The 119,219-nt window shown below is 39.2% G+C and overlaps 4 protein-coding genes across 7 annotated transcripts; 1 reads left to right on the plus strand and 3 right to left on the minus strand.

The window, feature by feature from the left end:
* Positions 1-6,232: 6,232 nt before the first annotated feature.
* Positions 6,233-59,286, minus strand: LOC137101057 (potassium channel subfamily K member 5-like). The gene is made up of 5 exons (XM_067478934.1): positions 58,768-59,286; positions 14,824-14,935; positions 14,408-14,574; positions 14,192-14,303; positions 6,233-9,144 (listed from the first exon to the last, which is right to left on the minus strand). The coding sequence occupies exons 1-5, from the start codon at positions 58,951-58,953 to the stop codon at positions 8,207-8,209; spliced, it is 1,515 nt and encodes a 504-aa protein (XP_067335035.1). The 5' UTR covers positions 58,954-59,286; the 3' UTR covers positions 6,233-8,206.
* A 7,873-nt stretch (positions 59,287-67,159) lies between these two features.
* On the plus strand, positions 67,160-77,234 carry LOC137101134 (isoleucine--tRNA ligase, mitochondrial-like). Of its 4 annotated transcripts, none has more exons than XM_067479107.1 (24): positions 67,160-67,688; positions 67,791-67,913; positions 68,098-68,251; positions 68,326-68,474; positions 68,668-68,717; positions 68,814-68,923; positions 69,030-69,120; positions 70,131-70,246; positions 70,331-70,500; positions 70,886-70,976; positions 71,106-71,257; positions 71,786-71,946; positions 72,100-72,202; positions 72,467-72,560; positions 72,761-72,835; positions 73,945-74,053; positions 74,228-74,330; positions 74,435-74,557; positions 74,644-74,775; positions 74,887-74,993; positions 75,096-75,241; positions 75,376-75,566; positions 75,830-75,974; positions 76,615-77,234. In XM_067479107.1, exons 1-24 carry the CDS (start codon positions 67,416-67,418, stop codon positions 76,758-76,760), a joined length of 3,114 nt encoding a protein of 1,037 aa, XP_067335208.1. In that variant the 5' UTR covers positions 67,160-67,415; the 3' UTR covers positions 76,761-77,234. The 4 variants fall into 4 exon arrangements, with proteins under 4 accessions (XP_067335208.1, XP_067335209.1, XP_067335210.1 ...); XM_067479108.1 differs by having other exon boundaries at positions 69,033-69,120; XM_067479109.1 differs by lacking the exon at positions 72,761-72,835 and having other exon boundaries at positions 67,161-67,688.
* Positions 77,235-77,309: 75 nt separating this feature from the next.
* Positions 77,310-95,952, minus strand: LOC137101133 (rab3 GTPase-activating protein non-catalytic subunit-like). The gene is made up of 35 exons (XM_067479105.1): positions 95,901-95,952; positions 94,935-95,023; positions 94,645-94,765; positions 94,480-94,561; positions 94,201-94,248; positions 94,013-94,088; positions 93,735-93,836; positions 92,744-92,843; positions 92,204-92,302; positions 91,731-91,879; positions 90,506-90,585; positions 89,810-89,902; positions 89,573-89,712; positions 89,195-89,390; positions 88,886-89,029; positions 87,822-87,904; positions 87,351-87,415; positions 87,175-87,265; positions 86,892-87,019; positions 86,559-86,769; positions 86,200-86,297; positions 85,918-86,026; positions 85,624-85,784; positions 85,303-85,477; positions 84,341-84,520; positions 84,021-84,127; positions 83,763-83,829; positions 82,839-82,909; positions 82,720-82,755; positions 82,436-82,564; positions 80,856-81,071; positions 80,368-80,457; positions 80,062-80,286; positions 79,761-79,925; positions 77,310-78,163 (listed from the first exon to the last, which is right to left on the minus strand). Exons 4-35 carry the CDS (start codon positions 94,524-94,526, stop codon positions 78,011-78,013), a joined length of 3,834 nt encoding a protein of 1,277 aa, XP_067335206.1. The 5' UTR covers positions 94,527-94,561; positions 94,645-94,765; positions 94,935-95,023; positions 95,901-95,952; the 3' UTR covers positions 77,310-78,010.
* A 7,386-nt stretch (positions 95,953-103,338) lies between these two features.
* Positions 103,339-113,191, minus strand: kcnk5a (potassium channel, subfamily K, member 5a). Its single transcript, XM_067478936.1, has 5 exons — positions 112,677-113,191; positions 107,145-107,256; positions 106,729-106,895; positions 106,456-106,624; positions 103,339-106,248 (listed from the first exon to the last, which is right to left on the minus strand). Exons 1-5 carry the CDS (start codon positions 112,860-112,862, stop codon positions 105,308-105,310), a joined length of 1,575 nt encoding a protein of 524 aa, XP_067335037.1. The 5' UTR covers positions 112,863-113,191; the 3' UTR covers positions 103,339-105,307.
* Between the last annotated feature and the right edge of the window lie 6,028 nt (positions 113,192-119,219).

The raw sequence follows: 119,219 nt of genomic DNA on the forward strand, positions 1-119,219 counted from the left end.
AAATTAAAACTTGATCCCTAGTTGATTGGATTTGAATATGTTCACTGCAAAGAAAATGTGTGAGGAGCTAGGAAAACACTTAGAATTCAATTCAATTCAATTCAACTTTGGGAGACACTATGGGAGAAAACACACAGAGTTAATGACATACAGCAGTGACAATTGTGGGGTGAGAGGTGAGGAGAGAGCGAGAGGAGAATCACCAAGATCATTGTCAATGAGGATTTTAAAGACAATGTGAGCTGTGACCGAAAGTTAAGGAAGCATGCGAGAAGGGTCCGATTACATATCAACTATACAATCAACTCATTGTTCACCAACCATGCTTTCTAAAAAAGCCCTCTTATTTAATGCTCACATTCATCAGAGCAATTGTCACTGTGTGTAAGAAGAGCCAAAGTCATTCTACATATCAGTGTGGTATTTTCAATAGTGGTTATTGCCCAAGATGTTCGCTTGTGAATTGTCCTAATGCAGTAGGTATCAGTTTTCATTTTATTGTTGGGGTAATAATCAGAACATTTCTACAATGGAAGATGAAATGCTGCACTTTAAAAATTATCTCCCAGTAATTTGTCCAAAGGCACACAATACAATATAATCCTAAATGAATATATAATGAATATAATTGGTTATAATCCTAAAGTAAATTTTTAAAGGTGCCATATTTATCCTAATACTATAAAGTATAACATTACACTGTTGACAGGTATGAAATATCAAAGAAAATATTTTCAAAAGCTCACTATTGATAGAGCGGTTTGAATAGAATGGTGACTATATATGTATATATGTTTATAGTTACACACATATATTTCATTTAACAAAAGGTTGATTTGGATTTCATACACTTACTATACAGTTAAACTATTTGGTTGAGTCTTTACTCAACCAAACCAAATAGTTTAAAGCTACAGACCTTTCCATAGCTTTACTGAGTATAAATTTGTGGGTATTTGCTGGAAGTTATTGGTTCTTGTGTTTTATGAGTCTTGACGTCACTTTAAATGCTTCCAATAGCATTCATCTCCCCAGCCACTTGGAGCCTTGTGAGGTCAAAGGTGAGGGTTACTACTCTTTCCTCTGTAAACAGTCTGTAGTCAACATGACCAGCTGTTAGTAGCATTGTTTAGCACAGCTCAGTGTCTTTCTTTTCCATGCTTTCCTACACACTCTTTAAAAAGCAATGGGCATGTTGCCAGTACACTTCCCACGTCTTCACTAACAATCCCACCTTGCTTTGATATCCAGAACACGCTCACACACAAATACACACGCACATTTACAGTACAATGCATACTCATGTACACACAAATACAAACTGGCCTCTGGGGGCTCTCCGAATGTTTTCGGTCCGGATGGCTGGACACAGAAACACAGGAAACAATTGGGTGTCAGAGAGGTTCTTGGGCCGATCTCAGACACATTTCCCCATCATGGACTATTGCTTGTTGAACTGCTGTTACGTTGGCTGTTTTACAGGCCACAGAAACAACTCCCCATCTGGTTTCCCCTCTTCCTTTGTTGACAAGGAAGTGGGTTGGCATCATTCTGTCCCAGGATGGATGTGTTGTTGATACACAAAGAGAACTGGCATTGATTTATTTATTCACACTGTTTGTCACTGCTTTGTGTTTCCAGTTTTGGCACTAATCTTTATGATTGCAATTCAAGAAAACAACTGAGCAGACATTTACGGCACAGTTAGGACTAACATTGAAAGCAATTTCTTTGCTGTATGTTCTGACCATCAACTTATTTTGCCAATCAATCTCGAACACAAGCACACTCTACAACCAGGAAACGAGCGTTTAAGGAAGTAGTGGAGTGTGAAAGACAGAGGCTGGCATGCTGCTGATTTCAGGGCTTAATTACATTATATGGACTAGAAATGATTTGAATAATATTCAGACACACCCATGGCGAATGAAACACCCTCAGGTTAGTGGGAGTGCACTATCAAGACTTTTGTCTTTAAGTATGTAAGAAAGAGACTATAGGATTGGGTTCAAGCCTCATATAATCCACTGATCTGTGTAAACATTCAGCAGCCATATCAAAGATTTGTTTTCAGCTTTAGATTTTAGTAGAAATGATAGGGCTTTTGCATGTTAATCATATACATAGTCGGTTTATTGTAGAACCTCATATAAGTAGAAGATAATAAATAAAACTATATAACTTCTCGACATAAAACTAAATAAAAATTGTAGAGGAACTTCCTTGGAACTCAGTATGGCAAGAAAAAGTTTGTCTGCAACAATAAAAAGTCCCTCTTTTCACATGTATTATACAGAATTTTTTTTTTTTTAAAGTGTTGCAACCACAATATATAAATGATACTTTCTGAACCCTTGTCTAACCTCATAAACAGCTTTAAGACAGGTAAACGGGAAATACAGATCCAAAGGTCAGTCCACAGTGTTAACTGTGCTCTTTCTTTTATGACTTTTTCTATTACATCTGTTATCTGGAATCTTCTTTAAGGGGAATTGCAAGGTGCAATAACAACTAATTAACATTAAATTCAGCTTTATGGTTCAGAGGGTTCCTCTGATCAAACAGGTCAAAACAGTGAAAGGAGGCACATTATCTAAAATGAGCAAATGTCTCCTGATCTCTTATCCTCATCTTGTTGTCTGTTAAAATCCCTCAAACTGCAAAAACCTCACTGCTGACTCTGTGTTAAAATATGTGTATGTACTGCGAAACCGAGGAAATGAGCCTCTCTAATCCTCCTTTACTAGTGGTTATTGCAAAATATGCATTAGGGCCATAATGTCTACTGTAACTTTCTTTCTGAGCTGATTTAAATTAAAATGATTTTGATCATTAGAAAGAGATTCACAATATATAGGGGGCGGCTATAGCTCAGTTGGTAAAGGCAGTTGCTTATGGACCACAGGGTGAGTGGTTCAATCCCCGGCCCTGGCTATATGTCGAAGTGTCCCTGGGCAAGACCCTGAACCCCTAACAGCCCATTCCCCCTCCCCAGCGATGCAGTGCCGGTCCAAGCCCGGTAGAAATTGGGGAGGGTTGCGTCAGGAGGGGCATCCGGTGTAAAAACTGTGCCAAATCAACATGTGGACAATGATCCGCTGTGGCGACCCCGAACCCATGGGATAAGCCGAAAGGAGAGTAGAGTAGTAGAAAGAGATTCACAATACAGTGCAATAGTATCATTAGCTGTTCTGTTTTACCAAAGTAGCAATAATATTTATTTTATTTGTAGGTCTCTCTTTTAACACATAACCAGAAAAAACAGGAAATATGTACACGGTTTTAAAAGAAATAGTTTGACCTCCTTTTGCACCTAGCACATCTTGAAAATATTTTGGCAGAGACTGTTTTTAATGTTTCTTAAGTATCGTTTGGCATATTATACCAGGCTTCCTTCACCACCTTTATTTTCTTTTTTAGAGTTAGAATGTCTTTTCTGTCTTTCTCTGCCCAGGTGATCCCGTACTGCCTCTGTGATATTTAAGTTTGAACTCTGTTCTGGCCGTTTTTTATATATATAGTTTATTTATTACCATTGTGCTTGGGATTATCATCTTGTTGAAAAATAAAACAATTCCTAATCAGCATTCTTGATTGCATCAATTTGGACAATATCACCAGCACCACTGGTAAAACTTCAGCCCTAAACTATGACAGACCCTCCACGATGTTCCACCCCTCTCTTTTTCTTCTTCTCATATCAGACCCAAAAAAGCACTTTGATTCATCTCTTCATAATCCTCTTTTTCCACTGATCTTCACCACAGTCGTTGTAAGTTTTTGGATATCTCAGCCTTTTTCCCTGTTCCTCTTCTGTGGTTTCTTACTACAAAGGACATTCCTGATCAAGCTTCTTCAGACTGGGGAAGGATCACCTAAGCCAGGTCCTTGCTTGACTTCTTCTGGGCTTTTTAAAAAGAAACTAAGAAATTTTTCATCAGTTTTCTTGGTCTTCCACTGGCCCAGGAGAGTCCAGGACATGCTAAGTGCAAACTAAATACTTGTCAGTTTAGCCTATAGAAACCTATATAGCTTCTATAGGCTATTCTTGCTTTTTCGTTTTTTAATACATATTTCCTTTATTTCTGGTCAAATTCTTATAAAAGAGACTGTGAAAATAATATTCATGGTCATCACTTAACTGATAAAACAACACATCTAATGGTGACCTTTGCACAGTACTGTAACAGTAATGTGTTTTTGAGGTTGAGACTATTCGTAATTGCCCAGACAAAGCTCCTGTGCTAAAATGGGTCAATATAATAAAGAAAATTTTTCCATTTTCAACTAGTGTTCCCAAGTTCTTTTTATCTCTGGACTAACACTACTTGACCACTTTGTTGACTAGTGAAGTAGTAACAGCACCACCACCCAACTCCATAACCCCTTTGTCCACCCTTGCATTTAACATACATATACATACATACATATAGTGAATGTCTTGCCACTTCTGTTACAAATACTTTCAAGACTTGATTTATAGCATGATGTAACACATTATTTCCCAAACTTTATGATCACTTCAAAGCTACACAGTTGAACATCATGTTCTGGACACATTTTGGAGTTACCTAAAACTTGTCAAGGAATTTCATGTTGCACAAGTTAAGAATGCAACAGTAAGAGGGGCAGAATAGAGTTTTCGAAATCTGACACAAAAGTATTAAAAACTGGTGTCTCTCTTACTGTATTTCTCAGTGAGTAGGTTAATAAAATATTCTTGATTAGTTCAGTAAAAAGACATGGATTTCTCTGTATTCTTCTCATTCATTTGAAATACAAGGATGAGTTCAAGTACTACCTACTTCTACTGAGTACCCCTGGTCACTTTAGATTTATTTATTCTAGATTACACATACATTTCCAGTTTAAGGTTTTTTTTTTGGAGGGTGCCCCTTTAGAATTGGGGTCAACATGCCAACAGTAAATCCCAACATCCAAATAAAAATGCCCCCAAACTAATAAAGAAAAATGTTTAAACAATGTTGTTGGCTACAGTATTGCTAGTAAATAATCTCCACTCCATCAAACATTAGAGTGAAGCGATTGAAGACAAAATAGAGGGTTGCTTTATGCCTGCAATTGCAAAGTAACAGGAGATGTTCGGGTTTCCACCATGCTCAGCACAAGTGAGCCCTGCTTTTAGTTTGGTTCAGTAACCATCATCAGTTAAGGTCTCAACACTGAATAAGGGCAAAAGTTATTTAATGCTGTCTAGTCTATTGAAATATTAATAGTGGAAATGCAGAGAAAAACATGTATTTCCACTGCAGACTGTTAAACCAAGAAGCATTGACTCATTTACCGTCAAGAGAATCAGCACTTAGGTATTAAATAAAAATAACAAAAATATCAATTAATGTAATGTCTTTGTTAATGCATGGAAGGCCGCAGTTTGGGCATATTTCATAAACAAGTTTTTCCCCACAAAAAAAAACGGTTGCTCATATTTATTTTTAGCCGGTGTCAGTAGATCCGCCACACTAAAATACTCCAGCATCCCAGTCATTTACTGATAATCTAACAAACTACCGAGGTCAACTTTAAACAAACACAGACAATGTGAAGGAAGTTCCCTCATGTGTGTCCAGAATATTACTCATTATCCTGTTTGTAGTGTTATTACTAGGTCTGCATGCCAGATCTCTGCTACTTTGACAGTGTGGTTTACTTGTCTGACAGCATGACCTTGAAGTGCGTGTGCATAATGAGCAAAGTCGATTACCAAGAACACGACTTGTTTAATTTACTTTTATGTGCAAACTCATGTGATTAGTTTCAACAGAACATGTAAAGGGAAGAATCAGGGGTTTATTATTGTACCTTTTGATTCTTACCTGCACTTGCAGGTAAATGTTATTCTAGGGTATGGGAGGTTTGTTTTGTGGACATGCTCAACCCTTTGACTGTCAACCAAGGAAATTCATACTTCAATATTTGTTGAAAGAATGGCCAACATTGATAAAGCAGGGGCCAAAATCTTCACTTTTGGCGGCAATGGGTGAGACTAGAATAACAAATTTCCCCCAAATTTAGCTCAGTAGCATCTTTTTATGCATTCCTGCTAAAAGTTAAGGTCCTTCTTCAAACTTTGAAATATTCCTTTTACTACAACAAGCAGCGAGATTATACTGAAGACCTGCTCAATAGAACTCGTGTAAAGTTGGTGGACTACTCCTTTTAAAAAATAAATAAAGAAAAAACACCTTAAAAAAGAAACAAACACCCCACAATTCCTTATGTCTTTATTTTACACAATATTTACATTTTTGTAAATAATAATATACAAACATGAATAATTTATTTAAAAATGACAGAGTATTTTGGAGTTTTTACAGAGTAAGGCACCTTTTACAGGACTAAAGGGTTAAACCAGCCTAACCTGTTCTTAGTTAATGATCTAGAGACATGGAAAGGAGGTTTGAAATGGACTCCAGACAAGTACCACAGTTTGATGAAAACAAATAAAAATGAGTAGGAATAGTATGCTCTACAATGCCAGCCCTATGATTGAAGAGGGCGAAAACACAGTAAAAACAGGAAGTGTGAAAGGCTACATTTTTACAGTGAGCCACTGCAAAGTACATAATAAATGTTACATTGTAACGAATATCCTCTGCTTTGCATTGGATTTAAGGCACAGTCACGTAATGCCAGTAATCTGTAAAGCAGTTTCAAAACTTGGGATGTTACGGTTCATGTGTCTGCTGGTTTTAAATTCAAAGTAGCCATGTTTAATCATTGACAGTTTCAACTTTTTGTGTGCAAGTTAATGTGCAAAACGCAGCAGGTAAGCAAGAAGTCATTGGACAGAATATAGTGGTCCCTCAAGATTTCATGTGTGTTTCCACAATAGTTTCCAGAGAAAATACTATACATTAATCAAAGGCACCAATACAGTCTTTGTCTCATGACCGACTTTAGACGTCAAGGGAGCATTGATCTGTTATAAGTTGACCTTGGCTGCTTGTCATAATCATGCCAGCGCAAGCCCCTAAAGGCAAGCACAAACAGCAAGGTCATGTCATGAGTGAGACTGTGTTTGAAGCATGATGGGCTTTTGGCCCAGTGTTTACATGGCTAATACAATGAAATGAAAGGGTGTTAGACAGACAGAAAATCTCGTTGCCGTAAATGTTTCATTGCCATTATGCATTGCCATGGTGTAGGGCCCAGCAACCACAGATTTGACAATTGACATGCTGTCTACAGCAAAAACACAACTGCAAAGTATGTGGTCACAAAACCGGTTTCAGTGTATTCTAAGGAACGTCAACTGTATGTCACAGTGGGGAGTATGGTTTGGAACATTGTTTTATACAGCAGTCGAAAAAAAAACAACAACTCCCCACCCCTCCCAAAAAAACAAAGGCCCTGTGTCTAAGCTAATCTACTGGTAAATTTAAAAACTTTCCTTTTTAGCATTAGTCCCAGGTGGCTGTAGGACTTACAGATGTTGCCTTTGCATCACCTATGACCTCTAGTGCAGTCACAATTCTGTTGCATACAGTCAAAAATAAATAGAATCTCAGGCACACAAGGTTACCAAGAACTTCACAAAATGAACAAAGAAGTACTAAAGAAAGAGCGAGAATGGTCCCAGGATTCCTTAATTTTCTTCAGAACAATGTTTGGCTAGGGTTTTTAAAAAGGTTGGACTTTGAAATGTCATAAGGTGAAATTGTGCAACAAGAGACATAAAACTCATGTAGACATTGAATGAAAAGCTATAATGTCCTTAACCTGAATAAATACTATAAAAAAAACACCAATATGATGTATGTGTTTCACTGGACCTATGGGAAAATAAAATTCATTTCCACATATAATTTCTTAACCAAAGAGTAGAAAAACCCATTCGTGGAACATTGTTTTCGGTTTGGACATTACATTAAAATGTGTTGAATATAGTTTCTCAAACCTTGCAAAAGACATAATAAAGCAGCTATTAAATACACTTAGGGTTCCATGCTCTGTAGTCTGTGTTCATTAAGATGTTGGACATTATTTTGTCCCAGAGTTTGTCTTATATCAACTCTTAAAATGTTTAACAAAAAAAAATTTAAACTTGGCTCTGTGGTCTCATAGTTAGATCCTCAAAGTGCAATGAAGCATTATGTATTCTCTCATATTGCACATTCAAATTCAAACCTTGTAATTGAATGCCAAGTACTGCTGACTTTATGTAGCGAAAGCTTCTGTGATATCAAGATTCTGTATTTTCTTCCTTTGCATATTCCTCTACAAGTTTCTCATAGGAGTGGCCGTGTTCCAAACAGTCACTAGTAAACACAGACTCTTTCGATGCAAAACACTGCTCCTCCTTTGAATTTGACAGGTTTTCATCACATGTAGTAATAGACAGTTTTGCTTTAGAATCATCATCCTCCTCCTCCTCCTCAGCGTTCTCCTCCTCCAGGTTAGTGGTTAGAAAGTTCTCCTCGTCTATAAAAGTAATGTTTGCATTTTGGAATATTAGTGCATGGTAATCTTCCCATGTCCTTTGACCACCTGTTCCACAGTCTCCAACTCCTCCATTCTCAAGGTCAACATCCTTGTCAAGTTGGTTTTCATATATTTGGTCCTGATCAAAGTCACCTTCTACATGATCTTCAGTTAGCAGCAAACCATTGTCTGAGCCGAGAAGGTAGCTCTTAGACTTTGAAAAAGCAACAGTGACACGGTCACTAAAACTATAGCGTCTCTTTTGGCGTGGTGAACGGTCCAGACTAAGAATTTTGTGCCCGTTAAACATGGGCGCTTCACTGCAACTCTTGGAACGAGCAATCTCTTTGGATTTATTGATGGCATTGACAGCTGTACCATTGGTTCTGCTATTTTTTTTGCCAATCTGTTTTATCAAGTCATTGTAGCCCTCCTGCTTCTCGGACAGGAAGCTGAAAATGTTGACATCATTGGGAGTGGGTGACAATGGAAGGGGAGCTTTGTGAGATAATTTGTAGTGCCGGAGTTCATCGAGTGATAGCTTTCGCAGCTTGCGGCGTTTCTTCAGAGCCTTGTGAGCTTCAATCACCATGCGCACTTTCCAGTTAAAGAACAAAGAGAGCCAGGCCAACCCCAGATAAATCCATACTTCCACAAAGTAACGGTACAGAGTTGGGTATTCTGTGTTGGGTTCCACACCTGAAAGAAAAGAGGAGTTTAAATAGTGTACTGCCTTTTCTGACAGGTTGTCTAAGAGATTAACCTTTTTTTTTCTCCTGTTATCTGTGGATACTGTCTCTTGGACAGGATAAACAATTCAATATAAACATGGTGGACCTTTAATTGATCATTTTTACCACAAGTTTTATGGCTTAAGTTAGAAAATAATTGGCATTTGGCTGCTCGTGCGGTAAGCGTATCGCGTCACTTCCTGTTTCTGCACACTCTTGGGTTTCTACCGAAGGATTGTTTACTGATTAATTGTAGCTGTTATTTTTACTTAAATAAGTGGTTTCTTCGCACAATAATTAATACTTAGTCGTAACATACGCTTGTATTACACAAGCACCTGCTTTTGCAAAACATAACCAGCTAAAGTTTACAAATTCCACATTTCACTTATATTAGCTTCGTTAGCTTAGCAGTTATCCATTAGCAATGGCTTCTCTGTCTCCCTCTGTCTCTCCTTCTCTCACTTGCTCGGTGTGTCTTATGTTCAGTTTTTCCTCTGCCTCCATTAGTGATAATGGTATATGTAATAAGTGTAAGGTTTTTGCAGCTTTGGAGGCGAGGCTCACGGAATTGGACGCACGGCTCCGCACCATGGAAAACAACTCCGCTAGTCAGGCCCCGGTAGCTGGTGCGGGCCGACCTAGCGTAGCCCCTGCTAGCTGTCCCCCGGCAGTTCCCGAGCAGCTGGGAAGCCAGTCCGGCTGGGTGACGGTTCGTAAGAGATCTAATGCTAAACAGACGCCCGAGGTTCACCACCAGTCGGTTCACGTTTCTAACCGATTTTCCCCACTCAGCGACACACCCGCTGAGAAACCAACTCTGGTAATTGGCAGCTCCATAGTCAGAAACGTGAAGTTAGAGACTCCAGCGGCCGTAGTCAAATGTCTTCCTGGGGCCAGAGCGGGCGACGTTGAATCATATTTGAAACTCCTGGCTAAGGATAAACGTAAATACAGTAATATTATTATTCACGTGGGAGTTAATGACGCCCGATTACGCAAATCGGAGGTCACTAAAATGAACGTTGAATGGGTGTGTAACTTTGCCAAAACAATGTCGGACTCCGTAATTTTCTCTGGCCCCCTGCCAAATCTGACCAGTGACGACATGTACACCCGCATGTCGTCATTCAACCGCTGGCTGTCTAGGTGGTGTCCAGCAAACGATGTGGGCTACATAGACAATTGGAAATGTTTTTGGGGAAAACCTAGGCTGATTAGGAGAGATGGCATCCATCCTACTTTAGATGGTGCAGCTTTCTTATCCAGAAATATGGCTGGTTTTATTAAACAACCAAAAGTATGACAATCCAGAGTTGAGCCTAGGATGCAGAGATCCAGTCCTACACGCCTCTCTGCAGTGTCCTTACAACCGTCACCCCCCCACAACTCCCACATACCTATAGAGACTGTGTCTGTTCCCCGACCTAAATTACATAAAGTAAATATGACAACAAGAGGAGTTAATCATAATAACCTAATAATAGTTAAGACTACTCCTCTTACAGAACAAAAGCCCAAAACTATTAAATGTGGATTATTAAATATCAGATCTCTCTCTTCTAAATCTCTGTTAGTAAATGACTTAATAAGTGATCATCAATTCGATTTATTCTGTCTCACTGAAACTTGGTTGCATCAGGAAGAATATGTCAGTTTAAATGAGTCAACCCCCCCAAGTCATATTAACTATCATGTTCCTAGAAGCACAGGCCGAGGTGGAGGAGTTGCAGCAATCTTCCATTCTAGCTTATCAATAAACCCTAGACCTAAACATAGTTATAACTCATTTGAGAGCCTTACTCTTAGCGTTTCACACCCAAACTGGAAAACTCAAAAACCACTATTATTTGTTATCGTGTACCGTCCTCCAGTCCCTTATTCAGAGTTTTTGATTGAATTTTCTGATTTTCTATCTGATTTAGTGCTTAGTACAGATAAAGTCATTATAGTGGGTGACTAACATTCATGTAGATGCTGACAGTAACTGCCTGAGCACTGCCTTTAATTCATTATTAGATTCAATTGTTTTTTCCCAAAATGTAAATAAACCTACTCACTGTTTTAGTCACACGTTAGACCTTGTCCTTACGTATGGAATTGAAGCGGATAATTTAACCATATTTCCTCACAACTCTCTTCTGTCTGACCATTTTTTAATAACATTTGAATTTACAATAACAGACTATATAGCAGTTAGGGACAAATTCCACTATAGCAGATGCTTAAGTGAAAAAGCTGTCAACAAATTTAAAGAAATTATTTCTTCATCATTTGCTTCACCATATGTTAATACAATGGAAAGTAGTCTCCTTAATGTTACTCCTGCACAAGTAGATTATCTTGTTGACAATTCTGCAGCCTCACTACGTACAATACTCGATAGTGTTGCCCCTCTAAAAAAGAAGGCAGTAAACCAGCAGAGGCGATCTCCATGGTATAGTTCACAAACACGCAACTTAAAACAGGAAACACGAAAGTTAGAAAGGAAGTGGCGTTCCAGAAAGTTAGAAGAATCTCATTTAGCCTGGAAAAATAGTTTAAAAATGTACAAAAAAGCTCTCAGTGATGCCAGAACAGCATATTATTCATCATTAATAGAAGAAAACAAGAAAAACCCCCGGTTTCTGTTCAGCACTGTAGCCAGGCTGACTAAGAGCCATAGTTCTGTTGAGCCTACTATTCCCTTAACTTTGAGCAGCAATGACTTCATGAGCTTCTTTATGAATAAAATTGTAGCTATTAGAGAACGAATTCACCAGATCCTCCCCCCAAAAATTACAGATAGATCTTCATGTTCAACAGTGCTAGTGTCATCGATAAGGCCCCACTCCCTGTTAGACTGCTTTTTACCCATAGATCTCTCTGAGCTAACTTCAATTATTACCTCATCTAAACCAACAACCTGTCTGCTAGACCCTATTCCAACTAAGCTGCTCAAGGAAGCTTTACCCTTAATAAATACATTCATATTAGATATCATAAATCTATCTTTAGAAACAGGCCATGTACCACAGGCCTATAAGGTAGCTGTAATTAAACCATTACTTAAAAAACCCTGTCTTGACCCAGGTGTTTTAGCCAATTACAGACCAATATCTAATCTCCCCTTTATTTCTAAAATAATTGAAAAAGTAGTCGCAAAACAATTATGTGATCACCTTCATAGGAATAATTTGTATGAAGACTTTCAGTCAGGATTTAGAGTTCATCATAGTACAGAAACAGCACTGGTAAAAGTCACCAACGATCTTCTCATCGCCTCAGATACTGGACTCATCTCTATACTTGTTCTGTTAGATCTTAGTGCTGCATTTGATACCATTGATCATAACATTTTATTACAGAGACTGGAACATGAAATTGGAATTACAGGAACTGCACTAGGTTGGTTTAAATCTTATCTATCTGATAGATTTCAATTTGTTCATGTTAATGATGAATCCTCCATGCACACAAAGGTTAGCTATGGATTTCCACAAGGCTCTGTGTTAGGACCAATACTTTTTACTTTATATATGTCTCCTTTAGGCAACATTATTAGAAAACACTCCATAAATTTCCACTGTTATGCTGATGATACCCAGCTATATTTATCTATGGAACCAGATGAAAATAATCAGTTAATCAAGCTTCAAGCATGCCTACAAGACATAAAGGCCTGGATGTCCCACAATTTTTTACTTTTAAACTCAGACAAAACTGAAGTCATAGTATTTGGGCCCAAAAATCTCAGAGATATGATGTCCAACCATATTGTTACACTAGATGGCATAAGTCTGGCCTCCAGTACTACTGCAAGGAACCTTGGAGTTATTTTTGATCAGGATCTATCCTTTAACTCACATAAAACAAATCTCTAGAACAGCCTTCTTCCACCTACGGAACATTGCCAAAATTAGGAGCATCCTGTCTCAAAGTGATGCCGAAAAACTGGTCCATGCATTTGTTACCTCTAGGTTGGACTACTGCAATTCCCTACTTTCAGGATGCCCCAGTAACTCCCTAAAGAGCCTGCAATTAATCCAAAATGCTGCAGCAAGAGTGCTGACTGGAACTAGCAAGAGAGATCATATTTCACCTTCACTAGCTTCTCTCCATTGGCTTCCCATTAAATGTAGAATAGAATTTAAAACCCTGCTTCTTACATATAAAGCTCTGAATGGTCAGGCTCCATCATATTTAGAAGACCTCATAGCACCATATCATCCCAGTAGACCACTTCGCTCTCAGAATGCAGGCCTACTTGTGGTTCCCAGAATTTCCAAAAGTAGAATGGGAGGTAGAGCCTTTAGCTATCAAGCTCCTCTCTTGTGGAACCAGCTCCCAGTTCAGATTCGGGAAGCAGAAACCCTCTCTACTTTTAAGTCTAGGCTTAAAACCTTCCTTTTTAATAAAGCATATAGTTATGCTGCCATAGGCTTAGACTGCTGGGGGACCCACCCCCCAATGCACTGAGCTCCTTTCCTCCTCTTGACCATCTCTCCTCTCCTCTCATCCAGCAATTGTCACCACTAACTCTGTGTGTTCTCTCCCGTAGTTGTCTTTGTCCTCCTCTGTCCCCCTCTCTCTGTCCCTTTCTGCAGGTGTCCCCCGGCTTTGAAGCTGTGTGTCTTCCAGCGTGAAGCTACTGATCCTACCAATCTGCCCGATGTTTTGTTGTTGCTTTTGTTGCTCTGTTCTTTTCTCTCTCCCCTTTCCACTCACCCCAACCGGTCGAGGCAGATGGCCGTCCACCCTGAGCCTGGATCTGCTGGAGGTTTCTTACGTTAAAAGGAGTTTTTCCTCTCCACTGTTGCCTATGGCTTGCTCCAGGGGGAATTGTTGGGTTCTCTTTATATATATCTTTATAATCTTGACTTTATTCTGTAAAGTGCCCTGAGATGACTTTGTTTTGAATTGGCGCTATATAAATAAAGTTGAATTGAATTGAATTGAAAAACTATTTCTCAACTTGCCTGCTACCATGTCTTCAAAGCCAATTGTGGTCAGTGTGACAAATGAGAAGTACAAACCTTCGATGTATGTCCAGCCCTCCTGGGACATAAATACAAAAGGTGGAAGGACTAAATGCACCAGCACACCCCAGAGAAGAAAGATAGCTGTGCATGTAAACTGAGCCTTTCTCTGGAAAAGTAAAAAGAGAAACCGTTATATCAGGTGGAGTGTTTGTGATACCACAGAGAGATAAAAATATGTTTGCCAGAAGTGGGAAGTCCATATCAGCTCACCAGTGAAAATCCTTTCTTGGTTAGAAACTGGCCCGGGTGCTTGGCTCTGCCACCAAAGAACTTTCCCAGCTCACTGATCCAGGTGAGACACAAAGGCACACCAAACAGTCCATAGAAGATACAAAAAACACGAACTGCTGACGTTTTGGGGGCAATGTTGCCATATCCTTAAGAAGATTGAAAATAATAAATAAAAACAATCCATTAATGCCAGGTTGTTTCAGCAATGTGCAGTTTCAACAATGCTTCGGTGCCAAAAGATTGTCTCTGTGGTATGAATTCAAAACTCTTGCCACATATTTCTTAATCCAATATTTGCTGTAGGTCAATGTGTCCAAGTAATACAAAGGGGCACTAACACTACTCAGTCTTTTTCCCCGTTAGAATAAAATCAGTTTAACGCCAAAAGCACTCACCTATTGTAGTGATAACTGTGGCGGCAAAGATAACAGCATTTGGCCAGTTCCAATTGTTGAAGGTCTTACTGCCAGTTATAGTGACACCTTGGCCTGCAGCATCAGATACCACCTAAGGATGCAAGAAAATAAAGCCAAAAATAAAAAACAGGACTTTTTATATAAAAGATGAAGTAATAAAGAACAACAGATGCTCTTAATGACAGTATCTGGCTAAACAGGAAGCAAAAGAAATAATTCAGTTTTGTGCAAGTGATATTTTTTCCTTCACGTCCTTCCTGTGATAGGTTGATAGCGTCGACAGCGTTTCTGATGAGCTGAAATGACAATCAGGCACCTGAGGGAGTTGCCCTTAACAAAAGGGTTTAGTCGTTCCAACCACTGCATACTTTGGTGGGGAAACAGGAAGGCAAGTGCTGCATCTCTAAACAGCTATTTCATGAATCACATGATGATATGTGGATTAAAACAAAAAGGCACCAGGTAGATTTTCATTGTTGATCTTTTAGATTTGTTTTTCCTCTTTTAAGAGCAAAAGTAGCAGTGAATATGGATAATGCCATTTTTTCCCCCACCACAAATCATTTTGTGCTCAACCCACAGGCATTATTTGCCAAACCACCTTACATTGTGTCGGCTTGCTCTTGCAAGAATGTTATAATGCAGAAATCCAGAGGCGACAGAAAATACCAAATCAATCATCCTCAACCAAATGTGTGCTTGAACAGCCATATTTAAACTGGACTGCCCCTCCTGGGTATTCGCAAACACCCATCCATGTGTGCTGGGACAATGCATCCCCCCCCCTTTCCACCCCCACTAATATTCTCCAAATGTGCTGGCAGGGGGGCAATGTACAAGGAGTAGGCATAAAATCACATGAAGCTCCCCTCCCCACAGAACTGGAAGATGCTTGCTTCTTTAATAATAATGGGTCTGCGACAGTTCTGCTCTGTAATTACCAACACAAGGGGAGGCCATTCTTTTGTCTGCTGAAGCAACACAGTTCTTCTGTTGGGCTTAAGAGTGACAGCAGATATGACCAATGTTTGCTTTCAAGCCATGACTACAAATTAAAGAAGAAAAACCTCATTTAAGTGGACAACTGTCCTCGCTAACAAACATTTCTATATGCCAGTTCTCTGTAATGACTTGCAAACATTCAGATGCAGGGGGTTAACTAGTTATTAGCCATGTTTAGGTTTGAACTGCTTATTATAAAAACAAGTTAAGCCCCATTTGCCCTCCAGTCGCCTGTGTTTTATATGGACTACATCCTCAGTAAGTTACATGTCTGTATCAAGTAATGTGTGCAAGGCAGTTCTTCATCCAAACTTTTCTATAACGCAATTTTATCCCCAAATAATGAAACATGCATTATATAGTACATACACCACCGATGATTTATTAAAAGCACACTACTGTGCTAACTATAATAAGAACAGAACATGTGTTTACCTCTAAGATCTGCCCGAAGAAGAGGATTAAGAGCGTACATGTACAGTGGGGTTTCCAGCACTGTGGGTTGTACTAATGATAGTACATGATTTTATATAGTATGTAAAAAAAATTAAATAAAAAAGCAGGTATTTACAAATTAATATTGCAGACAGTGTCCCCACCTTATTCTAGCTGATTAAAGAGGACTTGCACATCTTCAGTGTGCCATATAAAGTGCTGAAGTTTGAGTCAGACAAAATGCTGACTCGCAGAACCAGTGTAGAGTGCAAGCTTGTCACTGCCTTGCCTAATATCTGCCAAAGGGAGCATCTTTTTTTTGTTTTAGTACATCCAAAAAGCAGTAAACAATGAAAAGATGGTCTCCATAGACCAACTGATAAGGTTCTGCAAATAAGTTTGTAAGGGGAGGGGTTTATAACAAATGGTCAGTGGTTTGCCAACATAGTCCTTTTAACCAAAGTGCTTTAAAGTGATCTTTCACTTTCACACACCCCAACAATGGTGACTACTATGTAAGGTGCTTGCCTGACCCATGGGGTAAAACTTGGGGTTAATTTCCTTGCCTCAGTTTGATACCAAAAAGTTGAAACAGCCTCTGTTTAATACGTGTCCTTTGTATTACCAAGACATCATGCATTCTATCTGTGTTTGTACACTGCATTATTGAAGTGGTCTAATAGTAAAGGTACAAAGAAGTTCTTGCTTAAAAAACACACACACAAAAAAAAACACTAGTATTAAACAGCACTAGTCAATGGCCTAAATATAAATATATAAAATACAACTAGAAAAGGCAATTTCCAAGGAAATTACGTGGGAGAGCTGTTAAGTCGCCCGGTAGAGGCCGACCGCTCAGAAGCTGCTGAGAGCAGAGGCGTTTGCACGTTCAAAGCCGCAAACGCTGAAGAGAGATAAATACAAAGAAAAAGAGAAAAAAGAAGATGACAAGAAAAGGAAAAAATCCAAAATCCCAGGAAAAGTTGAATTCAGAAAAGAAAAAAAGTAGAAAGTAACAATGGAGGAAGTAAATAAGTAAAAAGTTGATATTTAAAGTGTAAAGAAACAGAAAAAGAAGCAAAGTAAAAAGTTGCTATTGAAAGTGTAAAGAAAAAAGTAAGAAGTGAAAAAGCAACAACTTGATTAACAAAAGTGGAAAGAAGTAGTAAGAAACAAAGGAAAAGGTAAATATTCCCAAAGGTAAAAGAAACAAAGAAAGAAGCAAAGGAAAAAAGTTGCTTTTAAAAGTGTAAAGGAAGAAGTGAAAAAGCAACAACTTGATTAACAAAAGTGGAAAGAAGTAGTAAGAAACAAAGGAAAAGGTAAATATTTCCAAAGTTAAAAGAAACAAAAAAAGAAGCAAAGTAAAAAAGTTGCTATTAAAGTGTAAAGAAAAAAGCTAGAAGTAACTACTTAGAAATGAAGGAACCATTTTAATGCTGATAAACTGTTGAAAAAAAAAAGATGAAAAGAGCTTTTAATTTGAAAGTGTGTTTCCTGTCTGTGTCTGTGTGGTAGTTTGTGTGTCCACTGTAGGGAGACTTCAAAACAAACTCATTTTAGCATTTAAATGATAAATAATTAAAATAAGAATGATAAAAGGCTTTTATTCTGAAAGTGTGTTTCCTGTCTGTGAGGGTGTGTGTAGGGAAACTTCACCACAAAGTCATTTTAGCATTTAAATGCTAAAAAGTGGATAAAATATTATGAAAGGCTTTTATTTTGAAAGGGTATTTCCTGTCCGTGAGGGTGTGTGTCTGTGTGTGTCTCCACTGTGTATGTTGAGGGAGAAAAACTCAGGTAAAGTGTGTGGACACAGCTCTGAGGCTGATTACATGACGTCATGCAGCTGTGTCCGTTACCATGACAATGACTGCTGCCCGCTGCCTGCCTGCTGAGTCATGTGAGCCAAATGCAAAGGCAGGCTGGAAAAGTGCTGAGACTATGCCTCGCAAAATGCTCAAAATATGAAAAAGTATTAGTCCTATCGAAACAATTCAAAAACTGTGAGTGACAAAAGGCTTCAATGAACACACTGATGTACTTTATTTGAAGATACTCCATAAAATGAAGGCGTGGTGGCGATTTTAAAACAGCCCCCCGTTTGTGATTTGATTAGAATTTAAGAACCTCTGTTATAATGGGCTCCAATGGGAGTTTTGACGGCACTCTCTCTGCTTCTGGACACTTGGAGAAAGAACCGTCAGTCCTGTGACTATGAGAGTTACATTTACTGAAAGAACACAAAAATACCTACATTCTGATGTATAGTTTGTTTATGTAAGATTAAAGTTGACTGAAGGAAAGAAGGAAAAGAAGGAAAAAAGTTGCTAAAAGTGGAAGCTGAAAAGTTAGAGTGCGTGTGATGTCACCCACTCTAGCTGCTCCAACATTCCGCAATACACACTAATGGAAAAGTTGAAAAAGCTCCAAAAGTTGCCTAAAACTAAAACTGCGATTATTCAAAAAGTATAAAAGATACAAAGAAGCTGATCAACACAGAAAAAGTTGAAAGGGACTAGACCTGTATAAACTTTAAATGAAGTTTCTACGTAAAACTATGAAGCTACAAGAAGCAGTTAAAAAGAGGCAAGTTGAAGGGAAATTTTAAGTGCCTTCCATTCATTTTCTATGGGAAAAAAAATTCATAAAAAGTGAAATATAATAAAAAGTATAAAAGTTATTAATGAGAAAAGTAATACCACCCCTGTCCTAAAAGGGACCTACGTTTAGGAAGTGGAACGAAGTTTCTACGACAAACCGTCTAGGACTAGATAGCGACCGAAAAACGAGCTATAATAATAATAATAATAATAATAATAATAACTAGAAAAGGCAATTTCCAAGGAAATTACGTGGGAGAGCTGTTAAGTCGCCCGGTAGAGGCCGACCGCTCAGAAGCTGCTGAGAGCAGAGGCGTTTGTACGTTCAAAGCCGCAAACGCTGAAGAGAGATAAATACAAACAAAAAGAGAAAGAAGAAGATGACAAGAAAAGGAAAAAATCCAAAATCCCAGGAAAAGTTGAATTCAGAAAAGAAAAAAAGTAGAAAGTAACCATGGAGGAAGTAAATAAGTAAAAAGTTGATATTTAAAGTGTAAAGAAACAGAAAATGAAGCAAAGTGAAAAGTTGCTATTGAAAGTGTAAAGAAAAAAGTAAGAAGTGAAAAAGCAACAACTTGATTAACAAAAGTGGAAAGAAGTAGTAAGAAACAAAGGAAAAGGTAAATATTCCCAAAGTTAAAAGAAACAAAGAAAGAAGCAAAGTAAAAAAGTTGCTATTAAAAGTGTAAAGGAAGAAGTGAAAAAGCAACAACTTGATTAACAAAAGTGGAAAGAAGTAGTAAGAAACAAAGGAAAAGGTAAATATTCCCAAAGTTAAAAGAAACAAAAAAAGAAGCAAAGTAAAAAAGTTGCTATTAAAGTGTAAAGAAAAAAGCTAGAAGTAACTACTTAGAAATGAAGGAACCATTTTAATGCTGAAAAACTGTTGAAAAAAAAAAGATGAAAAGAGCTTTTAATTTGAAAGTGTGTTTCCTGTCTGTGTCTGTGTGGTAGTTTGTGTGTCCACTGTAGGGAGACTTCAAAACAAACTCATTTTAGCATTTAAATGATAAATAATTAAAATAAGAATGATAAAAGGCTTTTATTTTGAAAGTGTGTTTCCTGTCTGTGAGGGTGTGTGTGTAGGGAAACTTCACCACAAAGTCATTTTAGCATTTAAATGCTAAAAAGTGGATAAAATATTATGAAAGGCTTTTACTTTGAAAGTGTTTCCTGTCTGTGAGGGTGTGTGTGTGTGTCTGTCTCCACTGTGTATATTGAGGGAGAAAAACTCAGGTAAAGTGTGTGGACACAGCTCTGAGGCTGATTACATGACGTCATGCAGCTGTGTCCGTTACCATGACAATGACTGCTGCCCGCCTGCTGAGTCATGTGAGCCAAATGCAAAGGCAGGCTGGAAAATTGCTGAGACTATGCCTCGCAAAATGCTCAAAATATGAAAAGGTATTAGTCCTATCGAAACAATCCAAAAACTGTGAGTGACAAAAGGCTTCAATGAACACACTGATGTACTTTATTTGAAGATACTCCATAAAATGAAGGCGTGGTGGCGATTTTAAAACAGCCCCCCGTTTGTGATTTGATTAGAATTTAAGAACCTCTGTTATAATGGGCTCCAATGGGAGTTTCAGCCGGCACTCTCTCTGCTTCTGGACACTTGGTGAAAGAACCGTCAGTCCTGTCACTATGAGAGTTACATTTACTGAAAGAAGACAAAAATACCTACATTCTGATGTATAGTTTGTTTATGTAAGATTAAAGTTGACTGAAGGAAAGAAGGAAAAGAAGGAAAAAAGTTGCTAAAAGTGGAAGCTGAAAAGTTAGAGTGCGTGTGATGTCACCCACTCTAGCTGCTCCAACATTCCGCAATACACACTAATGGAAAAGTTGAAAAAGCTCCAAAAGTTGCCTAAAACTAAAACTGCGATTATTCAAAAAGTATAAAAGATACAAAGAAGCTGATCAACACAGAAAAAGTTGAAAGGGACTAGACCCGTATAAACTTTAAATGAAGTTTCTACTCCAAAGTATGACGACACAAGAGGCAGATGAAAAGTGGCAAGTTGAAGGGAAGTTTTAAGTGGCTTCCATTCATTTTCAATGGGAAGAAAAGTTGATAAAAAGTGAAATATAATAAAAAGTATAAAAGTTATTAATGAGAAAAGTAATAGCCCACATGTCCTAAAAGAGACCTACGATTAGGAAGTGGAACGGAGTTTCTACGACAAACCGTCTAGGAGGAGATAGTGACCGAAAAACGGCGAAATAAAAACAATAATAATAATAACTAGAAAAGGCAATTTCCAAGGAAATTACGTGGGAGAGCTGTTAAGTCGCCCGGTAGAGGCCGACCGCTCAGAAGCTGCTGAGAGCAGAGGCGTTTGCACGTTCAAAGCCGCAAACGCTGAAGAGAGATAAATACGAACAAAAAGAGAAAGAAAGAAGATGACAATAAAAGAAAAAATCCAAAATACCAAGAAAAGTTGAATTCAGAAAAGAAAAAAAGTAGAAAGTAACAATGGAGGAAGTAAATAGCTAAAAAGGTGATATTTAAAGTGTAAAGAAACAGAAAAAGAAGCAAAGTAAAAAGTTCCTATTGAAAGTGTAAAGAAAAAAGTAAGAAGTGAAAAAGCAACAACTTGATTAACAAAAGTGGAAAGAAGTAGTAAGAAACAAAGGAAAAGGTAAATATTCCCAAAGTTAAAAGAAACAAAGAAAGAAGCAAAGTAAAAAAGTTGCTATTAAAAGTGTAAAGGAAGAAGTGAAAAAGCAACAACTTGATTAACAAAAGTGGAAAGAAGTAGTAAGAAACAAAGGAAAAGGTAAATATTCCCAAAGTTCAAAGAAACAAAAAAAGAAGCAAAGTAAAAAAGTTGCTATTAAAGTGTAAAGAAAAAAGCTAGAAGTAACTACTTAGAAATGAAGGAACCATTTTAATGCTGAAAAACTGTTGAGAAAAAAAAGTTGAAAAGAGCTTTTAATTTGAAAGTGTGTTTCCTGTCTGTGTCTGTGTGGTAGTTTGTGTGTCCACTGTAGGGAGACTTCAAAACAAACTCATTTTAGCATTTAAATGCTAAATAATTAAAATAAGAATGATAAAAGGCTTTTATTTTGAAAGTGTGTTTCCTGTCTGTGAGGGTGTGTGTGTAGGGAAACTTCACCACAAAGTCATTTTAGCATTTAAATGCTAAAAAGTGGATAAAATATTATGAAAGGCTTTTATTTTGAAAGTGTTTTTCCTATCTGTGAGGGTGTGTGTGTAGGGAAACTTCACCACAAAGTCATTTTAGCATTTAAATGCTAAAAAGTGGATAAAGTATTATGAAAGGCTTTTATTTTGAAAGGGTATTTCCTGTCTGTGAGGGTGTGTGTCTGTGTGTGTCTCCACTGTGTCTGTTGAGGGAGAAAAACTCAGGTAAAGTGTGTGGACACAGCTCTGAGGCTGATTACATGACGTCATGCAGCTGTGTCCGTTACCATGACAATGACTGCTGCCCGCTGCCCGCCTGCTGAGTCATGTGAGCCAAATGCAAAGGCAGGCTGGAAAAGTGCTGAGACTATGCCTCGCAAAATGCTCAAAATATGAAAAAGTATTAGTCCTATCGAAACAATTCAAAAACTGTGAGTGACAAAAGGCTTCAATGAACACACTGATGTACTTTATTTGAAGATACTCCATAAAATGAAGGCGTGGTGGCGATTTTAAAACAGCCCCCCGTTTGTGATTTGATTAGAATTTAAGAACCTCTGTTATAATGGGCTCCAATGGGAGTTTTGACGGCACTCTCTCTGCTTCTGGACACTTGGAGAAAGAACCGTCAGTCCTGTCACTATGAGAGTTACATTTACTGAAAGAAGACAAAAATACCTACATTCTGATGTATAGTTTGTTTATGTAAGATTAAAGTTGACTGAAGGAAAGAAGGAAAAGAAGGAAAAAAGTTGCTAAAAGTGGAAGCTGAAAAGTTAGAGTGCGTGTGATGTCACCCACTCTAGCTGCTCCAACATTCCGCAATACACACTAATGGAAAAGTTGAAAAAGCTCCAAAAGTTGCCTAAAACTAAAACTGCGATTATTCAAAAAGTATAAAAGATAGAAAGAAGCTGATCCACCCAGAAAAAGTTGAAAGGGACTAGACCCGTATAAAGTTTAAATGAAGTTTCTACTCCAAAGTATGACGACACAAGAGGCAGATGAAAAGTGGCAAGTTGAAGGGAAATTTTAAGTGCCTTCCATTCATTTTCTATGGGAAAAAAAGTTCATAAAAAGTGAAATATAATAAAAAGTATAAAAGTTATTAATGAGAAAAGTAATAGCATAGATCTCCTAAAAAAGAGACCTACGTTTAGGAAGTGGAACGAAGTTTCTACGACAAACCGTCTAGGAGGAGATAGTGACCGAAAAACGGCGAAATAATAATAATAATAAAGAAAAGGATCTCATAAGTGTGAGAGCTGTGCTTACAGCTCTCCCACTAATGAGAGCTGTGCTTACAGCTCTCCCACTAATAAAGAGAAAGGATCTCAATAGTGTGAGAGCTGTGCTTACAGCTCTCCCACTAATAATAAAGAGAAAGGATCTCAATAGTGTGAGAGCTGTGCTTACAGCTCTCCCACTAATAATAATAAAGAAAAGGATCTCAATAGTGTGAGAGCTGTGCTTACAGCTCTCCCACTAATAATAATAAAGAAAAGGATCTCAATAGTGTGAGAGCTGTGCTTACAGCTCTCCCACTAATTATAATTGCCGGTTTGAGGATTGTGAAATGTCCTGGGAAGCACAGTGATGGTGTTTAATGCTTCTGACAGTGAGAAGCTCTTCAGTTGAAATCTACCTGCCAGCTTCAACCTATCTGTGTGGAATTTGCCTGTTCTCCTCGTGCTTGTGTGGGTTTATAATAAATAAAAGAATACTTGTAATTGAAGGACTTGACATGACACATTATGTTGACATAGATGCCAAGATCAAGACAGATTCAGTATGAAACTACTTAAAAAATGAAAAGGTTTACTTCTGCAGACCTAAAACAAGAACTGAAACCAATTGCAAAACTGCAGTCTTAGCAGTCCATCACTGTCACATTCTGATAACCAAAGGACAGTAAAAACCACAAACTCCAACGGTTGTTATCAGGACAGCTGGCAGCCCAACATACCACTAGTTTTTAGTCATATTTCCACTTACAGAGTGTTATTCACAGCTGCCTGTAATTACCAATTTTCAAACAATGAAACCACGCAAACGCTTCCATGTCATTTTAATTTCCGATATGGCAGTTAAGTGCTTCGCAAACAATGAGAGCAAGGGGAAGAATTATCTTATTAAAGGATTGGACCGACTGGAAAAGTGGTGCGATTTATTACATAGTACAAACCAAGCACATCTTCCCACATTAATGACAAGGAACTGATTAAGATAAGGACACAACATGGTTATTTTAAAGCTTATTCTCCATTTGGTAAAGACATTAAGAGCAAGCGGGAAAAAAAAAATCCCTAGACAGCCAATGGATTCTGATATCTTACATCTGGTTAACAGAGCATATTCTACCACTAACATGTTTGTGTGTAGCCATAATAAAATGGGCTAATTAGTGGGAGAGCTGTAAGCACAGCTCTCACACTTATGAGATCCTTTATCTTTATTAGTGTGAGAGCTGTAAGCACAGCTCTCACACTATTGAGATCCTTTTCTTTATTATTATTAGTGTGATTGCTGAAAGCAATCACACTATTGTTGTTTCCAGTATTTAATTTTATTATTATTCCGGATTCTTCCGTACGTTTTTCGGCGTGCAAAAACTCCTACGTGCTAACAGCTGTAAACATGGTTCCAACTGTAACATGTTAAGCATGGTTGGGAGAGGTGTGCTATTACCCTGTGTGCTGATAGCTAATGTACTGTAATTATTATGAATATTAATATGCATTTTTTTTTAATGGAAAGTCTATGGGAGTGATGTTTAAACTGCAATATCTCAAAAACTACACATGGTAGCATGATGCTGCTTTGTGGGATGCTGTCCCATGATGAAGTGCTTCACATGTTACAGCGTGGGCTCTATAGCGCCACCGTGTGGTCAGCTATCAGCATGTTTTTGTGCGTTTTTTGACATGCTACTAGTCCTACACGCTTACAGCTAGAAACATGGTTCCAACTGTAATATGTTAAGTACAGTTAGGAGAGATGATGTATTACTCTGTGGGCTGACAGCTGATGTACAATAATTGTTATGAATATTTGTATGATTTTTACTTTGCATTGCCGTCTATGGGAGCAATCTTCACATGGGTATATCTCCTAAACTACACGTGATATCGTTATGAAACCTTGATTACTACTGTCCCATGATGAAGTGCTTCAAATGTTACAGCGTGGGCTCTCTAGCGCCACCGTGTGGTCAGTTATCAGCATGTTTATGTTAGTTGTTTTGACATGCAACTAGTCCTACACGCTTACAGATAGAAACATGGTTCCAACTGTAATATGTTAAGTACAGTTAGGAGAGTTGATGTATTACTCTGTGGGCTGACAGCTGATGTACAATAATTATTATGAATATTTGTATGATTTGTTTTTTGCCGTCTATGAGAACAATCTTCACACGGCTGTATCTCGGAAAGTACACGTGATATTGTTATGAAACTTTCAGGAAAGCTGCCCCATGATGTAATGCTTCACATGTTACAGTGTGGGCTCTCTAGCGCCACCATGTGGTCAGTTATTTAACTCGTTTTTTAACTCAAAAAAATTGTTTTTTTTTCTGATTTCACTTCTATGTTGTACAGGGCTTTTAGTACTACCACGTTCGCCACCTGGCGGCCGTTTGCGGTACTGCAACTCACTAGTTGTTTAATATTTTAAAAAACTACACATGTTACAGTGTTGCCTGTCGCTTCTACAACGTTCAGAGCTGCAGATTCGGCGATGGCTGCAGCAGGTTGCGGCGGCTGGCTTTCAGCAATCACACGCATTTTCTGCAGGAAATGCCCATTCTAGTTAGTGGGAGAGCTGTAAGCACAGCTCTCACACTATTGAGATCCTTTTCTTTATTATTATTATTATTATTATTATTATTATTATTATTATTATTATAGAACTTTCTTCGGTCACTATCTACTCCTAGACGGTTTGTCGTAGAAACTTCGTTCCACTTCCTAAACGTAGGTCTCTTTTAGGAGATCTAGGCTATTACTTTTCTTATTAATAACTTTTATACTTTTTATTATATTTCACTTTTTATCAATTTTTCTTCCCATAGAAAATGAATGGTAAATGGTAAATGGTCTGCACTTATATAGCGCTTTTCTACCTATTGGCACTCAAAGCGCTTTACACTGCTTCTTATTTACCCAATCACACTCACAATCACACACACATTCATACACCGATGGGGGAGCTGCTATGCAGCTGGCCAACACTCACCGGGAGCAACTAAGTTGGGGTTCAGTGTCTTGCTCAAGGACATGTGACCAGAGGAGCCGGGGATTGAACCAACAACTGTGAGATTGGTGGACAACCGCTCTACCTTCCTGCGCCACAGTCGCCCCTAGAATCCATTCGCCTTCCTAGAATGGAAGTCACTTAAAACTTCCCTTCAACTTGCCTCTTTTGATCTGCTTCTTGTATCGAACGTAGAAACTTCATTTAAACTTTATACGGGTCTAGACCCTTTCAACTTTTTCTGGGTGGATCAGCTTCTTTGTATCTTTTATACTTTTTGAATAATCGCAGTTTTAGTTTTAGGCAACTTTTGGAGCTTTTTCAACTTTTCCATTAGTGTGTATTGCGGAATGTTGGAGCAGCTAGAGTGGGTGACATCACACGCACTCCAACTTTTCAGCTTCCACTTTTAGCAACTTATTTCCTTCTTTTCCTTCTTTCCTTCAGTCAACTTTAATCTTACATAAACAAACTATACATCAGAATGTAGGTATTTTTGTCTTCTTTAAGTAAATGTAACTCTCATAGTGACAGGACTGACGGTTCTTTCTCCAAGTGTCCAGAAGCAGAGAGAGTGCCGGCTGAAACTCCCATTGGAGCCCATTATAACAGAGGTTCTTAAATTCTACTCAAATCACAAACGGGGGGCTGTTTTAAAATCGCCACCACGCCTTCATTTTATGGAGTATCTTCAAATAAAGTACATCAGTGTGTTCATTGAAGCCTTTTGCCACTCACAGTTTTTGAATTGTTTCGATAGGACTAATACTTTTTCATATTTTGAGCATTTTGCGAGGCATAGTCTCAGTACTTTCCCACCCTGCCTTTGCATTTGCCTCACATGACTCAGCAGGCAGGCAGCAGTCATTGTCATGGTAACGGACACAGCTGCATGAGATCATGTGATCAGCCTCAGAGCTGTGTCCACACACTTTACCTGAGTTTTTCTCCCTCAACATACACAGTGGAGACAGACAGACACACACACAGAGAGGAAACACACTTTCAAAATAAAAGCCTTTCATGATATTTTATCCACTTTTTAGCATTGAAATGCTAAAATGACTTTGTGGTGAAGTTTCCATACACACACACCCTCACAGACAGGAAACACACTTTCAAAATAAAAGCCTTTCATGATATTTTATCCACTTTTTAGCATTGAAATGCTAAAATGACTTTGTGGTGAAGTTTCCATACAGACACACCCTCACAGACAGGAAACACACTTTCAAAATAAAAGCCTTTCATCATTCTTATTTTAATTATTTAGCATTTAAATGCTAAAATGAGTTTGTTATGAAGTCTCCCTACAGTGGACACACAAACTACCACACAGATACAAACAGGAAACACACTTTCAAATTAAAAGCTCATTTCAACTTTTTAACAGTTTTAAACAGCATTAAAATGGTTCATTCATTTCTAAGTAGTTGGTTCTAGCTTTTTTCTTTACACTTTAATAGCAACTTTTTTACTTTGCTTCTTTGTTTCTTTTAACTTTGAATCTTTACCTTCTCCTTAGTTTCTTACTACTTCTTTTAACTTTTGTTATTTCAACTTGTTACTTTTTCACTTCTTCCTTTTTTCTTTACACTTTTAATAGCAACTTTTTACTTTGCTTCTTTGTTTCTTTTAACTTTGAATATTTATCTTTTCCTTTGTTTCTTACTACTTCTTTTCAAGTTTGCTAATCAACTTGTTTCTTTTTCCCTTGTTACTTTTTTTTTACACTTTCAATAGGAACTTTTTACTTTGCTTCTTTTTCTGTTTCTTTACACTTTAAATATCAACTTTTTACTTATTTACTTCCTCCATTGTTACTTTCTACTTTTTTTCTTTTCTGAATTCAACTTTTCCTGGGATTTTGGATTTTTTCCTTTTATTGTCATCTTCTTTCTTTCTCTTTTTGTTCGTATGTATGTCTCTTCAGCGTTTGCGGCTTTGAACGTGCAAACGCCTCTGCTCTAAGCAGCTTCTGAGCGGTCGGCCTCTACCGGGCGACTTAACAGCTCTCCCACGTAATTTCCTTGGAAATTGCCTTTTCTAGTTATTATTATTATTATTTCGCCGTTTTTCGGTCACCATCTCCTCCTAGACGGTTTGTCGTAGAAACTTCGTTCCACTTCCTAAACGTAGGTCTCTTTTAGGAGATCTATGCTATTACTTTTCTTATTAATAACTTTTATACTTTTTATTATATTTCACTTTTTATCAACTTTTCTTCCCATTGAAAATGAATGGAAGCCACTTAAAACTTCCCTTCAACTTGCCACTTTTCATCTGCCTCTTGTGTCGTCATACTTTGGAGTAGAAACTTCATTTAAACTTTATACGGGTCTAGACCCTTTCAACTTTTTCTGGGTGGATCAGCTTCTTTGTATCTTTTATACTTTTTAAATAATCGCAGTTTTAGTTTTAGGCAACTTTTGGACCTTTTTCAACTTTTCCATTAGTGTGTATTGCGGAATGTTGGAGCAGCTAGAGTGGGTGACATCACACGCACTCTAACTTTTCAGCTTCCACTTTTAGCAACTTTTTTCCTTCTTTCCTTCAATCAACTTTAATCTTACATAAACAAACTATACATCAGAATGTAGGTATTTTTGTCTTCTTTCAGTAAACGTAACTCTCATAGTCACAGGACTGACGGTTCTTTCTCCAAGTGCCCAGAAGCAGAGAGAGTGCCGTCTGAAACTCCCATTGAAGCCCATTATAACAGAGGTTCTTAAATTCTACTCAAATCACAAACGGGGGGCTGTTTTAAAATCGCCACCACGCCTTCATTTTATGGAGTATCTTCAAATAAAGTACATCAGTGTGTTCATTGAAGCCTTTTGCCGCTCACAGTTTTTGAATTGTTTCGATAGGACTAATACTTTTTCATATTTTGAGCATTTTGCGAGGCATAGTCTCAGTACTTTTCCAGCCTGCCTTTGCATTTGACTCACATGACTCAGCAGGCAGGCAGCAGTCATTGTCATGGTAACGGACACAGCTGCATGAGATCATGTGATCAGCCTCAGAGCTGTGTCCACACACTTTACCTGAGTTTTTCTCCTTCAACATACACAGTGGAGACAGACACAGACACAAACACACACCCTCACAGACAGGAAATACCCTTTCAAAATAAAAGCCTTTCATAATATTGTATCCACTTTTTAGCATTTAAATGCTAAAATGACTTTGTGGTGAAGTTTCCCTACACACACCCTCACAGACAGGAAACACACTTTCAAAATAAAAGCCTTTTATCATTCTTATTTTAATTATTTAGCATTTAAATGCTAAAATGAGTTTGTTTTGAAGTCTCCCTACAGTGGACACACAAACTACCACACAGACACAGACAGGAAACACACTTTCAAATTAAAAGCTCTTTTCAACTTTTTTTTTTTCAACAGTTTTTCAGCATTAAAATGGTTCCTTCATTTCTAAGTAGTTACTTCTAGCTTTTTTCTTTACACTTTAATAGCAACTTTTTTACTTTGCTTCTTTTTTTGTTTCTTTTAACTTTGGAAATATTTACCTTTTCCTTTGTTTCTTACTACTTCTTTCCACTTTTGTTAATCAAGTTGTTGCTTTTTCACTTCTTACTTTTTTCTTTACACTTTCAATAGCAACTTTTTACTTTGCTTCTTTTTCTGTTTCTTTACACTTTAAATATCAACTTTTTACTTATTTACTTCCTCCATTGTTACTTTCTACTTTTTTTCTTTTCTGAATTCAACTTTTCCTGGGATTTTGGATTTTTACCTTTTCTTGACATCTTCTTTTTTCTCTTTTTGTTTGTATTTATCTCTCTTCAGCGTTTGCGGCTTTGAACGTGCAAACGCCTCTGCTCTCAGCAGCTTCTGAGCGGTCGGCCTCTACCGGGCGACTTAACAGCTCTCCCACGTAATTTCCTTGGAAATTGCCTTTTCTAGTTAGTGGGAGAGCTGTAAGCACAGCTCTCACACTATTGAGATCCTTTTCTTTATTATTATTAGTGTGATTGCTGAAAGCAATCACACTATTGTTGTTTCCAGTATTTAATTTTATTATTATTATTATTATTATTATTATTATTCCGTATTCTTCCGCCCGTTTTTCGGCGTGCTGTAAGTCCTGAATGCTAAAAGCTGCAAACATGGTTCCAACTGTAATATGTTAAGCATGGTTGGGAGAGGTGTGCTCACTACCCTATATGCTGTCAGCTAATGTACTGTAATTATTATGAATATTAATATGATATTTTTTTTGAATGGAAAATCTATGGGAGTGATGTTTAAACTGCAATATCTCAAAAACTACACATGGTAGCATGATTCAGCTTTGTGGGATGCTGTCCCATGATGAAGTGCTTCACATGTTACAGCGTGGGCTCTATAGCGCCACCGTGTGGTCAGATATCAGCCTGTATATGTTAGTTGTTTTGACATGCTACTAGTCCTACACGCTTACAGCTAGAAACATGGTTCCAACTGTAATATGTTAAGTACAGTTAGGAGAGTAGATGTATTACTCTGTGGGCTGACAGCTGATGTACAATAATTGTTATGAATATTTGTATGATTTTTATTTTGCATTGCCGTCTATGAGAGCAATCTTCACACGGCTATATCTCGGAAACTATGCGTGATATTGTTATGAAACTTTGACCCATGATGCCCCATGATGAAATGCTTCACATGTTACAGTGTGGGCTCTCTAGCGCCACCGTGTGGTCAGTTATCAGCATGTTTATGTTAGTTGTTTTGACATGCTACTACTCCTACACGCTTACAGCTAGAAACATGGTTCCAACTGTAACATGTTAAGTACAGTTAGGAGAGTTGATGTATTACTCTGTGGGCTGACAGCTGATGTACAATAATTATTATGAATATTTGTATGATTAGTTTTTTGCCGTCTATGAGAGCAATCTTCACATGGCTGTATCTCGGAAACTACACGTGATATTGTTATGAAACTTTGACTCATGATGCCCCATGATGAAATGCTTCACATGTTACAGTGTGGGCTCTCTAGCGCCACCGTGTGGTCAGTTATTTAACTCGTTTTTTAACTCCTAAAAATTGTTTTTTTTTTTCTGATTTCACTTCTATGTTGTACAGGGCCTTTAGTACTACTACGTGCGCCACCTGGCGGCCGTTCGCGGTACTGCAACTGTTTCGATCTTTTTTTTTAAGCTAATGCAATGACTGACTTGAATGAAACTTTACAAATATGTGCAGGACACTGCCCTAAACACGCGTGTTAAACGTTTATCCACTGGGGGTCGCTATTGTGGGTGTTTTTTTTTTTTGGTATTTTATCCTCAGAACTTCATTAGTGTTGAGAGGGCAAGATGGCAACAGTTGATTCCTTTGGACAGGCTGCCATCTGCTGGAGAGTTGGTGAATAACAATTGAAAACTTCTTCATTGTTTCATGAGCTTTCACTAGTTGTTTAATATTTTAAAAAACTACACATGTTACAGTGTTGCCTGTCGCTTCTACAACTTTCAGAGCTGCAGATTCGGCGATGGCTGCAGCAGGTGCAGCGGCTGGCTTTCAGCAATCACACGCATTTTCTGCAGGAAATGCCCATTCTAGTTAGTGTGATTGCTGAAAGCAATCACACTATTGTTGTTTCCAGTATTTAATTAGTGTGATTGCTGAAAGCAATCACACTATTGTTGTTTCCAGTATTTAATTTTATTATTATTATTATTATTATTATTATTATTATTATTCCGTATTCTTCCGCCCGTTTTTCGGCGTGCTGTAAGTCCTGAATGCTAAAAGCTGCAAACATGGTTCCAACTGTAATATGTTAAGCATGGTTGGGAGAGGTGTGCTCACTACCCTATGTGCTGTCAGCTAATGTACTGTAATTATTATGAATATTAATATGATATTTTTTTTGAATGGAAAGTCTATGGGAGTGATGTTTAAACTGCAATATCTCAAAAACTACACATGGTAGCATGATGCAGCTTTGTGGGATGCTGTCCCATGATGAAGTGCTTCACATGTTACAGCGTGGGCTCTCTAGCGCCACCATGTGGTCAGTTATTTAACTCGTTTTTTAACTCCTAAATTTTTTTTTTTTTTTCTAATTTCACTTCTATGTTGTACAGGGCCTTTAGTACTACCACGTGCGCCACCTAACGGCCGTTGGCGGTACTGCAACTCACTAGTTGTTCAATATTTTAAAAAACTACACATGCTACAGTGTTGCCTGTCGCTTCTACAACGTTCAGAGCTGCAGATTCGGCGATGGCTGCAGCGGCTGGCTTTCAGCAAACACACGCATTTTCTGCAGGAAATGCCCATTCTAGTTATTATTATTATTCCGTATTCTTCCGCCCGTTTTTCGGCACGCTGTAAGTCCTAAATGGTAAAAGCTGCAAACATGGTTCCAACTGTAATATGTTAAGCATGGTTGGGAGAGGTGTGCTCACTACCTTCTGTGCTGTCAGCTAATGTACTGTAATTATTATGAATATTAATATGAATTTTTTTTTGAATGGAAAGTCTATGGAAGTGATGTTTAAACTGCAATATCTCGAAAACTACACATGGTAGCATGATGCTGCTTTGTGGGATGCTGTCCCATAATGAAATGCTTCACATGTTACAGCGTGGGGTCTATAGCGCCACCGTGTGGTCAGATATCAGCCTGTTTATGTGCGTTTTTTGACATGCTACTAGTCCTACACGCTTACAGCTAGAAACATGGTTCCAGCTTTAATATGTTAAGTACAGTTAGGAGAGTTGACGCATTACTCTGTGGGCTGACAGCTGATGTACAATAATTGTTGTGAATATTTGTATGATTTTTTTTTTTGCATTGCCGTCTATGAGAGCAATCTTCACACGGCTGCATCTCGAAAACTACACGTGATATTGTTATGAAACCTTGATTACTACTGTCCCATCATGATGTGCTTCACATGTTACAGCGTGGGCTCTATAGCGCCACTGTGTGGTCAGTTACCAGCATGTTTATGTTAGTTGTTTTGACATGCTACTACTCCTACACGCTTACAGCTAGAAACATGGTTCCAACTGTAATATGTTAAGTACAGTTACGAGAGATGACGTATTACTCTGTGGGCTGACAGCTGATGTACAATAATTATTATGAATATTTGTATGATTTGTTTTTTGTTGTCTATGAGAGCAATCTTCACATGGCTGTATCTCGAAAACTACACGTGATATTGTTATGAAACTCTCAGGAAAGCTGCCCCATGATGAAATGCTTCACATGTTACAGTGTGGACTATCTAGCGCCACCGTGTGGTCAGTTATTTAACTCGTTTTTTAACTCCTAAATTTTTTTTTTTTTTCTGAATTCACTTCTATGTTTTCCAGGGCCTTTAGTACTACCACGTGTGCCACCTGGCGGCCGTTCGCGGTACTGCAACTGTTTCGATCTTTTTTTTTTAAGCTAATGCAATAACCAACTTGAATGAAACTTTACAAATATGTGCAGGACACTGCCCTAAACACGCGAGTTAAACGGTTCTCCACTGGGGCGCGCTATTGTGGGTGTTTTTTTTTTTTTGGTATTTTATCCTCAGAACTTCATTAGTGTTGAGAGGGCAAGATGGCAACAGTTGATTCCTTTGGAAAGGCTGTCATCTGCTGGAGAGATGGTGAATAGCAATTGAAAACTTCTTCATTGTTTCATGTGCTTTCACTAGTTGTTCAATATTTTAAAAAACTACACATGCTACAGTGTTGCCTGTCGCTTCTACAACTTTCAGAGCTGCAGATTCGGCGATGGCTGCAGCAGGTGCAGCGGCTGGCTTTCAGCAATCACACGCATTTTCTGCAGGAAATGCCCATTCTAGTTAGTGTGATTGCTGAAAGCAATCACACTATTGTTGTTTCCAGTATTTAATTAGTGTGATTGCTGAAAGCAATCACACTATTGTTGTTTCCAGTATTTAATTTTATTATTATTATTATTATTATTATTATTATTATTATTCCGTATTCTTCCGCCCGTTTTTCGGCGTGCTGTAAGTCCTGAATGCTAAAAGCTGCAAACATGGTTCCAACTGTAATATGTTAAGCATGGTTGGGAGAGGTGTGCTCACTACCCTATGTGCTGTCAGCTAATGTACTGTAATTATTATGAATATTAATATGATATTTTTTTTGAATGGAAAGTCTATGGGAGTGATGTTTAAACTGCAATATCTCAAAAACTACACATGGTAGCATGATGCAGCTTTGTGGGATGCTGTCCCATGATGAAGTGCTTCACATGTTACAGCGTGGGCTCTCTAGCGCCACCATGTGGTCAGTTATTTAACTCGTTTTTTAACTCCTAAATTTTTTTTTTTTTTTCTAATTTCACTTCTATGTTGTACAGGGCCTTTAGTACTACCACGTGCGCCACCTAACGGCCGTTGGCGGTACTGCAACTCACTAGTTGTTCAATATTTTAAAAAACTACACATGCTACAGTGTTGCCTGTCGCTTCTACAACGTTCAGAGCTGCAGATTCGGCGATGGCTGCAGCGGCTGGCTTTCAGCAAACACACGCATTTTCTGCAGGAAATGCCCATTCTAGTTATTATTATTATTCCGTATTCTTCCGCCCGTTTTTCGGCACGCTGTAAGTCCTAAATGGTAAAAGCTGCAAACATGGTTCCAACTGTAATATGTTAAGCATGGTTGGGAGAGGTGTGCTCACTACCTTCTGTGCTGTCAGCTAATGTACTGTAATTATTATGAATATTAATATGAATTTTTTTTTGAATGGAAAGTCTATGGAAGTGATGTTTAAACTGCAATATCTCGAAAACTACACATGGTAGCATGATGCTGCTTTGTGGGATGCTGTCCCATAATGAAATGCTTCACATGTTACAGCGTGGGGTCTATAGCGCCACCGTGTGGTCAGATATCAGCCTGTTTATGTGCGTTTTTTGACATGCTACTAGTCCTACACGCTTACAGCTAGAAACATGGTTCCAGCTTTAATATGTTAAGTACAGTTAGGAGAGTTGACGCATTACTCTGTGGGCTGACAGCTGATGTACAATAATTGTTGTGAATATTTGTATGATTTTTTTTTTTGCATTGCCGTCTATGAGAGCAATCTTCACACGGCTGCATCTCGAAAACTACACGTGATATTGTTATGAAACCTTGATTACTACTGTCCCATCATGATGTGCTTCACATGTTACAGCGTGGGCTCTATAGCGCCACTGTGTGGTCAGTTACCAGCATGTTTATGTTAGTTGTTTTGACATGCTACTACTCCTACACGCTTACAGCTAGAAACATGGTTCCAACTGTAATATGTTAAGTACAGTTACGAGAGATGACGTATTACTCTGTGGGCTGACAGCTGATGTACAATAATTATTATGAATATTTGTATGATTTGTTTTTTGTTGTCTATGAGAGCAATCTTCACATGGCTGTATCTCGAAAACTACACGTGATATTGTTATGAAACTCTCAGGAAAGCTGCCCCATGATGAAATGCTTCACATGTTACAGTGTGGACTATCTAGCGCCACCGTGTGGTCAGTTATTTAACTCGTTTTTTAACTCCTAAATTTTTTTTTTTTTTTCTGAATTCACTTCTATGTTTTCCAGGGCCTTTAGTACTACCACGTGTGCCACCTGGCGGCCGTTCGCGGTACTGCAACTGTTTCGATCTTTTTTTTTTAAGCTAATGCAATAACCAACTTGAATGAAACTTTACAAATATGTGCAGGACACTGCCCTAAACACGCGAGTTAAACGGTTCTCCACTGGGGCGCGCTATTGTGGGTGTTTTTTTTTTTTTGGTATTTTATCCTCAGAACTTCATTAGTGTTGAGAGGGCAAGATGGCAACAGTTGATTCCTTTGGAAAGGCTGTCATCTGCTGGAGAGATGGTGAATAGCAATTGAAAACTTCTTCATTGTTTCATGTGCTTTCACTAGTTGTTCAATATTTTAAAAAACTACACATGCTACAGTGTTGCCTGTCGCTTCTACAACTTTCAGAGCTGCAGATTCGGCGATGGCTGCAGCAGGTGCAGCGGCTGGCTTTCAGCAATCACACGCATTTTCTGCAGGAAATGCCCATTGTTTCCAGTATTTAATTAGTGTGATTGCTGAAAGCAATCACACTATTGTTGTTTCCAGTATTTAATTTTATTATTATTATTATTATTATTATTATTATTATTATTATTATTATTATTCCGTATTCTTCCGCCCGTTTTTCGGCGTGCTGTAAGTCCTGAATGCTAAAAGCTGCAAACATGGTTCCAACTGTAATATGTTAAGCATGGTTGGGAGAGGTGTGCTCACTACCCTATGTGCTGTCAGCTAATGTACTGTAATTATTATGAATATTAATATGATATTTTTTTTGAATGGAAAGTCTATGGGAGTGATGTTTAAACTGCAATATCTCAAAAACTACACATGGTAGCATGATGCAGCTTTGTGGGATGCTGTCCCATGATGAAGTGCTTCACATGTTACAGCGTGGGCTCTCTAGCGCCACCATGTGGTCAGTTATTTAACTCGTTTTTTAACTCCTAAATTTTTTTTTTTTTTTCTAATTTCACTTCTATGTTGTACAGGGCCTTTAGTACTACCACGTGCGCCACCTAACGGCCGTTGGCGGTACTGCAACTCACTAGTTGTTCAATATTTTAAAAAACTGCACATGCTACAGTGTTGCCTGTCGCTTCTACAACGTTCAGAGCTGCAGATTCGGCGATGGCTGCAGCGGCTGGCTTTCAGCAAACACACGCATTTTCTGCAGGAAATGCCCATTCTAGTTATTATTATTATTCCGTATTCTTCCGCCCGTTTTTCGGCACGCTGTAAGTCCTAAATGGTAAAAGCTGCAAACATGGTTCCAACTGTAATATGTTAAGCATGGTTGGGAGAGGTGTGCTCACTACCTTCTGTGCTGTCAGCTAATGTACTGTAATTATTATGAATATTAATATGAATTTTTTTTTGAATGGAAAGTCTATGGAAGTGATGTTTAAACTGCAATATCTCGAAAACTACACATGGTAGCATGATGCTGCTTTGTGGGATGCTGTCCCATAATGAAATGCTTCACATGTTACAGCGTGGGGTCTATAGCGCCACCGTGTGGTCAGATATCAGCCTGTTTATGTGCGTTTTTTGACATGCTACTAGTCCTACACGCTTACAGCTAGAAACATGGTTCCAGCTTTAATATGTTAAGTACAGTTAGGAGAGTTGACGCATTACTCTGTGGGCTGACAGCTGATGTACAATAATTGTTGTGAATATTTGTATGATTTTTTTTTTTGCATTGCCGTCTATGAGAGCAATCTTCACACGGCTGCATCTCGAAAACTACACGTGATATTGTTATGAAACCTTGATTACTACTGTCCCATCATGATGTGCTTCACATGTTACAGCGTGGGCTCTATAGCGCCACTGTGTGGTCAGTTACCAGCATGTTTATGTTAGTTGTTTTGACATGCTACTACTCCTACACGCTTACAGCTAGAAACATGGTTCCAACTGTAATATGTTAAGTACAGTTACGAGAGATGACGTATTACTCTGTGGGCTGACAGCTGATGTACAATAATTATTATGAATATTTGTATGATTTGTTTTTTGTTGTCTATGAGAGCAATCTTCACATGGCTGTATCTCGAAAACTACACGTGATATTGTTATGAAACTCTCAGGAAAGCTGCCCCATGATGAAATGCTTCACATGTTACAGTGTGGACTATCTAGCGCCACCGTGTGGTCAGTTATTTAACTCGTTTTTTAACTCCTAAATTTTTTTTTTTTTTCTGAATTCACTTCTATGTTTTCCAGGGCCTTTAGTACTACCACGTGTGCCACCTGGCGGCCGTTCGCGGTACTGCAACTGTTTCGATCTTTTTTTTTTAAGCTAATGCAATAACCAACTTGAATGAAACTTTACAAATATGTGCAGGACACTGCCCTAAACACGCGAGTTAAACGGTTCTCCACTGGGGCGCGCTATTGTGGGTGTTTTTTTTTTTTTGGTATTTTATCCTCAGAACTTCATTAGTGTTGAGAGGGCAAGATGGCAACAGTTGATTCCTTTGGAAAGGCTGTCATCTGCTGGAGAGATGGTGAATAGCAATTGAAAACTTCTTCATTGTTTCATGTGCTTTCACTAGTTGTTCAATATTTTAAAAAACTACACATGCTACAGTGTTGCCTGTCGCTTCTACAACTTTCAGAGCTGCAGATTCGGCGATGGCTGCAGCAGGTGCAGCGGCTGGCTTTCAGCAATCACACGCATTTTCTGCAGGAAATGCCCATTCTAGTTAGTGTGATTACACTATTGTTGTTTCCAGTATTTAATTTTATTATTATTATTATTATTATTATTATTATTATTATTCCGTATTCTTCCGCCCGTTTTTCGGCGTGCTGTAAGTCCTGAATGCTAAAAGCTGCAAACATGGTTCCAACTGTAATATGTTAAGCATGGTTGGGAGAGGTGTGCTCACTACCCTATGTGCTGTCAGCTAATGTACTGTAATTATTATGAATATTAATATATTTTTTTTGAATGGAAAGTCTATGGGAGTGATGTTTAAACTGCAATATCTCAAAAACTACACATGGTAGCATGATGCAGCTTTGTGGGATGCTGTCCCATGATGAAGTGCTTCACATGTTACAGCGTGGGCTCTATAGCGCCACCGTGTGGTCAGATATCAGCCTGTATATGTTAGTTGTTTTGACATGCTACTAGTCCTACACGCTTACAGCTAGAAACATGGTTCCAACTGTAATATGTTAAGTACAGTTAGGAGAGTAGATGTATTACTCTGTGGGCTGACAGCTGATGTACAATAATTGTTATGAATATTTGTATGATTTTTATTTTGCATTGCCGTCTATGAGAGCAATCTTCACATGGCTGTATCTCGGAAACTACACGTGATATTGTTATGAAACTTTGACTCATGATGCCCCATGATGAAATGCTTCACATGTTACAGTGTGGACTATCTAGCGCCACCGTGTGGTCAGTTATTTAACTCGTTTTTTAACTCCTAAATTTTTTTTTTTTTTCTGAATTCACTTCTATGTTTTCCAGGGCCTTTAGTACTACCACGTGTGCCACCTGGCGGCCGTTCGCGGTACTGCAACTGTTTCGATCTTTTTTTTTTAAGCTAATGCAATAACCAACTTGAATGAAACTTTACAAATATGTGCAGGACACTGCCCTAAACACGCGAGTTAAACGGTTCTCCACTGGGGCGCGCTATTGTGGGTGTTTTTTTTTTTTTGGTATTTTATCCTCAGAACTTCATTAGTGTTGAGAGGGCAAGATGGCAACAGTTGATTCCTTTGGAAAGGCTGTCATCTGCTGGAGAGATGGTGAATAGCAATTGAAAACTTCTTCATTGTTTCATGTGCTTTCACTAGTTGTTCAATATTTTAAAAAACTACACATGCTACAGTGTTGCCTGTCGCTTCTACAACTTTCAGAGCTGCAGATTCGGCGATGGCTGCAGCAGGTGCAGCGGCTGGCTTTCAGCAATCACACGCATTTTCTGCAGGAAATGCCCATTCTAGTTAGTGTGATTGCTGAAAGCAATCACACTATTGTTGTTTCCAGTATTTAATTAGTGTGATTGCTGAAAGCAATCACACTATTGTTGTTTCCAGTATTTAATTTTATTATTATTATTATTATTATTATTATTATTATTATTCCGTATTCTTCCGCCCGTTTTTCGGCGTGCTGTAAGTCCTGAATGCTAAAAGCTGCAAACATGGTTCCAACTGTAATATGTTAAGCATGGTTGGGAGAGGTGTGCTCACTACCCTATGTGCTGTCAGCTAATGTACTGTAATTATTATGAATATTAATATGATATTTTTTTTGAATGGAAAGTCTATGGGAGTGATGTTTAAACTGCAATATCTCAAAAACTACACATGGTAGCATGATGCAGCTTTGTGGGATGCTGTCCCATGATGAAGTGCTTCACATGTTACAGCGTGGGCTCTCTAGCGCCACCATGTGGTCAGTTATTTAACTCGTTTTTTAACTCCTAAATTTTTTTTTTTTTTTCTAATTTCACTTCTATGTTGTACAGGGCCTTTAGTACTACCACGTGCGCCACCTAACGGCCGTTGGCGGTACTGCAACTCACTAGTTGTTCAATATTTTAAAAAACTGCACATGCTACAGTGTTGCCTGTCGCTTCTACAACGTTCAGAGCTGCAGATTCGGCGATGGCTGCAGCGGCTGGCTTTCAGCAAACACACGCATTTTCTGCAGGAAATGCCCATTCTAGTTATTATTATTATTCCGTATTCTTCCGCCCGTTTTTCGGCACGCTGTAAGTCCTAAATGGTAAAAGCTGCAAACATGGTTCCAACTGTAATATGTTAAGCATGGTTGGGAGAGGTGTGCTCACTACCTTCTGTGCTGTCAGCTAATGTACTGTAATTATTATGAATATTAATATGAATTTTTTTTTGAATGGAAAGTCTATGGAAGTGATGTTTAAACTGCAATATCTCGAAAACTACACATGGTAGCATGATGCTGCTTTGTGGGATGCTGTCCCATAATGAAATGCTTCACATGTTACAGCGTGGGGTCTATAGCGCCACCGTGTGGTCAGATATCAGCCTGTTTATGTGCGTTTTTTGACATGCTACTAGTCCTACACGCTTACAGCTAGAAACATGGTTCCAGCTTTAATATGTTAAGTACAGTTAGGAGAGTTGACGCATTACTCTGTGGGCTGACAGCTGATGTACAATAATTGTTGTGAATATTTGTATGATTTTTTTTTTTGCATTGCCGTCTATGAGAGCAATCTTCACACGGCTGCATCTCGAAAACTACACGTGATATTGTTATGAAACCTTGATTACTACTGTCCCATCATGATGTGCTTCACATGTTACAGCGTGGGCTCTATAGCGCCACTGTGTGGTCAGTTACCAGCATGTTTATGTTAGTTGTTTTGACATGCTACTACTCCTACACGCTTACAGCTAGAAACATGGTTCCAACTGTAATATGTTAAGTACAGTTACGAGAGATGACGTATTACTCTGTGGGCTGACAGCTGATGTACAATAATTATTATGAATATTTGTATGATTTGTTTTTTGTTGTCTATGAGAGCAATCTTCACATGGCTGTATCTCGAAAACTACACGTGATATTGTTATGAAACTCTCAGGAAAGCTGCCCCATGATGAAATGCTTCACATGTTACAGTGTGGACTATCTAGCGCCACCGTGTGGTCAGTTATTTAACTCGTTTTTTAACTCCTAAATTTTTTTTTTTTTTCTGAATTCACTTCTATGTTTTCCAGGGCCTTTAGTACTACCACGTGTGCCACCTGGCGGCCGTTCGCGGTACTGCAACTGTTTCGATCTTTTTTTTTTAAGCTAATGCAATAACCAACTTGAATGAAACTTTACAAATATGTGCAGGACACTGCCCTAAACACGCGAGTTAAACGGTTCTCCACTGGGGCGCGCTATTGTGGGTGTTTTTTTTTTTTTGGTATTTTATCCTCAGAACTTCATTAGTGTTGAGAGGGCAAGATGGCAACAGTTGATTCCTTTGGAAAGGCTGTCATCTGCTGGAGAGATGGTGAATAGCAATTGAAAACTTCTTCATTGTTTCATGTGCTTTCACTAGTTGTTCAATATTTTAAAAAACTACACATGCTACAGTGTTGCCTGTCGCTTCTACAACTTTCAGAGCTGCAGATTCGGCGATGGCTGCAGCAGGTGCAGCGGCTGGCTTTCAGCAATCACACGCATTTTCTGCAGGAAATGCCCATTCTAGTTAGTGTGATTGCTGAAAGCAATCACACTATTGTTGTTTCCAGTATTTAATTTTATTATTATTATTATTATTATTATTATTATTATTATTCCGTATTCTTCCGCCCGTTTTTCGGCGTGCTGTAAGTCCTGAATGCTAAAAGCTGCAAACATGGTTCCAACTGTAATATGTTAAGCATGGTTGGGAGAGGTGTGCTCACTACCCTATGTGCTGTCAGCTAATGTACTGTAATTATTATGAATATTAATATGATATTTTTTTTGAATGGAAAGTCTATGGGAGTGATGTTTAAACTGCAATATCTCAAAAACTACACATGGTAGCATGATGCAGCTTTGTGGGATGCTGTCCCATGATGAAGTGCTTCACATGTTACAGCGTGGGCTCTCTAGCGCCACCATGTGGTCAGTTATTTAACTCGTTTTTTAACTCCTAAATTTTTTTTTTTTTTCTAATTTCACTTCTATGTTGTACAGGGCCTTTAGTACTACCACGTGCGCCACCTAACGGCCGTTGGCGGTACTGCAACTCACTAGTTGTTCAATATTTTAAAAAACTGCACATGCTACAGTGTTGCCTGTCGCTTCTACAACGTTCAGAGCTGCAGATTCGGCGATGGCTGCAGCGGCTGGCTTTCAGCAAACACACGCATTTTCTGCAGGAAATGCCCATTCTAGTTATTATTATTATTCCGTATTCTTCCGCCCGTTTTTCGGCACGCTGTAAGTCCTAAATGGTAAAAGCTGCAAACATGGTTCCAACTGTAATATGTTAAGCATGGTTGGGAGAGGTGTGCTCACTACCTTCTGTGCTGTCAGCTAATGTACTGTAATTATTATGAATATTAATATGAATTTTTTTTTGAATGGAAAGTCTATGGAAGTGATGTTTAAACTGCAATATCTCGAAAACTACACATGGTAGCATGATGCTGCTTTGTGGGATGCTGTCCCATAATGAAATGCTTCACATGTTACAGCGTGGGGTCTATAGCGCCACCGTGTGGTCAGATATCAGCCTGTTTATGTGCGTTTTTTGACATGCTACTAGTCCTACACGCTTACAGCTAGAAACATGGTTCCAGCTTTAATATGTTAAGTACAGTTAGGAGAGTTGACGCATTACTCTGTGGGCTGACAGCTGATGTACAATAATTGTTGTGAATATTTGTATGATTTTTTTTTTTGCATTGCCGTCTATGAGAGCAATCTTCACACGGCTGCATCTCGAAAACTACACGTGATATTGTTATGAAACCTTGATTACTACTGTCCCATCATGATGTGCTTCACATGTTACAGCGTGGGCTCTATAGCGCCACTGTGTGGTCAGTTACCAGCATGTTTATGTTAGTTGTTTTGACATGCTACTACTCCTACACGCTTACAGCTAGAAACATGGTTCCAACTGTAATATGTTAAGTACAGTTACGAGAGATGACGTATTACTCTGTGGGCTGACAGCTGATGTACAATAATTATTATGAATATTTGTATGATTTGTTTTTTGTTGTCTATGAGAGCAATCTTCACATGGCTGTATCTCGAAAACTACACGTGATATTGTTATGAAACTCTCAGGAAAGCTGCCCCATGATGAAATGCTTCACATGTTACAGTGTGGACTATCTAGCGCCACCGTGTGGTCAGTTATTTAACTCGTTTTTTAACTCCTAAATTTTTTTTTTTTTTCTGAATTCACTTCTATGTTTTCCAGGGCCTTTAGTACTACCACGTGTGCCACCTGGCGGCCGTTCGCGGTACTGCAACTGTTTCGATCTTTTTTTTTTAAGCTAATGCAATAACCAACTTGAATGAAACTTTACAAATATGTGCAGGACACTGCCCTAAACACGCGAGTTAAACGGTTCTCCACTGGGGCGCGCTATTGTGGGTGTTTTTTTTTTTTTGGTATTTTATCCTCAGAACTTCATTAGTGTTGAGAGGGCAAGATGGCAACAGTTGATTCCTTTGGAAAGGCTGTCATCTGCTGGAGAGATGGTGAATAGCAATTGAAAACTTCTTCATTGTTTCATGTGCTTTCACTAGTTGTTCAATATTTTAAAAAACTACACATGCTACAGTGTTGCCTGTCGCTTCTACAACTTTCAGAGCTGCAGATTCGGCGATGGCTGCAGCAGGTGCAGCGGCTGGCTTTCAGCAATCACACGCATTTTCTGCAGGAAATGCCCATTCTAGTTAGTGTGATTACACTATTGTTGTTTCCAGTATTTAATTAGTGTGATTGCTTTCAGCAATCACACTATTGTTGTTTCCAGTATTTAATTTTATTATTATTATTATTATTATTATTATTATTATTATTCCGTATTCTTCCGCCCGTTTTTCGGCGTGCTGTAAGTCCTGAATGCTAAAAGCTGCAAACATGGTTCCAACTGTAATATGTTAAGCATGGTTGGGAGAGGTGTGCTCACTACCCTATGTGCTGTCAGCTAATGTACTGTAATTATTATGAATATTAATATATTTTTTTTGAATGGAAAGTCTATGGGAGTGATGTTTAAACTGCAATATCTCAAAAACTACACATGGTAGCATGATGCAGCTTTGTGGGATGCTGTCCCATGATGAAGTGCTTCACATGTTACAGCGTGGGCTCTATAGCGCCACCGTGTGGTCAGATATCAGCCTGTATATGTTAGTTGTTTTGACATGCTACTAGTCCTACACGCTTACAGCTAGAAACATGGTTCCAACTGTAATATGTTAAGTACAGTTAGGAGAGTAGATGTATTACTCTGTGGGCTGACAGCTGATGTACAATAATTGTTATGAATATTTGTATGATTTTTATTTTGCATTGCCGTCTATGAGAGCAATCTTCACATGGCTGTATCTCGGAAACTACACGTGATATTGTTATGAAACTTTGACTCATGATGCCCCATGATGAAATGCTTCACATGTTACAGTGTGGACTATCTAGCGCCACCGTGTGGTCAGTTATTTAACTCGTTTTTTAACTCCTAAATTTTTTTTTTTTTTCTGAATTCACTTCTATGTTTTCCAGGGCCTTTAGTACTACCACGTGTGCCACCTGGCGGCCGTTCGCGGTACTGCAACTGTTTCGATCTTTTTTTTTTTAAGCTAATGCAATAACCAACTTGAATGAAACTTTACAAATATGTGCAGGACACTGCCCTAAACACGCGAGTTAAACGGTTCTCCACTGGGGCGCGCTATTGTGGGTGTTTTTTTTTTTTGGTATTTTATCCTCAGAACTTCATTAGTGTTGAGAGGGCAAGATGGCAACAGTTGATTCCTTTGGAAAGGCTGTCATCTGCTGGAGAGATGGTGAATAGCAATTGAAAACTTCTTCATTGTTTCATGTGCTTTCACTAGTTGTTCAATATTTTAAAAAACTACACATGCTACAGTGTTGCCTGTCGCTTCTACAACTTTCAGAGCTGCAGATTCGGCGATGGCTGCAGCAGGTGCAGCGGCTGGCTTTCAGCAATCACACGCATTTTCTGCAGGAAATGCCCATTCTAGTTAGTGTGATTGCTGAAAGCAATCACACTATTGTTGTTTCCAGTATTTAATTAGTGTGATTGCTGAAAGCAATCACACTATTGTTGTTTCCAGTATTTAATTTTATTATTATTATTATTATTATTATTATTATTCCGTATTCTTCCGCCCGTTTTTCGGCGTGCTGTAAGTCCTGAATGCTAAAAGCTGCAAACATGGTTCCAACTGTAATATGTTAAGCATGGTTGGGAGAGGTGTGCTCACTACCCTATGTGCTGTCAGCTAATGTACTGTAATTATTATGAATATTAATATGATATTTTTTTTGAATGGAAAGTCTATGGGAGTGATGTTTAAACTGCAATATCTCAAAAACTACACATGGTAGCATGATGCAGCTTTGTGGGATGCTGTCCCATGATGAAGTGCTTCACATGTTACAGCGTGGGCTCTATAGCGCCACCGTGTGGTCAGATATCAGCCTGTATATGTTAGTTGTTTTGACATGCTACTAGTCCTACACGCTTACAGCTAGAAACATGGTTCCAACTGTAATATGTTAAGTACAGTTAGGAGAGTAGATGTATTACTCTGTGGGCTGACAGCTGATGTACAATAATTGTTATGAATATTTGTATGATTTTTATTTTGCATTGCCGTCTATGAGAGCAATCTTCACATGGCTGTATCTCGGAAACTACACGTGATATTGTTATGAAACTTTGACTCATGATGCCCCATGATGAAATGCTTCACATGTTACAGTGTGGACTATCTAGCGCCACCGTGTGGTCAGTTATTTAACTCGTTTTTTAACTCCTAAATTTTTTTTTTTTTTCTGAATTCACTTCTATGTTTTCCAGGGCCTTTAGTACTACCACGTGTGCCACCTGGCGGCCGTTCGCGGTACTGCAACTGTTTCGATCTTTTTTTTTAAGCTAATGCAATGACTGACTTGAATGAAACTTTACAAATATGTGCAGGACACTGCCCTAAACACGCGTGTTAAACGTTTATCCACTGGGGGGCGCTATTGTGGGTGTTTTTTTTTTTGGTATTTTATCCTCAGAACTTCATTAGTGTTGAGAGGGCAAGATGGCAACAGTTGATTCCTTTGGACAGGCTGCCATCTGCTGGAGAGTTGGTGAATAACAATTGAAAACTTCTTCATTGTTTCATGAGCTTTCACTAGTTGTTTAATATTTTAAAAAACTACACATGTTACAGTGTTGCCTGTCGCTTCTACAACTTTCAGAGCTGCAGATTCGGCGATGGCTGCAGCAGGTGCAGCGGCTGGCTTTCAGCAATCACACGCATTTTCTGCAGGAAATGCCCATTCTAGTTATTATTATTATTCCGTATTCTTCCGCCCGTTTTTCGGCATGCTAAAAGTCCTAAGTGCTAAAAGCTGTAAACATGGTTCCAACTGTAATATGTTCAGCATGGTTGGGAGAGGTGTGCTATTACCCTGTGTGCTGATAGCTAATGTACTGTAATTATTATGAATATTAATATGCATTTTTTTTTAATGGAAAGTCTATGGGAGTGATGTTTAAACTGCAATATCTCAAAAACTACACATGGTAGCATGATGCAGCTTTGTGGGATGCTGTCCCATGATGAAGTGCTTCACATGTTACAGCGTGGGCTCTATAGCGCCACCGTGTGGTCAGCTATCAGCATGTTTTTGTGCGTTTTTTGACATGCTACTACTCCTACACGCTTACAGCTAGAAACATGGTTCCAACTGTAATATGTTAAGTACAGTTAGGAGAGATGATGTATTACTCTGTGGGCTGACAGCTGATGTACAATAATTGTTATGAATATTTGTATGATTTTTACTTTGCATTGCCGTCTATGGGAGCAATCTTCACATGGGTATATCTCCTAAACTACACGTGATATCGTTATGAAACCTTGATTACTACTGTCCCATGATGAAGTGCTTCACATGTTACAGCGTGGGCTCTCTAGCGCCACCGTGTGGTCAATTGTCAGCATGTTTATGTTAGTTGTTTTGACATGCTACTAGTCCTACACGCTTACAGCTAGAAACATGATTCCAACTGTAATATGTTAAGTACAGTTAGGAGAGTAGTTGTATTACTCTGTGGGCTGACAGCTGATGTACAATAATTTTTATGAATATTTGTATGATTTGTTTTTTGCCGTCTATGAGAACAATCTTCACACGGCTGTATCTCGGAAACTACACGTGATATTGTTATGAAACTTTCAGGAAAGCTGCCCCATGATGAAATGCTTCACATGTTACAGTGTGGGCTCTCTAGCGCCACCATGTGGTCAGTTATTTAACTCGTTTTTTAACTCCTAAATTTTTTTTTTTTTTTCTAATTTCACTTCTATGTTGTACAGGGCCTTTAGTACTACCACGTGCGCCACCTAACGGCCGTTGGCGGTACTGCAACTCACTAGTTGTTCAATATTTTAAAAAACTACACATGCTACAGTGTTGCCTGTCGCTTCTACAACGTTCAGAGCTGCAGATTCGGCGATGGCTGCAGCGGCTGGCTTTCAGCAATCACACGCATTTTCTGCAGGAAATGCCCATTCTAGTTATTATTATTATTCCGTATTCTTCCGCCCGTTTTTCGGCACGCTGTAAGTCCTAAATGGTAAAAGCTGCAAACATGGTTCCAACTGTAATATGTTAAGCATGGTTGGGAGAGGTGTGCTCACTACCTTCTGTGCTGTCAGCTAATGTACTGTAATTATTATGAATATTAATATGAATTTTTTTTTGAATGGAAAGTCTATGGAAGTGATGTTTAAACTGCAATATCTCGAAAACTACACATGGTAGCATGATGCTGCTTTGTGGGATGCTGTCCCATAATGAAATGCTTCACATGTTACAGCGTGGGGTCTATAGCGCCACCGTGTGGTCAGATATCAGCCTGTTTATGTGCGTTTTTTGACATGCTACTAGTCCTACACGCTTACAGCTAGAAACATGGTTCCAGCTTTAATATGTTAAGTACAGTTAGGAGAGTTGACGCATTACTCTGTGGGCTGACAGCTGATGTACAATAATTGTTGTGAATATTTGTATGATTTGTTTTTTGTTGTCTATGAGAGCAATCTTCACATGGCTGTATCTCGAAAACTACACGTGATATTGTTATGAAACTCTCAGGAAAGCTGCCCCATGATGAAATGCTTCACATGTTACAGTGTGGACTATCTAGCGCCACCGTGTGGTCAGTTATTTAACTCGTTTTTTAACTCCTAAATTTTTTTTTTTTTCTGAATTCACTTCTATGTTTTCCAGGGCCTTTAGTACTACCACGTGTGCCACCTGGCGGCCGTTCGCGGTACTGCAACTGTTTCGATCTTTTTTTTTTAAGCTAATGCAATAACCAACTTGAATGAAACTTTACAAATATGTGCAGGACACTGCCCTAAACACGCGAGTTAAACGGTTCTCCACTGGGGCGCGCTATTGTGGGTGTTTTTTTTTTTTTGGTATTTTATCCTCAGAACTTCATTAGTGTTGAGAGGGCAAGATGGCAACAGTTGATTCCTTTGGAAAGGCTGTCATCTGCTGGAGAGATGGTGAATAGCAATTGAAAACTTCTTCATTGTTTCATGTGCTTTCACTAGTTGTTCAATATTTTAAAAAACTACACATGCTACAGTGTTGCCTGTCGCTTCTACAACTTTCAGAGCTGCAGATTCGGCGATGGCTGCAGCAGGTGCAGCGGCTGGCTTTCAGCAATCACACGCATTTTCTGCAGGAAATGCCCATTCTAGTTAGTGTGATTGCTGAAAGCAATCACACTATTGTTGTTTCCAGTATTTAATTAGTGTGATTGCTGAAAGCAATCACACTATTGTTGTTTCCAGTATTTAATTTTATTATTATTATTATTATTATTATTATTATTATTATTCCGTATTCTTCCGCCCGTTTTTCGGCGTGCTGTAAGTCCTGAATGCTAAAAGCTGCAAACATGGTTCCAACTGTAATATGTTAAGCATGGTTGGGAGAGGTGTGCTCACTACCCTATGTGCTGTCAGCTAATGTACTGTAATTATTATGAATATTAATATATTTTTTTTGAATGGAAAGTCTATGGGAGTGATGTTTAAACTGCAATATCTCAAAAACTACACATGGTAGCATGATGCAGCTTTGTGGGATGCTGTCCCATGATGAAGTGCTTCACATGTTACAGCGTGGGCTCTATAGCGCCACCGTGTGGTCAGATATCAGCCTGTATATGTTAGTTGTTTTGACATGCTACTAGTCCTACACGCTTACAGCTAGAAACATGGTTCCAACTGTAATATGTTAAGTACAGTTAGGAGAGTAGATGTATTACTCTGTGGGCTGACAGCTGATGTACAATAATTGTTATGAATATTTGTATGATTTTTATTTTGCATTGCCGTCTATGAGAGCAATCTTCACACGGCTATATCTCGGAAACTATGCGTGATATTGTTATGAAACTTTGACCCATGATGCCCCATGATGAAATGCTTCACATGTTACAGTGTGGGCTCTCTAGCGCCACCGTGTGGTCAGTTATCAGCATGTTTATGTTAGTTGTTTTGACATGCTACTACTCCTACACGCTTACAGCTAGAAACATGGTTCCAACTGTAACATGTTAAGTACAGTTAGGAGAGTTGATGTATTACTCTGTGGGCTGACAGCTGATGTACAATAATTATTATGAATATTTGTATGATTAGTTTTTTGCCGTCTATGAGAGCAATCTTCACATGGCTGTATCTCGGAAACTACACGTGATATTGTTATGAAACTTTGACTCATGCTGCCCCATGATGAAATGCTTCACATGTTACAGCGTGGGCTCTCTAGCGCCACCGTGTGGTCAGTTATTTAACTCGTTTTTTAATTCAAAAAATTTTTTTTTTTCTTTCTGATTTCACTTCTATATTGTACAGGGCCTTTAGTACTACCACTGGCGGCCATTCGCGGTACTGCAACTGTTTCGATCTTTTTTTTTTAAGCTAATGCAATGACTGACTTGAATGAAACTTTACAAATATGTGCAGGACACTGCCCTAAACACGCGTGTTAAACGTTTATCCACTGGGGGGCGCTATTGTGGGTGTTTTTTTTTTTGGTATTTTATCCTCAGAACTTCATTAGTGTTGAGAGGGCAAGATGGCAACAGTTGATTCCTTTGGACAGGCTGCCATCTGCTGGAGAGTTGGTGAATAACAATTGAAAACTTCTTCATTGTTTCATGAGCTTTCACTAGTTGTTTAATATTTTAAAAAACTACACATGTTACAGTGTTGCCTGTTGCTTCTACAACTTTCAGAGCTGCAGATTCGGCGATGGCTGCAGCAGGTGCAGCGGCTGGCTTTCAGCAATCACACGCATTTTCTGCAGGAAATGCCCATTCTAGTTTTATTATTATTATTCCGTATTCTTCCGCCAATTTTTCGGCGTGCTAAAACTCCTAAGTGCTAACAGCTGTAAACATGGTTCCAACTGTAACATGTTAAGCATGGTTGGGAGAGGTGTGCTATTATCCTGTGTGCTTATAGCTAATGTACTGTAATTATTATGAATATTAATATGAATTTTTTTTTGAATGGAAAGTCTATGGGAGTGATGTTCAAACTGCAATATCTCTAAAACTACACATGGTAGCATGATGCAGCTTTGTGGGATGCTGTCCCATAATGAAATGCTTCACATGTTACAGCGTGGGCTCTATAGCGCCACCGTGTGGTCAGATATCAGCATGTTTATGTGCGTTTTTTGACATGCTACTACTCCTACACGCTTACAGCTAGAAACATGGTTCCAACTGTAATATTTTAAGTATAGTTAGGAGAGATGACGTATTACTCTGTGGGCTGACAGCTGATGTACAATAATTGTTATGAATATTTGTATGATTTGTTTTTTGCATTGCCGTCTATGAGAGGAATCTTAATACTGCAATATCTCAAAAACTACACATGGTAGCATGATGCAGCTTTGAGGGATGCTGTCCCATGATGAAGCGCTTCACATGTTACAGCGTGGGCTCTCTAGCGCCACCGTGTGGTCAGTTATTTAACTGGTTTTTTAACTCCTAAAAATTTTTTTTTTTTCTGATTTCACTTCTATGTTGTACAAGGCCTTCAGTACTACCACGTGCACCACCTGGCGGCCGTTCGCGGTACTGCAACTGTTTCGATCTTTTTTTTTAAGCTAATGCAATGACTGACTTGAATGAACTCCACACATACGTGCAGGACAGTCTACTGAAGACGCGTTAAACGTTTCTTCACTGGGGGGCGCTATGGTGGGTGTTTTTTTTTGTTTTTGGTATTTTATCCTCAGAACTTCATTAGTGTTCAGAGGGCAAGATGGCAACAGGTGATTCCTTTGGACAGGCTGCCATCTGCTGGAGAGTTGGTGAATAGCAATTGAAAACTTCTTCATTGTTTCATGTGCTTTCACTAGTTGTTCAATATTTTTAAAAACTACACATGCTACAGTGTTGCCTGTCGCTTCTACAACGTTCAAAGCTGCAGATTCGGCGATGGCTGCAGCGGCTGCAGCAGCTGGCTTTCAGCAATCACACGCATTTTCTGCAGGAAATGCCCATTCTAGTTAGTGGGAGAGCTGTAAGCACAGCTCTCATTAGTGGGAGAGCTGTAAGCACAGCTCTCACACTTATGAGATCCTTTTCTTTATTATTATTATTATTTCGCCGTTTTTCGGTCACTATCTCCTCCTAGACGGTTTGTCGTAGAAACTTCGTTCCACTTCCTAAACGTAGGTCTCTTTTAGGAGATCTATGCTATTACTTTTCTTATTAATAACTTTTATACTTTTTATTATATTTCACTTTTTATCAACTTTTTTTCCCATTGAAAATGAATGGAAGCCACTTAAAACTTCCCTTCAACTTGCCACTTTTCATCTGCCTCTTGTGTCATCATACTTTGGAGTAGAAACTTCATTTAAACTTTATACGGGTCTAGATCCTTTCAACTTTTTCTGGGTGGATCAGCTTCTTTGTATCTTTTATACTTTTTGAATAATCGCAGTTTTAGTTTTAGGCAACTTTTGGAGCTTTTTCAACTTTTCCATTAGTGTGTATTGCGGAATGTTGGAGCAGCTAGAGTGGGTGACATCACACGCACTCTAACTTTTCAGCTTCCACTTTTAGCAACTTTTTTCCTTCTTTTCCTTCTTTCCTTCAATCAACTTTAATCTTACATAAACAAACTATACATCAGAATGTAGGTATTTTTGTCTTCTTTCAGTAAATATAACTCTCATAGTGACAGGACTGACGGTTCTTTCTCCAAGAGTCCAGAAGCGGAGAGAGTGCCGTCTGAAACTCCCATTGGAGCCCATTATAACAGAGGTTCTTAAATTCTCCTCAAATCACAAACGGGGGGCTGTTTTAAAATCGCCACCACGCCTTCATTTTATGGAGTATATTCAAATAAAGTACATCAGTGTGTTCATTGAAGCCTTTTGTCACTCACAGTTTTTCAATTGTTTCGATAGGACTAATACTTTTTCATATTTTGAGCATTTTGCGAGGCATAGTCTCAGTACTTTTCCAGCCTGCCTTTGCATTTGGCTCACATGACTCAGCAGGCAGGCAGCAGTCATTGTCATGGTAACGGACACAGCTGCATGACGTCATGTAATCAGCCTCAGAGCTGTGTCCACACACTTTACCTGAGTTTTTCTCCCTCAACATACACAGTGGAGACACACACAGACACACACCCTCACAGACAGGAAATACCCTTTCAAAATAAAAGCCTTTCATAATATTTTATCCACTTTTTAGCATTTAAATGCTAAAATGACTTTGTGGTGAAGTTTCCCTACACACACACCCTCACAGATAGGAAACACACTTTCAAAATAAAAGCCTTTCATAATATTTTATCCACTTTTTAGCATTTAAATGCTAAAATGACTTTGTGGTGAAGTTTCCCTACACACACACACCCTCACAGACAGGAAACACACTTTCAAAATAAAAGCCTTTTATCATTCTTATTTTAATTATTTAGCATTTAAATGCTAAAATGAGTTTGTTTTGAAGTCTCCCTACAGTGGACACACAAACTACCACACAGACACAGACAGGAAACACACTTTCAAATTAAAAGCTCTTTTCAACTTTTTTTTCTCAACAGTTTTTCAGCATTAAAATGGTTCCTTCATTTCTAAGTAGTTACTTCTAGCTTTTTTCTTTACACTTTAATAGCAACTTTTTTACTTTGCTTCTTTTTTTGTTTCTTTGAACTTTGGGAATATTTACCTTTTCCTTTGTTTCTTACTACTTCTTTCCACTTTTGTTAATCAAGTTGTTGCTTTTTCACTTCTTCCTTTACACTTTTAATAGCAACTTTTTTACTTTGCTTCTTTCTTTGTTTCTTTTAACTTTGGGAATATTTACCTTTTCCTTTGTTTCTTACTACTTCTTTCAACTTTTGTTAATCAAGTTGTTGCTTTTTCACTTCTTACTTTTTTCTTTACACTTTCAATAGCAACTTTTTACTTTGCTTCTTTTTCTGTTTCGTTACACTTTAAATATCAACTTTTTACTTATTTACTTCCTCCATTGTTACTTTCTACTTTTTTTTTCTTTTCTGAATTCAACTTTTCTTGGGATTTTGGATTTTTTCCTTTTATTGTCATCTTCTTTCTTTCTCTTTTTGTTCGTATTTATCTCTCTTCAGCGTTTGCGGCTTTGAACGTGCAAACGCCTCTGCTCTCAGCAGCTTCTGAGCGGTCGGCCTCTACCGGGCGACTTAACAGCTCTCCCACGTAATTTCCTTGGAAATTGCCTTTTCTAGTTATTATTATTATTTTTATTTCGCCGTTTTTCGGTCACTATCTCCTCCTAGACGGTTTGTCGTAGAAACTCCGTTCCACTTCCTAATCGTAGGTCTCTTTTAGGACATGTGGGCTATTACTTTTCTCATTAATAACTTTTATACTTTTTATTATATTTCACTTTTTATCAACTTTTCTTCCCATTGAAAATGAATGGAAGCCACTTAAAACTTCCCTTCAACTTGCCACTTTTCATCTGCCTCTTGTGTCGTCATACTTTGGAGTAGAAACTTCATTTAAACTTTATACGGGTCTAGACCCTTTCAACTTTTCCTGGGTGGATCAGCTTCTTTGTATCTTTTATACTTTTTAAATAATCGCAGTTTTAGTTTTAGGCAACTTTTGGACCTTTTTCAACTTTTCCATTAGTGTGTATTGCGGAATGTTGGAGCAGCTAGAGTGGGTGACATCACACGCACTCTAACTTTTCAGCTTCCACTTTTAGCAACTTTTTTCCTTCTTTTCCTTCTTTCCTTCAATTAACTTTAATCTTACATAAACAAACTATACATCAGAATGTAGGTATTTTTGTCTTCTTTCAGTAAATGTAACTCTCATAGTCACAGGACTGACGGTTCTTTCTCCAAGTGCCCAGAAGCAGAGAGAGTGCCGTCTGAAACTCCCATTGAAGCCCATTATAACAGAGGTTCTTAAATTCTACTCAAATCACAAACGGGGGGCTGTTTTAAAATCGCCACCACGCCTTCATTTTATGGAGTATCTTCAAATAAAGTACATCAGTGTGTTCATTGAAGCCTTTTGCCACTCACAGTTTTTGAATTGTTTCGATAGGACTAATACTTTTTCATATTTTGAGCATTTTGCGAGGCATAGTCTCAGTACTTTTCCAGCCTGCCTTTGCATTTGACTCACATGACTCAGCAGGCAGGCAGCAGTCATTGTCATGGTAACGGACACAGCTGCATGAGATCATGTGATCAGCCTCAGAGCTGTGTCCACACACTTTACCTGAGTTTTTCTCCCTCAACATACACAGTGGAGACAGACAGACACACACACACCCTCACAGACAGGAAACACACTTTCAAAATAAAAGCCTTTCATAATATTTTATCCACTTTTTAGCATTTAAATGCTAAAATGACTTTGTGGTGAAGTTTCCCTACACACACCCTCACAGACAGGAAACACTTTCAAAATAAAAGCCTTTTATCATTCTTATTTTAATTATTTAGCATTTAAATGCTAAAATGAGTTTGTTTTGAAGTCTCCCTACAGTGGACACACAAACTACCACACAGACACAGACAGGAAACACACTTTCAAATTAAAAGCTCTTTTCAACTTTTTTTTTTTTCAACAGTTTTTCAGCATTAAAATGGTTCCTTCATTTCTAAGTAGTTACTTCTAGCTTTTTTCTTTACACTTTAATAGCAACTTTTTTACTTTGCTTCTTTTTTTGTTTCTTTTAACTTTGGGAATATTTACCTTTTCCTTTGTTTCTTACTACTTCTTTCCACTTTTGTTAATCAAGTTGTTGCTTTTTCACTTCTTCCTTTACACTTTTAATAGCAACTTTTTTCCTTTGCTTCTTTCTTTGTTTCCTTTAACTTTGGGAATATTTACCTTTTCCTTTGTTTCTTACTACTTCTTTCCACTTTTGTTAATCAAGTTGTTGCTTTTTCACTTCTTACTTTTTTCTTTACACTTTCAATAGCAACTTTTTACTTATTTACTTCCTCCATTGTTACTTTCTACTTTTTTCTTTTCTGAATTCAACTTTTCCTGGGATTTTGGATTTTTTCCTTTTCTTGTCATCTTCTTTTTTCTCTTTTTGTTTGTATTTATCTCTCTTCAGCGTTTGCGGCTTTGAACGTGCAAACGCCTCTGCTCTCAGCAGCTTCTGAGCGGTCGGCCTCTACCGGGCGACTTAACAGCTCTCCCACGTAATTTCCTTGGAAATTGCCTTTTCTAGTTTAACATGAGATTGCAAGCCTCGTTTCATTAACATCACAGATGGTTTTTATGTTAATCGTCTTATTTCTTTGGCAAGTTGATTACATTTAGGAAAATTAAACTCAAATAAAAACAAAAAACAAAACTTGTTTTAAGATTACATTAGGTTACCCTCATTAAAAGTGTAGTGTGGTACTACTGACTTAAATGACATCATTCTCACACTGTGCAGCATTGTACAGCACATGCAGTCATCTGTATCTGCAATAAAAATCAATCAGGCATACATAACACATTTCTATCATGCTAACAATTGCATGGCATTATAATCCACTGCTACCTTCCGTGACTTCAGTGTGATTTCCCATTTTTGAAACACTTTCCAAAAGAGGAAGAAAGACTTTGCTCTTTAAGCCAGAAGCACCCTTGCCACATGACAAAGTTAGCAATGCCCCCAAACAGTGTGCTGCTTCACCCATTTTTGGTTTTTAAATCTGACCAGGGGCTACGTTTCACTTCAGGCATGTGACCTCAGACTGATGACAAAACAGTGTTTGAAAACCTTTTTGGCCACTCAAACGTGATCTTTAGATCATGTGCATCAAAAAATACTAGAGCAATTTTTGCTGTAACGCAAAAAAAAAAAAAAAAAAAAAAGGTACATCGAATTACCTGATGCTCTTAAGCAAAGCCCGGAAGCAGCAATTGCAAAAAACAGTTCCACTGAGAAAAATGTCATCACTGGTCACAGTTACGGGTAATGGCACTTTTTGCATCACATTTTAGCTGCTGCAGAATTTGCTTAGTGGCTAGGAGCTACAGTGTGAAAGCATGCTCACTGACAACACAACCACAGAACATGCAGCTAACACATCATACTATGAATTGGATGCTCATTGTCTCCCCCCCCCTTGTTAATTTCTTTTTATAAACAGCTTCTCGAGAGCCAACACCGATGGGCCATAAAATCCAATCTGCAAACTGTTACCACTTCAAGGTTCCTGTAGTTAATGGTAAACTCCTTGTTAATCAAACAGAAGACTAGCTTTTACAAGATTGTCGCCTTGACTTGTTAAGCTGGCTTCGATATTTTAATTGTTAACAAGCTGAGCAAAGTTTCCACAATGAAAACCCAACAGAATCTGTGCTCCTAAAAAGAAATACAGCTGATCAAAGCAACTGAAGGGCAATAGACTATCGGTTTTAATATACTCAGTCCAAGTATTTGCAGCACGTGTCTTGGAAAACACCAACAGAAACAAAACTGATAGACTACACTTAACGAATATCAACAACAGGACACACAAATGTCTGTGTAATTGGGGAAACTGTGAAGAAGAGAAGTGTCTTGGTTTCATTTTGTTGCAAGTTCCAAAGTTTCAAAATCTCTCAACTGTTATATCACCAGAGCAGATTTGGTCAGTGTGGGCATTTGCTGGCTACAGCAAGCCTTGAATGGGGGGGGGGGGGGGGGGGGGGTCAAGAGAATATCTCTTTCATTCCCCTAAACAAAAAAAAGGACAAGCACACAAAAGCAGAAAGGGGGATGGGTGAATAATAAATCTCCCTAATACTGATGAGAACCCAAAAAGAAACAGGTTTTGACACGTTTCTTGCGTTATTGCAGTTCATGTTTTATTGCAAATGCAATGTAGAGGCCTCATCTTTACAGAGAACAACAGCTGTCGTGGTTTCCTGTCCAATGCCATGTTCCCTATTCAGTACCTGTCTGACAGGGTACGGTTTATATATTAGTGCAGTACAGTATATATACGCTCTTGTCACACTCAAGTGTCTCCGATTAATGAAAGGAGTCAAAGTTTAAGCTAAGTGACCAAACAACATTCTGTGACATAAACACCTGTGAAATCACCTGTGTTTACTTAGCATGTGTTTATTCAGTGCGGAGCGGAAAAGCAGGAAAAAAGGTCAATGACCACCACTTTACTGTAAATCAAGGAACTGCAATTGTGACAAGAAAGAGACAAGAAACTGGCAATGGGATGCCACGCAGTGCAGCTTTTAAGTACTCTGTGCCAGAAATCCAAATTAACAAAACTATAATCACTAGTTCACAAAAACAAAAATAAACATATTAGGAGATTGTATCTTCGATTGAGTTGTCATAGACAATGAGTGCCATTCTGGATCCAAAAAGGTTTAGGACTTTAAGTGTGCAGACCCACAAAGATGGGTCAAACACCTCATTCCTCAGGAGTTTTGTTAGCATTTGTTGACAGCTTACATACCAGCTGAGGCTTATTAAGCCCTCGTGTGTCTGCAGGGCAATATTAAACATTCACTGGGTGATTCAATTTGAGATCATGTTCAATAGAGTGCTGCCCTTTCCTATATCGAAAAGCACAAAGTCAAGCGTGTCCATACCTCCAATATTTTGTCCAAATCATCTTTCGTCAGACAGGGGTAGTCCTCAAGTATTCTATCCTTCTGGTCTTTGTATTCTTTTGCCGCCAGCTTCCAATTGGGCTCCTCCAGGACTTGAAAAATTGCTGCCCCGATGGACAGGTAAAAAATAATGGCAGAAGTCAACAAGGGGCCTTTATCTACCATTCTTATTCACAATGACTCAACTTTTGAGAGCCGGGGACGGGGGAACAAGGCAGAGAAAGGGAGGGAGAGATAACAATACCGGAGAGTTATGCTGCACTCATTCTCAGCCGCTCTTTTTGGCTTACAAAATGTTTCTTCTTCGGCGCGGTGGCTCTGGCAAATGAGTGAAACGTGCCTCTGCTGGCAGCATTGGGCACGAGACCCACCGACAAAGAATGCGGTCAGAAAGCGGGGATGAGCGCGTGCGGACCTGCGAACGCGATCCAACCTACTGTGTCCCCCCCCACGTGCGCCACCACAGCACTTGTAGCTGCTAAAGTACTGAAGTGAAAGCACGGAGGGGGGCGAAGACCAACAGAGAAACGCCCAGAGGGAGCACACACGGGGGAGGAGGAGGGTCACGCACTCCGAGCTTTTTTTTAAATTCTCACCAGGTAAGTAACCACAAACACCGGTCAGGAAGAACTAACGTCAACGCAGAATTCAGTGTTGAAAACGGTATCGCACATAATATGTGTCAGAAGTTGTTGAAAGTGATTAAAAATGTACCCTTTCTAGAATATGAAAGCTCGACCCTCAGTAGAAGGACTGAATTCAAGTTATGAATTCAAGTGACGTGAGCTGGTCAAATAATTGTATGACTTCCTAACACAAACAAACAAACAAACAAAAAAGTCATTTTCGTATGTGTAGGTGCTGTATCGACCCAACACTGGGTCAAATATTAACACAGGAGTATACTTTCAGTAGATTATTATCTACATTAATGAATTCAAGTTCCATATTCTGCATTGTTTCCAGGCCACGAATTCTTCTTCATTCTAATTGTCCTAATTGACTTTCCTTTATGGATTTTGTTGTTATCAGGTGAAAAATGCCACTGTGTTATAGACATACATTTGCAATGTAGCAGAAGAGATAAAAATGCTTATGTGCAAAAGTGTGCACTTTTCATTCAGCTGATTCATCTGGTTCCAGGAGCACTACAGGTGTCTTCTTGGAAGGGACAGAGATGAAAGAGAGAGAAAACTCAACACATTCAACAAGGTAACTACATACATAACACACATTCCTCTTTTGGAGTAAACACACAACTCAGAACACTTGATCTTTGTAACTTCCTTATTGGTTACAAGTCACAACAGCAAGCAGACTGGTAGCCACTAGAAATAACAAAGTCTTAAAATTACACCATCTTTAATTATGTAATGTTGCCAAATTGTTATTCGGATTTATGCCATCCTGCATTTCAAGCAGTGGTTCAAAAACACGCAAAACATTCCATTCGCAGTCAAGTAGTGTTAGTGTTAGTAGTTTTTAGCTTGTGAATGAAATGTGCGTCACTTAACGATCCTAAGGAGGATAGGTTTTGTGTTTTTACAAGTTGCTATAAAAACAAAAGTCAAGAATGATTTTTATCTCAGTAATAAATGTATACAGAGGTTTCTTTTCCTTTGGGCAGTTAGTATATCCAGTCTAAAGGTAAACATCAGGAGATGGTCAGTGATATGATATTCTATACTGCAGAGCCAGTCCATAATGGTGGTCTGTGAAAGCCCTTTGAGATACAAGGGGCCTTCCAGAGTTTCGGGTAGGCGAGATAAGAGACTTGGAGTAGCTACATCAGATAAAACAGTATCCACTTTGGATGCATTAACATGTTTTATTTCAAACGAAGACAGAGTCTTTCAGGGAAAGACAGGAACTTCTACTACAGACCACATTTCCAGGAAAGTTAGTAAGCTGGGTAGAATGACGATTGAAAGAGAATGCAATGGCTTGCAGACTATTTCAAACCTGTTGTTAAGTGTTAATAGTCCTCTGACAACATATCAGATGTTGGAGCTGTGCAATTTGATGCCAGCAACACATTCTAAAAGGTGGGACAAGGGGAAACAAAAGACTTGAAAAAAGGTAATCGGAAATCGCATCTAGTAAGAGTCTTCGTGCTAAACGGGCCTGTCTGCACGGCTCCCACTGAATACATTTGGAAAATGATCAGGCAAAAAACTAAGGAGGCACCAAATTGTTGAGCAGCTTGAATCTGGTTTTTGTCCACCCTATTTAAAATGAATTAGGTGAATGAAGTGCCTGGGGTGTATATATTTTTTCTGAGAATCCTCTTTAGACAGAAAAATAAAGCTATCCACCCAGTAAAAGCTTATGAGCTGGAACATGTACTGTAGGCAATTACTTGGTAACTTGGCATCCACAAAAACAAGTACCGGAGGAACAAGAATCTCTACTTCATAAATTAGAGAACAGGCCCGGAATAAAATCTTGTAAAGACATCTGGAGAGCTGTGCATCAATTTCACTGATTAACTGATTAATAAGATCAAATGAATGTTAATCTAAGGGCGATTAAGTGAGGGGAGAAACAAAATCACACTCGTGCATTTTTCTTTGCACCGGCAACATTTCTGGTGGGATGTCAAATTTGTTTAACAAATTCCTCAATTAGGTTGCTTGCATTCATCACATTGACAAGGACCTGTGCGGCTAAAGTTTTTTTTTAGGGAGGGGTGCTCATTAGATTCAAAATCTCAATACTATTATGAACACAAATAGTTAGTCTGATTTAATCTGATTTTAATAAAGAAATCTCTTATTTCAATGATGAAAATGAATGTCTTAATTGCAAAGAGATAATTGAGTGTTATTTCCCGGTACATTCTTGCTGATCAGGGTATATTCTTATAGTACATTACTTTTGAGTGTGTTTTTTTTAAGTACTATTATAGGCCACCCCTTGCTAAAGGATTGTTTTTAGTGTATGTGTGTTCCTGTGTCTGCATGTTGAGTTTTGCTATGTCAAATAAAGACCTTCTTAACTGTATTGTTTTATGAATGCATCATGTTTATTGTTTAACTTATCTAAAATGTATAAATTTCAGTACAGAACATAATCACCCTAAGGCAGCATGTACAGGCACACCTTAAGGTACCATGCTCAAGGCAAAGTGCTGCACTGATTTTACCGTTAACATTTCTTGGAATTGTTTGGAGGTGCAGAACATGTTACTTAACCATGCAAATCCAGTATTTTATATATGACACCATGTTTATTGTGAGATAAAGATTTCTAAGTTTGCTATGTTAATGCTATTATACTAGAAGAATAATAGCTTGAATATTGTTTTCTATGTCCTGCGCAATAGACAAGCTCTTTGGCAGGTTTTTGTCTCTGCTATTGTGCAACCTTTATTTGCACAATATGTGACACTAATGATGTTTCAGGTGCCATTTGGATTAAAAAGTAGTAACTGGAAGTCCCCTAACTAGGTGGTTACACTGGGTGCTGTGTGCAAGGCTCCTAATACAGAATTCATTATTGATTATAGTCATATGTAAGACGTCTCTGTTTTAGTCTCATTGGCAACGTGACTTTAGTGAGATAAAAAGACCAATTCATTCAGACAGAAAAATGCAGATTGTCAGAATGCAGCATTTAGTTTAGCATACTTGGGGCTTTGTTTTTATTTTTTTTTTTATAGAGGATGAAAGTATGGCTGCACAAGAGAGGAGACAAGGGCTTTAGGCTTATGGATATTCATATTGGCCTAGTTTGACATAAATAAATGCTTTTCAGCAGATCACAAAGGACCACTGACACTGATTTTACACATCAAGATCCATTTACTCATCATAGGAACTAAAAAACCTAATGAAAAAAGCTCAGTTATGTCTTTTGTGGCTTTGGGGGAGCTTTCAGGATTCTGAGAAAATAGTCCTGTTGATACCATCAGGGTTATCTCAGTTAGGGTTCTAATAGACAGACTAAGTTATTAACTGGCAGCGTGGTTATCGAAAGACACGGCCATTTACCAGGCCTGGGTCGAATAGGTTTCTACAACTGTTCACTTCATCCTCCCACTTGAAATTCATTGTTGGAGATCTCACAAACTTGTCAAGTGTCAACATAGGGGTTGCAGAGGGTCTACAAAACTACCATCACTGGCTGTTCAAGATATTGGAGGAGTGGTCAAAAGGAAGCCAGTACTTACTTTGGGTGGCCACCCCTTTAAGAGCTGCTGCGACTGTTGCATCATGCTTAAATTGAGCTGGGGGGGGGCTCTGCCTGGAACTGCAAGGTAGGCTAGATTAAATGCTAATTGTGTGTATCCAAACCTAATTTCGTTAGCCTAACGTGATAATAGCCTCCCTTAGCTAGGTAGATTAAAAAATTAAAAATTAAAATGGTTGACTTTACAAAGTCAAGCGGATTTTCTTATCAAATCTGAAATCACTATCAAATATCACTCCTAGGTTTTTAGAGCAATCTTCGGATGCGGAGCCAGGAGGCCAAGATCCTGTTTACGGGCAGTTATTGTAGCTGAGTCGCCAAACAGTACACCCTCAATTTTGTTTTTACTGAGATGTAAAAAGCTCCAAACTTGATCTAAAGTCTCTCAAGACAGTCGAACAATAAATATCATGTGTATAGCAATGTATGAGAAACTGTATTTCATCACCATTTAACGTTTATTTATTGCTGAACAGTCCTGCTGTCCCTACTGCTGAAATGCATCCCCATAGCATAATGCCATCGACACTGTGCTTCATTTTAGTGATAGTAATTAGCCTGGTGGAGAAAGGTGTCATAAAAGCCAGATAGATAGAGATCCGCTAAAATGATCATCATTCCAGCAAATTCTCTCATCTCTGCAGAGGACTTCTAAAGTTCTGTTAGCTTGGCCTATGTCCAATTTATTAAGTTTGCTGCAGTAACTTGTCACTAGTAAAAAACAGGGACCAAATGAAATAACTGTATAAATTAGGACACGGAAGGACATCTATGAAATATGACATATGACTGCACTGAAGGATTGTTAGTTAGAATGTTTAATTAACTGTGGGAATGTGATTTATAAATCACAAAACAAAATACAAAGTCACTTACACAATATCTCTGGTTAGATAATGCTGAAATTTATCTCGGAATAGTGCCTTTAAATTAAAGGAAAGTAAAATACAAATCACCAGAAGTGGTATTTATTAACTTCAGCACATGACCCAACAGGAGACACACCAACTGTCACACTTTGATGTGTATTTAATGTTTTGCGGACCCAGAAAGAGAGACGGAACCAGGCGGTTAGGAGGGCGTGAATGTTTATTTAGGGGAAGGTACAGTGGATTGGGTCGGGGGAAAAGGGGAGCGCTGCCGGGAGGCGATGTCCGGAGAACGGAGAGGCTGGTCCGAGGAGCTCGATGCCTTGTGCGGGGGGGAGCGATTGGGCGGCGAGTCACAGGTGGAGGTTGAATGGTGACCGCGGGAGAAGGAGCCGTGGAGACGAGGAGCCGAGGGGATCGCTGAACACAGCAGGGCGGCCGGAGGATCTGAGGGCAGGGAGACAAAGAGCAAGTTAGCTGTTACTAACTAACGGGTTTTACCAAGAGCCTAGTACCAAGGAGGTTACTGCGACGATTTGGCAACTTGTGGCGTGGAGGAGACCGGTATATGAACTGCTGTCATTCAGGATGAGTGATTGCTTGCAGGTGTGGCCGCCGCTGCAGTCCAGGTGCTCTGGGAGAAAGAAAACAAACAGGGAGAGAGAGAGAGAGCAGGAGGGAAGGGGAGGATAGAAGGGCGGATGCTGTGACAGTACCCCCCCCTCAAGGGTCGCCTCTGGGCAACCGGCCAGGCTTGTCAGGGTGAGCCTGGTGGAAGCACCTGACAACCTTAGGATCCAAGATCCAAGCCCGGGGAACCCAGGAGCGTTCCTCCGGACCGTAACCTTCCCAGTCCACCAAATATTGGAGACCCCGGCCCCGGCGGCGAACGTCCAAGATGCGACGCACAGTGTAGGCGGGGTGATTGTCTTTGAGCCGGGTGGGAGGTGGGAGGTGGGGGGTCGGTCGGCGGGCACAAAGGACTGGAAGAGACTGATGGGTTAATTATTCTTACAACAGGGAAGGGGCCAATATATCTGGGGGCTAATTTACGAGATTCGATATGCAGAGGAATATTTTGAGTGGACAGATAGACAGTCTGACCTGGTGTATAGGTGGGGGCCGGGGTTCTCCGACGGTCGGCGAGGCGCTTGTTCCTTTGTGTCGTCCGGAGGAGGGCTGCCCGGGCCTCTCTCCATAGCCTATGGCAACGGCGGATGTGTGCGTTGACAGACGGAACTGCGATCTCCGTCTCCTGATTTGGGAACATTGGCGGTTGGTACCCTAAAGAGCACATAAAGGGCGAGAGACCTGTGGCAGAGGAAGTGAGAGAGTTATGAGCATATTCAATCCATGGAATGAATGAACTCCAGGTGGCGGGGTTAGATGAGGTGTCGCATCTGAGGGCGGTTTCCAGACTCTGGTTTGCACGCTCAGTCTGGCCATTGGATTGGGGGTGGAACCCGAAAGACAAACTGACGGTTGCCCCCAGAGCCTTACAAAAGGCCTTCCAAACCTGGGAGACAAACTGTGGGCCACGGTCCGAAACAATATCGTGAGGGATTCCATGGAGACGGAGAACATGCTGGGTGAGAAGCTCAGCTGTTTCAGTGGCTGTAGGTAATTTTGGCAGGGGGACAAAGTGGACATCTTTGGAGAAGCGGTCGATGAAGGTGAGGATAGTGGTATTTCCATGAGATGGTGGAAGTCCTGTGACGAAGTCCAGGGCAATGTGTGAACATTGCTACTGTACTAAACTAACTGAACTAAACGACTGAGTTGCACATTGCAGCCACTGGGGGCGTTGAACACCTACGCTTTACAAACCAATTTATATTGCAAAAATGTGCTCTGTGGCAATTATATTATACTATAATTATAATAATATACTAATTATACTAAACAAATATGACAGAAGTAAGTTCGATACATACCTTAGGTGACAGCTTTCACAATAATCAAGTCGAAGCAGTCTCGTGGGTTTCTAATATTTTACATATGGGTCTAATCTATAAGTGCATCTAATTGAAAATGTAAAAATAAATTCTTGAAATAGTAATACTATTTATACTGATGTGACCCAGGTAATCGGTGAACACCAACCTCAGCTCCTCACCTGACTGACACCGTCCCTACAGTGAAGCTCGGTAATGGTTGTGTCTCGGTACTCAGTCAAGATGCTGAATAATTTTGTATCTTAGATTTAAGGATTTAAAAAAACGTGCAACATTGATAAACACGTTTGCACTTTGTGTTTCACTTTTTCTCAGTGTGAGTTCCTGTTGATGGCCATTTTTGTTAATATATTTACAACTTAATAAACTGAGCAAAACGTGAATAGTTTCTGCAGAGCCTGTATCTGAATTTTTATGCACATATAAATTATGACTGTAAGTTGAATAATTGATATTTGGAAGAATAAAACAATTGGATGAATATTGTTTTTTGATCAATATTGTTTTCTTACTGTAACCACTGGAGACTATTAAACATTTATGATACATAAAATGTACTGTATTTTATGAATGCCATACAGTGACACTAAAGCCCGTGTATCAGTGGGTGTAGGTATCGATATTTGTAACAATAATAGTAATCCGAACGCCTAAACATAGTAAACTAACATTCTATTATTAGTCATAATTGTATCTGAATTAGACAACGGGAGGCTTCTCTGTGTTTGTTTGCCGTGTGTTGAGGGGTTGGATAAATTAATGTACGTGTAAAGTGTATGTATAAGCGTATCGAGGACATCATCAATGACATCACATAACTGCCTTTAAAGTTTGCCCAACCAGTTGTCAAGGAAACGCTGATGGTTTACAGCTATGGGAGCGAACGGACGAACGAACGTGAAAGTGGTGTGTGAAGCCGTGGAGGTATACAGTTTCTTACCGTATTCTGAGGAATTGTTTGGTTATCAGCTCAATTGTGGAACGGAGAATTTAATAAATGTTCACTCTTTTGTCATAAAAAGAGACGTCTGAAGGGGATAATTGTTGGACCAGGAGTAAGCCTGTCTCTACAGTATCCATGATATAAAATGACAAAAAACTAAAAAAAGGTACAATAAATGAATAAATAATATATATTTATATCAGTATATCAGATATATCAAAGTTATATAACACGCAATATTTATACTAGTAATTGTCATCTCCCTACAGCCTCGTTTCTCTTGAGGTTTGATAAAAAAGCGCCATCTAGAGGCCGCTCTGTGCTTCTACCACAAAAAAAACGCGACTGTTCAGATGATGACCTTTCTAGTTTTCCGTAGTTGTCCTTTCTCTTATTTCTTCCGGTGGAAACGCAGGACTCTAACCTGCAGTATTTATACTAATAATTGTCATCTCCCTTACAGCCCCGTTTCTCTTGAAGTTTGATTTTTTTAAAAAGTGCCATCTAGAGGCCGCTCTGCGCTTCTACCACAAAAAACTGCGACTGTTCAGATGATGACCTTGTTAGGTTTCCGTAGTTGTCCTTTCTCTTATTTCTTCCGGTGGAAACACGGCGCTCTAGGAAGAACGATATAACAACACAGACACACCAGTGCGTATTTCAGTTTTTATGGTTTTGCTTGGCCACAGAGCTACAGTACTCCGTGTTTCCATGATTTTGTGCCGGATCTCGGCTGTAAGCCGGACGCTAGCGAGATATGGGCGGTGGTCACAGTGGGGAGACGGCCTCCTGCACCGTGCTCTCTCCTTCAGCTCCAGCCGCTGTCATGATTCAGGCTCAGCTCAGGGACTGTACAGAGACACGGTCCTACTTCCCCAGACCGAGTTCCCAATGAAACTGACCGGACAGAAACTGCTGGACCGAGAAATCGAGATACAGCAGGTACGAGCTGGCGGTTTTGTAGCTTCCTTCAGGTAATTCTGTGGGTTTGTCGTGTGGAATATACACCAACTCCTCTCTGCCTGTGTACTCTTTTTGTTGTAGAAGTGCGGATTTGCAGACTTGTACTCTTGGCAGAGAGCGAGGAAGGCTAAGAAGGAGTTCTGTCTCCATGATGGACCACCATATGCTAACGGAGATCCTCATGTAGGACATGCACTTAATAAGGTGATTCTGTTATTTCCTACTCTTGTGATGTATTGTTATAAATATCTGTCATTGATTATTATTAAACTGTTGCAGCCAACATGATATTTTATTATAAAGGTATAAAATATCTAACCTTTCTGGTGGCTATGAGTGAGACACTACTAAAGTAGTTATTCACTTTATTGTATGTTGTTTGACTCAGATACTGAAGGACATCTGTAACCGCTTTGAGATGCTAAAGGGGCGGCAGGTCCACTACATTCCAGGATGGGATTGCCACGGCCTGCCCATTGAGCTGAAGGCTCTGAGAGAGATGGGGACGACTGGGCTCAGTCCACTACAGATCAGGCATAAAGGTAAGAAGGGCCAGATATTTGCCTGGTTGTAAGTGCTATTAGAGTGTGTAATGTTTTGCTTCTATGTCGTTCAGCTCGGGAGTTTGCAGAGAAGGCCATAGCTCGTCAGAAAGCTGCCTTCCAGCGCTGGGGTGTGATGGCTGACTGGGACCAGTGCTACTACACGTTTGATGGGGCCTATGAGGCTGCTCAGCTGAAAGTCTTCCAGGAAATGCACAGCAAGGTTTATGATTGTATGCTATTTTGCCTTGGTTTAAGTCCAGAATGAAAATTGTCACTTAACTTGTACCTTTTGTAACACTATAAAATCAACAGGGAGCTACTGAAATAGAACTTAAACTGACTTCTGTCAATGGCTTTAGAATGTTAGTTAATGTTAGATTTCACTGAAGAGTCCAATTTGTGTTTTTCTTCAGGGGATCATCTACCAGGACTATAAGCCAGTTTTCTGGTCTCCTTCATCGAGGTACTTACTTAATAATTTTCTCACACTCTAATCAGTTTACCACGTCAGATTTCGCCACCTCTTGTAAGCTTTTAACCTGTCTCTGTTCCACTGTAGAACAGCTCTAGCAGAGGCAGAGTTGGAGTACAATCCAGAACATGTGAGCAGAGCCATCTATGCCACTTTTCCTCTGACCACACTGCCACCGAAGATAGCTTCAGAAAAAGGTACGTACAAGTGTGCACACGTAATTCAGAGATTTTTGGGATAATATATATTTCTGATCTATTAGGAAATATCTCATTTGTATGTGGCTGTATGGGTGAATGTCAGCAGGTCTGGAAGGCGTCTCTGTGTTGGTGTGGACCACACAGCCTTGGACAATTCCTGCCAGCCAGGCTGTCTGCTACATGCCCAATGCCCAGTAAGTACCTTCACCAATAGATGACATTTATACACGTGCCATTTGGCTCAACCTGCGTTCATTATTATTATTACACCATGGAGACATAGTGTGGAACAAAAACAGCAGCTGGTAAAGACAGAGCTGATTTACTGACAGCTGCTTCATCAGCAGTAGATTTACATGAATTAGTTGACTTTTGTATTAAGAATCTGTATTTGAAAAAACTAACTAGTAGCAACTCTTAAGCGGTCAAATACATTTAGTAAAGTACAAAATACAATACTTTAGACTAAAAGTAATATAAAATAGAAATACTCCAGCACCTGTATCAGTACTTAAATAAAAGTACTTAGTTACTTAGCACCTGTATTTGTCACAGTTTATTGTCCTTTGTTGGGTTTCAGCTAATGATCTGCTGATTTTTTGTTTTTAAATAATTCACAGAATAAAAGATGATGAAATATTGATAATATAGTAGTTCATCTTCGATTCCTTGTTTTGTCTGATAAGCATTTCAAACCTGTAATATTTTAACTTTAATAAACTAGAAGACCAAGAGAACAACAACATGTCGAAGTGTCCTTGAGCAAGACACTGAACCCCAACTTAGTTGCTCGTGGTGAGCGTTGTCCAGCTCCCCCATCAGTGTATGAGTGTGCGTGTGAATGGGTGAATAAGAAGCAGTGTAAAGTGCTTTGAGTGCCAATAGGTAGAAAAGCGCTATATAAGTGCTGAACATTAACCATTGAATTTTTACATTTCCACTGACAATACACATAAATCAACATCACTGCAGTTGGTTACCTCTGCTGCCTCAAAGCTAGAAGGTTCTGGTTCAAATCTACCTTCTGTCTGCAGCCTTTTTTGTCAAATATTAAAAGCATCTAGTTTTCACTGTAAAAATCTTCCTGACTCTCAATAAAAAAATAAAAAAAACGTAACATTTAAGAACGTGAACAGCACAGCTCATGTCTGTGACAGAAAAAGTTTAAGGTATCATGTGGGATTTCATTGGTTTCGGTCTTCAGGTACTCGGTGGTAAAGAGGGCGGACAACTCTCAGCTGCTTCTGGTGGCTACTAAGTGCACGGCCAGCATGGCAGCACTGCTGGGTACAGAGCTGGAGAGTGTATGCACCATCATAGGTAATGTCCTTACACAGCAGTCTTTTTAGTGTGTGTGCTCTCCATTACAACGATAATCATGTCTTCTGTCTTTTCCCCTATAAGGCTCCCAATTAGAAGGTGGGATCTGCAAACATCCCCTGCTACCTGACAAGGAAGTGCCACTACTGCTAGCCAATCACAAGACCATGGCAAAAGGAACTGGATTGGTCCACACGGCCCCAGCACACGGCATGGAGGATTACAGTGTGGCTTTACACTTTAATCTGTCTGTGGTATGCTCTGTTTTTTTATTTTTTTTAAATGCTGCCATTCTGAAATTAAATCTAGCTCCTTGTTTGTGTCATTCAGATTTTGCTGAATTTCTGTTTTATCATTAGTTGAATATTTTGAAAATTGGCTTTTGAACCCTTTATCAAAAAAAACAGTCAATCTGAAAAAGCCACTTGTGAGCTCTGCCAAGTTGTAATGGTGCAGCCTTTAATGATTTGGAAAAGAAAAGTTTCATGATATTGAAAATATTGAAAAATTAAAGCCCTAATAAAATAAATGTTTCATAAAAGATAATTCTATAAGCCTTTTAGGTTTGGACAGGGCTCTAAATTTTTTGGTAGAATAATTTCGTTGAAGTACTGTTTGTGTTTTGTGTTTCTACTTCAGGAATGTGTGGTGGACGAGGACGGCAAGTTTACTGAGCAGGCTGGTTCTGAGCTGCAGAACCTACCTGTGATGACAGAGGGCAATGATAAAGGTGTAACATATTCCTTTATCCCATGTATAGTGCAAGTGCCTGTGCTGGTCTTTATCTTTTTATTTGCTGTATCTCTTTTATCTTTTTCTTTAATTGTGGGTTTCATTTTCAATCTCTTGCCCATGTCAGTGATTTCCATGCTGAAGGAGTGTGAGGCTCTGGTGAAAGAGGAGCAGTGTGTTCACAGCTACCCTTATGACTGGAGGACAAAGCAGCCTGTTGTCATCAGGCCCAGTAAACAGTGGTTCATCAACACAGCCTCACTCAAAGACAGAGCAAAGGTAAGCTTTGTCCTAAAGGTATTTATTAATAATCGATTTTATTTATAATGCACTTTCCATTGGAAGCAAATCACAAAGTGCTACAAGGAAGATGCAAAAAAAAAAAGTCATAGTCTTAAAACATCTAAGAAAACAGTCTAGCTAAAATATGTTTTCCTAAAAAGGAAGGTTTTCAGTCCTTTTTTAAAACCCTCTACCATCGGTGGAGCCCTAAGTTGGACTGTCAGGGCATTCCATAGATGGTGAGCAGCAGTCTCAAATGCCCTGACACCCATTGTTTTGGAATTTTGACCTGGGTGGGCGAAGACCGGGTTTTAGAGGTGATCTGCAGAGTGAGGAGTTCTGTGAGGTAAGTGGGGGCATCACTTTACAGACAGAGATGAGTGTTAAGGAAGAGTTTGTACTCTATACGGAGGTGAATAGGGAGCCAGTGGAGATTGCGAAGCAGAGCTACTCATATTTCTGCCTCCTCAGCATTTAGTTTTACAGTTAGTTACAATCACAGAAAAACAACAACTGTGTGTTTAGGAGGCGCTGCAGAAGGTGCGTGTTTTGCCAGAGTCAGCGAGGGGCAGCCTGCTGGCCATGCTGGACAGTCGGACCTACTGGTGCATCTCCAGACAGAGAAGCTGGGGCGTCCCAATTCCAGTCTTCTACCACAAAGAGACCGGAGAGGCACTCATCGACAAGTCAGTCAAAGCACAACGCAACGCAGACTAACAGCCTCGTACACATACGTGGACACATACAGATATTACTGACAAACACCACATCTCACTGAAACACAGACACATAGACATATCTTCTCTACTAATCCTTGTTACTGTCTCTGGCCTCTACAGACACACCGTTTCCCATATAGTGAATCTCTTCAAAGACAAGGGCAGTGACTGTTGGTGGGAGCTTCCAATTGAGACTTTACTGCCACCAGAGGTGCTCAAGAAGGTGAGTGTATGTGTGCTGAGGTTGAGATTTACCATTTACTTTACCATGGAATTTCCTCTTTTCCATTTCAAGTGTTAGACAAACAGCAGATAAGCACCTAAGGTCATTTGACGGAGGTCAGTCATTGGCCAATGAGCTCTGTAGGCTGAACATCAGGCCTGTAACTCCGTTTGAGAAAATCTAAAAACATCAATAAATGTAGCCTTAAACAGGCAGTCGAAATTGTGGTAAGTTTTACAGTTCATCTGTGTATGTCTCTCTCAGAGCAAAGCAGGTCCGGTGACTGACTACATCCGTGGACAGGACGTGCTGGACATCTGGTTTGACAGCGGAGCATCATGGGCTGCTGTGCTACAAGGTAAAACATGTCTGAAACGGTTTTAATGTTTGGTGAACAGTGGTTTGCAAGGGCAACCAGTGTGCAACTAAACAGCCCCGTATCACTGAAGCTGTGATGAACGGTCAGCATTACATCACGTGTCCCATGTTGATGCCCTGTCTAACACAACATTGTGGCCGATCTGTGTATGTTGTATTTGCTTGTGTTTTCATTCCCAGAAGTGATAGGAGATTCTGAGCCCGAGTCATATCTCGACTGGCTTCCCGCTCCACTACGCAAACCTCGGGTCAAAGGTTGTTTGACCATCCACTCTCTGTGGCTGGCACATCAGCCAGCACATCTGTATTTCCTCCCCCTGTTTTTAATCTCAGGCTAATTGTTTTAATCAGCTGATTCTTCCCCCTTTTTTTTTTCTTTCAAATGCTCTTGGATATGTTGTAAATATGAGTTGGGAAACCTCATCCAATGTTAGTAAAGATGTCAGCTGAATGCCAGATGGCCAGCTCTCTTAAACAGATTTAAACCAAAAGCATTCAAACGTGGAAGCATCTCTCTTTCCTCTGCATGAGTTTAAACCGAAGAGAACTCTGGGGCAGTTTGCTTCTGTTTCCAGGAATGGCCCCGAACTTCTTTCTGCTGCTTCTTTTCTCTCTGAGGAGGCTGGAAGCTGTTTGTGCCTTGTTTATTTTTTAAAGGAATCGTATTCTCCACAGTCCCCATGCAAATGCAAAAACCTACATTGAATTTTCTCTCCTGTTTGGCTGTTTATCAGTCTGCAGCCTGGATTAGCTTGTTTTTCCACACAGACCTCCGTTGTTGTCCAAAAACTATTAAGAACATATGAGCCACACACACTTCTTCATTTTATAACTGCTGATGTCTGTGTTTACCAAATGTTGCCCCACTTGCTCTGATTTGGTATCTCGTTGGACCTCAGCCAGGCACGTCCGCATGTGCCCAATTATGCGCGACATCTTTGGTGGAATTACATTGTCTCACAGTCAGTCTGGACAACTTTTTTTAGTGATCACAGCTTTAACAATGAAAACATACATCAGTAAGTAGAGAGGTGTGTGTCTGGCTGATGCATTTGTAATCGTTCTTAAGACAACAAGTAGGGTTTCAGTATTTGGATGGTTTATAGTGGACCATACGTTTTAAGGCATGTTTTTTGAGTCTTGAGCACTGGGCACCTTTAATTTTCCCTGCACACATTAATGGTTCCAATTTTCTCATTACCATTAGCTGTTCTCTCTTTGGTCTTCTCTAGATGTTCCTGTAACTTGTAAATATACTCTTCACAAATATTAACCACTGATTCTGCCATTAGTAGATTTTTTTTTTTACATTATGGTCCCCTTGTCTCTTTACGACCTTCTGTCCTTTACCATCTTCCCTTCAGAGTCAGACCCCAGGGCAGATGCATACGTGGAGGGTAAGGACCAGATTGGAGGCTGGTTTCAGTCATCACTGTTCACCAGTGTGGCCGTCAGGAACAAAGCACCTTACAAGTAAGCGTCTCCTCCATTTTCTGCTCCGTCCACTATGATCAAAGGAAATGACTGTTAACGTGTGCATTGAAAATTAGTGGTGCTTTCAAGAGCCCCTACAAAATCTTGAGATTTGCCACTAAAGGTGATTGATGATCAGTGTAATGGCTTACACTAATGTGTTTGTGTATGTAGGTCTCTGGTGGTCCATGGATTTGCTGTCAGTGAGAAGGGCGAGAAGATGTCGAAGTCTGTGGGCAACGTTGTAGATCCTGATGTAGTTATTAATGGAGGAAAGGTGGGACAAAAGGAGCGGTTGTGAAATGACAGGATTACTTAAAATAACACATTGTAGCATGTTGAGAAGACTTTAACCACTTTTGTTTTTTGTTGTCGTCCCAGGAGCCCAGCACGCCACCTTACGGGGCAGATGCGCTGCGGTGGTGGGTGGCAGAGTCAAACATCTTCTCTGAGGTCCAAATTGGGCCCAATGCACTGAACTCAGCCAGAGATAACATCAGCAAGGTAGCAGTGCTTATGTTACACAGTAAAACTCATCTCATTGCTTTAACATGTGGGCATCATTTCGTTTCTCTGCACTCCCCTCCCAGTTGAGGGGCACTCTAAAGTTCCTACTTGGCAACCTGCGGGGCTTCGACCCACGCGTTCAGGCTGTGGACCCTAAGCAGATGCACTACATAGATCAGTACATGCTGCACCTGCTTCGTAAATTCAGCATCAAGGTGCGTTTTAGCTGGTGTTACATGTAACGTCCAAATGGTTTCAGCTGGAGAGTGAAATTACAGTTGCTGTTGGAGCCACTGAGGTTTGTATGTGTATTTGTCTATTTGCAGGTGACAGATGCCTACGCTGAGTTTGATGCTGGCAGGGTCATCCGCACCATCCAAGCCTTTATCACCAGAGACCTTTCCAGCTTTTACTTCAGCATCATTAAAGACAGGTGAACCACTCTGTGCAACGTATGCGCTGCTGTGGCTTGACTCTGCTACTTGTCTTCATCTCTCCGTCTATTTATGATTCATTTTCTGCACCATTCAATCAGGTTGTACTGTGATGTGGAGGACTCACTGGGAAGAAGATCATGTCAGACCGCTTTAGAGGAAATCCTGGATGGAGTGACCAGAGCCATAGCTCCCATCCTGCCACATCTAGCGGAAGAGGTCTATTTACACGCACCAGGACATGACCGTACGTGCCTGTTGCCTTGTTTTGTAAAACTATAGAATGTAGTCCTTCTACCTGCACATGGGTTTCTCAATGTGTGTATACTGTACACGTTTGCTTCCCGACAAACACGCTTAAACTTGACTTTGTTTTTGCAGAAGATGAGACATTATTCAAAAGTGGCTGGATCAAAAGCAGTTCGGTTTGGCGGCGGCCAGGATTAGAGGAAGCTGTGGAGGGGGCGTGTGCCATCAGGGACTCCTTCCTTTCTTCCATTCCAGGCAAACATGCTGCCCAGTATGACCTCACTATTGCTATTGAACCTGGTCTGCTGTTTGAACTTATGGAGGTGGGTCAAATATTATTAGCAGTGCACTTTAAATTGTTTCAGTCAGTGCACAAAAGATGCTGGAAATTACACCAATGCTGCTCTTTATTGTTACACATATTATATGAACTGAATGAGTCCAAAATGCCTAATGGAACTTTTACCAGGAAATACAATTCCCTGTATGGAAACCTCTGTACTCTCTACCAAATCACTTGGTCCATTTTAAAGTATAGATAGAAACTCACACCTTCCTTTATACGCTCCCCTAACTCCCTCTACAGTTTCTCCAAGAAGAGCCAACTTCCACCTCCTCTCAGCTGGCTGAGCTGATGATGGCAGCACGGGTCAACCTGACCAGTGAGCTGCCCCGCGACCTGCCCCCGGACGTTCTGCTGAAACACGGCACCTTTCTAATCAACCTGGAGGGTAAGGAACATTAGCACTAAGCTAGAGTTATGCAAAACTCAGTTCTCACTAAAAAAGACTGAAACAGGAACAATTTGTTTATTTATATTAATATAACAGGAAGATTTCTTTGAAATCTAACTTGCTGGGGAAATGGGGCAACCATTTCTTACAAATGTGTATAGTGAATTAGAGCCACTATTTATATATAAAAAAAAAAAAAAGTTGGGGGTGGCAATTTTAGTCTATAATGTTCAGAAGCCATAAGTTTGTTAATTTTAAGCACATAAAAGCTCTAAAATGTCATCATTCTAGACAATAATTAGCATATTTAATACAATGTGCATAATAATTATTTTAATAAGTTTTATTTTTAATGTGTGGATATTTTTGCTACTGTTTCAACAGCTTTGTCCTCAATTTTAACTAAACTGCACGAATAACCATATTATGCAGTTTTATTAAGTAGTCCAGTCATGGTCCTGATGAAGTTTTAATCAAGATCTTCACTTCACTCACATATGCTGGATATTTATGATCACAAGTGTTTGGATCAATGAAGCCGGAAGCCCAAATGGAAATGAACTAACATAGTAAACTATTGTAATAAAATGTGAATAAGCAATGACTATGCTCAGTATGTGTTCATCTGTCCTATCAGGTGGTGTTATCCGTGAGGACAGTGCCTACAGTATAGCCGTGGTGCCCACCTCTGCCGCCCGATGTCCACGGTGCCGCCGCTACACTTCTGAGTCAGCAGACTGCCTTTGCCCACGCTGCCAGACCGTCATTTCACAGGCTCATTGACATCATCAAATAGCAGAAAGATTGTTGTGCTGCAGTAAGAGAGCAGGGTTTTTGTCCCTGTCACTACGAGCTAAAGCAGAAAACTATTCCGTATCGGCTCCTGCCATAGTCAGATATTTTCTCATTTTGGCCCAGTGAAAAGAAACTGCAGCAAGAGAAAGAACAGCAGATATTTAAAGCATGCTGCATCTGATGCTGTTCCGTTTTTAGCACTTATACACTTTGCTAGAACAGCTGTAACAGCATTCTTAAAAGCTCAGCCACTGTGGCATTAAGGTGCTGGGTATTCATGTGATCTTATACCACGGAGATTGAATCCATCGATGGGAATTGAAGCCGTTCTGGTTTATATATGTAAATGTTTGGAAATAGTCCAGAGAAGAGGGTGTGGATGAGAATCTTTGTATGATAAAATTCAATTCTAACTAAAAAAAAATGTCACTCAATTAGAAATAAATGGAGTTTTATCATGTACATGTTTTGATTAAATTTCAGTACAATGAAACAAGTTGTCAGGAACATTACATCAAAAATCATCAATATCCAAGCTTGTCCGAAGCCACTTTATTCTGCTTTGGATTAGCCCAATGAGAGCGTGGGACTACAAAAAGGAGGCATACAGGCACAGCTAGTACAGTACTGCATATTAATAAAAAATAAGGTCCATATTTCCTTATGATACACTTGTCAGTGATAGGCAAACAGAAAGGAGATGCTGTCAACAGAACTCTGCGATGGCACATACAGGACATGCTGACATCTGATTTTAAAGTCAAAGAGAAAATGAGGGTGAAGTGACAAAGACGTGCCTCATTCCTTTTGAAACCAACTCATAAGTCTTAACTTTCCAATAATATGAGTTCTATATAATTTATGTTACATGCACAAAAATATGGATTAAAAAAGTTAAAAGCCTTACATATCTGCTCTGTGCCACTGCCTTTCTAAATTCTTTTATATTAACATAAGCTTAAAGACAAAATCCCTAAACCTCCTTTATGACAACGACAGAGGGTGTGAACATTATTTACCATCTTGACCCTTATAAGCTGCACACTCTGATTACACTTCAGGGCCACCACAGTCCACACTCTTGAGTCTTACAGACTAGTTTGAAAGGTTGTGTCTGTAGACAACGCCTACATAACTTCTCTCCTTTCAAACTTTTTTTTTTTTTTTTTTTAAAGTTAAATTATCTTTCTTATGTCTACTATGGTCTTCATGCCTTTCATAGTGGCTCTGACTTGGGGTCAGTCCTCAGTGGTGAGGACCTCCACAGCCTCTAGAAGGTGCAGGGCCAGGCTGTACTGGCCGTGGTTTTCTGGCAGGATTTCAATCAGACGGCCGACCAGTCGGCCTGTCTGGGCCAGGGGGACCATGGGGCACCGCAGCTCACTGGGGTCCTGCAGCAAGAAATACAAATCATATTCTAGACATTGTTAAATAGATTAGCCTTTTGATGTTAAACTCCATTATGAAAATAAGTCTTGAAACGCATAATTTTAGTACTGCTTAAACTGCATAGTACTATATTCAAAGGCGTATACCAAAAAAAAAAAACAACAACACAGGTGTCTTCTTTTTCTCTCAGTTCTGATTATATTTGGTCTAACTCCAATGCCATGCAGTTTCCATCTACCACCATGGTTCTTGGGTCTTAGTGTGGATATATCAGCATGCTCAGTGTCATCTCTAATTACATACACTATATTGCCAAAAGTATTGGCTCACCTGCCTTTAGACCCATATGAACTTTAGTGACGTCGGCCCACCCTTTGCAGCTATAACAGCTTCAACTCTTCTGGGAAGGCTTTCCACCAGGTTTAGTAGTGTGTTTATGAAATACATAATACACAGTGCTCGCAGTCTTCGCTCTAATTCATCCCATAAGGTTTTCTATCGGGTGGAGGTCAGGACTCTGTGCAGGCCTGTCAATTTCTTCCATACCAAACTCACTCATTCATGTCTTTATGGACCTTGCTTTGTGCAGCTGAATTCATTTATTTGGATGCGTGAGCAAATACTTTTGGCAATACAGTGTATGTGGTATGTCATAATCACCAAGAGAAAAAATATTTTAAGAAATTATTAGCAAAATACCCCCAAATTTTCTTTGGGGGGGATAATAAAAATAGTCTAAAAGACATTATCTTACATGTTTAAAACTGGACTTTCAGCAAATAATGTAAATTATTGTTGGTAACAAACAAACTAAATATTATATTTGAATATATATATATATACACTGGTATATTGTATTGAGATGTTTGCAGATGACAACTACATGATCTGTAGTGAGAGCATGCAGATGGTGGAGGAAAACCTAGAGAGGTGGAGGTAGCCTCTGGAAAATAGAGGAATGAAGGTGAGTCGCAGCAAGAAAGAATACATGTGTTTGAATGAGAGGGACCCAGGTGGAACGGTGAGGTTACAGGAAGCAGAGGTGAAGAAGGTGCAGGACTTTAAGTACTTAGGGTCAATGGTTCAGAGCAAATGAGAGTGTGGAAAAGAAATGAAGAGGTGAGTGCAAGCAGGTTGGAAAGTGTGGAGAAAAGGAAAGACGAATGAAAGGAAAGCAGGTTCAAGACAGTGGTGAGACCAGAGATGTTGTTCCGCTTAGAGACAGTGGCACTAAAGAAAAGACAGGAGGCAGAGCTGGAGGTAGCAGAGCTTAAGATGTTGAGGTTCTGTTTGGGAGTGACGAGGATGGACAGGATCAGGAATGAGGACATCAGAGGGACAGCTCATGTTAGATGTGTTGGAGATAAAGTCAGAGAGGACAGATTGGGGTGGTTTGGACATGTTTAGAGGAGAAACTGTGAATATATCGGTAGAAGGATGCTGAGTAGGAGGTCTAGAAGAAGATCAAAGAGGAGATTTATGGATGTAGTGAGAGAGGACATGAAGTTAGTTGTGTGAGAGAAGAGGACTCAGAGGACAGGGTTAGATGGAGGCACACGATTGAGTCAAAAATATAAGTAAAAGAGCTGCTGGTCTCACCATAGCCTTTAGCCATGTGCAGAGGGTGGGGGGCAGGCGTGCCAGCAACTCCATGGCAGCTTGTGTCTGGCTCTGGCTGTGAAGCAGTGAGTAGCTCAGCCTCTGTCCAGTCAGCACCAACAGCTGGGAGCCCAGAACGTCCTTATCCTCCACCTCTAACATCACCTGTGGGTAAAACCACACAGGAGGGATAGGAGGTTACAGTAGAGCAGTGTAGTTAGAATAAAGGTTTACCAAAGGTAGAGCAATCCTAGTTTAAGTATCTGTCCGCAGTAAAGACAGTAAACCACATTTCCCTGACCTCTTCCGCCCGGAAGTCTAGGCCCTGGTTGTAGAGCTCGCAGACCAGGTGCCGCCGCAGGATGTCAGGATTGACCTGCAGCAGAGAACCCAGCTCCAGACACAGTGAGGGCCACCAGTCGGCTTTAGGGCCACTAGAGGGCAGTGGGGGACACCCGGTACCAGAGACTGAACTGGAAGCATCATCTATAGCCTGCACCCAACTGGTTAGGACACGCAAGAGGAACTGAGAGTGGAGACACAGATCAGACAACAGTTATGGAGAATTGTTTTCTTCTCAGCCTGAGCATTTAAGTCCACCTCTTACCTCTTGTCGTAGTGAGACCAGGCCTGGGTCCATGTCTCCACTGGGCATCAGCTGGATTGATGTTAGGTCTCTGAAGAAAGCATTCTTACCCTGGAAATCATAAATACAGATTGCATCCGAGATTAATGAATGAATTAATGTTATTAGTGATATTATTAATGGGGGCAGCATGGGCTCAGTGGGCAGAGTCCCCGCCTACTGGACATAGGGCTGGAGGTTTGTGCACCGCCCTTCCCTCCCACATGTGGAAATGTCCCTGGGCAAGACACTAAACCATCAACAGCCCATCGCCAGCCATGCAGTTTTCATCTCTCTCGCTCTGTATATAAAATTATCATTAATAAAGTGTTACATTTTTACAAAGTATTAATACTATTATTCAAATCTAAAGCCTAAATTCAAAGTGATTTGTTAACATAACAAAGCTGTGTGGTGTGTGTGTTTGCGTCCACACGTACAGGAACCATTTTAACAGTCCGTCTCCTCACCTTGCTGTCAAACAGGCTCAGTGGTTTGACTTTCAGACAGAAAGTCATAGCAGCATGTAGCAGGGAAGCTAACAGGCAGTGGTGCTGCACGAGAGGGAAGTGGACACCTCTCTGCTCCACTGCCAGTGCAGCTATGGAGGCAGGGCCCTCTCCGCCGCACCACACCTCTTCCACAGACAGATCCGGGGCTGGAACCTCCTCCACTGCAGAGTCCGCCTGCATGATGAAGAAGAGAAGGTGAGGGAAAAGGCTGTGTACTAAAGACTAGGGTGACTCCTTTGCATTCACCTCTCACTTAACACAGCCAAGCACACTTTATAGTACATGCACACATTTTAAAGCCGCTCTTCATTCAAAACAGGCTTATTATTATTATATCAATAAGCGTGGTTGACATTCACTGAGCAAGAAGCCGGAGATTTTCTAGCCTCACGAGTATTTTGGAAACATTCAGAATTGAGAATGGAAAGTAACACCTCCAGATCACATATATTTAGAATGGGCTTTTCAGTGAAGTCCTCTTATATCTGGATATTTCATTCAGAGAAAAAGAATTTGTAGAATGTTTTGAATATTTGATAATTGAACATTATTAGATACGAATTGTGTTAGTTTTATGCTTGGAGAGTCTCTTCAAGCAAGCTATATAATATAAATGCAATGGATGATTCTCCATTGCATGGCTTGTTTAATAATGTAATACTATATTACTTGTGGTATTAGTAATATTGATATAATGTTAAGTAGTAGCAGCAGTAGCGCATTAGTAGTAATAGCAGGAAGAGCCCTTTTAAAATAAATTAGCAAATAACAAGCAATGGATGTCAGAAAAAAACGGAAATCCTTAATTTACAAAAGTATTTACACCTAGAAGCACTTGGCAATATTACAAGTTCAAATCTTCTTGGATAACAATCAGAATCCATCAGACCAGGATCTGGACAGTTTATCCCACTCATGTGCAGACTAGGAGGATAGAAAGAGTCCTGGTGGTTTCAAACTTCTATTCAAAAATTAAAACACGGTGCTCAGTTGGTCAGAGAAAAATGTAAAGCCTAAGAAATTGTTTTATACCCTGGTCCTTAGTTATTCCTCACCACAATTTTATTGTGTGTCCTTTCGTTTTCCTCACTAAACTGTTTTGCCATGGGTGGACTGGACTGGACTCCAGTAAAGCTCTAGACACATCAAGGATAACTGAAAGAAACCGCATTCTTCTCACCACAGGTTTGCTTTCATAAAGGAGACTTCAGTCTAAATTCTAAACATTTTAAAAGGTTATTTTCATTTTAATACTTTGGAATACTGAATGTAGATTGATATAGATTTAATCCATTTAAAATTAAATGTATAACACAAAAAATATGTGCTAAACGTAAAAGAATCTGTGGAGCATTCTTTTAAATTTGAAATCAAAATTTTAAAATAAAAATTTTATTCCATTTCACATTCAGAGCGAAAACTAGACGAACAAAGGAAAACAAGGGACTGTGGTGGCCAATGCTTCGTGCATGATTTTTGGGAGGCCCTGCTGATTATCCATGCTTTTTTTTTTTTTTTACATGAAACTTTTTACTTACATAATAACTGATAAAAGACAAAGGGCACCGAGTCCTAATCAAAACTTCAGTCACCTCCATGAGGATCTGCAGCAGCCGGACACAGCAGCCCAGGAAAGAAGTCATGGCTTTGTCTCCCATTCCAACATCCTGCAAACCAACACACACAAAGCTTAATACAGTTATTTTACATCTAAAATAATCTCACCAAGAGATCAAAAAATCTCCAAAATATCAAAGTGGCATTACAGTGGTCTATCTAGGATCACAATTAAAATTTGCATTGAAACATGTACTATACTCACCCGTCGACATAAGCGATCTTTGGGTGCTTTCCCTACCTAGAAAAACAAATGTATACAATCTATGTAGTTCCTCACAGATGACAAAGATACACAAGTTTTCTTAATACTGTGTGATTTACCTTCTCCATGAGGAAAGCTGCTGCTGAGAAGCGTTTTACAATGAATGTACTCCACATCATAGTAGAAATACCTATGAAGTTGATTCAATGAAGTTCAATGTTATGGCCTTAAGAAAGTACTGATTAACAAATAAAAGAAGAATCAACATACAAATCCATCTACCAGAAAAATCTGAACTTCTGAAAAGCATTTACAACTATAATCTGTCTGAATTTGTTAATTGTCTAATTTATCTGACAAAAGTAAAAGGAAAATATTTTTTTGATCAACTTCATTGTGTTTTGTAAATAAAAGCAAATTTAGAGTTTGATGTTTATAACAAACTCAAATCGGTATGTGGCCAACAGATCCAAGATCAGATGTGTATAACTGGATCTTTTCATCTTGGATCAGGTTATCTGGTTTTGTTGGCTCTTTATAGCCATTTGAGAAGTGGATTAGAAAAGCTAGATTTGAATCATCTGGGAAAAGTGTGCTGTGTTGTGGTTGTTGACTAGACCACATATATCAACACTATAATACAATGATAAAAGACAATTGAGGATTTTGATGTCTATTGATGATGATTGATAATATCTTTTTTTGTGGTGAATGTCATCAGATTGCTGCTGGTGACAGATTAATATTTTATCATTTTATTTAGACCCACCAACTGACACTTAACACACATCTCTTTTTACCATCATCCCAGTTTCAATGGTTTGCTCACATAAGAACATCCTTCAATGGATAAACTTCCTGATCTTCCCTTGAAATCTGAGAGATTATCCTGTTTACACAAACTAAACCTGAGAACAAACCTACTCCTGAGTAAGCTTGAGGTTGTGGACAACTATAGTTTAAAATATATTAATAGAATTCTAAAACGTATTACTTTACTAGACCTGTTATATATATAAAAACAACATTAGCAAGCCACTAACCTAATTGTATCTGTGGACTGGAGACCAGCCTCAAATGTTCCACAGCCCAGCACAAGTATCGACCCTCCTACAAAGAGAAGTAGGCATGAGTCCAGATTGAGGAACAGAGATAATAAGTTCTTTGATGGTCTTTAGACTTGAAAAAAAAAAGAAACAAACAAGTAATATTGTACAAGTAATATTGTACACTATTTAAAACTACTACATAAATACAAACAAAATGTTAGTTTATGCATTGTGCAATATGTGTATGTTTACCTCAGGGTCTTTGTTCCACTGCACCACATATTCCCAGCAGCAATGGGCGAAGAGCAAGTCAGGTGAGAGGGAGTGTGGGAACCGCTGACACACTGCCACTAACAGCTCTGTAAAACAGATTGAACAGTATTTACTTGTATTACACCGCTCAAGTAATTCTTTATGAATTTACAAAGATTGGTAACAAGACTAACAGACAAAGTAAAAAATTAAAGCCAATGTGTCATTAAATACCCAAACTTGTGTTTATAAGAGATAAGCATTTTAGTCAGTTCTTATCCACTTCATTGCAGCCGCTAGGTGTTTCTTTTAGACTTTACCTGCTGTTCTGTCAGTGTCTTCCAGGCTCTTCTCTTTCTCCTCTTTCCCTTTGTCTCCTGCCTTTTGCTCTAGTTTTTCATCTGCAGCTTTGCCTTCTTTCTTTTGGAGAATTTCCCTCAGTCTCTCAGGGGCCAAGTTGTGCCTGAAAACCCACTTGGAGACACTGTCAGCAATGCCACCTTACCAGAGAGACGTGAAATGAGAAACAAAATAAAAATGGAAGATTATGTCCCTTATTTAACCACAATGGGAAAATCTATACTAAAACAAAGAAAAAGGAAAAATAAAAAAATGTTACACTATGTCTAAAATGTTATTAAAAAAAATAATTTATGTTATTATGAAATAATGTTTAATAGACTAATGGTGCAGTAATGAAATGCTTCAGATCCCCTGGAATAATCTGATGTCTTCAGTATCACAGTAGTTCAGTAACTGTTGTCAGTACTTCCAACAATCCAAAAAGGCAAAACAGAATGGCACTTGCTTGCCAACTTTTAAATAGGCAACGCAAAGCGAGGCTTAATTTGCAGCCCACAGAGTAACTATGTATTTATGGGAACATGATACTTTCAGTTTCTTGATCAATTTATCTGTTCACATGAGTGAGTTAATGTTTGAAGTGACATTTTCCAAAATACTATGTTGAAAAAAATACAATAAAATCGTCTCAGGTAGTGCTGCCTTGATAATTTCTATAATCTTTCAAGATATTCTGATTTCTGGATCTTGCAGAAAAAACATTTTAACTTATATGCAAAAATTTTCATTTGTGTGAACAGAAACCTGGACTTCTTTTTTCTTTGAATAATAGTTTTAATAATAATAATAATAACTGTATAAAATATTATAATCAGTACTGAAACTGTCCCAGAATTACCATCACGAATCTTAAAACCCTTATTATCTCAGGCAGGTATCTCATAATTACGAGACAAGGATATTTTTGTTCACAGACTACCTGTGCCTCCTTCGAGCAGTGTTTTGATGGAGCACTGTGCTGCAGCGCCCCCTGCTGCTCCTTGAGGAGGAGGCACCAACAGTAGAGTCTGCAGTACCAGCACATCTTCCAGCTGACGAACACACACCACCCACTGCTCAAGCTCCAATGACACTGCCTCCCACTCTGACTGGAACTGTCACACACACATATAAAACAGATGAAGACTGTGAGGTTGGTTTTAACTTTTGAAAATATAAAAAAAACAAACAAACAATAAATTTCAATCATGTATATGCGACGGTGTGTGAGTGAGAGTGTGTGTGCGAGAGTCTTCTCTACCTGACTGTCACCATGGCTGGTGATGCTGGCTTTAGCAGCATGGTGAGCGACAAAGGCGGCGAGCAGAGCAGCAGCAGCATTATGGGACTGGATGCATGTAGAGCGCACCTGCTGCCACCAGGGGGAAACAGACTGAGGGTCCCATGACTCCTCTACAGCGCCTGGAGAGACAAACACAGTAGATTGTTATGCTTGTTTTTCATTCTTTAAATTAATACGTTTGAATAAATTGTAACCAAAGGCAAGTCAACATTTACTGTGTCCTATATAATTGAGAATTAAAAAAACAAATACCTTTCATGTTGCTTAGGGCGATGAGTAGCGTGTGCAGGTTTCTAACCGTTTCATCTGTTTTTTGTAGTACCTCCTTCTCCCTTTGCAACCACACGCTAAGCAACAATGACTGAGAGAATGTAAAAGTCAAATATATAATTTATAAGATGTCTCATTTTTATTTTTTGGTCTGCATATTTTCATTACTAACCTTGACTACAATTTTTACACCAATTTTACATTTGACTAAAGTCCTCCCAATTTCAGCCCATTTGATAAATCTATCTTTCCCCTTTATCTTACCAGTAGCTGCTGTGGACTCATGCCAGCCTGTTGCAGTGTGTCACAGACTTTATGCAGTGGGCTTTTACCACACAGACATCCCCAGAAAAGAAAGTTCCCTGCGAAGGACACAGAAGAGTGAAAAGTGACTTTTTTGTTGAATGAATCAACTTATGGCTAAAATAAGCCGTGAATAGACCCTAATCTGGGGAAAGGTACGGACAGTGGTGGTAACAAAAACGATGCAGCAAGGTGCTCTGTTTTGTAGAGTTCAATAGAAAAAAGGTAGTGCTATGCACCTCATGTTTACATCCTGAAAACGTGTTGAGGCTTAACTTAGTAAAAGTCACGACACAGAATATGCATTTATGTTGCAGTACCTAGCTGCTTCCATTCAGTGTCAGATCTGTGGACCACCTTCACCTCCCCATCCTCTGTGCATTCTACTTGAGAAAGAAAGGTCTGGACATTGAGGGGTAAGTCAGGCGAGTCCTGAGCAAAGGAAACACTAGGTCTTGAGGTGAGCTGGGCGTAGCGCTGCAAGGTGGGGCCGACACGAGACAATTCATCTTGTATGCCTTCTAGGGAGCCCTGTTGGGCGGGGAGAAAAACGTGTCTAGAAACATGAGGAATAAAAATGATCAGTACTAAAAGGTGAACACCAATAAGACCAATAAGAGTTTTTGTTTGTGTGTACATGTGTTTCTGCTCACATGTTCCATACAGGCCTTTGTGTCGGCAGTGAGGGCAGATTGCAACTGCTGGATGTCAGTGTAGAGCTGAAGCAGTTTCAGCTGAGAAGAGCAGATCTGGAGTAATGCTATATCCACTTCATTAGGCTCTGTGATGCAGAGATACACCACCAGAAAAGAGAAGATTGACATACAGCATGTATGTTACCAGTATAAAAGTATAAAGCATGAACTCTCTTCAAAACCACACGACACTTAAATTTTAACTTAGCAAACCATTTTTTTTGTTTTACTGATCCTCTACCTTGTTGCTTCAGAGTGTCATATAAAGTTGATGTAATGTTGGTGAGACAAGATACAGGAGCGTTCTTATTTAACAGCAGAGATTCTAGAGCCTAAAAGGAAATGCAAAGACTGCACTTAGTATTTTCCCAGCTAAACTGTGCAATCAGTTCAGTGTACAATGATCTTTATTCATACCTGCTTCTTAATGGCCGGGTGTTTGATATCCAGCAGCACACTGTTGGCTTCTTTCTCCAAAATATCTTAACAGAAAGGGTATGTACACAAACAGAAAAACAAAAATGCAAATCTTCATTCACTAAATACAGCAATACAATACAATCTACATCATCATTAATTTCAAGTGCCTATGAAACGTATACACCCCTTTTTTGACAAAAAGGTTAGCTAAATTTCCAAGTCACAGATTATCCCTTAGAGTACAGTTAAATTTAAAATTAAAGGAATATGACATCAGGTATAAATTGACTTTACACTTTTTACATTTCAAGAGATCTGTTTTCATTTGCACAGGAGTCATTTTTTGGTCATAAGAACAAAAAGAAAAATTATCTTGACCATGATTCAGTTAGGAAATAGTAAAAAAAAAAATAAAAGGTGAAAACTTCCAAGCAGATAAGGACTTTTTTTAGGCACTGTATATCTTACCAGGCTCAACATCCCTGCTCTTTAGTATAGCTGTCAGTCTCTTTAATAGGTGCATATCTTTGGCTCGCTCACTCTTCTTGTCACTGAAATGGAGAACACAGAAGCATTTTCTGTTTGAACTTTTCTGTTATGTTGTCTGTAGACTGACCTGAATGTGCTGGGGTGTGTAGAAGGCTTGAGAATTGTTGTTCAGTTATCTTATAATCACTCATAGGTGCACAAATAGAGAAAGTATATTAGGAATGGAGAGCACCGAGCACAGTAATTACTTACAGTGAGACATTTTTTCATGTTCAGATGTGCATTGCATCATAGTATTTGCAATGTAAAAGATTTCAAGAATAAACTGCAAAGTAAGTTGAAAACAATAGTCAGGATGCAAAGAAATGAAATGTTCCAATAATCCCCATCTCCTGTACAACAGGGAGAAAGCCAAGGTCCAACTGACCACTCTAATGTGTGCAGAGCGTGTGTGGTGTGGTTTTTATGTTGCAGACTGGTGCCATTGTCCTTTTTTCAATGTATTTTTTTTAGGTAGTATGTGGGACGATCACAGGTAAGAGCTGCCCTTTGGTACATCTGGCTTAACCACAAGTGCATCCTGCTGCTAATATGCCAATAACAAATGTCTTTGTGCCATTAACACGACATAAGAGACTTCATACATTTGGAACCATTATTCATAAAATACAATTGAATAATTATGTTTTAGGAATAACTGTTCCGCGCTTTAGTAAGTAGTGGATTTTTATTATACCATCACTTAAAGGAAGATGCTCCCCTGCCTAGCTGGGGCTACAGGGCTATATTTTATAACCTAGAATGATATACATTTACTCTGCTAGTTGATTGCACTCATTCTGCTTGTTGATAGCTACTAGATGACCCCATAAAAATAGATCCACAACCCATTTTGGGTCCCGACCCCATACAGTGTTTCCCAGTGTGGGAAAGACTCCTCTCCAAGATGGCAGGTTTTCAGATTTGCTTAAAACTGGCAAAAAGCAGGTCCACAACAGACTTAAGATTAATGTATGTATGCATTTCTGTGTCTGTCCACCAACCTGAGGGCCAGGTGGAAGGGGACATTCACTATCCTCAGAGCTCCTGTGGTGGGATCCAGTAGACACACCTGCTGTGTGTGGAGCTGCCAGCCCTTACTAGTCACACTGTTCACCCCCATCAGATGGTAACCAGCATAAAGCAACCTGGAAAGGCACACACAAACACACACTAAAGACAATATTTTACCTATATTTTAGTGTGCTATTCTCCACAGTATATGCATGATATGCCAAATACAGATGCAAAGGTCATGAATATTAACTGTAAAGGAAATAAACAACTTCATTATGAGAGTGTGCAGCATTTACCTGCAGTGTTTGCCTACAGTAAAAGCTCCAACTCGTGGCCCCTGCTGCATCCCCCACACCTCCAGAATTCCCCTGCGTGGGGCGTAAATGACCAGAAAGAGAGCGTGTCGTCTGGGAAGGGAAGCAGAGGGGGAGAACTCCCGATCACCTGGCTCCTCTGGAACCTGCAGCCAACCAAGCTGGGCATCTCTGTAACCTGCAGATAGGTTTATTTTCTGAATAGTTACCTTTACATAACAGTGACACACTACATATTTTCATGCTATGAAGCTCTAACCTTTTTCATTATGCGTTTAATACATCAAAAAGTTTAGTTTCCAAAACCACGATTTTCCAAATTTCTTCATCTGTGTTCTTTTCTTTCTACTTTTGATTTACCTTTCCACATGCGGATGCCAACACCTCTTGCCAGGTCCAGCAGTGTGACTCGCCCAAAGTCATCCGTCACTCCAGCCAACGTGTTGCAAGGGGACAGACAAATGGACTCTCCATGACGACGCGTGTCTGGAAGACCAAATCTGCACAAAAGGTCATGTTTAACTGAAAGGGTGAAAGAAGGGCAGCTACAAGCATCATATTGCCAATATCAATATGGTACGTCTGCATTTGTGTTACCTGATTCCTAAGGGTGTAGCAGGCTCCACCTTGGGCTTCTGTTTCTGAATAACCTCCTCTTCATTTTTGTTCCGGTTCCAACCTAACCACCCACTGAGAGGAAGGCCGACAAATTAAGGGTGACCAAAGTATACCGACGGTAATTAAGATGAGAGGTGGGTAGGAAACGACATAACAAGACTCAAGGGAGGATGTAAGCAGACATCTCCCTGTATGGATTAAGCTGAACTCAATCACCTTAATCCAGAGCAGAGAACATCCCACAATCATAAATATTGATCAGGCTGCTTTGTGCGGTTACAGTTGTTGATTGTGTACATTGGAGAATTTATTCCCCAAGCGTGTGGTCTATACAACAGTCTATACAATCTGAGATGAGGCTGGGGTGACTGTGGCACAGGAAGGCACAGCGGTTATCCACTAATGCCGCAGTTGTTGATTCGTCTGAGATGCCCGGTTCAATCCCACGTTGAAGTGTCCTTGAGCAAGACACTGAACGCCAACTTAGTTGCTCCCGGGGAGTGTTGGCCAGCTGCATAGCAGCTCCCCCATCGGTGTGCGAGTGTGTGTGTGATTGTGAGTGCAAATAGGTAGAAAAGCGCGATATAAGTGCAGGCTGTTTACCATTTGTGCCATTGGTGCTTCACTTACATTCTTACTTATTCTCATTACTGTATTTTTTGAGCTATTACTCACCTGGCAGCACTGAAGAGGGCTGAAGTTAGTTTGCTGGCCACAGCCAGAGCAACATGAGAAAGCAGAGGCTGGGAGCTTCCCTACGAAGACACAAGGAACAGCCACATGCTCTCATCAAAGTCTCAGAAATGGATTTTACAATGTCTCATAAAAAGTAATGTGTATGTCATGTACAAGGCCCAATTTCCAGAATACTTTTTTCTTAAATGAAATAAAAACATAAAACTGTGATTTGTTAATTTGCTTGGACCTTTATCTAAGGCAGCACGGTGGTGGAGTGATTATCACTGCCGCCTCAAAACTAGAGGGTCTCTGGCTCAAATCCCCAGCAAGCTGTGGCCTTATGGTCAAAGGTTTATTCATAGTTATGCGAGTCACAAATGCTGTAGCCACTGACCTTCACAGATTCAGATGTTTTAACCTTTGATTGATAACAGTTAGTCTTTATTGGCACAGAGAACCTCACGTCCATTTTACTTGAAAACAAACTGGAACATGGACTTCTCTGACCACAGAACGTATTCCACTGTCTTACAGTCTATCTGACATGACCAGACCCAGACGATTTGGTAAGATTTCTGCACAAGACTAAAGCATTGCTTCATTATTTTTTTAATGTTTTCAGTACTGTGTTTCCAAAGGACTTCTAAGTCCATGTGTCTATATTTATCTCAGTGGCATGCAATGTCACTTGAGAGCACTAAACTTCCAACTCATACTAACCTTTTTAGAAGAACAGTGTTTGTAGTTTCAATCTACAGTGCCCTGGAAAAGTACTCAAATTTTCAAATCTCAAGTTATAATCACAAGTTATAATTGGGATGTTTTTTTTATAACCTAATCCTGCTTTAAACTTCTCCACAACATTATCCCTGACCTGTCTGGTGTGTTCCTTGGACTTAATGATGCTATTTGTTCACTAATGTTCCCTAACTTCACAGAACAGCTGTATTTATACTGAGATTAAATTGCACACAGGTGGACTTTATTTACTAAGTAGGTGACAGACTAGGGGGCTGTCAAACTTTTCAGATATTTATGTGTAAAAGAAATTTGAAAACCATTTATCGCTTTCCTTTCACTTCACAATTATTTGCCACTTTGCGTTGGTCTATCACATAAAATCCCCCAAAATTATATTTTGGTTTGTGGTTGTAATGTGACAAAAAGTGGAAAAGTTTAAGGGGTTTAACACTTGCAAGGCACTGTAAGGTGTGACACTCACCTCTACAGCATAGTAAAAGCCTGTGTAAGGACCTCCTCCGACAGTGACATACTGGCTCATGGCAGGGGGGCTGCCTTTGACAGAAGCATTAAACCCCCCCAGGATAGAGGCATTCTTCATCTGGTCAAACACACACATCGTCATAACACCTAAGGAAGCGTGGACAAAAAGAGAACGTGTGGTTGGACATACAAGAATTGAACAATGTGGGTAAAAGAAAAGAAAATTGAACTAAATTAGTGCAAACAATGCAGCACTTTTCCGATGCAATCAACTAATTTTTAAACTGTAAGTAATGATATTTACCTTTTTAATCATTATAATCCTCATATGTAGAGATAAGATAAATAAATCTTGTATGCTGCTTATCCAAGAAGATTTTGTGAAAATTATAACCATTTGAAAATCTTATACCTGCAATGAAAAATACTCTTAACACTAATTCAGAATTGTTTCAAAGAACTGCAACTTACCCACACTACTGTGGTCCACAATGGTGTCCATGTCCTGCAAACCCCACTTCTTATAGGCCAGGGGAGGTGGCTGTATCACATCACTACCTGCTGCTGCAGCTAGAATAATTATGTAAGGACAAAAGGTAGCATTACTAAAGTTTTGACAGGAGATTTATTTTATCATCTATAGCCTGCTTTTAGTGAGCACATTTCTTTTTAATTTAGGGCAATTTAAAACTAAAGTAATGTTTTACTCAATTAGCATATTGCTAAGTACAGTAGGTGTACACACACCCACACACACACCACTACTCAGAAACTCTGCTGAAGCTTAACTAATAATACTCTACAGGTTGAATACACATCTATATGTGCATGAAGGTTTATTTCTCTGCAGTACCTGAAAGCCTTGTGGAAAACACTGCCCATTCAGCAAGTAAGTAAAGCACATATCATGTTAACACTCTGCAACAACACTCTAACATTCAAAACTAGAACCCTGCAACTCTCATCCTCACCCATAGGTAACATACATGAATACACTCTGGCACATACTACCTCTTGCAACTTGGTTTCTGCAGGCACGCAGAGATTGAAAGAGGCTGAAGCCATCAATGGTGACCAGAGCAGCAGGGTAGAGGATACTCAACTCCTCATGCTGTGGTAGGACAAAAATCAACAGAAGCACATTTGCTATAGAAGATGGTACATAATGTTCAAAACTCCGGAAAACAAGCATTAAAAATTAACCTTGAGTGTATCAAACATGCATCGTTCATGAATTAATCTCCACACTAGAGGAAATGTGTTTTTTTTGCTTTCCTGCTGATATTGACATGAGAAAACTGACATTACTCTCATGTCTGCACGCTCAATATAAAGCTTCTGCCGGCAGCTGGTTAGCTTAGATTAGCATGAACACCAGAAGCCGATAGGAAACAGCTCAGAGAGAAAGAAAACTTAGCCAAGTGTAAAAATGACACATTAGACACTAGGTTATTTCCATCTATTTATTATCTTAACCACTTATCATGTTAAGGCTCACTGGGGACTGGAGCTGATCCTAGATGTCATTTGGCAAACGGCAGTGTTCACGCCAAATGGGTCACCAGTCTATCCCAGGCCCAATAGAGAAATATATAGATATAGATAGAGATAGAGAGAGAGAGAGAGAGAGAGAGAGAGAAAACCTTCCAATCTCTCATTCACCCCTACGAGCAATTTAGTCTCCAATTAACCTAATATGCATATACACCGAGCAAACTCACACAAGCACAGGAAAAACGTGGAAAACATGAAAACTACATGCCAGGTTTTTTTCTCAATGGCCAAAAAAACTGATTCTGGGAGCCCTTTCATCACCGTGACATTGCTATGCAACCAGCAAATACTTGGTTACACAATCTAACTTCTTTTATTTTTCAGCTTTCTGATTGAACTCTTTACATGACAGTGTATAAGCCATGCTTTCTAAAATGTTGAATTATTCATTTAAACGTGAACATATTCATGCAGAATTCTGAAAGCAGTGTCTGGTGTGTACCATTACCTGCTCAGATACTCCAGGATGACGAGGGATCTCATATGTGCGACACTTGAGTCTCAATACAGGGTCTTCATGCAGCAGCTGAGCCAGGAGCAGAACCCCGTTCTGATGACATATAATCAGTTTTGCATTTGATATTTGCCATCTTGACTATTTATAAAGACTTTATTGAATGGTGTCCTGCATCCCTTTTCTGCTGATGGATGTCTTTCTTTACACAACATACAATAAAAGTGTACCCAAAGAGGAGAGAAAGGATTGTGCTGATAATGACAAGGTACCTCTGTGTAGAAGCGAACATAGCCAGAGCTAAATCCCACTACTACACACGTCCAGTCCGGTCGCCCTGTGGAACTCCTGAAAATACACACAAAACACACACACAGTTAAACAAGGTATAATCACACATGTCCAAACATACAAATACTTCTATTATTTCATTTCTAATATCCATACATGTATTTCTTACCTCTTTTGGCTGGCAAGGGGGATACAGATACAGCTGCTGACACATTCTCTGGAAACAACAGAACAAACACAAAGCAACATATGATCACTATGTGACTCATTTCTGTCTCTACACTCATGCATTATCTCATTTTTCATTTGTTTGTCACACAACTATCCCATTTATACAGTATCATCCTATTATATTACTTGTACTTAGATACATTGATTTCCCACTAAGGCTGTTTTGTTGTCTCTTCAGCATTTTATTTGTTCTCATAAAAACAGGATACTCTCTCACCCTTCTTCCGCACTGAGGACTCCAGTCCAAGACACACCCAGAGTCATCTCTTCTCGGCCGCTGTCATCTGTACGTCACTTAGCTGTAATCATTTAACAACACATTAAAGGAAACATTTGTCCTCTGTGAGCATAGAGAGGAAAATTTGTGTTTGAATCATCTGACCTGAGAGAAACGCTGCCCTCTGTTCATGGGCCACTACTAGGAGATCAGAGCAGGGAGACAGGGACACAACACAGTCCTGCAGCCACAGTCCACTCTGTCCTGAGGTCTCTTTCTCCACCTGCTGTGCAAATAAGAATGTCAGTGGGATGTGATCATTCTCTTAAATCTGCAAACACAAATTAGGAGAAAATATATTTTTCTTGTTTGATTCTTTTAATTCTCATTGTCTTTTGCTAGCAGTGAATGAATGAAAGCAGTGAATGAAATACAAAAATAAAAAAAAGACTGACTGTTGTGGCCGAAGCAGCTTCCTCCTCTTTGTTGTTAGTACTATCCCACGCTGACTCCCAGTCAGAAGTGTCCCAAGACAGCTCATTATCTGCTGATTTGAAATCATGACATAAAATCAGTAACTGGGAAAATTCAAAATTCAATCTTTACTTTAACACCAGACAACTATTTGCACAATCTCATTTCGGGTAACCAACAAAGAACAAACGTAACAGTGAGTAAAGTATTCCAAGAAGAGACCAAAATGACAGTTATCAAGAGGTGTACAATTACAGGATACAGCCGTAGCTGCGTAAATGGAAGCGTAGAAGCCCGCTGCTATTACATGAACACTGAAATGTAAACGTCAGTGTAGCAGTAACAGAAAATAAGACAAGAAGGACTGACGAAGATTATGTTACGAGAACAGGTGGTAAGAAAACATGTTGCTCTGAACATTTGCAATACATCACTTTTTGGTGCAGTGAAAAATTGTGTGTGTGTGTGTGTGTGTGATGGGGGGTAATATCCATGCACTAAAAGAGGGGGTTGTGTATTTCATGTTTTTTTTATGCACCAGTAAGAAGTAATGTTTAAGTGCTTTTCACAGGCATCATGCAGTAGTGTGTTCTGTTATGTTATGTGTGATGACTCATACCCAAAACAACAGGCTGATTTCTCCACCTGCTGCTGATGTTGCAAGTGCTGCATTATGTACTTTTTTATTTACCTTTAGTACTACATTATGCCATTTATCAGAAGATGCTTTTTAGGTATACGCAGTTTTAAAAAAAAGGCACTAAGCATTAATGTAGTTCATGATTACTGAATTAATCCAGCTGTAACCATCGAGTCAACTTTCATATCCCGTTGTTGCAGTATCATATCTAGCTACTCCTAGAGGTATCCGCTCAACTAAATTGTTTGGGGCTTCAGTTAATGCTGGTACATTTGTTCCATATATGCGTTTGCCCTGGGGACGTTACCTGTTTGGTTCTTATCCTCCACTGTCTCGGTTTTTTCGTTGTGGAACAAGTAGTCCCGGACCGGTTTAAGCTCTTGGAGGCGACAAAACTCCAATAAGCTGCAGGACATCTCTCTTCCGTCCCGTCAGGATCCCAGCAGCCAGACAATCAACCAGTTAGCTAGTCTGCTTGCTAACAGTCCAGCTGTGGAAGAACGGCGTTAGCTAAGCAGTTTGCACCTTGCTTTCGCGTTAACTTGATGACAACCTGTTTACAAAGGCAATGTTTCTCCCTTGTTTCAAACCATCGCCTACAGAAATAACAACACAAGTCCAACACTCTTATTTTTCTCAGTATTTGCGGTTCCCACCCAAGTCCCGATGAGGTGATGACACATCGTTAGCATAACAACAGTTTACTTCCGGGTTAAAGCTGAATCTTTTTTTTTTTCAAAATAAAGGTTGGGTAAGAAGCATTTGTTTTTGACGATAAGTCAAATTGCAGCATATTATAGATATTTTATAGTTAGTGCATTCAATACGGGAAGCCTACTGAATGTCTTATTAGCAAAAATGCATTGGTATGTTTTTTTCACCAGAGTGCAGCAGAGGATCATTTTCTTGTCTTGTGCCCCTTCTTCGTCCACGCTCACTAAGTTGTCAGTTTTTTAAGGTACACCTGACCAACATTAAAACATTCCTAAAATATTATAATGTTTGCTTTTTGTTCAGATTGTTTAATGAGGTCTGGATTCAAATTGATTCTGCTGCTACGCACTTCTCCTCTGGCCTTCTTTTCTAAGACTACCTGAACCATCACACACAAAGACACACGTTCAGTCATCAGTGTCTCTGTCTCTGTCTCTGTCTCTCTCTCTGCAGATCACTCTCTTGGAAACTAGCAAAAGTGTCATAGCTTTTTGTTTGCCATGTGGGCAAAAAAGGTAATCAGGAGGATGACTCAGCGTTGACCATGATTCATCAGCTTCTTTACCAGCAGAAATCTTTCTTCGAAGACTTAATTGAGAAACGTTGGACAGTGTTGGACTCTACTAATCTGAGGGTGGATAATACTATGAAAGATGTACTGGACTAAAGAAATAGACTACAATTTTTCACCAAAGGATTTAGAGGACACGTGTCCACGGTTGACTGCTTCTCTCGCCCTCTTGACAGCTGGGATAGGCTCCAGCCCCCTGTGACCCTAAATAGGATAAGTGGTTACAGCCAGTAGATGAATTGATGGATGGATGGATTGATCTAGATGACTTTAACAAAAGAATCTCTGGCCCCTTCAACCACTTTGAAATGCAATCTCAAGCAAGTTTGCCTCTGTATAGTCATGCTTAGATAAACTTTCTGTAAAAGCTGAGTATCTGGAGACTCAGCTAAAGAGAAATTACATCATTATTGATGGAGTCCCTATAGAAAAGAGTGAATCACGGCAAGAAACAGAAGAAAAGGTTCACCAACTACTGGTTGATAAATTAAAACTTGATCCCTAGTTGATTGGATTTGAATATGTTCACCGCAAAGAAAATGTGTGAGGAGCTAGGAAAACACTTAGAATTCAATTCAATTCAATTCAACTTTGGGAGACACTATGGGAGAAAACACACAGAGTTAATGACATACAGCAGTGACAATTGTGGGGTGAGAGGTGAGGAGAGAGCGAGAGGAGAATCACCAAGATCATTGTCAATGAGGATTTTAAAGACAATGTGAGCTGTGACCGAAAGTTAAGGAAGCATGCGAGAAGGGTCCGATTACATATCAACTATACAATCAACTCATTGTTCACCAACCATGCTTTCTAAAAAAGCCCTCTTATTTAATGCTCACATTCATCAGAGCAATTGTCACTGTGTGTAAGAAGAGCCAAAGTCATTCTACATATCAGTGTGGTATTTTCAATAGTGGTTATTGCCCAAGATGTTCGCTTGTGAATTGTCCTAATGCAGTAGGTATCAGTTTTTATTTTATTGTTGGGGTAATAATGAGAACATTTCTACAATGGAAGATGAAATGCTGCATTTTAAAAATTATCTCCCAGTAATTTGTCCAAAGGCACACAATACAATATAATCCTGAATGAATATATAATGAATATAATTGGTTATAATCCTAAAGTACATTTTTAAAGGTGCCATATTTATCCTAATACTATAAAGTATAACACTACACTGTTGACAGGTATGAAATATCAAAGAAAATATTTTCAAAAGCTCACTATTGATAGAGCGGTTTGAATAGAATGGTGACTATATATGTATATATGTTTATAGTTACACACATATATTTCATTTAACAAAAGGTTGATTTGGATTTCATACACTTACTATACAGTTAAACTATTTGGTTGAGTCTTTACTCAACCAAACCAAATAGTTTAAAGCTACAGACCTTTCCATAGCTTTACTGAGTATAAATTTGTGGGTATTTGCTGGAAGTTATTGGTTCTTGTGTTTTATGAGTCTTGACGTCACTTTAAATGCTTCCAATAGCATTCATCTCCCCAGCCACTTGGAGCCTTGTGAGGTCAAAGGTGAGGGTTACTACTCTTTCCTCTGTAAACAGTCTGTAGTCAACATGACCAGCTGTTAGTAGCATTGTTTAGCACAGCTCAGTGTCTTTCTTTTCCATGCTTTCCTACACACTCTTTAAAAAGCAATGGGCATGTTGCCAGTACACTTCCCACGTCTTCACTAACAATCCCACCTTGCTTTGATATCCAGAACACGCTCACACACAAATACACACGCACATTTACAGTACAATGCATACTCATGTACACACAAATACAAACTGGCCTCTGGGGGCTCTCCGAATGTTTTCGGTCCGGATGGCTGGACACAGAAACACAGGAAACAATTGGGTGTCAGAGAGGTTCTTGGGCCGATCTCAGACACATTTCCCCATCATGGACTATTGCTTGTTGAACTGCTGTTACGTTGGCTGTTTTACAGGCCACAGAAACAACTCCCCATCTGGTTTCCCCTCTTCCTTTGTTGACAAGGAAGTGGGTTGGCATCATTCTGTCCCAGGATGGATGTGTTGTTGATACACAAAGAGAACTGGCATTGATTTATTTATTCACACTGTTTGTCACTGCTTTGTGTTTCCAGTTTTGGCACTAATCTTTATGATTGCAATTCAAGAAAACAACTGAGCAGACATTTACGGCACAGTTAGGACTAACATTGAAAGCAATTTCTTTGCTGTATGTTCTGACCATCAACTTATTTTGCCAATCAATCTCGAACACAAGCACACTCTACAACCAGGAAACGAGCGTTTAAGGAAGTAGTGGAGTGTGAAAGACAGAGGCTGGCATGCTGCTGATTTCAGGGCTTAATTACATTATATGGACTAGAAATGATTTGAATAATATTCAGACACACCCATGGCGAATGAAACACCCTCAGGTTAGTGGGAGTGCACTATCAAGACTTTTGTCTTTAAGTATGTAAGAAAGAGACTATAGGATTGGGTTCAAGCCTCATATAATCCACTGATCTGTGTAAACATTCAGCAGCCATATCAAAGATTTGTTTTCAGCTTTAGATTTTAGTAGAAATGATAGGGCTTTTGCATGTTAATCATATACATAGTCGGTTTATTGTAGAACCTCATATAAGTAGAAGATAATAAATAAAACTATATAACTTCTCGACATAAAACTAAATAAAAATTGTAGAGGAACTTCCTTGGAACTCAGTATGGCAAGAAAAAGTTTGTCTGCAACAATAAAAAGTCCCTCTTTTCACATGTATTATACAGAATTTTTTTTTTTTAAAGTGTTGCAACCACAATATATAAATGATACTTTCTGAACCCTTGTCTAACCTCATAAACAGCTTTAAGACAGGTAAACGGGAAATACAGATCCAAAGGTCAGTCCACAGTGTTAACTGTGCTCTTTCTTTTATGACTTTTTCTATTACATCTGTTATCTGGAATCTTCTTTAAGGGGAATTGCAAGGTGCAATAACAACTAATTAACATTAAATTCAGCTTTATGGTTCAGAGGGTTCCTCTGATCAAACAGGTCAAAACAGTGAAAGGAGGCACATTATCTAAAATGAGCAAATGTCTCCTGATCTCTTATCCTCATCTTGTTGTCTGTTAAAATCCCTCAAACTGCAAAAACCTCACTGCTGACTCTGTGTTAAAATATGTGTATGTACTGCGAAACCGAGGAAATGAGCCTCTCTAATCCTCCTTTACTAGTGGTTATTGCAAAATATGCATTAGGGCCATAATGTCTACTGTAACTTTCTTTCTGAGCTGATTTAAATTAAAATGATTTTGATCATTAGAAAGAGATTCACAATATATAGGGGGTGGCTATAGCTCAGTTGGTAAAGGCAGTTGCTTATGGACCACAGGGTGAGTGGTTCAATCCCCGGCCCTGGCTATATGTCGAAGTGTCCCTGGGCAAGACCCTGAACCCCTAACAGCCCATTCCCCTTCCCCAGCGATGCAGTGCCGGTCCAAGCCCGGTAGAAATTGGGGAGGGTTGCGTCAGGAGGGGCATCCGGTGTAAAAACTGTGCCAAATCAACATGTGGACAATGATCCGCTGTGGCGACCCCGAACCCATGGGATAAGCCGAAAGGAGAGTAGAGTAGTAGAAAGAGATTCACAATACAGTGCAATAGTATCATTAGCTGTTCTGTTTTACCAAAGTAGCAATAATATTTATTTTATTTGTAGGTCTCTCTTTTAACACATAACCAGAAAAAACAGGAAATATGTACACGGTTTTAAAAGAAATAGTTTGACCTCCTTTTGCACCTAGCACATCTTGAAAATATTTTGGCAGAGACTGTTTTTAATGTTTCTTAAGTATCGTTTGGCATATTATACCAGGCTTCCTTCACCACCTTTATTTTCTTTTTTAGAGTTAGAATGTCTTTTCTGTCTTTCTCTGCCCAGGTGATCCCGTACTGCCTCTGTGATATTTAAGTTTGAACTCTGTTCTGGCCGTTTTTTATATATATAGTTTATTTATTACCATTGTGCTTGGGATTATCATCTTGTTGAAAAATAAAACAATTCCTAATCAGCATTCTTGATTGCATCAATTTGGACAATATCACCAGCACCACTGGTAAAACTTCAGCCCTAAACTATGACAGACCCTCCACGATGTTCCACCCCTCTCTTTTTCTTCTTCTCATATCAGACCCAAAAAAGCACTTTGATTCATCTCTTCATAATCCTCTTTTTCCACTGATCTTCACCACAGTCGTTGTAAGTTTTTGGATATCTCAGCCTTTTTCCCTGTTCCTCTTCTGTGGTTTCTTACTACAAAGGACATTCCTGATCAAGCTTCTTCAGACTGGGGAAGGATCACCTAAGCCAGGTCCTTGCTTGACTTCTTCTGGGCTTTTTAAAAAGAAACTAAGAAATTTTTCATCAGTTTTCTTGGTCTTCCACTGGCCCAGGAGAGTCCAGGACATGCTAAGTGCAAACTAAATACTTGTCAGTTTAGCCTATAGAAACCTATATAGCTTCTATAGGCTATTCTTGCTTTTTCGTTTTTTAATACATATTTCCTTTATTTCTGGTCAAATTCTTATAAAAGAGACTGTGAAAATAATATTCATGGTCATCACTTAACTGATAAAACAACACATCTAATGGTGACCTTTGCACAGTACTGTAACAGTAATGTGTTTTTGAGGTTGAGACTATTCGTAATTGCCCAGACAAAGCTCCTGTGCTAAAATGGGTCAATATAATAAAGAAAATTTTTCCATTTTCAACTAGTGTTCCCAAGTTCTTTTTATCTCTGGACTAACACTACTTGACCACTTTGTTGACTAGTGAAGTAGCAACAGCACCACCACCCAACTCCATAACCCCTTTGTCCACCCTTGCATGTAACATATGAGTAGGTTAATAAAATATTCTTGATTAGTTCAGTAAAAAGACATGGATTTCTCTGTATTCTTCTCATTCATTTGAAATACAAGGATGAGTTCAAGTACTACCTACTTCTACTGAGTACCCCTGGTCACTTTAGATTTATTTATTCTAGATTACACATACATTTCCAGTTTAAGGTTTTTTTTTTGGAGGGTGCCCCTTTAGAATTGGGGTCAACATGCCAAAAGTAAATCCCAACATCCAAATAAAAATGCCCCCAAACTAATAAAGAAAAATGTTTAAACAATGTTGTTGGCTACAGTATTGCTAGTAAATAATCTCCACTCCATCAAACATTAGAGTGAAGCGATTGAAGACAAAATAGAGGGTTGCTTTATGCCTGCAATTGCAAAGTAACAGGAGATGTTCGGGTTTCCACCATGCTCAGCACAAGTGAGCCCTGCTTTTAGTTTGGTTCAGTAACCATCATCAGTTAAGGTCTCAACACTGAATAAGGGCAAAAGTTATTTAATGCTGTCTAGTCTATTGAAATATTAATAGTGGAAATGCAGAGAAAAACATGTATTTCCACTGCAGACTGTTAAACCAAGAAGCATTGACTCATTTACCGTCAAGAGAATCAGCACTTAGGTATTAAATAAAAATAACAAAAATATCAATTAATGTAATGTCTTTGTTAATGCATGGAAGGCCGCAGTTTGGGCATATTTCATAAACAAGTTTTTCCCCACAAAAAAAAACGGTTGCTCATATTTATTTTTAGCCGGTGTCAGTAGATCCGCCACACTAAAATACTCCAGCATCCCAGTCATTTACTGATAATCTAACAAACTACCGAGGTCAACTTTAAACAAACACAGACAATGTGAAGGAAGTTCCCTCATGTGTGTCCAGAATATTACTCATTATCCTGTTTGTAGTGTTATTACTAGGTCTGCATGCCAGATCTCTGCTACTTTGACAGTGTGGTTTACTTGTCTGACAGCATGACCTTGAAGTGCGTGTGCATAATGAGCAAAGTCGATTACCAAGAACACGCCTTGTTTAATTTACTTTTATGTGCAAACTCATGTGATTAGTTTCAACAGAACATGTAAAGGGAAGAATCAGGGGTTTATTATTGTACCTTTTGATTCTTACCTGCACTTGCAGGTAAATGTTATTCTAGGGTATGGGAGGTTTGTTTTGTGGACATGCTCAACCCTTTGACTGTCAACCAAGGAAATTCATACTTCAATATTTGTTGAAAGAATGGCCAACATTGATAAAGCAGGGGCCAAAATCTTCACTTTTGGCAGCAATGGGTGAGACTAGAATAACAAATTTCCCCCAAATTTAGCTCAGTAGCATCTTTTTATGCATTCCTGCTAAAAGTTAAGGTCCTTCTTCAAACTTTGAAATATTCCTTTTACTACAACAAGCAGCGAGATTATACTGAAGACCTGCTCAATAGAACTCGTGTAAAGTTGGTGGACTACTCCTTTTAAAAAATAAATAAATTAAAAAAACGACTTAAAAAAGAAACAAACACCCCACATTTCCTTAAGTCTTTATTTTACACAATATTTACATTTTTGTATATAATAATATACAAACATGAATAATTTATTTAAAAATGACAGAGTATTTTGGAGTTTTTACAGAGTAAGGCACCTTTTACAGGACTAAAGGGTTAAACCAGCCTAACCTGTTCTTAGTTAATGATCTAGAGACATGGAAAGGAGGTTTGAAATGGACTCCAGACAAGTACCACAGTTTGATGAAAACAAATAAAAATGAGTAGGAATAGTATGCTCTACAATGCCAGCCCTATGATTGAAGAGGGCGAAAACACAGTAAAAACAGGAAGTGTGAAAGGCTACATTTTTACAGTGAGCCACTGCAAAGTACATAATAAATGTTACATTGTAACGAATATCCTCTGCTTTGCATTGGATTTAAGGCACAGTCACGTAATGCCAGTAATCTGTAAAGCAGTTTCAAAACTTGGGATGTTACGGTTCATGTGTCTGCTGGTTTTAAATTCAAAGTAGCCATGTGTGACACTGCATTACTGACAATTTAATCATTGACAGTTTCAACTTTTTGTGTGCAAGTTAATGTGCAAAACGCAACAGGTAAGCAAGAAGTCATTGGACAGAATATAGTGGTCCCTCAAGATTTCATGTGTGTTTCCACAATAGTTTCCAGAGAAAATACTATACATTAATCAAAGTCACCAACACAGTCTTTGTCTCATGACCGACTTTAGACGTCAAGGGAGCATTGATCTGTTATAAGTTGACCTTGGCTGCTTGTCATAATCATGCCAGCGCAAGCCCCTAAAGGCAAGCACAAACAGCAAGGTCATGTCATGAGTGAGACTGTGTTTGAAGCATGATGGGCTTTTGGCCCAGTGTTTACATGGCTAATACAATGAAATGAAAGGGTGTTAGACAGACAGAAAATCTCGTTGCTGTAAATGTTTCATTGCCATTATGCATTGCCATGGTGTAGGGCCCAGCAACCACAGATTTGACAATTGACATGCTGTCTACAGCAAAAACACAACTGCAAAGTATGTGCTCACAAAACCGGTTTCAGTGTATTCTAAGGAACGTCAACTGTATGTCACAGTGGGGAGTATGGTTTGGAACATTGTTTTATACAGCAGTCGAAAAAAAAACAACAACTCCCCACCCCTCCCAAAAAAAGAAAGGCCCTGTGTCTAAGCTAATCTACTGGTAAATTTAAAAACTTTCCTTTTTAGCATTAGTCCCAGGTGGCTGTAGGACTTACAGATGTTGCCTTTGCATCACCTATGACCTCTAGTGCAGTCACAATTCTGTTGCATACAGTCAAAAATAAATAGAATCTCAGGCACACAAGGTTACCAAGAACTTCACAAAATGAACAAAGAAGTACTAAAGAAAGAGCGAGAATGGTCCCAGGATTCCTTAATTTTCTTCAGAACAATGTTTGGCTAGGGTTTTTAAAAAGGTTGGACTTTGAAATGTCATAAGGTGAAATTGTGCAACAGGAGACATAAAACTCATGTAGACATTGAATGAAAAGCTACAATGTCCTTAACCTGAATAAATACTATAAAAAAAAAACACCAATATGGTGTATGTGTTTCACTGGACCTATGGGAAAATAAAATTCATTTCCACATATAATTTCTTAACCAAAGAGTAGAAAAACCCATTCGTGGAACATTGTTTTCGGTTTGGACATTACATTAAAATGTGTTGAATATAGTTTCTCAAACCTTGCAAAAGACATAATAAAGCAGCTATTAAATACACTTAGGGTTCCATGCTCTGTAGTCTGTGTTCATTAAGATGTTGGACATTATTTTGTCCCAGAGTTTGTCTTATATCAACTCTTAAAATGTTTAACAAAAAAAAATTTAAACTTGGCTCTGTGGTCTCATAGTTAGATCCTCAAAGTGCAATGAAGCATTATGTATTCTCTCATATTGCACATTCAAATGCAAACCTTGTAATTGAATGCCAAGTACTGCTGACTTTATGTAGCGAAAGCTTCTGTGATATCAAGATTCTGTATTTTCTTCCTTTGCATATTCCTCTACAAGTTTCTCATAGGAGTGGCCGTGTTCCAAACAGTCACTAGTAAACACAGACTCTTTCGATGCAAAACACTGTTCCTCCTTTGAATTTGACAGGTTTTCATCACATGTAGTAATAGACAGTTTTGCTTTAGAATCATCATCCTCCTCCTCCTCCTCCTCAGCGTTCTCCTCCTCCAGGTTAGTGGTTAGAAAGTTCTCCTCGTCTATAAAAGTAATGTTTGCATTTTGGAATATTAGTGCATGGTAATCTTCCCATGTCCTTTGACCACCTGTTCCACAGTCTCCAACTCCTCCATTCTCAAGGTCAACATCCTTGTCAAGTTGGTTTTCATATATTTGGTCCTGATCAAAGTCACCTTCTACATGATCTTCAGTTAGCAGCAAACCATTGTCTGAGCCGAGAAGGTAGCTCTTAGACTTTGAAAAAGCAACAGTGACACGGTCACTAAAACTATAGCGTCTCTTTTGGCGTGGTGAACGGTCCAGACTAAGAATTTTGTGCCCGTTAAACATGGGCGCTTCACTGCAACTCTTGGAACGAGCAATCTCTTTGGATTTATTGATGGCATTGACAGCTGTACCATTGGTTCTGCTATTTTTTTTGCCAATCTGTTTTATCAAGTCATTGTAGCCCTCCTGCTTCTCGGACAGGAAGCTGAAAATGTTGACATCATTGGGAGTGGGTGACAATGGAAGGGGAGCTTTGTGAGATAATTTGTAGTGCCGGAGTTCATCGAGTGATAGCTTTCGCAGCTTGCGGCGTTTCTTCAGAGCCTTGTGAGCTTCAATCACCATGCGCACTTTCCAGTTAAAGAACAAAGAGAGCCAGGCCAACCCCAGATAAATCCATACTTCCACAAAGTAACGGTACAGAGTTGGGTATTCTGTGTTGGGTTCCACACCTGAAAGAAAAGAGGAGTTTAAATAGTGTACTGCCTTTTCTGACAGGTTGTCTAAGAGATTGACCTTTTTTTTTCTCCTTTTATCTGTGGATACTGTCTCTTGGACAGGATAAACAATTCAATATAAACATGGTGGACCTTTAATTGATCATTTTTACCACAAGTTTTATGGCTTAAGTTAGAAAATAAAACTATTTCTCAACTTGCCTGCTACCATGTCTCCGAAGCCAATTGTGGTCAGTGTGACAAATGAGAAGTACAAGCCTTCGATGTATGTCCAGCCCTCCTGGGACATAAATACAAAAGGTGGAAGGACTAAATGCACCAGCACACCCCAGAGAAGAAAGATAGCTGTGCATGTAAACTGAGCCTTTCTCTGGAAAAGTAAAAAGAGAAACCGTTATATCAGGTGGAGTGTTTGTGATACCACAGAGAGATAAAAATATGTTTGCCAGAAGTGGGAAGTCCATATCAGCTCACCAGTGAAAATCCTTTCTTGGTTAGAAACTGGCCCAGGTGCTTGGCTCTGCCACCAAAGAACTTTCCCAGCTCACTGATCCAGGTGAGACACAAAGGCACACCAAACAGTCCATAGAAGATACAAAATACACGACCTGCTGACGTTTTGGGGGCAATGTTGCCATATCCTTAAGAAGATTGAAAATAATAAATAAAAACAATCCATTAATGCCAGGTTGTTTCAGCAATGTGCAGTTTCAACAATGTTTCGGTGCCAAAAGATTGTCTCTGTGGTATGAATTCAAAAATCTTGCCACATATTTCTTAATCCAATATTTGCTGTAGGTCAATGTGTCCAAGTAATACAAAGGGGCACTAACACTACTCAGTCTTTTTCCCCGTTAGAATAAAATCTGTTTAACGCCAAAAGCACTCACCTATTGTAGTGATAACTGTGGCGGCAAAGATAACAGCATTTGGCCAGTTCCAATTGTTGAAGGTCTTACTGCCAGTTATAGTGACACCTTGGCCTGCAGCATCAGATACCACCTAAGGATGCAAGAAAATAAAGCCAAAAATAAAAACAGGACTTTTTATATAAAAGATGAAGTAATAAAGAACAACAGATGCTCTTAATGACAGTATCTGGCTAAACAGGAAGCAAAAGAAATAATTCAGTTTTGTGCAAGTGATATTTTTTCCTTCACGTCCTTCCTGTGATAGGTTGATAGCGTCGACAGCGTTTCTGATGAGCTGAAATGACAATCAGGCACCTGAGGGAGTTGCCCTTAACAAAAGGGTTTAGTCGTTCCAACCACTGCATACTTTGGTGGGGAAACAGGAAGGCAAGTGCTGCATCTCTAAACAGCTATTTCATGAATCACATGATGATATGTGGATTAAAACAAAAAGGCACCAGGTAGATTTTCATTGTTGATCTTTTAGATTTGTTTTTCCTCTTTTAAGAGCAAAAGTAGCAGTGAATATGGATAATGCCATTTTTTCCCCCACCACAAATCATTTTGTGCTCAACCCACAGGCATTATTTGCCAAACCACCTTACATTGTGTCGGCTTGCTCTTGCAAGAATGTTATTATGCAGAAATCCAGAGGCGACAGAAAATACCAAATCAATCATCCTCAACCAAATGTGTGCTTGAACAGCCATATTTAAACTGGACTGCCCCTCCTGGGTATTCGCAAACACCCACCCATGTGTGCTGGGACAATGCATTCCCCCCCCTTTCCACCCCCACTAATATTCTTCTGTCTCCAAATGTGCTGGCAGGGGGGCAATGTACAAGGAGTAGGCATAAAATCACATGAAGCTCCCCTCCCCACAGAACTGGAAGATGCTTGCTTCTTTAATAATAATGGGTCTGCGACAGTTCTGCTCTGTAATTACCAACACAAGGGGAGGCCATTCTTTTGTCTGCTGAAACAACACAGTTCTTCTGTTGGGCTTAAGAGTGACAGCAGATATGACCAATGTTTGCTTTCAAGCCATGACTACAAATTAAAGAAGAAAAACCTCATTTAAGTGGACAACTGTCCTCGCTAACAAACATTTCTATATGCCAGTTCTCTGTAATGACTTGCTTACATTCAGATGCAGGGGGTTAACTAGTTATTAGCCATGTTTAGGTTTAAACTGCTTATTATAAAAACAAGTTAAGCCCTATTTGCCCTCCATTCGCCTGTGTTTTATATGGACTACATCCTCAGTAAGTTACATGTCTGTATCAAGTAATGTGTGCAAGGCAGTTCTTCATCCAAACTTTTCTATAACGCAATTTTATCCCCAAATAATGAAACATGCATTACATAGTACATACACCACCGATGATTTATTAAAAGCACACTACTGTGCTAACTATAATAAGAGCAGAACATGTGTTTACCTCTAAGATCTGCCCAAAGAAGAGGATTAAGAGCGTACATGTACAGTGGGGTTTCCAGCACTGTGGGTTGTACTAATGATAGTACATGATTTTATATAGTATGTAAAAAAAATTAAATAAAAAAGCAGATATTTACAAATTAATATTGCAGACAGTGTCCCCACCTTATTCTAGCTGATTAAAGAGGACTTGCACATCTTCAGTGTGCCATATAAAGTGCTGAAGTTTGAGTCAGACAAAATGCTGACTCGCAGAACCAGTGTAGAGTGCAAGCTTGTCACTGCCTTGCCTAATATCTGCCAAAGGGAGCATCTTTTTTTTGTTTTAGTACATCCAAAAAGCAGTAAACAATGAAAAGATGGTCTCCATAGACCAACTGATAAGGTTCTGCAAATAAGTTTGTAAGGGGAGGGGTTTATAACAAATGGTCAGTGGTTTGCCAACATAGTCCTTTTAACCAAAGTGCTTTAAAATGATCTTTCACTTTCACACACCCCAACAATGGTGACTACTATGTAAGGTGCTTGCCTGACCCATGGGGTAAAACTTGGGGTTAAGTTCCTTGCCTAAGGACACTTTGACATGTAGTCAGCCTCAGTTTGATACCAAGAAGTTGAAACAGCCTCTGTTTAATATGTGTCCTTTGTATTACCAAGACATCATGCATTCTATCTGTGTTTGTACACTGCATTATTGAAGTGGTCTAATAGTAAAGGTACAAAGAAGTTCTTGCTTAAAAAAAAAAACTAAACAAAAACAAACAAACAAAAGAAAACATACTAGTCAATGGCCTAAATGTAAATATATAAAATACAATAATAATTGCCGGTTTGAGGATTGTGAAATGTCCTGGGAAGCACAGTGATGGTGTTTAATGCTTCTGACAGTGAGAAGCTCTTCAGTTGAAATCTACCTGCCAGCTTCAACCTATCTGTGTGGAATTTGCCTGTTCTCCTCGTGCTTGTGTGGGTTTATAATAAATAAAAGAATACTTGTAATTGAAGGACTTGACATGACACATTATGTTGACATAGATCCCAAGATCAAGACAGATTCAGTATGAAACTACTTAAAAAATGAAAAGGTTTACTTCTGCAGACCTAAAACAAGAACTGAAACCAATTGCAAAACTGCAGTCTTAGCAGTCCATCACTGTCACATTCTGATAACCAAAGGACAGTAAAAACCACAAACTCCAACGGTTGTTATCAGGACTGCTGGCAGCCCAACATACCACTAGTTTTTAGTCATATTTCCACTTACAGAGTGTTATTCACAGCTGCCTGTAATTACCAATTTTCAAACAATGAAACCACGCAAACGCTTCCATGTCATTTTAATTTCCGATATGGCAGTTAAGTGCTTCGCAAACAATGAGTGCAGGACACAATGCCGTGAGTCTACTGCATGCGACTGCAAGATCCAAAAGAAAGCAAGGGGAAGAATTATCTTATTAAAGGATTGGACCGACTGGAAAAGTGGTGCGATTTATTACATAGTACAAACCAAGCACATCTTCCCACATTAATGACAAGAAACTGATTAAGATAAGGATAAAACATGGTTATTTTAAAGCTTATTCTCCATTTGGTAAAGACATTAAGAGCAAGCGGGAAGAAAAAGATCCCTAGACAGCCAATGGATTCTGATATCTTACATCTGGTTAACAGAGCATATTCTACCACTAACATGTTTGTGTGTAGCCATAATAAAATGGGCTAATTTAACATGAGATTGCAAGCCTCGTTTCATTAACATCACAGATGGTTTTTATGTTAATCGTCTTATTTCTTTGGCAAGTTGATTACATTTAGGAAAATTAAACTCAAATAAAAACAAAAAACAAAACTTGTTTTAAGATTACATTAGGTTACCCTCATTAAAAGTGTAGTGTGGTACTACTGACTTAAATGACATCATTCTCACACTGTGCAGCATTGTACAGCACATGCAGTCATCTGTATCTGCAATAAAAATCAATCAGGCATACATAACACATTTCTATCATGCTAACAATTGCATGGCATTATAATCCACTGCTACCTTCCGTGACTTCAGTGTGATTTCCCATTTTTGAAACACTTTCCAAAAGAGGAAGAAAGACTTTGCTCTTTAAGCCAGAAGCACCCTTGCCACATGACAAAGTTAGCAATGCCCCCAAACAGTGTGCTGCTTCACCCATTTTTGTTTTTAAAATCTGACCAGGGGCTACGTTTCACTTCAGGCATGTGACCTCAGACTGATGACAAAACAGTGTTTGAAAACCTTTTTGGCCACTCAAACGTGATCTTTAGATCATGTGCATCAAAAAATACTAGAGCAATTTTTGCTGTCACGCAAAAAAAAAAAAAAAAAGTTACATCGAATTACCTGATGCTCTTAAGCAAAGCCCGGAAGCAGCAATTGCAAAAAACAGTTCCACTGAGAAAAATGTCATCACTGGTCACAGTTACGGGTAATGGCACTTTTTGCATCACATTTTAGCTGCTGCAGAATTTGCTTAGTGGCTAGGAGCTACAGTGTGAAAGCATGCTCACTGACAACACAACCACAGAACATGCAGCTAACACATCATACTATGAATTGGATGCTCATTGTCTCCCACCCCCCCTTGTTAATTTCTTTTTATAAACAGCTTCTCGAGAGCCAACACCGATGGGCCATAAAATCCAATCTGCAAACTGTTACCACTTCAAGGTTCCTGTAGTTAATGGTAAACTCCTTGTTAATCAAACAGAAGACTAGCTTTTACAAGATTGTCGCCTTGACTTGTTAAGCTGGCTTCTATATTTTAATTGTTAACAAGCTGAGCAAAGTTTCCACAATGAAAACCCAACAGAATCTGTGCTCCTAAAACAAATACAGCTGATCAAAGCAACTGAAGGGCAATAGACCATCGGTTTTAATATACTCAGTCCAAGTATTTGCAGCACGTGTCTTGGAAAACACCAACAGAAACAAAACTGATAGACTACACTTAACGAATATCAACAACAGGACACACAAATGTCTGTGTAATTGGGGAAACTGTGAAGAAGAGAAGTGTCTTGGTTTCATTTTGTTGCAAGTTCCAAAGTTTCAAAATCTCTCAACTGTTATATCACCAGAGCAGATTTGGTCAGTGTGGGCATTTGCTGGCTACAGCGTGCCTTGATTGGGGGGGGGGGGTCAATAGAATATCTCTTTCATTCCCCTAAACAAAAAAAAAGGACAAGCACACAAAAGCAGAAAGGGGGATGGGTGAATAATAAATCTCCCTAATACTGATGAGAACCCAAAAAGAAACAGGTTTTGACACGTTTCTTGCAGTTCATGTTTTATTGCAAATGCAATGTAGAGGCCTCATCTTTACAGAGAACAACAGCTGTCGTGGTTTCCTGTCCAATGCCATGTTCCCTATTCAGTACCTGTCTGACAGGGTACGGTTTATATATTAGTGCAGTACAGTATATATACGCTCTTGTCACACTCAAGTGTCTCCGATTAATGAAAAGGAGTCAAAGTTTAAGCTAAGTGACCAAACAACATTCTGTGACATAAACACCTGTGAAATCACCTGTGTTTACTTAGCATGTGTTTATTCAGTGCGGAGCGGAAAAGCAGGAAAAAAGGTCAATGACCACCACTTTACTGTAAATCAAGGAACTGCAATTGTGACAAGAAAGAGACAAGAAACTGGCAATGGGATGCCACGCAGTGCAGCTTTTAAGTACTCTGTGCCAGAAATCCAAATTAACAAAACTATAATCACTAGTTCACAAAAACAAAAATAAACATATTAGGAGATTGTATCTTCGATTGAGTTGTCATAGACAATGAGTGCCATTCTGGATTCAAAAAGGTTTAGGACTTTAAGTGTGCAGACCCACAAAGATGGGTCAAACACCTCATTCCTCAGGAGTTTTGTTAGCATTTGTTGACAGCTTACATACCAGCTGAGGCTTATTAAGCCCTCGTGTGTCTGCAGGGCAATATTAAACATTCACTGGGTGATTCAATTTGAGATCATGTTCAATAGAGTGCTGCCCTTTCCTATATCGAAAAGCACAAAGTCAAGCGTGTCCATACCTCCAATATTTTGTCCAAATCATCTTTCGTCAGACAGGGGTAGTCCTCAAGTATTCTATCCTTCTGGTCTTTGTATTCTTTTGCCGCCAGCTTCCAATTGGGCTCCTCCAGGACTTGAAAAATTGCTGCCCCGATGGACAGGTAAAAAATAATGGCAGAAGTCAACAAGGGGCCTTTATCTACCATTCTTATTCACAATGACTCAACTTTTGAGAGCCGGGGACGGGGGAACAAGGCAGAGAAAGGGAGGGAGAGATAACAATACCGGAGAGTTATGCTGCACTCATTCTCAGCCGCTCTTTTTGGCTTACAAAATGTTTCTTCTTCGGCGCGGTGGCTCTGGCAAATGAGTGAAACGTGCCTCTGCTGGCAGCATTGGGCACGAGACCCACCGACAAAGAATGCGGTCAGAAAGCGGGGATGAGCGCGTGCGGACCTGCGAACGCGATCCAACCTACTGTGTCCCCCCCCACGTGCGCCACCACAGCACTTGTAGCTGCTAAAGTACTGAAGTGAAAGCACGGAGGGGGGCGAAGACCAACAGAGAAACGCCCAGAGGGAGCACACACGGGGGAGGAGGAGGGTCACGCACTCCGAGCTTTTTTTAAAATTCTCACCAGGTAAGTAACCACAAACACCGGTCAGGAAGAACTAACGTCAACGCAGAATTCAGTGTTGAAAACGGTATCGCACATAATATGTGTCAGAAGTTGTTGAAAGTGATTAAAAATGTACCCTTTCTAGAATATGAAAGCTCGACCCTCAGTAGAAGGACTGAATTCAAGTTATGAATTCAAGTGACGTGAGCTGGTCAAATAATTGTATGATTTCCTAACACAAACAAACAAACAAACAAAAAAGTCATTTTCGTATGTGTAGGTGCTGTATCGACCCAACACTGGGTCAAATATTAACACAGGAGTATACTTTCAGTAGATTATTATCTACATTAATGAATTCAAGTTCCATATTCTGCATTGTTTCCAGGCCACGAATTCTTCTTCATTCTAATTGTCCTAATTGACTTTCCTTTATGGATTTTGCTGTTATCAGGTGAAAAATGCCACTGTGTTATAGACATACATTTGCAATGTAGCAGAAGAGATAAAAATGCTTATGTGCAAAAGTGTGCACTTTTCATTCAGCTGATTCATCTGGTTCCAGGAGCACTACAGGTGTCTTCTTGGAAGGGACAGAGATGAAAGAGAGAGAAAACTCAACACATTCAACAAGGTAACTACATACATAACACACATTCCTCTTTTGGAGTAAACACACAACTCAGAACACTTGATCTTTGTAACTTCCTTATTGGTTACAAGTCACAACAGCAAGCAGACTGGTAGCCACTAGAAATAACAAAGTCTTAAAATTACACCATCTTTAATTATGTAATGTTGCCAAATTGTTATTCGGATTTATGCCATCCTGCATTTCAAGCAGTGGTTCAAAAACACGCAAAACATTCCATTCGCAGTCAAGTAGTGTTAGTGTTAGTAGTTTTTAGCTTGTGAATGAAATGTGCGTCACTTAACGATCCTAAGGAGGATAGGTTTTGTGTTTTTACAAGTTGCTATAAAAACAAAAGTCAAGAATGATTTTTATCTCAGTAATAAATGTATACAGAGGTTTCTTTTCCTTTGGGCAGTTAGTATATCCAGTCTAAAGGTAAACATCAGGAGATGGTCAGTGATATGATATTCTATACTGCAGAGCCAGTCCATAATGGTGGTCTGTGAAAGCCCTTTGAGATACAAGGGGCCTTCCAGAGTTTCGGGTAGGCGAGATAAGAGACTTGGAGTAGCTACATCAGATAAAACAGTATCCACTTTGGATGCATTAACATGTTTTATTTCAAACGAAGACAGAGTCTTTCAGGGAAAGACAGGAACTTCTACTACAGACCACATTTCCAGGAAAGTTAGTAAGCTGGGTAGAATGACGATTGAAAGAGAATGCAATGGCTTGCAGACTATTTCAAACCTGTTGTTAAGTGTTAATAGTCCTCTGACAACATATCAGATGTTGGAGCTGTGCAATTTGATGCCAGCAACACATTCTAAAAGGTGGGACAAGGGGAAACAAAAGACTTGAAAAAAGGTAATCGGAAATCGCATCTAGTAAGAGTCTTCGTGCTAAACGGGCCTATCTGCACGGCTCCCACTGAATACATTTGGAAAATGATCAGGCAAAAAAACTAAGGAGGCACCAAATTGTTGAGCAGCTTGAATCTGGTTTTTGTCCACCCTATTTAAAATGAATTAGGTGAATGAAGTGCCTGGGGTGTATATATTTTTTCTGAGAATCCTCTTTAGACAGAAAAATAAAGCTATCCACCCAGTAAAAGCTTATGAGCTGGAACATGTACTGTAGGCAATTACTTGGTAACTTGGCATCCACAAAAACAAGTACCGGAGGAACAAGAATCTCTACTTCATAAATTAGAGAACAGGCCCGGAATAAAATCTTGTAAAGACATCTGGAGAGCTGTGCATCAATTTCACTGATTAACTGATTAATAAGATCAAATGAATGTTAATCTAAGGGCGATTAAGTGAGGGGAGAAACAAATATCACTCTCGTGCATTTTTCTTTGCACCGGCAACATTTCTGGTGGGATGTCAAATTTGTTTAACAAATTCCTCAATTAGGTTGCTTGCATTCATCACATTGACAAGGACCTGTGCGGCTAAAGTTTTTTTTTAGGGAGGGGTGCTCATTAGATTCAAAATCTCAATACTATTATGAACACAAATAGTTAGTCTGATTTAATCTGATTTTAATAAAGAAATCTCTTATTTCAATGATGAAAATGAATGTCTTAATTGCAAAGAGATAATTGAGTGTTATTTCCCGGTACATTCTTGCTGATCAGGGTATATTCTTATAGTACATTACTTTTGAGTGTGTTTTTTTTAAGTACTATTATAGGCCACCCCTTGCTAAAGGATTGTTTTTAGTGTATGTGTGTTCCTGTGTCTGCATGTTGAGTTTTGCTATGTCAAATAAAGACCTTCTTAACTGTATTGTTTTATGAATGCATCATGTTTATTGTTTAACTTATCTAAAATGTATAAATTTCAGTACAGAACATAATCACCCTAAGGCAGCATGTACAGGCACACCTTAAGGTACCATGCTCAAGGCAAAGTGCTGCACTGATTTTACCGTTAACATTTCTTGGAATTGTTTGGAGGTTCAGAACATGTTACTTAACCATGCAAATCCAGTATTTTATATATGACACCATGTTTATTGTGAGATAAAGATTTCTAAGTTTGCTATGTTAATGCTATTATACTAGAAGAATAATAGCTTGAATATTGTTTTCTATGTCCTGCGCAATAGACAAGCTCTTTGGCAGGTTTTTGTCTCTGCTATTGTGCAACCTTTATTTGCACAATATGTGACACTAATGATGTTTCAGGTGCCATTTGGATTAAAAAGTAGTAACTGGAAGTCCCCTAACTAGGTGGTTACACTGGGTGCTGTGTGCAAGGCTCCTAATACAGAATTCATTATTGATTATAGTCATATGTAAGACGTCTCTGTTTTAGTCTCATTGGCAACGTGACTTTAGTGAGATAAAAAGACCAATTCATTCAGACAGAAAAATGCAGATTGTCAGAATGCAGCATTTAGTTTAGCATACTTGGGGCTTTGTTTTTTTTTTTATAGAGGATGAAAGTATGGCTGCACAAGAGAGGAGACAAGGGCTTTAGGCTTATGGATATTCATATTGGCCTAGTTTGACATAAATAAATGCTTTTCAGCAGATCACAAAGGACCACTGACACTGATTTTACACATCAAGATCCATTTACTCATCATAGGAACTAAAAAACCTAATGAAAAAAGCTCAGTTATGTCTTTTGTGGCTTTGGGGGAGCTTTCAGGATTCTGAGAAAATAGTCCTGTTGATACCATCAGGGTTATCTCAGTTAGGGTTCTAATAGACAGACTAAGTTATTAACTGGCAGCGTGGTTATCGAAAGACACGGCCATTTACCAGGCCTGGGTCGAATAGGTTTCTACAACTGTTCACTTCATCCTCCCACTTGAAATTCATTGTTGGAGATCTCACAAACTTGTCAAGTGTCAACATAGGGGTTGCAGAGGGTCTACAAAACTACCATCACTGGCTGTTCAAGATATTGGAGGAGTGGTCAAAAGGAAGCCAGTACTTACTTTGGGTGGCCACCCCTTTAAGAGCTGCTGCGACTGTTGCATCATGCTTAAATTGAGCTGGGGGGGGCTCTGCCTGGAACTGCAAGGTAGGCTAGATTAAATGCTAATTGTGTGTATCCAAACCTAATTTCGTTAGCCTAACGTGATAATAGCCTCCCTTAGCTAGGTAGATTAAAAACCCTTGGTGTCTGTTCTATGATTTTTTTAAATATTATGGTTGACTTTACAAAGTCAAGCGGATTTTCTTATCAAATCTGAAATCACTATCAAATATCACTCCTAGGTTTTTAGAGCAATCTTCGGATGCGGAGCCAGGAGGCCAAGATCCTGTTTACGGGCAGTTATTGTAGCTGAGTCGCCAAACAGTACACCCTCAATTTTGTTTTTACTGAGATGTAAAAAGCTCCAAACTTGATCTAAAGTCTCTCAAGACAGTCGAACAATAAATATCATGTGTATAGCAATGTATGAGAAACTGTATTTCATCACCATTTAACGTTTATTTATTGCTGAACAGTCCTGCTGTCCCTACTGCTGAAATGCATCCCCATAGCATAATGCCATCGACACTGTGCTTCATTTTAGTGATAGTAATTAGCCTGGTGGAGAAAGGTGTCATAAAAGCCAGATAGATTAGAGATCCGCTAAAATGATCATCATTCCAGCAAATTCTCTCATCTCTGCAGAGGACTTCTAAAGTTCTGTTAGCTTGGCCTATGGGTTTTTTTCTGACATGTATTGTTAACACCGGGACCGACCCAGATCAGTGCTTTTTAGAAACTATGTCCAATTTATTTAGTTTGCTACAGTAACTTGTCACTAGTAAAAAACAGGGACCAAATGAAATAACTGTATAAATTAGAACACGGAAGGACATCTATGAAATATGGCATATGACTGCACTGAAGGATTGTTAGTTAGAATGTTTATTTAACTGTGGGAATGTGATTTATAAATCACAAAACAAAATACAAAGTCACTTACACATATCTCTGGTAAGATAATGCTGAAATTTATCTCGGAATAGTGCCTTTAAATTAAAGGAAAGTAAAATACAAATCACCAGAAGTGGTATTTATTAACTTCAGCACATGACCCAACAGGAGACACACCAACAAGAACAACCTCTGTGTTGCCCTTTATACCAGATCATATTGCATACCCATTTGCCATATATATGAGGTTATTGAAGTCTCCTTTTACAAATGGTGAGGAGGAGGACGTCCATTTAATAGAGTTTTTTGAATTTTGACGTATATCCCATGTTAATGACCCCATGGCTCCAATATTCATACCATTATATTCTTCAGTTTTGGTCATATGAAGGACAAATGTTGTGATTACATAACAGAGCACAAAAGGTCAGCAAATGAAGTGCTGAATATATATTGACTGAATTACCAGGCTGTGCTGTTTCCTTGAAGCATGTGCAGTGGAAAAAAATCATGCCATTTCAGTTTGCTCTCTAGGAAAACTGGATAAGCATAAGGACTTTTCGAGCATCAATATTGATTTTGGTTTCATTAGTTTTGAAAACAAGATCCTCTGTGACAAGTTGTTTGTTTTTGCCAGTTATTCTTACACTGTATATACGAAAGCTTTGCATAAAGTTTTAAACTGTAAAAGTCTCACTGGGGAAGGTTGACACCAGCAAGCAGAGCTGCTGAGTAAACGCTATAGGTTGTTTATATTGCTGCTCTGGTCTCATGTATAGGCTTGTTTGAGCTGCAGAAAGAGTGTAAGCCACAGCAGAAATACAGTGAGATGAGCAAGGGCATGACATTGCTTGGTGGTGTAATCCCTGGCTTCATAGGACTAGTTCTTTTCCAGATCATCTGTTCCTGAAGAAAAGATTAGAGTTTCCAGTACACGAAAGGCACTGAAGTCCCAGAACCAGCTGGCAAAATTAAAACTCACTTCACAACATATCAGAGTACAAAGTTTACCACCATTATCGCAGAACTTTATAACTGAGTTCCAACATATGCAGTCCCCTCTAAAAGTATTGAAATGGCAAGGCCAGTGCATTTATGTGACCTTTAAACTGTAGAGATGTTTGTGTAAGATAAAAAGATTAATGTTAGACAAAAGTTAACAAAATAACTAGATAATATACTACACAGAACATTTATCGGATCACCCACATTTTAAGTGAGCAATAGTTTATGTGACAGAAAGGTGTTTTGGTTTTTTTGTTTTGTTACCCAGGTGTGTCCTCTGAGATTGACTGTTCAAACATTAAATTGTAAATGACTACTGTTGGTTTTAGACTTGGGTTTTACCTTTAAAGACTGTAAAAAGAATAAATCAACATTAAGTCTAATGGACTGTCTGGGATAAAAGCACGCCACTTTG

The sequence above is a fragment of the Channa argus genome, chromosome 16, assembly GCF_033026475.1.
Source record: "Channa argus isolate prfri chromosome 16, Channa argus male v1.0, whole genome shotgun sequence".
NCBI classification, from domain to species: domain Eukaryota; kingdom Metazoa; phylum Chordata; class Actinopteri; order Anabantiformes; family Channidae; genus Channa; species Channa argus.

Bases quoted from the DNA above. Each gene is read 5' to 3' on its own strand.
- LOC137101057 (XM_067478934.1), bottom strand. From the start codon at position 58,953: ATGGTAGATAAAGGCCCCTTGTTGACTTCTGCCATTATTTTTTACCTG. The intron at 14,575-14,823 runs GTGAGTGCTTTT...AATCTTCTTAAG, and splicing joins CACAGTTATCACTACAATAG to GATATGGCAACATTGCCCCC. The intron at 14,304-14,407 runs GTGAGCTGATAT...TTACTTTTCCAG, and splicing joins CCAAGAAAGGATTTTCACTG to AGAAAGGCTCAGTTTACATG.
- LOC137101134 (XM_067479107.1), top strand. From the start codon at position 67,416: ATGGTTTTGCTTGGCCACAGAGCTACAGTACTCCGTGTTTCCATGATT. The intron at 70,977-71,105 runs GTGTAACATATT...TGCCCATGTCAG, and splicing joins GACAGAGGGCAATGATAAAG to TGATTTCCATGCTGAAGGAG. The intron at 72,203-72,466 runs GTGAGTGTATGT...TGTCTCTCTCAG, and splicing joins CACCAGAGGTGCTCAAGAAG to AGCAAAGCAGGTCCGGTGAC.
- LOC137101133 (XM_067479105.1), bottom strand. From the start codon at position 94,526: ATGACTCTGGGTGTGTCTTGGACTGGAGTCCTCAGTGCGGAAGAAGG. The intron at 89,391-89,572 runs GTAAATCAAAAG...ACCTATCTGCAG, and splicing joins TGGCATCCGCATGTGGAAAG to GTTACAGAGATGCCCAGCTT. The intron at 87,416-87,821 runs GTAAGATATACA...CTTTCTGTTAAG, and splicing joins GAGCAGGGATGTTGAGCCTG to ATATTTTGGAGAAAGAAGCC.
- kcnk5a (XM_067478936.1), bottom strand. From the start codon at position 112,862: ATGGTAGATAAAGGCCCCTTGTTGACTTCTGCCATTATTTTTTACCTG. The intron at 107,257-112,676 runs GTATGGACACGC...TTGCATCCTTAG, and splicing joins ATTTGGACAAAATATTGGAG to GTGGTATCTGATGCTGCAGG. The intron at 106,896-107,144 runs GTGAGTGCTTTT...AATCTTCTTAAG, and splicing joins CACAGTTATCACTACAATAG to GATATGGCAACATTGCCCCC.